This window comes from Watersipora subatra, chromosome 4, assembly GCF_963576615.1.
Source record: "Watersipora subatra chromosome 4, tzWatSuba1.1, whole genome shotgun sequence".
In the NCBI taxonomy this organism is placed as follows: Eukaryota; Metazoa; Bryozoa; class Gymnolaemata; order Cheilostomatida; family Watersiporidae; genus Watersipora; species Watersipora subatra.
The window spans coordinates 37,232,859-37,349,624 of record NC_088711.1 but is presented as its reverse complement, the minus strand read 5'-3'; the positions used below and the strand labels follow the sequence as shown (position 1 = coordinate 37,349,624).

Genomic DNA, 116,766 nt, shown 5'->3' with positions numbered 1-116,766 from the left:
AAAATCTTTAGAACCAAAACCAAGTCAGTTTACAATTTTGTTTATTAAATTTAATTAGAATGTATTGATTTATAAGCAGAGTTTTCATCTGGCAATAACTTTTACATTGTTATGTATACTGCGTTTGCTTGAACATTTTTTTTATGTTATTAATTATCTGCAGAGTTCATTAAGGAGTTATAGAAGGTTTAACACTAGTGAATGAATCAATCTATAATAACAGAACATCAGAGCCGTATAGCTTCACCGAGTCATGCGACCAATGAAAGCGTATATGGGAGCTCGCTTGTTTCCAAACAAACATACCATCCCTACTATTTTTATATAAGTTATAATGGAGAGGCCGCAACATAAACCAACAAAATTTACTCCCATTGGCAGTTGCTCTGAAATTGATTGTTGTATTACACACCATTTGAACAAAGACAAAATTATAGAACTTCATTGGCAATAATTTCATGATTAGAAATGTTTTTTTAAATTAGGCCATGCAACAATAGTAAAACAAAACGAAAAAGGAAAGCCTTCAAAAAATTTGAAAGCTCAAATTAGAACATGCCTTACCTAAATTGACATATAGCTCGAGTTCTGATAGGTTTTGTATTAACAACCAGTTTTTGGTTTGGGTTTCTAGAGGAACTACGTTTGTGTAAGAACCATGTATATCGCTACTAATCAGATATGACAGTTGCTGGCAGCAATATTCACTCGAATACTGTTTGTGGATACTTTTCCTTCAACTCTCCGTCTCACAAGTGCACTAAGGTACTATCAGCTAAAGATCAATTAGGCAAAAAATATATGCAAAATATATTGTATACATTATCGCAATACATAATCAAAACCAGGCTCAGGTAAGCAGTTACAGATATTAAGATCATCTGCACGCGACTAGATAGAAATATAATTTATGTAGCAGTAAAAAACAACAAAAACAAAATAATAGGGCAGTAAAATTTGGAATTCTGTTAAAAAGGTTAATGCTGTATTGGCAACACTAGTTTCAGGTGAGCAGTTGGATACTACTAATACTTTGACAATATATTTAGATGAAAAATATTAAGCATAGGAAAATATAAAAATAAAGTGAGTAATGAAAAGAAAATCCGGCTTAGAAGGCGCTCTTCAGCTCTGCTTCTCAACAGATGCTTTAGGCTTAAGAGTTAATTGATGACGCTAACTCTTTACATAAGATCTCGAATCACCATTGTAGCACTCCCAAAGATCACAGACGAACCATTTTTCAGCGCTTCAGTGGCTTTTCTACCCATGAAGTGCAGACGTACCGTGACAAACTTCTTTGCCAGATGATGCCCTAGCTGATGTTGGCAGCTTGACGATATCAGTGCATGGCACCATACGCTGAGTTCTAAGAAATGGTTAGTCAATGCTTTTTCTATTTTTGCCTCATAGGCACGTGCATCAACCTCCTATTTCATAAGCTCAGCAAAGAACTCACCGCTCACCTCAAGAAGGGCACCATCTGTAAAATTCTTAAGCTGGGTGACTTTTGATTGGTTTTGATGACAGCTGTCCGCAACATGGAGTTAGTCTGTGCAGGTCTTGCACAGTTGCCGCAGTTTCAACAACGATTGAACGCAGTATCCGCCGAGATAGTAGAGACTGCTTCTCAACTTCACATAAAACACTTTCAGTTGTGGATGCTGATGGAATCTCAACAGTAGAGTTTTCATCAACCGAAGGCATTAAGTTAGCAGGCAGAAACTCTGCTAAATACTGACGTTCATCAACAGCATAGTCTCCAGTTTTTACTTCTTTTAAATTCTGAGCGATGCGAATATTTTTTAAAGCATATTAAAAATTGCGGGGTGATGGTACAGGGTTTTTACAGCGGATAACACAGAAAAGATCCTTTACACAGTCTTGTGTCAGCCGTGACGTTAACAGGAACTGCAACTTTCCAGAATCTATGAGTGATTTACAAAGATTCAAAACCGCAGTTGTAGATAGTTGTACACCTGCCTGCACTGGCTTACATGTTGCTTTCTGTCCAACTTGACAGGTTTGGACAGTTGTGAGGAAATCACTGAGAAATGCAAGTGCAGAAGCATACATCGCAAGGTTATCCGCGGAGAGAGCCATTACAGAATGGCGGCTGCTCATCAAATCAAACCAATTGTCAATGGCTTTGACAAACGAAGCTGTGGTCAGGTATGACACAGGTTGTCCCTCCTCGACAAGATGCTGCAGGCCTGCACCAACTGAGTTACTAAATATGTGCAGTGCCTTACCAACACTCATCTTTCTTAAGTGAGCGCTGTTAGTCAGATCGCTTATTTTAAGGTAAGGTGTCAGTTTAAGATCTTCATCTTCCTGAAATCTAACGAATCCTCGACATGACCTATCTCTACTGTATTCGCAGGCAGATGATGTTTGTTGACTGTAGTAGCAGAGAGAGTTATTGTCTTGTGATTGAGGTAAGCATTGGAAGGGTTTTTGATGACATGAGGCACATCAGCTATGAACTCAGTAGCACTGCCTTCAATCACCGGGAACGTAGTTTGACTGTTAATCTTGCTGGTGACTCCAAACTGTCTCCACGTACTCCGGTTACCAGACCCATGTCTGAGGTGATTGCTATGACATTCAGCCTGAGTGCTTTCGCCATGGCAATGATAACGATTATAGTGATTTATAAAATCACCATAATAAAGCGAACAGTAAAATGATACCGACCACTTGCTTCCATCTTTTGGCTATGCCTGCAAAAATCACCTGTAGGTAAATGTGAAAGGATCAATGTGCATTGTTTGAATTGATGATGATGATGGAATTTAAGGTTAAATTGAATCAAACTAAATAAAAATAAATGATATGTATTGCCTATCATTGTTGTTTAGTTCATGAACAACCTTTGGACCTGAGAAAGCTATGAAAATCCTGTATATAAGCCGACAATAGGGAAACAAAAAATCTATTCACCAAAAAGCTTATGATCCCAATAGTTACATAAAGCTAGCTTACCGTATCCATTACATCTTTGAACTAAACAACTATTCTTCATCAATCACAAGACATGCTCTTACCACCCAGCATAAAGGCTAGTTCATGATTTGCCTCCCCTTGATGGCCTGGCAGTGTTATCTGGCCGAGTACTTTCTGGCTGTTAGGGTCATACTCTACAGCTTTCTTCAGTTCCATCTCATCAAGGATGAGACAAAAACAGAGCTTGTCAAGATACCCCATAGAAGCAACCTAAAGGCACCAAAAGTAGCACATTTAGGCACCTTTGAGGCGGTATTATCTTACAAGGGCAGAAAGCACACAAAGGTAGTACACGTTGTTAAAGATCAACCAACTTCTTTGCTTAGTAGGTCAGCTTGTCTAGCACTACATCTTTTTACTTGCCACATAGATGAAAGCAAAATGGCTTCTCACAAAGATGAGATTTTGGCTAAGTTTTTTAAGTTGTTCACAGGTCTAGGGCTCTTGAAAGGCTATACATCAGTTTTCAATGAAATGTGATGCTAAGTCTACATGCATATACACACCAAGAAATATACCACACCTGTTGAGAGAAAAAGCTAAGGAACAACTCGACAGGATGGTGGACCAAGAAGTTATATCACCAGTCACAGAGGCTACAGAATGGTGAAGTGGTTTAGTAACTGTACTCAAGCCTTCAGGAGATGTTGGACTGTGCGTAGACCTAACAGGACTAAACAATGCAGTAAAAAAAGAGGTTCACCCTATGGCTACAGTAGATGAAAGTTTAGGTCAACTAGGAAACAGCAGAAGATTTTCAAATTTTGACGCCAACAGTGGCTTTTGGCAGGTAAATCTTGAAGGAGAGTCCAGGAAACTTACAACTTTTTTATCATCGTTTGGTAGATTTTGCTTTAGACCTTTTGGCATATCTAGTGCTCTCGAGATATTCCAGAGAGCTATGAGCAGGTTGTTATCTGAGCGACCAGGAGTGACTTGTCACATGGATGAAATCCTCATTCATGGTGAAGATATGGAAATTCATGACAGACCTTTGAACAGAGTGTTATAAAGGCTGCAAGAGTCAGGAATCACTCTTAAACTCAGTAAGTGTCAGTTTAAAGCACCTACACTAAACTTCTTGGATTACATCATAAATGCTGAGGGAGTGAAATTAAATCCAGCTAAGATACAGGCAGTGAAAAACTTTCCTTCACTCGATAATAAGACTGAGCTAAGAAGGTTGAATGGAATGCTAAACCTGATGGCTAGATTTATTCCGCAGCTGGCTACTATTAATGCACCTACGAGTGAGCTACTGAAAGAGCAGAGAGAATGGCTATGGAATAAACCACAGGAGTCGGCTTTCAAGAAGATCAAGGAATAACTGACGCCAGCACAACCTATGGCTCATTATAACCCTAAGCTTGAGACTATTATAGCAACTGATGCTAGCAATGAGAGGTTAGGAGCCACAATGTTCCAAATACAAGAAGATGGAACAAAAAAGCCTGTAACCTATGCTTTCAGATCTCTCACACAGACAGAGAGGAACTATGCAGTCATAGAAAAAGAAACATTAGGAGTTGTCTGGGCATGTGAAAGATTTGACCAATATGTTAGAGGAATGATGTTCACAATAAAGACAGAATATCGTCCTTTAGTCTCCATTCTGATGAGTAGACTTCGATCAAGTTCCAGCTTGGATCCTTAGGATGCGTCTACAACTCATGAGATACGCTCCAACGGTAGTGTATGTCCAACAATGTCAGAACAATATAACTGATGCACTTTTTAAGAAACCCATTGGAGTTCCGACACTCAAAGACTCGCTGCTGGTTGACGAACTAGAAACTAGTACAGCCAAAATCGACGACTCACTTTTACAAAGATAATTAGTACCTCAGATCCAGGAAGCACAAGAGAATGACGCTATCTGTAAACAGGTTACATACTATTGTAGGAATGGATGGCCAGCCTACAAGTCAGATTCAAACAGGGTATTCTATCCTTACTAGGATCAACAAAGCCATTTTTTAGATGTTGGAGGACTTCTATTGTATGACAACATAATAGTGGTTCCTACAGTTCTACAACTAAAGGTACTAGCGCAGATTCACCAAGCACACTAAGGCATTGTTAAATGTCAAAGACGTGTCAGGAGAGCTGTCTTGTGGCCTTCTATGATGATCCAAATCAAAAGCAGGGTCCAACAGTGTGAACTATGCAAGAAAAACTCACCAGACCCTACTGAGCCACTCTGTCCTTCCACACTGCCTGACAGACCATGGCAGAGATTAGGGGCAGATCTATTCCAGTTTTAAAAATAAACACTATCTGTTGCTAGTAGACTTTTATAACAGGTGGATTGAAGTTTGACAGCTCAGTTCATTAGGAAACAGGACGAATATAGACGCCACAAAGCCCATTTTTAGTATTCATATCATACCTGACCAGGTTCTCTCAGACAACAGATCTCAGTTGGCATCAAGTGTTTCAGGTATTTGCTGCTTCATATAAATTTACACAAGTAACCAGTTCTTCACACTAACCCAATCCTAAAGCTGATAGAGAAGCGGAACGTGTGGTTCCCACTGTTAAGAGGTTGTGGGAGAAGAGCAATGACTACTTTCCGAGCCCAATGATATACCAGGCTACACCTCTAGAGAATGGTTATACACCATCTTAGTTACTTATGGGAAGGATGCTGCGAACTACATTGTTCAGCTTTTCAGGAACTCTAATGCATAAACCTGTTTACAAAGCAGATATTCAAGAAAAAGAAAGTCACATCAACTATAGGACTAAAAAGAACTATGATGAATGACACAGAGCGTTCCAGTTGCCTCCTCTGAATCCAGGAGCAAAAGTGGTAGTCAGGGATATGGACCAGGAAGGTGTGGTCATGCAGTCAGCAGGCCCACATTCACTGGTTGTCCAGACTGACAAAGGTACAGTCAGGAGGAACAGGAGTGCTCTGGTGAAGATCACAGACCAAGAGACGTCTGTGGTGGCCAGTGGCGCAGAGGGCACAGGCCAATATCAAGTCACTTCAGCCGAGTGTCACCACAGACAGCACCAGATACTCTGTGCGCAGAGGGCACCGGTCAATGTCAAGCCACTCCAGCCAGCCAGGTGCATAGGGGGCCGATAAACCAATAAGGGCCAGAAGACTACCAGTGAAGCTGAAGAACTATTACAACAACTTCTAGAGAGATGCTTTACCCACAGATGATACTTAAAGGACAATTTCTAATATGGACAATCAACTACTTTAACTTCTAATCTAAAGAAACAATCAGTTTTAAATTAGAACTCCACCTTAGAAGGGGAAGTGTTGTATATATACATCTGCTATTGTGTGTGTACACTGGTTTTGATATTTACACTTTTGTATGGGGACACGGCTCGGGGAGTTTCCGGTTTAACTAACATGGCATCAGTACTTCATAAATACAGTTATCGTATAAAATTCAAAGTATCCATCCTCTTTAGATAAGTATCGACCAAAACAATACACAACTAACAAAATTCTAAACAATAATGTTAATGAAAGAAGGTTAAAGGGAAAGGAAACACAATTTACTGATGAAGGCCAACTTTTACCCAATTTGTTTTGTGTAATTTACTGCGTTTAGCAAAATATAAATTATTTCTTACAACAGATAAATACTCGGAATAATATTTTATAAACAAAAAATGCTCGTGCATTCACATATAACTGAGTACAAAGTCTTTTTTCAATTGCATATTTTGCAAAAATCGGATAAATAACGCCATTGCGAAAATGAGTGTGAAACGGACTCGCCACTGGGAACACTGATTCTTAATCAATCATCCAATCACGAGACATGTAGCATCTGACTTGAACCGTGATCTAATGTGAGGGACATCGCACGTCTCCCGCAACTGTGACGATCCGGAAACAAGTGCACATTTAGAACACATCTTTTATCGTCATTGCTAATACACGTATCGCTAAAATATTTCAACTTAAATTTATTTCTGTAGTTGTTCTATTACGCTCACAATACAATGGCTAAAAGACTCACAGCTAAAACAACCACTCCTTATAGAAGCTGCCCAAAATGATGACGAAGTTGAAGATGGGCAATGATATAGATATATCAGTGTTGAACTATTCAATGAGCACAAGCGAAACAGACATTCAGATTCATCATCGTCATGTTCAACAAAGATTAGTATAGCAACGACCACAAGCACTATTACTACCACTGCTTCAACTACAATTGCTTCGCCTACAACTACCTCCACTGATGTCTTACCAACTCCAGATAAATTTTGCAAGTGTGGCAATTGTTCTGACTTGCCGACAGCTATTGAAAAAGTATGTTGCTACACTGAAAATTTGGCTAATACAAACTTTCTGGATGATCAGTATATTCCCGGTATAAATAGCTGCATCCTTCAGTCTAATTTACTAATACATCAGATGTTGGGGAAAGTTGCGATACAACTTTCATGGTTCAAGCATTAAAGGTATCTTGGCTTCAGAGGGGATGCTCTTCTGTTTACTAACATGACTAATTTAAACTACAGACACCATGTTTATAGAAACTATATAGATTTCGTCTACGGGTACCTTGCAAGAAGAAACCGGAAAGTTATTCCTTCATGTGTTGTTGCCTGCATACGCACAATGTGGCCTGATCCAAATGGGAGTTATGTAGGCTTCAAAATTGTGGAATCAGAAGATGAAGATCAGAATGATGCAGATGAACTGGAGCTTTTTATTATGGATGAAGGAAATTAATGTAAGTTTAGTTGTGAGTTGAGCAAAATATGGTTTTCATAAATCTATTAGCTGAATCTGACAGCAACGTTACTTAGCTGATCTTCATGACTTGTACAGTGGATAAGTGAATAATGTATAGTTTGAGAAATAATTATATTTCAATTATTTGACTTGCACCATGACATAAAAACACCAAATTTAACGGCTTATGTTACATAAATCTAAATTGTGTTAAACAAAGAACTGCATAATATTTATATTTTGAGTAGCCTGTTATATTAATTTTATCAAAAAATATCTCACATAAAACTAGATATTGAGTTTAACTTTTATGTAAATCTTGACCTATGCATTTCTTTCGCTGGGTTACCATCTGGTTTTATAAGATTTTTTGAAAGTGTAGCTGCTCTATCCTGCAATTCAAATATTTGTATAATACATCATAGTAATTTCAGAATGTTGCACAGTACAGTGTTAGGGTAAATTAAGACCGCATGTTGACTGTATGCTCATGCATTATTCAGCAGACTGTGTGATAGTGATTAATTGAACCAACATTTTGACGCAAAAATGTGCTTTTATTACATTACAGTTTAGGTATGACTTACTGCATGTACTTTTGGAGTTGATCCAATAGATTTCTTACAGATAGTCTTCAAAAGCTTTCTTCGAAATTCAAATCTTTTTTTAGCATATACATTTCTTGTGCGAAAGCCTTTAGCTTCTTTACAGTAATAGACTGTCATCTTCAGTTTCCCATCGCTATCTTTAATAAATAATTTATTATAATTAAAATTTAATGCCAGTTATTAATTGCGTTATTACAATCTCTGCATAAATTTATCTTTAATGTTGTACAAGCTGTAAAAGTTGTATCCTTGCTGAAGAGTAGTATAATCCATGTATAATTTTATTGCAGATACAGCTTACCAGTCAGAACTTCTCTTCCCACATTCGCGTTGTGATCTATCACTGCTAGTTTAATTCTTGTAAAATATCCTGGGGGATCAAAGTCTATTCGCTTTGGTGCATAACTTAATATGAGACTGTGGAGGTTTTTAAAGCACCAGTGTGTTGACCATGGTTCAACAGACGCAATGTGTTTAGCAGTCTTGCTTGCCCAAACGCATCACAAAGGACTTTGTGCCTTGCACTTCCTGGAATTAACCATTTCACCTTTCTTTCCATTTCTCTGTAAACATCAAATTATTCGTTGCTATTTTTCAATATATTATAAATCTGCAAAGTTTCTGTTTATTCAAATGTCAACCAGCTGCAGAATATTTACCTTTTGTACAATCTCTGTTTATTATTATGCAATAAATGACTACATCTTCTTATATCACAAACCAAAGGCATTGTAAGTGATATATAAAATATTATATTACACATCTTCCTGTGCTTTGATATTTCTGAATATATTATTAGATTCAACATACAGCTTTCATGCCAACATTGGGTATAAATAATATATTTTTTCATCCCTCACGGATCAATTGATTCATGAGAGCACTGGATGAACTTGTGTCTTGGAAAGCTCCTGTGAATATTAGCGACATGGTTTGTATACTTGCATGGGATGATTGCTAAAGTTATAGAGGAAAAAATAAATGCCAACAATCAATAACAAACTGAGGCCTAATTTAAATCTGCAATTTATTATTATATAATTAGATTGTAAAAATTAGGTTTTCTTTTGATGAATCAATGTTACAAAACAACGCAAATACTACAAATATAATCATGTGGGCTAATCGCTTCAAGTGATCTGTAAAGCCTATATTAGTAATGCTAGCATTAATATAACAATAATAATGCAATCCAAATTTTATGATAATATTAGTCATATATTTTATGAAAAATTAAAGCATTTCTGACAATTCAATCCGAACAGAAAATTTAAATTCCCTCACTAACTTTTACTCAGTTAACCAAGTTGGTTCAAGTTAATCAGGTTACCATCAAATGTAGCCTATGCCGTTCAGCCTGAGGCTCATTGTCACCCAGTCATATCAAATCATTTTTTTGTACTAATGTACAGTACTACATATTTTGACTTATTATATTTATTAATTTATATAATAAAATAACTATATTTGTTATTAATATTTATTTAAAATTTTTCACAAATTACTTACCGTTGAGGTTTTCCTGTTTGATGATGCTCTCTCACTGTATGGTACAACACCATTAGGGAATGGAACCTCTCCCTCTTTCACTCTTAATCTGGTAGTTGTCCCAAATTGCTCCAAATAAAGCTGGCTCTTATGCAAGTGCCTAATGCACACGACCGCACTAGCAGGTAGTCTGCGAAAAGTTAAGTCGGCACGCTTTACCTTGGACAGCCATAGTTTTGCTAAATTTGGCTACTGAGAGACAAGAACTCTAAAAAAGGTTATGCTACGACTTCTAGTGTCAGATTCACAACTAGCAAAGAGACATCTATCTGCCCATCGTAATTAACTGACTGTGGTTAAAAGAAAATAAAATGCGTTGAATTACTAACGAATAAGTAAAGAAATCGTTACCGGAAACGGTTTTATTAGGATTCAGTGATGGTCCGACGTAAATGCACCAAAATGTATTTTCAACTTTGAACTTGCTAAACTAGTAGAAATATCTGCTAAAATAGTATCATGCATTACCAATCATATAAAACAATGTTAAAATTGTGTGTTTACTTTCACTTGAATACATACTTCACGTTACGCATATAACATACATAATAAAATTATTATGTAATATAAATTTAAATCCATGCATTTTTGAAATCTCATAATATGATATTTGAAATCAGCTACAAATTTTGATCTAGTTTGATGTAGCACAGACCCGCTCTGTACTGGTCGAACTTGTAAATTATAAAAATTATATTATTAATTTATTGTACCACGTAATACACTATAATTAGTCTGGTGCAGACCTGCCAACCCAAGAGTGGGGCAATGCGTGGGATTTGGTTTTGGGGCAATTGATGTATCAATTGCCCCAAAACCATATACGTATATATAATGGTAGCTGGTAGCAGGAAATGGTGGCCCCAATTTCCATAATTTTATACCGTATATATAAAAATGTGGAAATTGGGGCAAAAATCTCACGCATTTCTCATGCATTTTCATTTTTTCTTTGGGGTGATTGCGTGAGTCTCACGCCCAATGCGTGGGAGTTGGCAGGTATGGTCTGGTGGCTAGTTTAGAAGTGTAGAAACTAGATATTCCGAATCAGCATAAACTTATGGTCTAGGACACTAATTCAGCATATTATCCATCCTATTATAAAATAAATCGCCTTTTTTGAGCACTTTATAGAAGGCTGCTTCTCTACTAATACGAACTACATATGATTGTACAGTACAGTAATACTTCAACTTACGAGTGCTCCAACGTACGAGAAACTTAAGATACGAGCCAGCTTTCTAGCAAGTTTTAGCACTAACATACGAGCCATGTTTGAGATACGAGCACTTGAGTGAGTTGCCAAGTATGTCGGAGGTGTTTTATTAGAACAGCATCACTCTGTATTTTTCAACTGCTCAGGTTATACTGTTGTACCGTGTTTTTTGTGCACGATTTTCTGTGCAGAATTATGTGAATTAAAAGTACTGTGCGTAGACCGAAAGTTTGCCAGTAAAATGAAAGATAATACAAAGAAAAAGCAAATGATAACAGTCGATATTAAACGGAAAAGTATTGAAAAATATGCGAAATGTGTATGCGTGATTCAGATAGCTCGGCAATATGACAGAAATACATTCATAATTATCAAACAGAAGGATTATATTCAGGGCATTTAGTTCGCAAAAGGACTAGCCATAGTTTCTAAACGGTGCAGCGATCTTCACGACCGCTGATGGCATTGGACAAACAATTGGCCGGTGGCAGCGTAACTGAAACGATGCAATGTGAAAAGGCCGGCGCTATCTATCCAAACTGTTTAATAGACATTCGGACAAGTTGGCTAGTGATCGTGTGTTAACCATTCGTGACGACACCTGTGTTCGTCCTAATCGCAACATGTTGCAAGGGCGACAAAGGCAAACGTCCTTAGATAGGTTTATCTTAAAACGGCCGGCTAGTCGTGAAAGCGAAAAAAAGGAAAGATTTCTCGCTAACCAGTGAGAAATTTCAAACTATGAGCGCCGAAGAAATTTTAATTACGTTTAGTTGAAAATGAAAGTTTGCTTTTAGGTTTGCTTCTATGTTTGTCTTTTAACACTTTGATAAAATCTAAATTTATCAAAGTCAACTGTTGTAACGAAGGATAACTTATATCTCCCTCCCTGGCAAATGCGAGTGTTAACTGCTATTGTATGTATTTAATTTTACATTTTAATTAATCACATTTCCTTGCATTATTTTTTATTTGTTGCTTTTTGAAAGCATGTAGTACGTAAGGACAATAGCCAACATGTTCTTTCTGTTACAACATCTTGTTTTGAGTGTTTTATTTGCCTTTTTTTAGAGTATGGAAACCAATCAATATATATTTAATTGTTCTATATATAAATGAATTGCACCAACATGCGAGTAAATTGACATACGAGCTCAGTCTCGGAACGCATTAAGCTCGTAAGTTGAAGTATGACTGTATACCCTTCTATTTTCCATTATCTCCCCTGTCATTGGCAAATAGCGCACCGGTCTTCGACAAGCGAGGCATAAATATTACATTAGAGATCAGTATGACGATCGAGTTTGTTTGAAAACAAGTGTTTTCGTTTCCGGTTCTGTTCACGGCCTCTGCGAAGCTCTACAGCTCTGCAGTACAAGTACATATTGTGAAAATATTTGATCAGTGCATAATGGTCTTAACTTTACGAGCATATTTTGAAATTGATTGAATTTTTTGAATTGAAATTGAACTATTAATTATAAGTAAAAAACTCGTTCATAATATAAAGTTAGAAATAATAAAACACTGTTGTTGTTGATGTGCGGAGCAATATTTTTATACGGGTGTTTTGGTTTTCCCCGATGGGGAAAAAAGCGGTTTTTCCCGGTCTTCGCTGTTGTTTAACAGCGACACTAATCTTCGACGGACTTGAAAAGCAAGCTAAATTCTCTGCTGCATATTGTGAAGGAGTTCGCAAACACGAGATGATAACGAAATGACGTGCTGTACAATTTTCAATTTGATATTAATACATATCATGGCTATCAGAAGACACAGAGTAGATTTAATACAACATTAAAGCAAGCTAGATCTAAACATGGGAGACAAAACACGGGTAGCTATGTTTTCTATTTGTTTGTAACTTTTTCAATTATTTCGTAGCTCACTGAGACTTATGCTGACTATGCACTACGAGTGTGCTCCCTCTGTAACGCTGGCTAGTACATTGCCTTTGCTCGCTATATATAAATAATCCAAATCGGATAAGTAGACTAACAAGATTTTGTATACACCGTTGGGGTTTTCTAAGCACTACTGTATAAGTTTTCTAAAACATTTCTACTAACATAATGTTACATAGGTGAGAGCTGCACTTATTTGAAGGTGGATAGATGTATAACTTAGACAAAGGATTGCTTTGAATGTTTCAATAAAACCGCTACAATTTTCGAAGTGCTCAGTTAGGGTATGCAAGGCCTACTTGCTGCCATCAATAAGTGCAGACAGTAATTAGTCAAACTTGATAGTCAACAACAAGCGTAATAGCACATCAAATATAAAGCGCTAATTGTTGTTGCACATGTTCAATGACCATCAACCTACAAGGGCATTTGTATGCTGCATGATTATGATAAGAGACAAGTTAGATTGTACATGTATGGGTGACTTAGGCCAATCATTATTCAACAAGAAATAATATAAGCATATTAGTAAATAAACAATACAATAATAAAATAACAATACAAGTAAACTTACGATAAAGATAGAATGTGTCTATGTAATATTACGCAGCGGGTGTTGAGACGTAGAGTCACAATAGTAGCTCCTGATATTATCATGTTTAACCCTCTCATTTGCTATACTGTTAGTAGTTGTGAAATCGCAGTTGAAATCTGTAGGTTCACAGAGGACTTTCGGCTAAGGTTCTCAATGTATTGGGTACTGAAGTAAGACTCATTTAGGCTGATGGGATCAGCAGATGGTGATAGAGTGTGCTTGTGTTGATGAGATATTGCAATAAGTCTCTATGAACTTTTTGGTATCATTTCAGGTCTATATCGATGTAGGTTTGTATAATGGTTATGTTCACGTATACAGCTGTGAGTATGTATATGTCCATAACTGCCTCTAGTAACCATTTAGTTTTGGTTCTAGTCACAACAATACTCTAGGTTTACATACTACTGTGTGCACTGACAGTTCAGTCACTGCAATAGACTCAGATATCTCTCTATCTCTCTCGCTCTCTCTATCTCTCTCTCTCTCGACATTGTTAGTATCTAAAGATTGGCTATTATAGTAGTTGCCTACTTGGTTCTTGTTTACAAATGAAATTTATAAGTGTTGTATCTGGTTTATTGCTTATATTCTGTTGAGACTCAAACTGTGTTGTGTAACTTATATGGCAACCCTGTAACTTGCAAGCTGTCATTGGAGCTCATACCTCAAGTCAATACGCTGGACAGTTACTATGACAGTAGCTATAGCGCCAGCTCTCAAATGCTGCTTGGGGTAGTGTGAAAACCCTTACCTACAATTGTATATAGCAGCAGTGGTGTGAATAAAAAAAGTTGTTATAAGCATCTTGATTTCATTTGGGTTTTAATCGACTTATTTGCTGCGTTTGTGATTTGCTGTAGCTTCTTTAAAAAAGTCTGTTAATGCAGCGCAAACCTTCCACAAGTGCTTAAAAGTAGGATAATATTTATTTATTAAGAATAGTACAAACATTCTGCATTTGACTGTTTGACGGTGTTCTTATCATGTATGCTTTGGCAGGTACAATTGAAGCAGCTAATATGCAAGGGAAGAACTGAGCAGGTGGAGTTGAAGAAGCAGCTTAAGCAGGGTCACAAAAAAGTTCAACTTCAGGTATTTTGCTGCTCTGAGATTATTTGTTTTTGTATTGTAAAGGATTGTATATGTACATCTAATCTTTTTTTATTATTTTGTAGGGGGATAAAAAATGCGTTTACTTGATGATGTTAGACACTCCTTTGAACAGACGAGAGGGAAAGAAGGCACCTGAAAGAAATGTATGCTGAGTTCAGATTCCTTAAAGGTTGACTTGCAACAAAATTCACATTACAGTTATTTGGTATCAAAAGATTCACCATGTCTTACTCTGTTGTGTTGTAGGTGCCAAATACGTGGAAATGTGATTACAAGCTCTTAAAAGCTCAAAAACGAAAAGCCGCCGTAGATTGGAATCTCTTTATTTATCTGACGTAGTCATTACACTTTGGTTATCGTCTTGTCACGTGATGTCCTCACGTGAATTAAAAGGCCAATAAAAAGCTCAATATAAAACTTATCGTAGCACTAGTTTATGACAAACACTTCGGGTTTTACTGAAGACCCCGTATCAAATATAGATGCTCGCTACTTTACAGTTTTGTTTCGGTTTGGTCTAATCGGCAAGTCGTAATCTGATCATGTGACCCAATACTTTGCAAATAATTTTTGCAGCACTTTTCGATTATCACAGGTGACCAACAGGCTCGTCATGATTATCAGACAATGATATGTACTCCTTCGAGCTAAGGTTAAAAAGTTTAGCGACTTTTTACGGTAAGTTATAAGATATCAGTGCCAAAAGTGACAGCATTACAATGACGATAAAACAGACGCGTAAGAACAATAGACATGGTTTTATTGAATGCGTGAAGTATATTTGTAAAAATATTTCGACGAATAAGGTTGCATGAAAGTGTAAACAGAAACCATCCTGTTACAACTACGTCCCATTTGAGCCATTTGAAAAGCGAATCCAAACTACAGCGGTCTCGTGTGGCTGCGATTAACTGTTCGTTTTTGAACTTTTAAGAGCTTGTAATCACATTCCCGTATATTTTGCACATGCAACACAACAGAGTAAGACATGGTGAATCTTATGATACCAAATAACTGTAATGTGATTTTTGGTGCCAGTCAACCTTTAAGAGTAGTTTGTCATGGATGTAGACTGGACAGAGTTGGTTGAATAGCATTTTATGTTGATAGTGCCTCTTACAGGTCAGCAGTTGGCCTCTTACAGGTCAGTAGTTGACCTCTTACATGTCAGTTGTTGACCTCTTACAGGTCAGTAGTTGACTTCTTACAGGTCAGCAGTTATCTTCTTACAGGTCAGCAGTTGACCTCTTACAGGTCAGCATTTGACTTCTTACAGGTCAGCGGTTGTCCTCTTACAAGTCAGCAGTCGACCTCTTACAGGTCAGTAGTTAATCTCATACAGGTCAGTAATTGTCTTTTTACAGATCAGCAACTGTATCTATATTCAGCAACCACTTGGACGAGGTGGCTTTGGTATTGTTTACAAAGCTGAGCTGATGATGAAAGAAAAGAGAAAATTGTGTATAAAAATGGTAAGACCGTTCTTACCTTGTTATGTGTACTTAGTAGACAAACACATGTAGCTATAGGGATTTTTCTAGATACAAATAGTTAATATATTAACTGCTGTATTGCCTAGTATTATAATGCAACTCATAGAAAGAAAATCATACTAGCTCCTTTTCAAATGTTCTGTCTCCAAATAAAAATAACTATTTATTGATAATTAAACCATAATTAATTATTGAGCATATCTTAAAGGCCTTGCATAAAAGGAAGTACAAAGATGTGCAAGACAGAGCCGCTGGGCAAGAGGATATTAACAAGAGTCTCCTTCGAGAAGCAGCGTGTTATAAAAAGCTCTCTGCTAAGTCTCATGCCAATGTTATCTCTATGGATTTCTACTGTTTTTCTGAAGACCGAAATGAAGTCTTACTTGCTCTAGAGTACTGCAAAGGTAAGGAGCTTTTAAAAACAGTTTTGAAAATTTGGGATTATCTCTTTGAAGTAACTCATACACCTTGGTCATGTGTCATCTCCTTAAAGGGAATCATACACCTTGTTCGTGTGTCATCTCTTTAAAGTGAATCATACACCCTGTTCATGTGTCATCTCTTTAAAGTGAATCATACACCTTGTTCGTGTGTCATCTCTTTAAAGTGAATCATACACCCTGTTCATGTGTCATCTCCTTAATGTGAATCATACGCCCTGTTCAAGTGTCATCTCTTTAATGTGAATCATACACCCTGTTCATGTGTCATCTCTTTAATGTGAATCATACACCCTGTTCATGTGTCATCTCTTTAATGTGAATCATACACCCTGTTCATGTGTCTTCTCTTTAATGTGAATCATACACCCTGTTCATGTGTCATCTCTTTAATGTGAATCATACACCCTGTTCATGGGTCATCTCTTTAAATTAAGGGAATCATACACCCTGTTCGTGTGTCATCTCTTTAAAGTGAATTGGACTCTCAACTCATATCTCATGGGTAAGATTTTTTATTATGAGAATCACCAGATTTCAAAATTCCTATTAGTAAAATTTGAAAATATACTTTAACTTAATATACGTTACTTTAATTTTATAAAAAGTTTTGCTATTCTTATAATTTCTGCATTTTCTTCTATGATAAACTGTACAATATAATAAATATTAACAAAAGTGAAACCTTACAATGAAAGTGAAACCTTACAATGAAAGTGAAACCTTACAATGAATTACAATGAACGTTTTATTGGTCGTTGAGTGGCGTCAAGATGCGTCCAGAAGTATCATTCGGTTTTTACCATTGATGTTCTTTGTATACAGATGAAATATAAATTTCAAAATGCTCCCTAGGTAAAGTGAAACAACTTTTGCTATAGTTTAGATATAATTCACAAGCGTTTTAATCTCCAAGCACCAGTTTTACAGTTATGAACATCTGCAATACAGCATCACACCCGCCATTTACGTTTGCAACGATAGTGTTAGGCTAGTTTGTAAAACTTATCATAACTACATCACTACTCCATCTAGACAAACTTTTAATAAAATAGAAATTTTGACTCTTGCAGCAATTTTTTAAAATAAAAATGGGTCTTGAAATAATAGCAATGCAGAAAAATTTACATTATGAAAATGACTTTCATGTTCAACTATGATTATCGCAGCAATAAAAGTGAATTCAAAATTAATCAGGTCTCCATGTTCAACAATGAAAATAGAGCTATATATTTATTTGGCAAATTGAATATACAAAAAATTGCAGAAGAAATCATTTCAGATTCTTCCATATTGGGTTCAATAAGATAAACTAGCTTTACCCGTTTTTGAATTATATGAATGCTGCTGAAGGTATGTATGACCAAAGAGACTGTCGCAATCACCTATTGGCACCTGCCGCTACCTGTCGCAATCACCTGGCGATGTCAACAAATACCAAGACTGCTCATGAATTTTTATTTGAAACAGTTTTTTGTATAAAATAATGCACACTACGTGCTTACCTTGCACTAATAAGTAAGTTAATGTACTTTTGAGATATTCTTGTGATTTGTTATTTGCTTGGTAAATAACGATATGGCAAGCAAACATTAAAAACTAATTAATTTTATTTTTAACAATATGAATATAAATATTATATTGATTCTAACTTATAATTTTTATTTCACATGAAATTTGATAGTATTTTTGAAATATAATATTTAACAAGTATTACATATTTATTTTCAATATATGTATTATGTTATATTCATTGTTTATTCGATTCTAATTTACTATTTACATTTATTATCTAAATAATAATAATTATACTGTTTATAAATATTATATAGCATTATGAATCATACTTATATTATTAATTAATATAAACAGTGCAATGCTACATTTAAAATATCACCTCAAGCTCAGATTACAACTGCTACTAATAAATATGTATATTATATAGTATATATAGTATATTAATGTCATCACAATAATTCATCTCTACAGTCAGTTGAACTTGGTTGTAGTGGTTTAGATTGCCGGTCTTCAGACCTGGAGGTACTGAGATCAAATCATCTGCAAAGCAGATTTTTTATCAATGGATTTTAATTGTTATAACTGGACACATCGATGATTGATAAAAAGACCAACAAAAAGACAAACACTGAGGTTTATATATGTAGATTACAGGTTGGACTACAGATGGGATCAAAAAATGGACTCCGCATTTTGGTCAAATTGCAAAAGGCTATTGACTTTGTTATTCTTTCCTATTCTTAAAGTATTATTAATTAACCATAAACTACTTGTTGATTATGTATTGTAGGGGTAAATCTCTCGCATATCATTAAGCACTACAGAAACAAGTCGATGCCTTCAAAGTTGTTACACAAAGTGATGGTGGAGTCAACACTGGCCATAGAATATTGTCTCTCACATAATATAGTTCACTGTGACGTCAAGCCTCCAAACATCCTTTTCTCGAGGTAGTACTCAGCTTTCAACTATCACGTACAACTATCACGTACAACTATCACGTACAACTATCACGTACAACTATCACGTACAACTATCACGTACAACTATCACGTACAACTATCACGTACAACTATCACGTACAACTATCACGTACAACTATCACGTACAACTATCACGTACAACTATCACGTACAACTATCACGTACAACTATCACGTACAACTATCACGTACAACTATCACGTACAACTATCACGTACAACTATCACGTACAACTATCACGTACAACTATCACGTACAACTATCACGTACAACTATCACGTACAACTATCACGTACAACTATCACGTACAACTATCACGTACAACTATCACGTACAACTATCACGTACAACTATCTGTTCAATCAAACCTATTAACTTTGCTATTTACTTTATTCGTTGAAATTGTGTTTTATGTTGAAGACAATTATATACCTACAAGAAAAAATTGTATTTCCTTTTATTCATTCTTCAGTCTGAAAACAGAGATAACTACTGCAGGTACTACTGCAGGTACTTGGATGTAGCCACCAAGCAAAGTTTTTACATAAAACTGGGAAGAAACTGTTTGCTAAAGTCAAAATTATTTGTAAAAGTTATATTAATAAAATGTTAATCGATAAAAATGGTTTAACTGGTACTCTATCTTAGGGACATCTGAGTTGCTTGGCAGTGTGTAGGTTTGGAAGGTGGCATAAGTGGTAAAAATAAGCAACAGAGTTCGTGTAATTCCTATTTTTCTTGTTTTTCATAATGCTTTCCTTGTGAATTTGTAATGTTTTGAGAAATTTTAAGATTTGAATGTTGGAATTACTTTGTTTTTTAAAGCTTTTGTTATGTCAAAATTTTTTTATGTAGAAATGGTTATAACTCAAATTTGACGGTATAATTATAACTAATACTAATGCTTGACTAGCGCATGTTACGCTATAGTTGCATTAGTTGGTACTCTTGATCACAGCGCTAATTAATAGAAATTAATATGGTTCATATAACTTTTTCCTTTGCATGCTTAGATTAGAATGTTGCTTATGCTCTGAACATGCTAATAGGTTCTTTCGGCTTGGTTAATGAGTTAATGACATAATCAGGATTATGATGATCTGCCTAAGAATGTCATTTATATTATTTTATTCTTCATCATATTTGTGACTGTCATTTATATTATTTTATTCTTTATCATATTTGTGACTGCCATTTATAACATTTTATTCTTTATCATATTTGTGATTGTCCTTTATATTATTTTATTCTTTATCATATTTGTGACTGTCCCTTATATTATTTTATTCTTTATCATATTTGTGATTGTCCTTTATATTATTTTATTCTTTATCATATTTGTGATTGTCCTTTATATTATTTTATTCTTTATCATATTTGTGACTGTCCTTTATATTACTTTATTCTTTATCATATTTGTGATTGTCCTTTATATTATTTTATTCTTTATCATATTTGTGACTGTCCTTTATATTATTTTATTCTTTATCATATTTGTGATTGTTCTTTATATTATTTTATTCTTTATCATATTTGTGATTGTTCTTTATATTATTTTATTCTTTATCATATTTGTGATTGTCATTTATATTATTTTATTCTTTATCATATTTGTGATTGTCCTTTATATTATTTTATTCTTTATCATATTTGTGACTGTCCTTTATATTATTTTATTCTTTATCATATTTGTGATTGTCCTTTATATTATTTTATTCTTTATCATATTTGTGATTGTCCTTTATATTATTTTATTCTTTATCATATTTGTGATTGTCCTTTATATTATTTTATTCTTTATCATATTTGTGATTGTCCTTTATATTATTTTATTCTTTATCATATTTGTGATTGTCCTTTATATTATTTTACCAGCATGGAAGCTCCTCTAAAATTAATAGATCTTGGATGTGCAGTTGACTTGGATGAGTTAATGGAAGGCGATCGAGGTGTGGCAGGTACCTGGTGGTACATGGCCCCAGAGGTTGGTCTAGTGTGTACTACAGCTGCGTAATGGCTACCAATCTATTTGGAGTCGTCTCATCATCTTTTTGAGTTGATTTCAAGATACAGTGAAACCTCGGTTCTCCAAACGCTTCGGTTCTCGAACAATTCGGTTTTCGACCAAAAAAGTTGAGATTTGTTCATCTCAGCTATAAATTTGGTTCTCGACCAAACCGCAGCATGCGCATTAGAATTAAACGTTTGGAACAGCTCCGGAAACAGTATGGAAACATTCATTAACAAAGGGAGAAGCGAGTTACACTTCATAAATTCCTTACAAAAACGAAAGAACCATCTGGGACGACGTTCTTCTACTGGAGATATATGCTAGGGAGACAACTCCTCCAGTCGAGTAACCCTAAATTGTTTTGGAGGGGGATTCTCCTCCAAAGATGTGAAGTAAACGTGCCATTGCTGTTTATATATTCTTTTTCACATGATTTTTGATATAATTGATCTGTTGTATTTTTCGCTGTTTCGTTATCAATTTCTCCACTTTTTGGTATTGTATCTTAACCTGGAATTTTGTTGATGTTTTAAGAGCAAAACATACGAAATGTCTACTTTCTGTTTTCTTTTCTCATCATTGTAGATAGAAAATATTTTATTAAAAATAAATACGATCTATATCTACCCGTTTTTATTTATAGTAGGTATATGTACAGTACAGTTTATGGTGTAAAATGTTAAAAAAATACTTTACCAAAGTTGTTATCTCGGCTTGGAACAGATTAAAATTTACATCCATTAATTCTAATGGGAATAATTGTTTCGGATCTCGAACAACTTGGTTTTCGAACAACCTTCTGGAACAGATTATGTTCGAGAACCGATGTAGATGGCACGTCTGTAGAGGTTCCACTGTAGATGGCATGTCTGTAATAAACTGTTATTATAATTTCTATTTATATATTATATTTCTCCTGTTTTAAACATATTATAATACTTTTAGCACACATATAAGCATTTTTAGCTTTGGTATCTTTTTTGCTCAAGTTGGTGCAGTTAGAAGGAAGTGCGAGAATCTCTCTCTTGCCTGAATTGTTTGGTCTTTCAAATTCAATATACTGTAAATCCTCGTGTATAAGCCGCCACCATGTACAGGCAAAGTTGTGAACGTAACTTTGGAATCTACCAGCCAAACTGCTACTGCATTTATGCATCAATGAAAAGCAACCCAATGAATAGAATCCAGTGCTGGAGTTGTCACATGACAGTGACCATGACTAATGACCTCATTACGTCAGTACAAATACTGGATATTTCCTAGTGTCTTATTGCTGGATGAATTCTTTTTAGCATTTACGTATTTTAAAATGTACTCTAGCCGCGAGACGTTTACAGGTATAACTTTTAGACTGCGGGTATAAGCCACACCCCAAACTTTTAAACGTAGTTTTAGGCTCACAGGTGCGGCTTATACAAGAGTATATACGGTAGTCTGTTTTTCAGTAAAAGTGGCAGTTTATTAGCAAGATTGACTAAGCAAAATTCAGCAAATATGTATATATGTCAAGACAGAGCTAGTGTTGTTCAAGCAAATAAGAGTCTGATAATAGAATAGCAGGTAGATGTTTCTAAACATGAGAAAAAAACTCCAAAAGTATGTCATTTTTTTACAGACAAAAAGATAAATAATACAGGAAAGTAAAATCATCAGTATGTCCAAAACCTAAATACATAATGAAATATTTTGTATTAAGTTCTTCGGCTAATAATTGTCTGCTGATCTTCGATTGTATCATTTTTTGCTCTTAAACCTTTGCTCACAAATCAGTGTTACAAATTTGATAATTTCACAAAAATGAGCTCTGAACTGATTGATTGAACCTAAACTTCATGCATGAGTGTTAGCTTGAATTCATACAAGTGCAAAGGTGACTTGAATTCCGAACATGATTTTACCCAATCTGACATCGAGGTGTGTGGAACTACACTAGTTTGCATGTAAACAAAAGATGTAGATCTTTATCGATAAAACATGTGGGAACCACAAAAAGAACGGCACAAAAGTTAAAAAAATATATATAGGGCATTTATATTGTGTGTAATAACTAAACTCTGACAACTATAAGTAACAATAAATAACAATAAGTAGACTCTGACAAACTGAACCTTTCAATGGGAAGATAATTACAAATCGCCACAATATCATTCTTTTCGCATTGTGTAGATACAGCAGGCTATTTATAGAAGTGGTTCCTTTCAAGCTGTTGTAATATTCATATATCTAAATGTTTTTATAAACATTGTATTGAACATAAATGCAAAAGAAATTCGTGTGAATTTAGCGCTTGGCAGAAGTTATAGGAGCAATCTAGAAAACTCTTGAAGATGTAGAAAGGTCTCAATTAAAGGTTGTTTTTACATAGCATTGATACCTTTTATGAGAATAAGTCTGACAGAATTAGAGCTAATGTTCTGTTTATTGATATAACACGAACGCCTGTTGTATTCTAACGCGCGCCTTTTACAGCATCTCTTCTAACTCCTCAGCAGTACATCTCTTGAGTCTACTTAAACATGATGGCCTGTGATCTACTGCAATGCAAACCCATCATTCAGTTTTCCATAACATACATTGTAGTTTAGTTTGTTCTCAGCTTCAACAATAAATAGTTATCATTATGATTTGCCAGCTTGCTATTGGTTAATTGTTTATCCAATTTTCCTGATCAGTTGTAAATCAGGTTGACCTGATCAAACAACTGCTAAATGAGAATATACTTGTACATTTAAATACATGTACACTATTGGGATGCCAAGGTTAGAGAGAATTTGTTGTTATACGAGTTTAGAAGTATTTTAAAATTTGCTGTTCAGTTGTTAACCAAATTTGGTCAAGGGTTTGAAATTTTATTTCAGTTGTTATTAAATGGTCTGCCTGGAGTTCAATTAGAATCAGACATCTATAGTCTTGGCGCTACACTTCTGCATATGGTCAGTCGAAAGGCACCTTGGTCACATGATGAACAAGTTCGAGCTGCTTGGAAAAATCGGAAGGTGAGATGGGAGATCAAATCTATCATCACAGAGAAGGTTAGTAACTCAGTAATTGGCTTAGTAATCAGCTTAGCAGTGAGAGTTAAGTAGAGGTATATGCAACAGTCAGTATGCAGTTAGTTATAGTAGTGCTATTATAAGTTTAATAAGTCAGATAGAGATATTACTATTATAGGTTAAATTAGTCAGATAGAGATATTACTATCATAAGTTTAATAAGTCAGATAGAGATATTACTATTATAGGTTAAATAAGTCATAGAGATATTACTATTATAAGTTAAATAAGTCAGATAGCGATATTACTATTATAGGTTAAAGAAGTCAGATAGAGATATTGCTATCATAAGTTAAATAAGTCAGATAGAGATATTACTATTCTAAGTTAAATAAGTCAGATAGAGATATTACTATCATAAGTTAAAGAAGTCAGATAGAGATATTGCTATTCTAAGTTAAATAAGTCAGATAGAGATATTACTATTATAAGTTAAAGAAGTCAGATAGAGATATTACTATTCTAAGTTAAATAAGTCAGATAGAGATATTACTATCATAAGTTAAAGAAGTCAGATAGAGATATTGCTATTCTAAGTTAAATAAGTCAGATAGAGATATTACTATTATAGGTTAAAGAAGTCAGATAGAGATATTACTATTATAAGTTAAATAAGTCAGATAGAGATATTACTATTATAAGTTAAATAAGTCAGATAGAGATATTACTATTCTAAGTTAAAGAAGTCAGATAGCGATATTACTGTTATAAGTTAAATAAATCAGTTAGAGATATTACTAATACAAGTTAAAAAAGTCAGATATAGATGTTACTATTATAAGTTGAAGAAATCAGTTACGGATATTGGTATTACACATAAGAGCTTAAAATGTGATGATTTTATTATGGCAAGTTTCTTTTGTCTTCATGTTTCACAACTTATAAATTTACTTTTGTAGTATAAAGCTTACGATGACTATTTGAAGTCTCGAGAGGTGTATGACCAGACGTCCATTAAGCCTACAGTTTTGCAGTTGGCTTTAGAGGAATATTCTGTAGTGGCACCCAAAGAATGCAAGCTAATCTCGAAAATGCTCTCATTTTACCATTATGACCGACCGACCTTCACCCACATCAAGGAATCTATAAATAACCTAATAAAGGAGAAAAGCCTTGCTAAAAGCAGCTCTAGTGGGGAGGCAACTTCTTACATTCCTGCTACTATTGCCAGCTATGGTGAGCATCATTTTCCTACCCAGCCTGTTTTATTGTGGCAAGGTAATGCCAATGCTTTTTTTGTCATTGTTTTTTGTATACCAGGGTAGTGGGATATGCAATTACTGTACCATGATTAGATGATTAGATGTTGTTTTTAGGTGGTGGCTCTGTTTGCTTCAGATGATGTTGCTAGAGGTTCCTTTTTTGCATGACTGCTGTTTGTAATAGCCCGTAATTGCTTACTGCATAGTTCACTTTCCCTTCTACCTTTCCAATTTTATTGTTCACTTGCCACAGCCATACTTGTATAACAATATGGCTGCTTTGTCTCGCTTTTTTACACTGTTTGTTATTAAATTGGTGTCTTATTTGCATCGTCTCTAACTGTTAATTTTGGATGCCATTTATGTATTTATTAAGGTACCATGAGTAGGTTATTAAAAGTGTGTGAAAGGTGTGTCAGAGATATTTGTCTGCACAAGTTAGCATTTCTACAGCATCATTTCACGGCTTCCATTTTTAGGATGTTCTATTACCGTAAATTCTGGCGTACAAGTCGACCCGGCGTATAAGTCAAAGTCTAAAGCTTGGCTTAAAAATTTTGGTTTTGATATGTACCCACCTTATATGTCGACTGGTTTCTCTGGCTCAAATCGTTTGATCGCTAACAGTTCAGTCGGCATCAGAGGCGGGCAAACCGGAGCTGAAGAAATGGCATTCCAAAACGCCATCAGCAAAAACGCCAATTTTCTTTTGTGCTGTCGGCAACACGTACATGTATAACAGTTAACAAAAGCACAAGAGACAGCAGTTTTAGTGAAGACCAAAGCAAGAAAAACAAAACTTCGTCATCATATTGGCTCACCTCACCAATAGAACGGAACTGCCATCTTTGATAATACATGTATTATCAAAGATGGCAGTTATCGGCAACACGTACATGTATAACAGTTAACAAAAGAACAAGAGACAGCAGTTTTAGTGAAGACCAAAGCAAGAAAAACAAAACTTCGTCATCATATTGGCTCACCTCACCAATAGAACGGAACTGCCATCTTTGATAATACATGTATGTACGTTTTTAACAGAAAAGCCATGCTACAAGACAGATTTCTGTCAGGAATTGTGATTCATATACAAGAAAAAGAATGGATAGATGATAGTGAGTGTAGCAAATGGAAGTGTGGACTTGTAGGCAGGTACTATGAAAAAAGCAATAAATTTGAAAAAAAAACTTTATTCTAGAAAAGAATCCTAGTGATGACAATTTAAATGGTGAAGAATGGGATTTTGTGTTTGATCCATCTTACGTGTATGTTGAGTAGGATTATTACTATTGATCCGTCTCGTGTTGAGTAGGATTATTACTATTGATCCGTCTCGTGTTGAGTAGGATTATTACTATTGATCCGTCTCGTGTTGAGTAGGATTATTACTATTGATCCGTCTCGTGTTGAGTAGGATTATTACTATTGATCCGTCTCGTGTTGAGTAGGATTATTACTATTGATCCGTCTCGTGTTGAGTAGGATTATTACTATTGATCCGTCTCGTGTTGAGTAGGATTATTACTATTGATCCGTCTCGTGTTGAGTAGGATTATTACTATTGATCCGTCTCGTGTTGAGTAGGATTATTACTATTGATCCGTCACGTGTTGAGTAGGATTATTACTATTGATCCGTCTCGTGTTGAGTAGGATTATTACTATTGATCCGTCACGTGTTGAGTAGGATTATTACTATTGATCCGTCTCGTGTTGAGTAGGATTATTACTATTTTGCAAATAACTCCCTATTACTCTGATTACTCCTTATCCCTAAAATTACATCCCTGATGTAATTTTGATTTTCGATGTTTTTTTGAAGTTTTATTTGACTAGAATTCATGTCATGAAAAACCTTACTGCTGTATAAGTCGAGGATGGATTTTTACGCTTGAAATTTGGTGTCAAATTTTTGAATTATTGGCTGGAATTTACAGTAATCGATATTGGTTATTTACTAAACCGACACCAATAGGATAATAGCATAAGTATTGATGGTCGATAAAAGGGCAAGCAAATATTTAAACATATTTTTTCGAATATCTATAATTTTTCATCGTAGAACTGCGCATATAAGATGAAATGCAAAGCCTAAAATGGCAGCAAACTTTTTGGAGGTATTTTATTTAAACAGCAAGGAGTTTTGCTAGAGTTTTATAGACAAACGCAAAATAAAACCGCTACATAGGAACAATATTTTAGCTATACATCTATAGAAAATGGTCGTAAAATTGTTTTAAATGTCTTCTGATACTGTAGGGTTGTCTAGTTTGCCTGTTAATGGTGGTTTTTGCTTGTTTATTGTTTATGGCTACACTTGATGAAGCACTATTCAACTGTCTTTTACCATTATTATTCAGTATTTGATTGACCTCATTTAGATGTAACTGTTTTATTGGTTTAGAAGCATCAAGTTCGAGGGGTTGGGTGCAGACAACTCTTTCAACGGAGGCCAAAGATTTACTCGCCGTTGGTGCTTTATCAACTATAGCTCCTATATCTGGTAACAGCATCTAAACTATACATACGGATGTTTACTAAAGCCTTTGCTATTGTGACCTCTTTGAAGTAAAACAGGTTCACAACTTAAACTTTGGGTTCTTACTAACGACCTTGGTTGCTTACTCACTTGCAGTTTTTTATAATATACTTTTTCATGATCAATTTTTCAGGTATGGAACGGGATTCACTCTCATATGGTCCTCCATCTGACTACTCTTTTCAAGCTGATGGTAAGAAACACTTTGCATTGACTGCATATATAAGGTTGTGTATTGTTTCTTCACATGCTGTCTACCAGTAGACACTAATAGTCTTCACATGCTGTCTACCAGTAGATGCTAATAGTCTTTGGTTAGTTCATTTTTATCCGGACTTGTGTTTAGATTCATCTAATACTTGGCAGCCTGATCTTTGAAAGTCAAATTCTAGTGTGGTTTCTATTATTGAGACAAAATACTTATTATAGCTTTAAATCTATTTAAAATAACAATCTTTACATCTTTTGAGGTAGCACTTCTGATAGGTATCATTGTCTTAGTAAACCATCTTTGTTCTTTTACATTACACCCGATATTTCCTGTGAGTCTTTTTCTAAATATACAGGTGATGGCTTCCAGATATCTTTGAATGGACAAACATATGAACATAGATATATAAACCTAGGTATATATATATAAACATAGGTATATATATCTATGCATATGAATCATTCACTCATGGAGAATACTCTTTGTAAAGTCACTATTAAGGCCAAAAATAGTTGCTGATAAATTTCCATGCAGTTAAAAATTGAATTCGACTAAATTTTATAAACTGGTCGATTGTCATGAAGCAAACAATGTAGGTTCACAGGCTATTAAACTATTAAGTGCGTTTCACTAGATCACTAACCTATTCCATTGATTTAAGGCTGTCCATGTTAATTTCAGCAAGCGGGTTTTGAATTTCATTTTAAGCTAACATAAAGTTTTCATGATAGAGAACCAATATTTTTGGCCACAGTAGTAACTGAAGCTTGCGCACGTCTTTCAATACAAACTGAATATCATTCTCTGCAGTTTAAACTAGGAGAAATTTTTCAAAGAACAACTGAAGTTGAGAAACTTTGCATTGATGGGTCAAATCTTTGTATGTTGGCATGTTTCCATGCATCAGAGGATGGCATGACACACCAGAGTGTTGATTTCTTTGTTTAAAAGATGATAACTGTTAATATATTAGAGTTAACTTCTGTTTTATCCTTTGCCTAATGTTTAGTCTGTTTTTTATAGACATGCGTGAGGACTACGATGCAGCCCTTGCTGATGAAAACTTTGACAAGGAAGAAAGAATGAAACACTTAAAAGAAGGTAATTTGCTTTTTATCTCAGTAATTTTCTGATAGATTTTTTTTTTCAATTCTGGCGGAGAAGGATTTTTAACAAAGCAGCAGTCAAGCAGCATCTTGCCTGTCCTCATGATTTAAATGAGATAAAATTTCTTACTCAAAATAAATATTTCTTCCTTATTTCTTACTGAAATAAAATCTTACTGGAGCAGTTTCAATGATGGAGGACTGTCAGTTTTATTTGGAAATGTGGCGATGTTTTCTGGAAACTTCTTCCGAAAACTACTTGTATAGCATACTCATGTATTTCAGCTATCTTACTGTGTATCTAAGCTTTGGCCATGTGGGTACAAAAATATACAGTAAGTACAAAAAGAAATAACATGGTGAGCTGTAGGCATGCTGAGAACAAAAGGTTTCATAGGTTTTTTTTTGAGTTCTAACAAGGTCATAACAGGGTTGTGATAGAGTCATTAGGTTATAATATGGTTAAAATTGTTTGTAATAGAGCTTAATCTATGTGTATAAATCTCAGTGTTTGTCTGTTGGTCTGTCTGTCTGTCTTGTGTCCAGTTATAACGACGAATTTATAATTTGTCCAGATTTGAATTCAACACCTCTAGTTTTGGAGGTGGGCGAGCTAACCCATTAATACACACAGGCTACTTGTGATACAATAGATTAATTGAGCTCATAGTCTTTACACCAGTTAAATATGCATAACGAGAGTGTGTGTGAAATGTAACATCACTAGCGCTGGCTTCGTGGCTCTTATTATAGTAAGTTTAGCAATATACTAGCTTAAGTTACACAAATTACGCAATTTGCTAATTTGACAAGACATGGTAAAACGCAACCAGTGGCAACTACATTACCTGTCACTCTTAATAACCTGTTTTTTATTACCCATGCAAAGCCAGGCATTCAGCTTGCACGGTTATAATAATATGTGTAACAAGCTAGTCTACTGAGAATTGGTGTTTTACAGCTAATCCCGAAGTGCACATACAATGTACATGTATATATCAACATAGCGCATGCTACCATATATAAAGGATGTTGCTATGTATACCACATGTCGCCATGTGTAAAACAGGTTGCCATGTATAATGCATGTTGTCATACATAACTGAAACTGCCATGTGTAATACATACTGTCATGTATAATGCATGTTGCTATATACACGTACAATGCATGCTGCCATTAGTAGGGCATGATGACATGTATAGCGCCTGCGGACATTATAGCGCATGCTCGCACGATATACATGATGATAGTTCTCTAAAATGAATTTTAATTCACAGATGAAACTATAGTTGTGAGCTGACCTTCCATCTTATTTAGTATTAGTACTTTTGCAGAAATGGCATTGGTCATCGCCAATAACGAGCGAGAAAGAGGAGAATTAGAGAAAGCTAGAGCAGAACTTGAAAGGAAGGCAGAAGAGCTTGAACGCAAAAAGGCAGAAATGGAACTCACAGCTCAAATATGGAGTCTTCTACGTAAGAGTCCATAATTTAGGAACAAAAATTTATGTTAACCCTTTTACGGGCAAAGCAACGTTTGTGTCGCTTTGCGATACTACCTCAAATGGGCAGAGCAACATTTTTTGTCGCCACAGTAACATATTTTTTTTATTGCAGTTTGTGGTTAGCTAAATGCCGTTTTTTGTTTACCTTTTTGACCAATAGCAAGCTACGATATATTGGCTTTGGCTAGCCTATAAAATTAACTTTTTATTGGCACAAAATGATCGTTTTAAGCAGTCATAAATAAATAAAATTTGTGAAAATAATTAGAAAATTTTTCTAAATAATTTTTCAACTTTTTTTCTTCTTGATTCTGCTTTAGCCTTTATTTACTGAAAGCTTCAAGAGTTTGAATTTAGTTTATCGCCATGGCGACTTCTAAAAGAACCCCATGAGAATATACTTCTAATACAAGTACTAGTACCAGCGTTACTAAAAGAATCAGAGCTGACAGCGACTTTTTAGATTTAGTAGCGAGAGATGAGAGCGAATCAGGTTCGGATTGTTATTGGAATGACTTTACATCTGGAAGTGATAGTGATGAAAAGGCTGGTAGCAGTAATGATGAGGATGTGGGTGGGGGTGATGCCAGTACCTGGAAGAATATTACCAACATAAACAGAGATAAATCTCCTACAATTCATCAGTTTGTAGCATTGACAGGCCCAGTGTTTACTCCAGTAGACGCTCAACCGGTATAGTATTTTGAAAAGGTTTTTGAGTCTGTCAATCCAGGAGGTGCGTCTTTGTGGGAGCTCTTTGAGTGTACACTTGTACCATAAAAATATATATATTTATCTTGGTAGATCCACATATATAAATATTTGTATGTTATAAATTTTTCTTCATCTATAATATATAGATATATATATAGATATATATATATATATAGACATATACATGTATACATATGCACGTTTGTACATAGATATATGCATATAATAACATACAAAAGAGTGTATAAACCTTTTAAAAGAAATTGATTTTCCAGTAAATTAATTCGCCCAGGTCTGATGTAGTCTTGAAAATTCACCTGCTAAAGTGTTAAAAAGTGCTTCTTCTGTGGCAAGACTTTATATTGTTTAATATTGATGTGTTTTGCAGCTAGCTTTTCTTTGCCTGATGACGCCGCACTTGCACGTGTTTTGCAAATGCTGACCTGGGAAGGAGAGTCAGAGGTCAGTAATTTATGGTTTAACTGTTACTCGTACTCAGCTGGTTTCATCAGAAGTTTTCTATTATAACTTCTATCCATGCTCACCATGTTCCTATTCACCAAGTATTAAGTACCACTACATCTATGCCATTTCTCTCTTACTATTTCCATAGCGCAGTCTATATTCATAGTTCCCATAGTTCATAGTTTGTCTGTATGTGTGTGTAGTTTGGTATGTTCAGCTATAGCTACTAAAATCTTGAAATGAAGAATTCATATCGCAGAAGATTTGATCTCTGAACCTCCCGTTCACCAGTCCAATCTCTTACCAATTAAGCCACACCAGCTTGATGGATTCATTATGTGGGTTAAAATGCACTACCGCTCTCTGTTATGATGCAATGTAACGGAGAAATATAAAAATAACGAAGAAATATACGGAGACAAACTTTGAGAAGTATGTATCTATATTTCTCAAAGTTTGCATATATAATTATGTATACATATACATGTATACATATACATGAATACATGCATAATCTAGCTACTATACGTGTGTGTGTGTGTGTGTGTATATATATATATCTAGAAACGACTCTAGCAGCAGCTCATTTGCAGTGTGACGTGATTCCATTCAAGAAGGGATTTGCTTTCATTCTGTAGCAGATAATCAAAATTTCTCTTCAGATTGCAGATTTTTTTTTCTGAAACTGTTTAGTTTTTCTTAATCTTCTTATTTAGCTGAAAATCTATCAACGTCAACCATTTTTTGGTCAATCAGCTCTATTTCTGGAGAATTGAAACCAGTAATTCTGATCAGTTTGTAGATAGCCCAATTATGTTCAGCAATAAATCTCAAAGTGGTTTTTTAAGGTTCAACATTGTATTGTATATTGTAAATACAAAATATGCCCACTATGGTCAAAGAAACAATCATTATTTTAGAATATCATGAGGCAGCTAGCTATTTATCCGGATGCAAGACGACGACTGGTACAACGCATGTTACAAGTTTTCTCATCACAAATAGACGATCAGGCATGTTCTGGTGCTATTGTTACCAATCAGTACCATCGCAAAAGACACATTATTCCAATCGTCGATCCTGATACCAATGCAGTGCTGAACGCAGAAGTCAGTGACCAGACCCCGGCATCAGAAGACAAAAGTCTACAACTGAGTCAAGAAGCATTGTGTCAGGCTTCAGGAAGTCTTCTACATACTAATGTGAACAATGCCTCTCTGCATTCTACACTCAAGAGTAGTAGTGCTGCTGATTCCTCTGGCCCCTGCTTACTAGCCAACCACAGCATTCATTTGGTGCCAAAAGCAAAGTTTGACTCAACTTCAAACGACACCACATTTTTTGCTACATATTCTTCGAACAATGAGATGACAGCTATCTACCCTCGGACAGCAGCCCCATCAACAATGAGTAACTGGGAGTGGAAAACTGCACCATCAACAATAAGTGCCTGCCCCTGGGGGACTGCATCATCAACAACGAGCTCCTATACTTCGATGCCAACTCTGTCATCAGTGAGTAGAAAAAAAAACTTTGGGTGGGTGAATGATGAAAGGCATCAAAGTAGTTTACCATTGAATCCAACCAGCACTCGATTGGGCAATGCTGAGAGTGTTCCATCAGTTGAGGCATCAGCCACACCTGAAAAAAATGTCAGCTTTGTAACTACGACGCTACACAGGTCTAAAGGGAAAGCTTCATCCACCAAAGATTTTTCTAAAACACCTTTGATGGTTAACCCTAAACAACTGATTCATAAGGTGGTTAAATCTACACTAGATCCAAGAACTGGAGCAAAGGTGAATGAATTAGAGCCAATGAACGATTACCACAATGAACACTTATTTGCAGAACACCACCACACTCAAGTAATGCCAAAATTAAATCTTGACACTGAAGCTGCAAACAAACAATTAGCTGTTATACATGAAAGCTTGGATTCTTCCCTAAAAATCGATTGCACTGCAAATTCTTCAAAAAATAGCTTGATGTCTCCTATTATACACCATGATACCAAAAAAGATGTTCATAAACTTTTGTATCTTGGAAGAATGTCTGATAATTGTTTTCCTGCGCGCAATGCAGGCAATGATTTATTTCTCCAGACAAAGTGCACAGCTATTGTTGAATCAGACGCAACAAGCGAGAACCTAGGTACACATTCTAAGCAAAGAGCTCCGAGAGCTTTAGATCCTGAGGCAGTGCCATTCTCTTCTACTGTGAATATTTTGACAGATGTCCAGAAGAGATCTGTAGAAACGCATATTCATTCAGTAAGCAGTGTATTCCATGATCTAGCCTGTCTCAAAGACTCTGACATTTTTTTTACGATTCTGACATGTCTGAGGCTCACCATTTGCAAAAAGCAGTAAAGCTGACCAAGTGTATGGTAAACGTATGTGGTATACGTATATGGTAAACGTATATGGTAAACGTATATGGTAAACGTATATGGTAAACGTGTATAGTAAATGTATGTGGTAAATGTATGTGGTAAATGCTCATAGTAAATGTATGTGGTAAATGTATGTGGTAAATGTATGTGGTAAACGTGTGTGGTAAATGTGTATGGTAAATGTGCATAGTAAATGTATATGGTAAATGTATATGGTAAATGTATATGGTAAATGTGTATGGTAAATGTGCATAGTAAATGTATATGGTAAATGTATATGGTAAATGCGCATAGTAAATGTATATGGTAAATGTATATGGTAAATGTGTATGGTAAATGTGTATGGTAAATGTATATGGTAAATGTGTATGGTAAATGTGCATAGTAAATGTATATGGTAAATGTATATGGTAAATGTGTATGATAAATGTATATGGTAAATGTGTATGATAAATGTATATGATAAATGTGTATGATAAATGTATATGGTAAATGTATATGGTAAATGTGTATGATAAATGTATATGGTAAATGTATATGGTAAATAAGACAGTGTACATGGTATGTGTATGATACGGATTCCGTGATAACTCGACAGCACTCCAAAAAGAAGTTGTCAGGTGCAGATCCTGCAACGGACAAAATAGTAATTAAACCTTTTTGTACTAACTTTGATAACATAAAAAATGTAAATCAGCAAATACAGCTGTGACAGTAATTTATTTTCAGCATAAGAAAGGTTGTGACGATAGCCTAGAATCTCTAGCATCCTCTCATTCACCAACAATGCGATGGAATCAAAAAGACTTACCTATTGCGGATACTATGACCCAGGAAGCTGTGAATACACTATCATATACCCAGCCAGATACTTTTGACAAACCATCACAAACAGTAGCTGTGGGGAAACCTTTACTAGGTACCCGAAAGAAAGTTATTCTTTCAATCAGGGATCCCAATACAGGAGTAGTTTTGAATGCCCAGCCTATGGTTAATAGTAGCAAGCGTCTTGGATCTTCACCATCGGTCAATTTGCCAGCAATGCTCCATACAGAAAAGAAACCAGCACTTGTAGATTCAGACGTATTTACTAGTTCGCTGCAACCAGCAAGCATAGCAGAAAATGCCATTCCATCCACGCGAACCAATTCTGCTTTAGCAATCGTAAATCCTAACACTGGTGCAGTGATAAATGAAACGCAACTTTTGGATGATGGTGAAAAGCTCATACAACGATCTGCATCAGTTGTTTGTCCATCTTTGCCTAGAAGAAAGAGCAAGGCTATCCCAATTTTAGATCCAGAAACACATGAAGTAGTAGATACATCATCATACACTTGCTTCAAAAACTGTTCAAAGTTTTTCACCATTGATGGCCATGGGGTCGGGATTTCTATCATCGAATCGAAGGAAAATGAGCAGTAAAATTGTGAACCCTGCTACTGGAAAAGCGGTTAATCAATGTGACCTTGTGAAAAACGGAAAGCCAGCGGAACCACCGAGATCGGGCGATCAATATATGTTATGAAAGAAGTAACTTACACATCAATGTTCTAAGCTCTCGAAGCATTCACTCAACTACCATGGTACTTCTGGCAGCAGTTACTTGCTGTCAGATAGGTCATCAGCTTATAGTAACCTTATACTATCTTACTAGACTAAAATCCTCCTAGTCATTTCTATGATCTAAAGGATGAGCCTATAAACTATTTATGATAATTCTTTTAAGGCATGTGCATGTTTTCTTATTGTTACACCATGGTAGTTTTAAGCTCAGTTGTTCAAATGTACAGGCAAATCCCATATATGGACATGTGCCAAGATATGAATGGCTGACACTTGAATACCCTACTTTGGCTAGTTTTTTTCATAACATATTTATTCATTTTAATTATTGGTTCCAATGTTGATATATATTAAGGTTGGTCTCTGTTTTAGAACCTTGCCAATATTTAGCGATCTTAAAATTTTTAAAATAATAAATGCTGAAATACTAAGATGGGGATCACTCTCATCCACAGCAATGTCAATGTATACCGCTATCAAATATCGCAGGGAAAATGTAATTTATCAGCCTTATTCAATTCTATTGATGTTATTGAATGATCAAAAAATACCTCTAACAAGTGCTCAAACATTGGAAGCAAAATCTTGCATTTCCATAAAAATGGATTGTGTCTACACAAATAAGATTTGCATTTTCTTATAGGCGTTCTTATAACAGCGTGCAGTGCTGCGAGAGGTTTGTTGAATGATGTATGCTTCAGGGCTTTCTTGCCATGAAATTTTGCCATGAACTGAGTGAAACTCGTAATGCGCGCTTTAGTTGAGATGCAAAGCAGTGTTCAATCAGAACTTGTACAAGCTAAGAAATGTTGAACTATGGCCACAATTACAATCACTAAATTGGCAGTGTGCCACGGCTGTGGAAAGTATAAGAGGCAAGGTTTTGATACACCCAGGTGATAATATAAAGTACAAGAGGCAAGGTTTTGATACACCCAGGTGACAATATAAAGTACAAGAGGCAAGGTTTTGATATACCAGGTGACAATATAAAGTACAAGAGGCAAGGTTTTGACACACCCAGGCAGACCTGCCAACCCAAGAGTGGGGCAATGCGTGAGATTTGGTTTTGGGGCAATTGATGTATCAATGATAGTATATATAAAATTGTGGAAATTGGGGCAAAAATCTCACGCATTTTCATTTTTTCTTTGGGGTGATTGCGTGAGTCTCACGCCCAATGCGTGAGAGTTGGCAGGTATGCACCCAGGTGATAGTATCAAGTACAAGGGGCAAGGCTTTGACACACCCAGGTGATAAAATAAAGTACAGGAGGCAAGGTTTTGACACACCCAGGTGACAATATAAAGGTCTTGACACCCAGATGATAATATAAAGTACAAGAAGCAAGGTATTGACAGACTGAGATGATAGTATAAGGTGCAAGAGACAAGGTTTTGATACACCCAGGTGACAATATAAAGTACAAGAGGCAAGGTTTTGATACTCCCAGGTGACAATATAATGTACAAGAAGCAAAGTTTTGACAGACCGAGGTGATAGTATAAAGTGCAAGAGACAAGGTTTTGACACACCCAGGTGACAATATAAAGTACAAGAGGCAAGGTTTTGATACACCCAGGTGATAATAGAAAACAGTTGCGTGACAAAGAAACTACGCTCCAAGTAAACAAGCACACATGATAGAGAATTTTTATATTTGGTACTAATAAAATGTTAACCAAATATAAAATGTCATAACATGGAATTGAAAAGAAAGACATCAGCAGTAGTTACTACTATTGGCATATTCCATTGCTCTTATTATTTGCCAACAACAGGTGCATGATAAATATCACAGACGACCCTTACACTGAAATTAATGTGTAAGAGTTACGCTGACACCAATGTCAGCATACATTAGTCTAGCATTAGATTAGAAGGCTTAACATAGATGTCAATCTAGGTTAGAGACGGATGAATTAGAAGTAAAAAGACATAAAAGTAACAAGATAGTGCTATTTTGAAGGAGCTAAAAGAGATGTGAGCATATTACCTATTGAACGGATGCTGCCACGATACATTCGTAAGGTGGCAGTTACTTTTTAAACCTTTCGACTGGTAAGAATGATAGACAAAGACTATTAGAGTGTAGTGATTAACTGAGCATAGACAGACCATCAATAGACATAGATATTTGGGTGAGCATTTCATGAAAATGAAAAAATATGCCTATGAAACAAAAGAGCTAACAAAAGTGGATCGATTAACGGCGTAGCTATAGAACATGTTTTGTTATCACTGTCGACACACGTGATACTGGAGACCTATGGTCTCACGGAGCTTGTTGTGCGTGTAAACCTCACAAACTTCAGTACCAAGGCTAAAATAAATTGCCAAAGATTTCGGGCTATTTGACTACGGGCTATCAGGATTCTCCACAATGCAATAATCAGGACTGTGTTGAATGTATAGCGAATGTTCCGCAGTCTGCAACAGAACACGTCGTGTTATTAGGAGATTATTAGAGTCACTTTCAGAAGGTAAAAGAATGGCTTAGAGCATAAATCTCTGACAACAATAATAGAAAATTAAAAACAGTTAGAACTATACTCGTTTGTAGAAAGAACCTTTACTATAATAACAGTCGTGTCAGTGTATCCAAAGTCATGGTCAGATGTTACAAAAGAATTGCATAGTACAGGATTCAAACTTATAACCTTTGACTTAGTTGCCTGACATTCTAACACCTGCAGCAGTCAAGCGCTTTCTAGCCCTCAGAATAATTGCGCATATAAACTTTCTCTATACTTTATTGGCAACTAAACTGCCAGGTACTAGTAAGTATAAAATGTAATTACTTGGTGAGATGGGCTCGAGCTGCCGGCACACCGGACATCTCCTCATTCATCACATAAAGTTTTGTTCCAAGTATATGATTTTCTATATAGTCTGGCCAATGTAAGCTCCTCGGGTCCATGAAGAATGTCTGTAAAAAGAAGGATAAGTCCGTGTAGCATATGTAAGTTTTTGCAGAGTTTTTCACACATGTTATTTTAAATTTAGAGTTGTCCACACATGTTAATTAAATTCAGAGTTGTCCACACACAGGAGCAACAGGCTCATTTAAATGCAGCCAACCATAATATCAAACTTTTAGGCTAGCACGCTTTTTTAAAAATTCCTTTAACAAGCACAAACATTACTAGTGCTATGATGGTTAACTGGGACATAGAAGAAATGGTTGAAATATATTTATATATAAAATTAACTTTGCGTAATGTTACATTAAATCAGCACTAATATATGGAGCTGCTGTAGAAGGTGTGTACACGATCTCATTGCTGAGTGGATAACAGCTAAACGTCCTGTTAATGCGTGTTCAGATGAAACACTCTGTTAACAACAAGTTGTTAAAATCACCAAATTTTAGGTAATTTGCAGCATCAGTTTCCTTGTAACCTACTCAAATGTATATACATATTTGTCAAAGATAAAAGAACTCAACCAGTCATTTGATGATTAAGAAGAACTGCGTCTTCTTGAATACAAAATGCTTGTCTAGACGCCTTTAACATTTCAACCAATCACAATCTACTTCCAAAGTGAAGACCTTTTGCTAGTTGCTAGTAGTATGTTCAGAACAATCCAGTGAAACTATCATAAAATTTGACCTTGAGCGACATACTCCATTCACACATCACTCAAATATTTTATTTTGTATAAGTCTACAAACTCATTAAAAGAGTGATATTATTAAAAATGATCAAAGGAAATGCTAATAAAGGTACTTTAGCTGCCTCAGCGAAGATTCAGCTTTCTTCAAAAGAATAACTGAAATTCAGCCACAAGATTTTGTGTGTTCTATATGTAAGATTTACTGGTCAGTTGCTCTAAACACACAATTCATTATATACTTCTTTTCACATGATTGGTCGAGATCATAGTCTTTTTTTTCAAGCTGTCACGGCATACGTATGTGGCTTTTAGTCAGTTACATGCAAATTGAAGCTTGAATGACATAAAATTTGGTGATACTACATAGGCTAAGGCTCTGCTTGACAACATGGTGCTAATTGTTTCATCTGAACATGACTCAACAGGACCACACAAGGGTTGAGAAATCTTAGATTTCAAATGAATATGAATATGTTCTATTAAGATTGCATTAATAGCTTGAGATCTCAACTGATGGCATTGTTATACATACTGATAGATGGTTTCAACCGTTAATGTCAACAATTATGCTGGAAGAGCAATATACGTATTAATTTAATTAATATGATCATAATTATGGGACCTACTAGTAATTTTTCTCATGTCTTCTGTTATTTATGGCATAAAATCACTTTTTTATTATCTCAGGCCGTACAAACTATATATATTTGAGAAGCAAGTTTTATATACACTCTGTCATTAAAATTATTCTCATGAAATATAATCTATTTATTGGACATTCATTTTATCTTATCTTGTGATTGACAACAGCGATTGGCCAAGTAAATATTATGACACTACAGATACTCCAAAAGCCACCAATTTACTTACATATAGTTACATGTATACAAACATATGTATGTCCAAAAACCATGTTAAATTTGGTTAATTTTATTAAAGAATATAAACTTGGTTTTAGTGGATCTTTAACACAATATGCAGATACTGCTGTTACAGCAAAATCTGGTTAAAAAGCAAATATCAGTTGATATTTAATATTTCCATTGGTGTGCATATTTCCCTAATTCAACTAGTAAATGCTTAACAGACTGAACTAATAACAAATAACATGTTTATTTTAATAATTATGATAATTAATGATTAATTATTATCTCTATTGTATGATAAATACCCGGGAGTTTAATCTACAGTACTGACTTTATCACATTCATACCCGCCTACATTTCTCTTCATAGCTCGTAAGCGGAAAGTCGAACTACCTTGAAGTAAATGCCCCTAAACTCATCACTAACTTGGAAAATTAGAAACCTGAGGCTACACATCCTATTACCAAAGGTGTTCAGCAGTCAGTTTTTCATCATACTGAGATACAAACCTTGGCGTCTGCAGGGCTTAGCTTGAGAGCCAATGTTTGGTTATTCGTATATGTCCACTCCCAAGAGCGCTCTGTAAAGAAGTTGAGTACATCCATCGTCTTGTGAAGCTTTGTGTATGTTTCCACCATACTGAAACGAGGTCAATTGTCAAACAATCTTAAAAGGAACAAGATTGTAAAAGAAAAGGGAACTACAGCGCAAATAATTCCACATTTGTCTAAATATTCCCAGATGTTATGATATGATGGAAGAGTCATACTTTGTAAACAGGTCTTTACACTCAAAACAGAAAATGGAGAGAAAGCACAAGCAAACGAAAGTGAGAGTGAGCTAAGACCTTTACAATGTTATGCATGGCTACTCATGATTAGCACTCAGATAAGACATCAGCAATAAGCACGAACAATCTTTACTATAATAAGAACGGTGTCCATTCATCCGTCGTCACTAGTGAAGCTTAGAAAAAAAATTGTACAGTAGGCTCGCTCCTACAACGTAAATAATCTCGTTTACTTTATGAGGACTTTATGTTATAAGAACAGTGAAATACACGTAAACTGCTTAATACTTCCAAGATCTTTTCAAACTCACCTCTTTGACCATACAAAAAAGAAAAACTTGACTTGATTTTATTGATTTTTGTGGGCTGTACCGCAACTGCTGTATTATTGGTTTTCACTGACGTTTCTGCTTTTTCTGATCAAATGAATTTTGTTAAAGGTTGACTTGCAACAAAATTCACATTACAGTTATTTGGTATCAAAAGATTCCTCATGTCTTAATCTGCTATGTTGTAGGTGCAAAATATGTGGAAAGGTGATTACAAGCTCTTAAAAGCTCAAAAACGAACAGTTAATCGCAGCCATCACGAAATTCGTCGTAGCTTAGAATCCTTTTCCAAAACGGTTCCAACGGGACGTAGCTGAACACGATGGTTTTTGTTTACATTTTCATGCAACCTCATTAGTCGAAATATTTCCACAAATATACTTTGACCACGCATGCAATAAAACCATGTATGGTCCTTACGCGTATTTTTCATCATCATTGTAATGCTGTCACTGTGAGCACTGATATCTCAAAACCTACAGTAAAAATTCGTTTAATTTTTTTAATCTTAGCCCCAAGGAGTGCATATCATCCTCCGATAAACATGATGAGCCTGTTGGTCACCTGTGATATTCGGAAAAATGTTGCAGAAATTGTTCGTGCTATTTGGCAGGAAGTATGGGTCACATGATCAGATTACGACTAGATGATTAGACCAAACTGAAACGAAACTGTAGAGTAGCGAACATCTATATTTGACAAGGGCTTCCCGGTAGAACCCGAAGTCTTTGTCATAAACTAGTGCTACGAGACGTTTTATATTGAGCCTTTTATTGGCCTTTAATTTCATGTGATACATCGCGTGTCAAACAATAACCACAATGTATGAGTACGTCATGGGACTAAAGCGATTCCAAACTACTGCGTTTTCGTGATGGCTGCAATTAACTATTCATTTTTGAGCTTTCAAGAGCTTGTAATTACATTTCCACAAATTTTGCACCTACTACACAGCAGAGTAAGACATGGTGAACATTTGATACCAAATAACTGTAATGTGAATTTTGGTACAAGTCAACCTTTAATGGTCTCAATCCTTAGATTGAGTTGCAACACAAGCGATATATTGTACATCGATATGTGTAGTGATATAGTGTACAGCGTTATACTGTACAGCGATATAGTGTACAGCATTATAGTGTACAGCGATATAGTGTACAGCGATATAGCGCACAGCGTTATAGTGTAAAGCGATATAGTGTACAGCGTTATACTGTACAGCGTTATAGTGTACAGCAATATAGTGTACAGCAATATAGTGTACAGCGATATAGTGTACAGCGTTATACTGTACAGCGTTATAGTGTACAGCGTTATAGTGTACAGTGATATAGTGTACAGCGATATAGTGTACAGTGTTATAGTGTACAGCGATATAGTGTACAGGATTGTAGCTATTTGTAGTCATACGTGTGTGCTTACTTCACATTTGACTTTTAGCAACTGAATTCAGAATGTGTTAACACCTACCCATGATTAGACAAACTCTGACATGTGACTTACCCTGTCAGACTCAGTCAGAGTTATGAGTAACAAAAAGAGCAACACCGTATAACCAAGAATTGCTCATATAAGTGAATACAAAACAGTTTATAAAAAAATTGGTATTCCGATGCGCCAAAGAGATCGCCAGGCGTGCCACAAGAGATCGCCAGTTGTGCTACAAGAGATCGCCAGGTGTGCCACAAGAGATCGCCAAGCGTGCCACAAGAGATCGCCAGGCGTGCCACAAGAGATCGCCAGGTGTGCCACTAACGCACAGAGAATAAGTATCTCAGGAATGATTCTGAACATATGGAAGGTGAGTAAGTAGCTCAGGCAGTAGCGTGCCGAGCTGTTATTCTGAATAATGGGAGTTGTAATCTCTTTCTCGACCTCCAACCGTCAGTGACAGATTGTAAAGTTTGTTACGCTCAATGATACTGGTGGTTTTAAGGTGGTTTCCATGCGAACTACAATGTCAGCATTAAATGTAGATTCACAAGAATTAGTTGTTCTAGCGAACTATTTTATCAATGTGGACCAGAATACCGCTTTTAACCTTAACGTTCTTGTGAACCCAGTGTGCCTTCATGGTTTTTGCTAATGAACATGGCGAATACTTTAAAACTCATAACAAAGAATTTGTCCTTTAACATAACTCAAATCTGTCACAATAGAACTGAACGAAAGATATTACCTGTCCAGTTTTGGTGAATAGATCCCGAGAGAAATTCTGCTAATGTATACACAAGGTTAATCAAAGCTAAGTGTTAAAAAATTATCCTAAAAGCTCAGTTTTGGATAAACTGTTAAGTGCCTACTTACATAATACTAACACAGGTGGTTGAACCAACTCAGACGTGATGTAAATCATCTCACTACATTAAACACACTACATGTACTTAGTACTTACAAAGGTCTCTTGCCTGTCAGCTTGATAACCAGATCCATCATGTGTGCAGGAACGTAGTGGCTAATAAAGACCCAATAATCGTGAACTAGTGAATTGTTTCTCAGAATGACATGAGTAGGTCGCCTGAAGGCTTTTTCAAATGGAGTCTTCCAAAAGAACTTGAGTGCAATGCTTTCTAAAAAACAAGGTTGAAAACGTGAACAGGTGAGTTAGTCATGCTGCTTGTAACAAGGACTGACATGAATAAAAGTGAAAATGTATAGAGTTGTTTATCAAAAGATACCAGCTAAACCATGTTTATAATGATGGCCTATCAAAGATTCATTACACTAATATGTAAGAAAATTAAAAAATTAAAATCCTGTGTTTTTTGTTTTACAAAAAAATTTGCTCTTTGGATATCTTTGCTGGATTTCAACGTAAACTCAATCGATTTGCCAGGGTTAATAATGCCTAAATCAACCATATTCGGAAATATGTTTGCCAAAAGGTGCAACAATATTTTCTTTCGAACCTGCAAGATTAAAGTTGTTTGAATTTTTAGGTTGTGTGAAATTTATCAACTAAATTGCTGTTCTTTTTGTATACCTTTGTGCTGCAATTGGAGTTTTACTGTCTTTAATCGAACATTAAAATTTAATATTTCTTAACTAATAATTTCTTTACTTGTGTCATATCAGTACTCATACGTAAAGGTACTCATACGTAAAGATACTCATACGTAAAGGTACTCATACGTAAAGGTACTCGTACAAAAAGGTACTCATACGTAAAAGTACTCACACATAAAGGTACTCATACGTAAAGGTACTCGTACAAAAAGGTACTCATACGTAAAAGTACTCACACACAAAGGTACTCATACATAAAGGTACTCGTACAAAAAGGTACTCACACGTCAAAGTACTCATACGTAAAGGTACTCATACGTAAAGATACTCACACGTAAAGGTACTCATACGTAAAGATACTCATACGTAAAGGTACTCACACGTAAAGATACTCACACGTAAAGGTACTCACACGTAAAGATACTCATACGTAAAGGTACTCATACGTAAAGGTACTCACACGTAAAGATACTCATACGTAAAGGTACTCGTACGTAAAGGTACTCGTACGTAAAGGTACTCGTACGTAAAGGTACTCGTACGTAAAGGTACTCGTACGTAAAGGGAACTCGTACAAAAAGGTACTCGTACAAAAAGGTACTCGTACAAAAAGGTACTCGTACAAAAAGGTACTCGTACAAAAAAGTACTCGTACAAAAAAGTACTCGTACAAAAAGGTACTCGTACGTAAAGGTACTCGTACGTAAAGGTACTCGTACGTAAAGGTACTCGTACGTAAAGGTACTCGTACGTAAAGGTACTCGTACGTAAAGGTACTCGTACGTAAAGGTACTCGTACGTAAAGGTACTCGTACATAAAGGTACTCGTACGTAAAGGTACTCGTACGTAAAGGTACTCACACGTAAAGGTACTCATACGTAAAGGTACTCATACGTAAAGGTACTCATACGTAAAGATACTCATACGTAAAGATACTCATACGTAAAGATACTCATACGTAAAGGTACTCACACGTAAAGGTACTCACACGTAAAGGTACTCATACGTAAAGGTACACATACGTAAAGGTACTCGTACAAAAAGGTACTCGTACAAAAAGGTACTCATAAGTAAAAGTACTCACACATAAAGGTACTCATACATAAAGGTACTCGAACAAAAAGGTACTCGTACAAAAAGGTACTCGTACAAAAAGGTACTCGTACAAAAAGGTACTCGTACAAAAAGGTACTCGTACAAAAAGGTACGCGTACAAAAAGGTACTCGTACAAAAAGGTACTCGTACAAAAAGGTACTCGTACAAAAAGGTACTCGTACAAAAAGGTACTCGTACAAAAAGGTACTCGTACAAAAAGGTACTCACACGTCAAAGTACTCATACGTAAAGGTACTCACACGTAAAGGTACTCATACGTAAAGATACTCACACGTAAAGGTACTCATACGTAAAGGTACTCACACGTAAAGATACTCATACGTAAAGGTACTCATACGTAAAGGTACTCGTACGTAAAGGTACTCGTACGTAAAGGTACTCGTACGTAAAGGTACTCGTACGTAAAGGTACTCGTACGTAAAGGTACTCGTACGTAAAGGTACTCGTACAAAAAGGTACTCGTACAAAAAGGTACTCGTACAAAAAAGTACTCGTACAAAAAGGTACTCGTACAAAAAGGTACTCGTACAAAAAGGTACTCGTACAAAAAGGTACTCGTACAAAAAGGTACTCACACGTCAAAGTACTCATACGTAAAGGTACTCATACGTAAAGGTACTCATACGTAAAGATACTCGTACGTAAAGATACTCGTACGTAAAGATACTCGTACGTAAAGGTACTCGTACGTAACGGTACTCGTACGTAAAGGTACTCGTACGTAAAGGTACTCGTACGTAAAGGTACTCGTACGTAAAGGTACTCGTACGTAAAGGTACTCGTACGTAAAGGTACTCGTACGTAAAGGTACTCATACGTAAAGGTACTCACACGTAAAGATACTCATACGTAAAGGTACTCATATGTAAAGGTACTCATACGTAAAGGTATTCATACGTAAAGATACTCATACGTAAAGGTACTCATACGTAAAGATACTCATACGTAAAGGTACTCACACGTAAAGGTACTCACACGTAAAGGTACTCACACGTAAAGGTACTCATACGTAAAGGTACTCATACGTAAAGGTACTCGTACAAAAAGGTACTCATACGTAAAAGTCGTCACACGTAAAAATACTCATACGTAAAGATACTCATACGTAAAGGTACTCATACGTAAAGGTACTCATACGTAAAGGTACTCGTACAAAAAGGTACTCATACATAAAAGTACTCACACATAAAGGTACTCATACGTAAAGGTACTCATACGTAAAGGTACTCATACACTTGGGTTAATGAATTGCTCTTTGCTCATGTTTACTTTTGCCTTTTAGTAATTTCTCTCTATAAAACTCACAAAACAGACATATTGTAACAATATATTTATTTCTCTGTCATCACTGCCAATTATTACAATAATTAATTAATTTTTAATTAAAGTAGATAATGATATAATAGATTTTGAATAGCTTCTGTTAATAAATTTCTGTATAAAAACATGCCAATGGTAAATAAATGTAAAATCTTTTCGATAATTATAGATTATAAATTCTATTCTTCTATTTAGTGACTTTATTTTTAAAAATATTCAAAAATAACATCTCCTAAAATAGGTGCTTGTCTTTTAGAGCTAAAAATAATGCAGATAAGCCTTGTTTTATTATCATGGAAACACAGAAGATATTGTTGAAGAACTTCTGGTAAAAAGTAATATAACTAAAACATTGTCTGTTTTACAGCATAACATACAACTAATCTAGGCAGCATTATGTACAATAGACCTCGCTTTAACACGTACACTTTCCAACATATGATGCCATATTTGAGCAAATATCTGTCTGAACATCATAAGCAGATCCTAACATACAGCACTCAAAGTTTTCCTAAACAATATGGTTTGTAAACCAGCACATATTCACACAGATCTTTGTCACATAATTTGCTCCTGTTTAACCAATATCACACAGTACTTCATACTTTTATCTGTACTTTTAAAACCGTAAACATCAAAGAGAGTAGTGAGAAATGCGGTAGAGGCAAAAAGAAAAAACATGGAAAAAACAATATTTCCTTTACATTGAAGAATATATAGACAAACATGAGTGAAAACCTTCGAATCAATTCTTTAGAAACTCGATGAAAATGTTTATCATGAAAAACTGAAGATGAAATGAAGAGAAAAAAAACCTGCAACTAGGGAAGGTAAAGAGGTTGGCCATAATAACTCAAAATCTGTATGTATAACTGTATAGTTTTTTCTTTTGTTTAGCTAATTTTGTTGTTGACAATAAATCACAAAACAAAACAAACTGGTTCATTAGGTTTAAAGATTGACTTCTTGTTTCATAAGGTTCATATTTTTTTATTACTAATTTTAAAGGTTTACTTATTGTTTCATAAGGTTCATATTGTTTTGTTACTAACTTTTAAAGGTTTACTAGCAACAAAATTCACATTACAGTTATTTTGTATCAAAAGATTCACCATGTCTTACTCTGCTGTGTTGTAGGTGCAAAATATGTGGAATTGTGATTAAAAGCTCTTAAAAGTTAAAAAATGAACAGTTAATCACAGCCATCATGAACACGCCGTAGTTGGAATCTATTTTGATGACGTTCTCAAACATTTTGACACCTGATGTTATCACGTGAATTCAAAGGCCAATAAAAGGCTCAATATAAAACGTCTCATAGCGCTAGTTTATGACAAACACTTTGAGGTTATACCGGAAAGCCGGTATCAAACATAGATGCTCGCTACTTTACAGTTTTGTTTCGGCTTGGTCTAGTCGTCTAGTTGTAAACTGATCATGTGACCCATACCTCCTGCCAAACGGCGCGAACAATCTCTGAAGCATTTTTCGACTATCGCATGTTTATCAGAGGATGATATGCACTCCTTCGAGCTGAGGTTGAAAAATTAAACAAATTTTTACGGTAGGCTTTGAGATATCAGTGCTCAAAGTGACAGCATTACATAGACGAAACAGACGCGTAAGGACAATAGACATGGTTTTATTGAATGGGTGAAGTATATTTGTGAAAATATTTCGACGAATGAGGTTTCATGAAAGTGTAAACAGAAGCCATCGTGTTCATCTAAGTCCCATTTGAGCCGTTTTAGAAAAGGATTCCGATCTACGGAGTTTTCGTGATGGCTGCGATGAACGGTTCGTTTTTGAGCTACTAATCACATTTCCACATATTTTGCACCTACAACACGGCAGAATAAAACATGGTGAATATTTTTGTACTAAATAACTGTAATGTGAGTTTTGTTGCAAGTCAACATTCAGGTGTACTGCAAAGTCAGTAGTTGTCTTCTCACTAAATGATTACCTTTTCTATAAGGATTCTCTTCATCTTAACTCATTTCCACACTTCGGTTGCCTGCATGTAATTACTACATATAATAAATCTACTACCAGTGCAGTAAATACAAACGATTTTCTGTTTCTTGTCTGCCTTTCATTGTACTCTGGATGTTTTAAGTAGATGTTTACATTAACAATCTGTGGTTTGCCAAATGAATGCTAAATTTCTGACATTAACTAGCTCTACCAGCATACAGTATACCAGCAACCATCAGTTATTCTTTAATGGCGTGTTAAAGCAGTCAATTGCTCTTTTTGTGTTAGCTTTTGGTGTGAAAAAGCCAAGGTGGCCACGGATGGGTTTGAAACTAGCTACCAAACTGTACCAAACTACCATGAAGTAGTGTTGGTACAGTAGTGTTGAAACCGCTGTACCAACACTACTACCTGGTCAATTCATCATCTATATATATATATATATATATATATATACATATACATCATTATAAGCAGGAGAGATCACTACCCAAGTGAGTACTAAAAGTGGAAATTGGATATGGTAATGTCTGGGTCCAAGCAGCCCGACAACTTCGTAGTGAAGTAATATTAGTATTTCAGCACTGAATTACATGCTGATATTGTAAACCATTTCATTTCTTACAATTATACACAAAGAAACAGAGAGTCAACCCTCGCTATGTTTCCATTATGCACACAATGCAGATTTGGAGTTGTGTGCACATTGAGTTCAAGGTGCAATAAGTGTTTCAATAGACATTCACATTTTGTGGACTAACACGAGAGCTTTGTTAAAAAAGGTAAGAATTTCACATCCAGAGGTTATCATGATGCACTCATTCTTGACATTTGCAAGTGTCATTTCCATCCTTTGCAAGCTTCAGCCTGAAGCATTCGATAAAAAATTGCAAGTACCAAACTCGCTCGACTTACGGGTTTTTGTTGTTTCCATCTTGGATTAACCGCGCCATGTAAACATAGCAACTCGGGGTTGAGAGTGGGTGACTACTAGCATGTAAACATAGCAACTCAAGGTTGAGAGTGGGTGACTACTAGCATAAAAACATAGCAACTCAGGGTTGAGAGTGGCTGACTACTAGCATGTAAACATAGCAACTCAGGGTTGAGAGTGGCTGACTACTAGCATGTAAACATAGCAACTCAGGGTTGAGAGTGGGTGACCACTAGCATGTAAACATAGCAACTCAGGGTTGAGAGTGGGTGACCACTAGCCTGTAACACAAGCTCAATAGACCAGCTAACGGCTGCTCCGAGGCTTTGTACATTCTCTAAAAAGCGACATACCGAGTTCACCCCATGTGTATGGGTTGATACCACCAGTCGTACAATGGTAGATAGGTACATCTGTCGGTTTAGACAGCACAGTATGCCATGCTGTCGTTATCATCATGTTTACAGGAAGGTCGACAGGCACAATATCTGCAACAGCCTCTGTGTCTGCCTTGAAGGTCCGCAACAGTCCTTTGCCAGCCTAACAATAATAATTATCCATATTACAGTTAGCCATGTTACCAGCGTAACAATCATAGAGTTATTCATATCATAGTTGAATGTATGTTGCCAGCCTAACATCATAGAGTTATCCATATCATAGTTAGATATGTTGCCAGCCTAACAATCATGGAGTTATCCTTATCATAGTTAGATATGTTGCCGGCTTAACAATCATAGAGTTATCCTTATCATAGTTAAATATATGTTGCCAGCCTAACACCATAGAGTTATCCATATCATAGTTAGATATGTTGCCAGCCTAACAATCATAGAGTTATCCTCATTATAGTTAGATATGTTGCCGGCCTAACAATCATAGAGTTATCTTTATCATAGTTAAATATGTTACCAGCCTAACAATCATAGAGTTGGCCTTATCATAGTCGGACACGTTTTAATTTCTCTCTAGCAAGGGGCCCTAGAACCATAAATTTCCCGTGACAAAACAGTAACACGATGGTCATGGTAATAGTCAAACGATAAAATGCTATTCAGAAAAATGTTTTTGTGATTATAAAAATTCATAGCACTGCACGTAAGTATTTCAGTCATGATATTAAATTATTCACATGCTGAAGAGTTGATCCCTTACAGAAAACATCTCAAAGACAAGTTCTGCACACACTGTTTCTTCACACCATTCAATGAACTTTCTTTGACAACATAGCAACTCATCGACATCAAAACGGGAGTTGTCCACCTCTAGGCAGCACAGGTCTTACAGTGTGGTAGGCTATGAAGAGGTGAGAGGTTAAATTATAAAGAGATAAGGGTATAAAATATGGACAGAGGGTCCAAATATAGACAGAGGGTAAAGATATGAAAAGATCAGGGTGAAAATTTGGACAGGGGGTAAAAATATGGATAGATCATGGCGAAAATATGGACAGAGGGTGAAAATATGGAAAGATCTCAGGGTGAAAATATGGAGAGTTCTCAGGGTGAAAATATGGACCAATCTGGGTATGAAATCTTTTAAAAATCAGACAAGGAACTATGGAAAGATTAGCAGACAGCATGAAGATGCCAAAGAATGGAGTAGGTATAGAGAATACATAGAATATAAAGAGGGCACATCTTGGTGTATGAATATGTCATAGCGTGGACAATGGAGAGTTCAAAGTGTAGACACTGGAGAGGTCAGAGCATGGACCTACCGTTCTCTAACAATGGAAAGGTCAGAGGGTAGACAATTGAGAAGTCAGAGTGTGGACAATGGAGAAGTCAGAGAGTGGACAATGGAGAAGTCAGAGAGTGGATAATGGAGAGGCCAGAGTGTGAAAAATGGAGAAAACAGAGAGTGGACAATGGAGAGGTCAGTGTGTGGACAACAGAGAGATCAGTGTGTGGACAATGGAGAGGTCAAAGTGTAGACAATGGAGAGGTCAGAGCATGGACAATTGAGAAGTCAGAGTGTGGACAATAGAGAGGTCAGTGTGTAGACAATAGAGAGATCAGTGTATGGACAATAGAGGGGTCAAATGAACAGGAACTACTTACAGCAATATACAGGCCACTAGGTCCATTGTAGTTGTCTATCCAGCCAGGAAATGGTTCCTTCCAGGAGGCACCAACTATTGACGGACGCACGATGGCCAGAGGCATGTCCTTACCCTCCTCTACTAGCAGATGCTCGGCCAGCTGTTTAGTGTATGTGTATGTGTTTGGTTTGTCTCCTATCAACTTAGGAGTTATCTGATCCAATGTCTCATCATCTATGATGCTGCAAGGGAGAGGACTAGGATGTTACTAGAAACACAGGCTTCATTATTTCAGAAGTTAGCTTTTAAAAATTTCTCAATACTTAAACGGTCAAAATCAATATGGAAGGTGAGAAAGAGTTAACTGTAGCATGAAGCAGCAGACAGATTTCCTATGATGTTGTGCATCGTTGTTTCACCGAAGACCTGACAAACAAAACTTCACTGGATAGAACTAGGTGATGAATAGTAGAAAGTATAAGATGAAACAGACCTGCAGAGATCAATGAGCTGTTGAGGCTCTATTGGCGTTGGATAAACCATTTCCTCTATAAACTGTCTGTCACAGTTGGAGTAGGCTGTTGACACGTGTAGGAATAACTACAACACAAGACATGTAGGTGTATTACTGAGAAGGCGGTTACATATGGTTTCATAGTGGAGTCTTCCAAGACAACGTTATGAGTTGTGCTCTCTAATATTAAACCACGCAAGTGCATTCCAGTTGTTAAGTGGAATACTTTGAACTAGTCAACAGATGTCAGGGTGAGCCATTGTTCAACATTTACGGGAGGCAAGTAAATTGCATAGAGCTATTCTTACTATAAAAGTAAGCTTGTTTTCTATCATAAAAGAACAAAATGATTTTAACTACCTTCTTAATGAATGAAAGAAAATCGGTTCCAAACTCTAGGCACCACAATTTATATAACACATTCGACGACAGCCGGGCCATAACAAAACCACCTCACCACCTCTTTTCTCAGATAGAGTGAGGTACTCATGGCTCTTCCATTCTACGCCAGATGGTTAGGGGTATCGAAGGCATACCAGAAAAATCTTTTTACAATTGTAAGAAACACACATCAAGTTGGTGTGCCCTCGAGCCTGACATATATAGCAGTAGGATCTGATTTGCGCCCAACTTTCATTTCACCAAATATTGCATCGTCCCATTTTTCACCGGAATATATTAGCAAGGTATGATGATAGGACACCGAAAATGAATATAGCAACTGATAGCAGAAGAGTATGTCGAGGTGCACAATGGAGCACCACAATGTAACATGGCTGGTCTAAAGATAAGCACTAAGATCACGTCACTACCTTCGCCATATGCTCCGTTACTGATACGGTTCTGTTTGTATAGGCAAGGCTTTCTGAGATTAGTGTGGAAAGACAAACAGAATTATCACAGTGATTTAAAAGACCAACTAAAAGGACCAATACAGAACAAGATGGATAAACTCTAGCATGCAGCAAACACAAGTAATATTGGGAAGTATCTCTCCCATTTTTAATGGGAGAAATGGTCTAATTTAAACCAATCATTTAAGATACCGGTAAATCACAAAACAGTAAAATAATCATTAGTGAAAGGCAAATTAATGAATGTTTCTGTTTCCCCGTAAAGGTATTTGTTAAGCAAACTTCTTTAACACTGGGTAAGACAAAACCTACAAACCAGCGATCAAATAGTTACTGGGTTTCCAAGCTTCGAATAGATTCAGAGTTTTTTCCACTCCGAATCATAGAAACGGTAAAATTCAAACAGATTCTCAGAATTTATGTGAAGGCATTCCCAGTGAGACTTCACAGAAACGCTCACTACTGATGAATTTACAGTAGATCAACAATACCCGGCTAAGCTCTCCCCAGTGGAGGTAAGAAAATTCAGCGCATTTCATCACAGCACCACTCGAGTCTCTTCTAACTACTACTGCAAATAATGGGTCGCTCATATAACAATAACAAGGTAATAATAATACCTTTTAATTTATTTTATTACCTTATTAAATAACTGAACCTATCGATTGTACAGATTCCTACTGGTGCCGACCTTTTCCTAGATGACTCTTCTAGCATAGAAAAAGTTATAAATGTTTACTAAAAGCGACTGTCGTTCACGTGACCGCTGAAGAAACAACTGTGTAGCGAGCAGTAAATTATGTCGCTCTTTCGTAATATAGAGGGCGGTAAAAAATAAAACAAAAAGAAAATTCTGATCATGAATCTTGACCGAGTTGGTGCAACAAGTGTACGAAAGGTGAATTGAAAAGTGACCATGACCTGAAGGCGAGTCTATTTTAACAAGTTCTGTTTTAAGGAGCTAGTCTTCGAAAGATCGATACAATGAAACTCCGAATCCTTGGAACGCTAAGATGCGAATTCATCAAAAATGTCAACTCCAAATCCATTCAAAGTATGGAAACCTAGTAAATGAGAGCAGCCACAAATGCTATGTTGGATATTGTACAGCATCAAAAAACACTTATCTTCATTTCAACATCAACAAGATCTCTTTGAAAATGATACTCTGATAATTGTCCATAAAGAATTCCTAGCAGACGCACCTCGCAACAGTCATATTGGTAAACACAAAGACATTAGGCAGCTAGTTCTAGAGACTACCGTCAACAATTCATATGAGCGTCATCACAGACGATGAACTGAATATTTAGGTTGCTTTCAGATTTCTTACTCATACGCTCGTGGAGTTCGCTTGACAAAATATCAAAAAATATTTTTCATGAAATGAGGTACACAGTAAGTATTCAGTCCATAAAATTTCTGTTGTCTTTTGTATGCCACTTTTAGAGAAATGCGACTGAAAAGACAATCACTCTATTGATTATCGGCGACCAAATCCAACTTTGTAGCATACAAAAGACTGAACATGTTTTTACAAAGCAGCCTTCATATATTTTTTTTGCACCTATATGTGTTGTAGGTGCAAAATATGTGGAAATGTGATTCAACAAGAACAAGAGATTGAACAAGCTTTCAAAAGCTCAAAAGCAAACAGTTAATCGCCGCCATCACGAAAACGCCGTAGGCTGGAATCAATTTATTTATCTGATGTATACTCAAACAATTTGGTTATTGTTTTGACACGTGATGTTATCACATTAATTGAAAGGCCAATAAAAGGCTCAATATAAAACGTCTCGTAACACTAGTTTATGACAACAATGATATACAGCCCCCCCAAGGATAGCCGACGGCTGTCATATGGGCGGGGTTTAATGATGGAGCTCTGTTAGGATTATGCTAGCCTGGGTTTCGGAGCTAACACAACTCTCGCGGGGCGATCGCATTGCCTTGTTAGGTTTTGAAAAACATGACTCGCTGTTATCGTTTCATTAGCTCATTCAGTCAGTAGACCCGCGGTTCACAATAGCAAACCTTGAATTTCTACAATATAGGGGTGATACCTAACCAAAATAATACATCCATACAAAATAAGACATTTCAAATTACCTACTTTTAGTAATTTTAAAATTTGTAAAGGTTGTAGTATATGCTTAAAGTTGAATATAATTTACCCGAACAACGGCTTTTTTTCCTAGTTTTTGATTAATATTTTGCCACCCCTAATATAAAATGACAAAGTCTTTCATCGTTTTCACATTGTTTTACCTGACCAATGAGATAGGACAGCAGGCAAAGCTGTGCAGTGTAGTTTTCATACTCAAAATCTAAATAAAAAACCGAATTTGAGCTATTTTACGATAGTGAATCAGTGAATAGTTGAATAGAATAGTGAATATTTATCACGAATGCTTGCAAATGGCAACTGACTGATCATAATGGTGACAATATTGGGATACTATATTTATTTGACAACAAAGTGAATTCACCAGATAAGTAAAATAATCACTATAGTTCATAATATTTGTAAAATTACGAGGGGCTTTATTCGGCATATTTGTTTGTTCGGGTGCCGTGTTCGGGTTCATCCCAATAGAGCTTCATCATTAAACCCCGCCCATATGAGAGCCGTCGGCTATCCTTGGGGGCTGTATATCATTGATGACAAACAGTTCGGGTTTTACCGAAGAGCCCTGACCAAATATAGATGCTCGCTACTTCAGTTTTGTTTCGGCTTGATCTAATCATCTAGTCGTAATCTGATCATGTGATCCCATACTTCTTGCCAAAGAGCGCGAACAATTTCTGCAGCATTTGCCGACTATCCCAGGTGACCAACAGGCTCCTCATGTTTATCAGAGGATGATATGCACTTCTTCGAGCTGAGGTTAAAAAATTAAACGAATTTTTACGGTAGGTTTTGAGATATCAGTGCTGAAAGTAACAGCATTACAATGAAGATGAAATAGACGCGTAATGAAAATAGACATGGCTTTATTAAATGCGTGAAGTATATTTGTAAAAATATTCCGACAAATGAGGTTGCATGAAAGTGTAAACAGAAACCATCTTGAAACAACTACGTCCCATTTGAGCCGTTTTGGAAAGAGAAGCCAAACTATGGCGGTATCGTGTGGCTGCGATTAACTGTTCGTTTTTTAGCTTTTAAGAGCTTGTAATCATATTTCCACATATTTCGCACCTACAACACAGCAGAGCAAGACATGGTGAATCTTTTGATACCAAATAACTGTAATGTGAATTTTGTTGCAAGTCAACCTTGAAGGACCTCAGTGGATGGCTTTTGCGGATGCATCATCTCTCACCCGCTTATCCCCTGTCAATAAAACCTACCAAACTTGGATATAAAGTACCATGTACCTAAATCAAGGCAAAATTTACCATATTCGTCCGAAAACTTTGAAGGGCTCGAGCACGCAATTACAATTCAAACGTCTCACGTGTTAACCTATCGCATAGTCCGTGTGTAGACAGTCTGAGAGCACCCTCGGTTAGTCGAGGAACACATAGCAATGTCAGAAGGGAAGACAAGAGATCTGAGCAAACTACCAGAACCTGAAAGCTAAGCACTTTATCTCAAGTCTCAGAACAAACAAGACGGCATCCAAAGGGATGACGCAATTGGATGACAATACTTGTCATCCAGTTGCGTCACACTGCTGTGATTTCACAAACAACCTTGAAACTCTGAAACTAGCCAACCGCAGAGGGGAGTGTTGGCCAACTAATAGCAAGGAAGCCTTCACCTAATAGGTGGAAGCAACAGTAGACCAGTGATAAGAACGAAGATAGGACAAAAGCCATGTACAAAGTACAAAAAACTCTTCAACTATATACGATGTTATAATACGGATATAAGCTGCTAGTATTACCAGCTGTTGGTTTATTCTCTGCGAGGGTATTACCAGCTATGATGATATGCAAGAGATGTGACAGCCACTACAGACTGCTTTGGGTGAAAGGCCGAAGTAGGCAGTCAGAGTGTGGCACACCGAGGGTGGTCCATAGATCAGGGTGCAAAATGGGTGAATAGAGCGGGTTGCGTAGAGTTGCAGGCTCCAGAGGGAGACGCATAGAGTGAAACGTATCGAATGAAAGGCATCGATTGAGATACATAGTCTGGGCCATAGAATGAGGTACAGAGAGTGAAATGCAAAGAGTGAAATGGATGGAGTGTGATGCGTATGGTACGTAGAGTTGGGTGCATAGTGTGGCGCATAGAGTGGTACACGGGAGGATAAATTATCAATGATCAATTGCTAGGAAGTGTTTTCATTGTTGAGCACTGACTTACTGAAAAATTCATATGGCCAGCCTGAGCAATCGGCAACAGCGTGGTGAGCAGTAAGGACAACTAATATAAAAAACAAAGCACTTTTTGAAGCTATTCTTTTCAACATTCCTAGTCGAACTTGCAGTAATTTCCCTCTAGTTGATCTGTAGCAAGAATATCTGTTATCATGGCTGTACATCAAATTTCTTGAAGGACTGGCTTAAGGGGTGGCTACTCCGTTAACTTAATGCATCGTTTGTGTCGCGAAGGTGTTGGTAACGCATTTACAAAGAGTTATCGAGGAGTGATGATATATAGACAAGCATAGTGTCGACACTGATGGAGAAGAAGCTGATACAACTGTGAGTTTATTCCAGTTGACCTTGATTATTGACCGTTGACCTATAATCTTGATTACCGTACATTTTATTCAGTTTCCAGTGCAAGCTGGTCTCATTTAAGGCGCTCATTTGAACAATGACCAGAAGGTTTTACACAAATGACTATTTACTTGTAGACAAAATATTCTCACTTGTATGTATGCATGTATTTTCACTATTTTAATATACAACATATAAAAGATAAGAAATTTGTAGAAAATGAGGGTCCATATGCGCAATAGCAGAGCTAATCAAGATCAAGAATTGTAACAGACATGTGTAGGTGACTGGTGTAAATTCGAACTGCCCCTGAACCCGAGACAATTCCTCAATTCAACCCTTTAAAAATTTTTCTATTTGAATTATTTCATTAATCCACGGTATTTTTACTTGCCTCATTTTCATTAGCAAAGTGTAACAGTTTTTTTCGAGCAAGAATAAACCAATGAAGATAGCTGCATAAGGATTATAGCAGTTACAAGATCATTGATCATAGATAATCAATATACCGAATTAATTCAAAAAGAATAGAAAAGAGCGAGAAAATGACATCTCTCACATCACTGAAGTTACTTTTCATTTGTCCATTTGTTTGTATAAGTCGTATTGTAGTGCCAGTGTGTATAACCATAGCAGATGTGTACATTATGCGTCGGCCAAGCATTTCATTGTGGGCGTATAGCCAGGCCTTAGGAGTAGCGTTGAAAAGTACAGCAAATACAAAGTTAACAATAGAAAGCATATGGAGAAAGCAACGAATGAGATGATATTCTATACAAGTGGTCTAGCAATGTAAATAAATAATGGATACCAAGCAAGAAAGTCATTGACTAAAAACGGTCTAGTATGAATAGTCATGATTGTTAGCCTCTAACCCTTACAGGATCAGTATCAAAGGCAACTACCCTAGGACACTTAAGTATTCGCGGCATCTAACTTTCGCGTTTTCGCGGAGTCATCATCACGCGAAAAATTCATGCGCGAAACTAAACTATCATAACGAACTAGCGAAAATTCGAAATTAAATAGCTATGTTCTACGCAGGTCTGTATTCACTGGTTGCAAGTTGGGGGGCTAATGTTAGACGACTAGTTATGAACATCTGGGGTGTGGAGAAGGGGGGGGGGGTGCTGTAAGCTCCCAACAGGTTTCTCTTATGTAGGGCCTCAGCCGGGCCTCTCACGTGAAGTTTTAAAAAATTTTATTGGCAAGTATCAACATTTTTCTATTTTTTGAGATTTTCTTTGTTTTAGCTGATGTGACTGACAAAACGTTTTAAAATTAAAACAGGCAAAACTTGTATGCAGTTAAAAAGCTCAGAAAGAAGACATCTTTTTTTTAAGCGTTTTAACAAAGATCATTTTTGCCGATTTTATTTCAAGTTCATTAAGTAGGATATGGGCAAGCAGATGTTTGCTAAAACTTGATATTTTGCAAACCTTTATAAAAGTCGTTAACAAGAATATTTTGCCGCTGATGAAGATAATAATGACGCCTAAGAACTACTAAAAGTTGACGTTTGTATCTATGGCTTCGAATAAAGTGATATTCTACAGCGATAAAAACCTTTCTATAGCCGTTGGACTATGAAATTCCTAAAAAGTTGGGGCGTCTTAGCCGGCCAGCTGTCCAAGGGAATACGGCCCTGTAGTTCATTGATATCCACAACAAAATCGTGATATTAGAAATGCAGATAATTTTGTGTGTGATGGAGCTCATTGGGAAATTTCTAGTAAATTCGTTAATACACCGAATGAGCAGCATGGCAAAGCAAATTAAGATAACAAGTTTTTTTGGAAAAGCCAAGACAAACGAAGAAGATGATGATATCAGTTTAGTCACCGAATTTGTAACTGATGAGGATGAAAGTCTGGTAGGTGAAGTCATACAATTAAATAATACTTATTGTAGTGATGAATTTTACTGCCAACCAAAAACGATAACAACCCTCACCAGGTCCAACCATGTAATACAGTTCTGGTTGTGATGTTGGTTGTTATCTATTTTCTTTTTATGAGACATGTACTGTATTTGATTTTTTTTAAATTTGAAATATTGTGAACTCAAAACGTGCCATGGCCATCGCTTGCTATAAATACTTGAGATCGAATATTGGTACCATATCGGTCACGACGGAAAGGACCGAGACGTCATTGATAGTCCAAGAAACAAATGGCAGCAAGCGATCACGTTGAATTATCGATTTCTGCCATACATTTATACCTGCGGGTTACAAATACAAACTAGTCGCAAATATAACAACTTTTTTTACTAGAGGACCGGACCTGAGGAATCTAATTTGTTTGTTCCACTGTATTTATTTTCACATCACTATATTTTCGCACTCATCAGAGCTGCGAAATTAAGTTGCAGCGAAATTTTACTCTGTGTGCTACTCACGAAACTAAATACTAGCGAAATATAAGTGTCTTAGGGTACGTTCACCGAAAATGCAGGCATAATTTTTCATTCCTCTATTAGACAGATTTGCATTGTGCTAGGGAACAGTTTCCACGCAATACATAATAGCATTCGCCAGACTGATACAATTCGGTCCATGTGAGCATCATGGTCCACTTTGGTATCATAATCCACATGGACATCATGGTTCACATGGGCTTCAGAGCCCATGCGAGCATCACGGTTCATGTGGTTTCATAGTCCACACTAGTGCTGGGCACGGGTAATAAAACTCATTGAACTCGCGGGTTTATCTTCTCTCGAGTCTCGGGTAATGGAAATTTTGAGCATTTCGGTTTTCGGGTTTGGGTTTTGACTTGCGAGTTCGGGTTTTGGTACACGAATCCGTCGAGTAGAGTCGACAAAACTCGGTCTATTGCGCTCCAAGCACTGTTTAACACCGGCCTGTTAACGCTGCGAGCATGAATATCGGTCAATAGAAAAAATAGAAAACAGTAAAAAGTAATAAATAAATTGAATTATAATTGCATTGTAAATATTAAGATGTCTGACGTTTAGAAATTTTAGATATAAAACCCGTATCAACAAACAAGATTCTTAAAAAACCCATGGGCCAAGAAGTTCTTGTGCCAAGTACTACCAGTCCACACAGACATCATGATTCACGTGAGCTTCATCGTCCGCATGGGCATCATGGTCCAGGTGGGCATTGCGGTCCACGTGAGCATCATGGTCTACCTGGCTATCATAATCCACATGGACATCATGGTTCACAGGGGCTTCATGCTCCATGTGAGCATCACGGTCCATGTGGGTATCATAGTCTAAATGGGCGTCATGGTCAACACGTGGACATCATGGTCCACGTGGACATCATGGTCCACATAATAATTATTTGTATACAAAGACTTAGTATAGTCGGTATATTAGAATGCCAAGAAAATGGTCAGTCTAGGAGATTCAAGTGCCAAAATATCATCAAGCCAAACACTGACTAAACACACAAATTTATCTACTACAAAATTAATCGGTTAAAATGATCACTCTTGTAGAAACTTGACTCGCACACAGAATCGATAGAAATGTAAAATCTGATGACCGGCAAGAGTACACATGGCTTAGCTAAAGTCACAGAAGTATCGCGTCTTAAATTTGTTAAAGTTTGTTTGTTGTGATAAAGGTATTGATTTTTACTACCCAGTATTAGAATGAAAACAAGAAGACATAACTACCGATTTCTCTCATACCTGTCTATAACAAGACAGCTCGTCACAAAAATGTTGAATGAATCTGCGTCGTTGCATCAATTGCTGGCAAAGTTCATGGTATTCTAATAAACTGGGACACGAGCCTGCGCTCCTAATGTTGAGTTCACGCTACTGGGTAACAACTTTCACCAGTCTATAATTATAATGAGGAAATTTAACATCATTTCTCACCTCTAGTTTCTTAAACGTTTTACAGAGCTCTATCATTTTCCTCACTCCGAGTACATTCATTTCGACTGCGAGTCTGTAAAAAGAGGCCATTCAGTGACTAACAATGTATACACAACAGATATAAGCTATGATTAGCTCATAGCAGGAGTAGGAATGAGTGAAGCTGGTACAGTATAGGCAGGTATACTGTCCCCAATAGCAAGGCCACCAAGTGTATTACACGTACAGTATTAATATCCTGGTGATGCATGACATGGCTATGTTGTCATATGGACAGACAAGCAAAAAATGTAGGTCATGTCAATAGCTACTTTAATGAGGATAGGCATTCTGGTCTCAATGAAGCGTTACTGAGAAGGAAGCGATACCCTTGTAAGCGTCTGTGAGAGCCAATGATCATCCCTTAAAAAGCCGGCTTGGGAGCGGAAGCGATTTATAGAACAGAGTCAACTGAATCTACGCCTGACTAGCAAACTTGAGAACAAATAATGTACGGCTGCTGCGTGATTGAGGCTTGACAATTGTAGAGCTGACAATAGCACATCTTCCAGGTTTCACTGAGTGATTCATCAGTGATGGTTTGGATGCCTTGTTGCAATCAATTGCTCATGAACATATGGTGATCAACTTTTAACTATCAAACATTTTTCATTCGCTACTTTTACAGAGAGTATTCTGGCTTACTAGTAATTTAGTAAGTAATGTTCAACAGGAAATTTAAGTATTGACAATAGGTTTTCTGTCGTCTTATCGTCACCATTGACCAATGCCGAAGTTAGACACGCACCTCTAACATATATCATGGGTGATGCAATAATACTGCATCCCATCAGACCTCCCGGAAGGCTGTGACAGTCAGGATGCAAAACTAACATACCATGATTATGATGTGATATTTTAAGGAGCAAATGTAGAATTGTCTAGAATACGAGCTGTCAAACAGGAGACAAATAAAAAATGAGCAGCTGCCAATTGCTCATAGCTGCCGAACATGTCCTGATGTTGGATGGACACAGGAAAAAAATCAGCTTCAATTCTGTAATAAATGCTCAAACGATTGGTAAAGAATAGCGGTGAGACTGCTTACACATGAGTACTACAGTAGACGCCCGTATACCAGATTCTTTACACTGCAGGGGTGTCTACTGTACCAGGAAACTGAGAATTTCCTGTTGGATATGATATGAATATTTTAGATGAGTAGCAGCAAATAAGTTTAATTTTCAGTGCTATACATATATTATATCGCTCACTGCATAGTTTCAGCATTTTTATGACACTGTCAAACCTCCACTTATGATCATCTCAATGCATCCATTTTTTAACCTTCGCAATTATAAAGAGAATATTTGACGCTACAATCGAAGTTAATTCCAACATAAACATTAGAAGTATCTTGAAACAGAGCGGTTTCGTAACTAAAATATACAAATCGTAAAAGTTACTGAAAGTTAGTTTAAACCTGTTAGAGTAAGTTATGGCGTGTATCTCTATGAGCGCCTCCAAACTTACACATCGGTAAGCATTCACTTCTATCGCTGTTTGTCTACGAACCATGACTACCACGACTACGAACCATGAATACTTCTGACTGATTATTACTAAATTAATTTAGTTTTTTAGTACATTTAGTTGTTTAAATAGTTTCATATAATGCATTTGTTATAGTCCTGTTGGTAAATATCAGTTGTATTTATTAACATTTGTTTATAGACTTTCAGGTTGTTGACGAAGGTAAATGATTTAAAGAATTTTCTTATGAGAACCTTACCTTGATATATGACGGTTTAAATATGCAGATTAAGAACAAAACTACAATGGCATGTAGATGTTTTAACAATACATACAAACATCTACATATATACACGTAGATGTGCATAATATACTGGTATATACATGTACCTGCATACATGTCTGTCTTTGTTAATTAAGTCTGGTTTTACATACAGAGTAGAAGGCCAGCTTTCTACTACATGTTCTAACCTATGCTGTCGCCCATGTACAAACATGCCTGCTATCTTTCGTGTTTTTGTGACGTCATTCTATCTTTGTCGACCATCTTTATAGACAACTTTTATCGTTAAAAAACGAAGCTTTTGCAACGAATTTTTGAAAACGATGCTTTTGTTTGCAATTTTTTTATTATAGTATCAAAACAACACCAAAAAATACTATTAATATAAATAATAATGATTGTTTTCTACAAATATAGCGGCTGTTTTGTGAACGAGCGCATTTGCAAACAGCTTTATGACGTAAAAAAAACGATAGACTATATGTGGATAGATACATATCTGTCTTTGCTAATTAAGTCTGGTTTCTAACCATAGTGTAGAAGGCCAGCTTCATACTAAATATTATTCAGTCGATGCTGCAGTGCACATGTGAGTCTACGTACACAGATGCACATCTAAACTCCGTCTATAACAATAAGGCAAGTAGAACACCTGTATAATAGGTGAATGTAATCACACCGACTCTTTTGTCGGAATTAGCTTTGCCTCCTCCATGCCGACCTTAGAGATCTGCGCCGTGACCAAAAATATAAAAAACGTATTAATGGGGAGTATGATAATTTATAAAAATCTACAAACTTGGAGTCGTCTTGTACATGCCGCCATCTGTGATGTGACCAATGATGTAATTACTTTATGGATCAATGGCGAACAAACCCAATAAATCATTTTTAACATACACAGACTAATTTTGGAAGAGGCAAGTGTTTTGTTAGGGTAGCCTACAAACACTGAACTGTTTAACGAAGCATGGCCAAAAATTTTTAGTCCACTGTCAACTAGACCATAATCAATGAAGTTATCACAGACCCTTGTGTCTGAGACCTAGTCGTCTAGACTGCCTGACCGTCAAACAACAGGGTGGGAGACAATTCCCCCGAGACCTAGCGGTCTAGACTGCGTGACCGTCAAACAACAGGGTGGGATACAATTCCCAAATGGGCCACGGTTGGTGACAGGAATTGCATCCAAACCTAAAATTACTCTCTACAACTCAGACATGTCCAGTCGAGATCACAGAGCCAATGTTTGTGTAACAACGATCTTACAAACATACGCAGCTTCTTCTTGCAATAGCTAAGCAGACAACATACTCGACCTTCAAGGGATCGCTCGTACACATACACACACACACTCATGAACCCAAACCAAGGCATAAACTACCATGCTAGATAATCTACAATTGTTACTGCTTCATGTGTAGACATACGTCACACCTCTACACTTACACTATGTTTCCATGGTGCGCAGTACTGCGAAGCAGCCCCCCTCCGAAGTCGAGGGGATTGTACGTTTCCATGCTGCGCAGTGGTTTTCAGAATTTCAGCAAATTAGCCAGAGAAGAGAAATTGTATAAATCGAATCACCTGATGGAGAAATAGACTCGATCACGGATACCGAACGTCATAAAAGGTCTTTTTATGATTCTGTCTTCATTATACTTTTATTTACAATACACATTCACAAGGTTTTACAAACCTTAACACACTTTTTACGAAGTATTACATTTTTAATAAGTTTTTTTTAAGTAATATATTATTTATACGTTAATTTAGGACTTGCTACCTATTTTTCGAAATGTATTGGCATCGATAACAAAGTCCAGGAAAGTAATCACCTCATCATCCTCGTGAATGCAGACCATAATTAAATTTAAGTGAAAGAAGATCGGAAGAATAAAAAAACCAGATTAGCAGGACAACCTTTGTACTAGTTAATGGCCTTCGAAGAATCCATATCCACGGCATGAGAGCTATGCGCAGCCACTGCGCAGTCGCTGTTTCTTTGCTGCGAATTTGCACTGGCTTCGCACTGATCAGTGCGCAGTGATTTCAGTGCGAAGACGCCGTTTCCATGATTCGGAGATAGCGCAACTCCGAAGCACTGCGCATCATGGAAACATAGTGTTAGGCACTCTTGCTGAGACCTATGATATATTTGTGGTATCCTCATGAATAATAATTAGTCAAGTGCACTTCTCTACCGATAGTATTTGTTTGCACTATCTCCTCAATGATTGCAGACTATGTAATACAGGGAAAACAAAATTCCTAAAATCAATTCATTTTAACGCAAGGGTAATGTTTACCAACCATACTATTTTAGCAAATACAATGTAACCCCCCCCCCCTCCCCCACAGTCTTGGTGTTTTAGGTTGTCAGGGTTAACCTTGGTAAAACAGGGCGGAACTGTTGGACTACGCCAAACATTCCAGTTTGGATGTTCACATTCACACCCATCAGTACAGTGTTCCGACGACATCCAGTATGAACTAGGCATTGACAACCAATTAACCGACATATGTAGTCATTTTTGTCTAAGTGCCTATAGATTAGAGCGGCATCACATGTCTGTGCTATATTGTTACCTATCACGTGTCTATGCTATATTGTTACCTATCACGCTATGTGCTGTGATACCTCACACACGCTTTCTACGTGATTAAATGTAACTTATATATATATACATCTTATACGCGCCTAATATGTATCTTATACATATTTTTGATACGCAAGCATTCATTGCCCATAGTAAATGTTGTACACGCTGGCTTCTCAGCAACAATTCCATTGTAAACCTTGCTCTATTTCATGGAAAAACTTTAATAACAAAGGCATTCCCTTCACAATGTCCCCTTGCCATTAAAATTGTTGAGAGTTTGCTGTAAACCAGAGAACGATTCTGTACAGAAAGCGTGACGATAATACATTGGTTAACTCGTGACTATATACATCTAATGTTTTATGTAGAGTTGAGGTGAGGGGGTAAGTTGAATAAAACATAGCATTGTATGCTTGTACCTAAACAATAAAAATACTGTAACGAATATGTAGTTGTATGCTATGATAAAGTATAACTCAAAACGGCAGGATTAAATCGCATGCACACCTTAGACCTTATCCAACTTGCAAACTTTAGATACACAAATAACAGATGCGATTTTTAATTTTGAATAGAAACAAAAAACTTCTTCTTTTCTACAACCCTAACTGGCAGCGTTCATAACTGGCAGCGATCATCTCCTGCGAGCTACTGCATAGTTGAGAGTAAAGGATGAAGTACATTAGAAAAATACCATGTGAATTCGTTTAATTAGGTGAACTCACTATTTGCTTATTCTAAAGCTAAACTTAGAGGTAAATGCTAGTGACACGTGTAAGTCACACGTACACGTAAGTGTGCTAGCCGCGTGTGTAAGGAGTGTCATGGAAGGATAGCCGACCATCGAACAGTATGTTTCAAGTTTAAATCCAAAATGGACTGGAAGAAACTAGTTCAGCTTGTGAAAAAACTTGAACGCTATAATAAAATAATCTCCTGATTAAAAATCGTTTTACAAATAAAGGAAATACGAAAAACTGTAAAATATATTCCAAGTGTCATAATAAAAGGTTAACTTTTTAAATGTCAATAACAATAGAGTACGGTTATATCTGAAACTTCCCTTGTGGTTGGAAGAGAGGCCATTACAAGGCTGACACTAGTACTAGATTCTTAGCTCAGCAATTGTGTGCTGAGCATTAGCACTGGCTCACAAAGGCAAACGAAAGAAGTGTTTATTATACTCATTGATTTTTGCTACTGTACTCAGACTGTGCTCAGGCTTCACCCACGATGATCATTTGAATAATGCTTTCTTAGCAATAGTTTTTAACAGCTGTAGCTTGTTATAACACCGTATAGCCACTTATATGGTGTTATAACATTTTTGAAAACCAACAGTTGTTTTATTTTTCTCTTACTTCATTTAAACTGCACAAAACACATTCCTCGTGATATGATGTTTGAAAGTTAGAATGTTAACTGTTGTTATATCTAACATATATGTTATATATATATTTAACATGTACGTTATATATAAAATGTATGTTAAAGAAAGAAAAACTTTTTGTGCAAAGACTATAATTACCTGGGCAATGCCGGGCATTCACCTAGGGTATTGGTGTTATATATAGCGTGTTATAACACCCTATAACATATCATAGGATTTGTATCCTAGAATACTATTTTAAAAGAATTTGGAGTTGTTAATCTATTAACAGATTAAATGTTTATCCACTAGTTTCGATTATAAGGCATAGGTTGGCATAGCTATTTTATTTGGAAGCCTTTTGTTCTCAACACTACGTAGTGATGCATAGAAGTGAAAGAAAAGTGGCAAGTTATTTGAAGAGGTCCTGGCTTTATATAGCAGCTTTTTGATACCTCACAATATTATAGTCACTTATAGACGAATTCTTCAAGAAATCACACAAATTATTAAACTTTCCAAGGTGCCTAATACCTAGATGCTTTACAGAGTCATGCAAGTGTGACTACTGACTAGACATGTACCATATTCATCAGACTATTGTTTGGCCGGAAGTTGCGCCTCATACTTGGCGGCGACTTATACTCCGAAAATACGGTAGCTGGAAGTTCTGGATGACCCCACAAGCCTCTGACAATCAAAGTTTGGTAACGGCTAAAGCTCGCTTATTTTCGTATTTAACTTCAATAAGAGGAGATGCAAGCATCCATGACACGCAGTTGAGAAAAAAACGATTATTTTGGCTACAAGTTCATCCACAGCATAAAATAAACTTTAGCGATTCAAAATATGAACAAAAGGAAGCAAACGCCCTGCCTCCCTACTAGAGCGGAACATACTATTTGCCACCTAAAGTTTAGACGTGCAGCTAAAGTACAAAAAAGCAACTATCACATTACCTCATTGGTTCATCAAACTTGACAGTCGCTGCCGAGTGAAAGACTATGCTGACACTGTTCCTGAGTTTCTCTGTGTCCTCCTCACTTATCCCGAGCTTGTGTTCCATCATATCCCCTTCTATTGCCTGCACTTTGCTCTCAAAGTCAACATTTCTTTTCCTCAACTCCTCAAAAATCTGTCAGCAGTGAAAAAATAGAGTGAACGTACAACTAAGGAAGCTGACTTATTGAGAAGAGTTGTTGAGCTTTTACTAGTGACATGTAGTGAAGGTGCTCAAAGTACAGCAAGTATTCATTCAGCAATTAGTTCCAACCTCACAATAAGCAAACGCTAAACCTCGTAGTTGATCATAAACCATTCTACCTTCACTAAGCTTACTAACAGTGCACAAACTGAAAAGATTATAGCGAGACAGCTGGGAAAGATTAGAAACAGAATGACAACTTGCATAAACAAGACTACCAAGCTAGAAAGTTTATGATACTGTACTACAAAAAACGTCTGCCCACAAAACTACTTTTGCCAGGATTGTTCTGACGATGCACCAAAGTCCCCTGAGCTTCAGGTGCTAGAAAAAAATTGAAGAGTAAAAACTGCTTCCTCAAGGCAATAAATAGATGTCTAGAATGGTGGTGCTTCTTATGTATCTTTACAACACTCGAGCTATACCAATGATATTTTATGCATGGTTGGGCAAGGAGATAAAACATAAGAACACCATATGCATCAAGCAGCAGATGATCTTGTCTAGGGGCCATGTTTGCAGCAACAGACAGTGATAAAAGATAAAGATTACTCTGTCAAATGTTGATAGAGCATACTACCTTCTCCTTAAACATACTCTTCAATCTCTCTTGAGCTGATTTGTTTCTCCGAGGCCTCACCAAAACGAATATTGTGCTGATATCGGGACAACAACGCAACATTTTTTCAATAAAAACTTTTCCAATAAAGCCTGTAGCACCAGTTAGAAACACATCTCTTCCTTTGTAGAAGTCGGCAACTGAAGGCAAGTCTTGCGTTATTGCGGAGGCCATGTCAGGATAGTCTGAAATAATAGCTTCTCTTATAAATATACATAGTAACAGTATAGTAATCGGTATAGTATATATTATATATATATACGTATATAGTATATATCGGTATAGTAATTGACTAATCCCACCAACAATGCATTGTACTGATTTGCGACTACCACGTTGCCAGAAGTGTAGCAATTTGTTATTAACACTTGAAAAGGATCAAGCAGAACTTATTCTGAAAAGGCAAGCTTATAGATGTAAAAATAAAAATCGTGCAAGCAAAAAGTGAATATTAAAATTCTAAAATTTCAGAAGCCTTACAAGCAGAACATTAAGCGGAACATATAGGCAGTCAACAGCTATTCAAAACAGAGACAATGAACAGCTTGAACAGATTCTATCGAGTAACAGTTCGATGCCGAATTGGATTGGCTGAAGAGTATGCATGAGTGTGCAAATGTTAGCAGATACATTGTTGCAAAGAGCTTCAGGAGCAGAGGCGTCAAAATTTAAAAATCCAATGATGCAATGTTGAATCATGCATTGCAGTGATGCAATGTGTAACAAAAAGAAGTACAGGTATAAGGGAGCATAGATTTGCATATCTAAAAATAACAAGCTTTTTTGTTGTAGAACAAGCAGTTATGCCTAAATGTATTACTTCTGAAGAACAATTATCATAAAGCTTCTTTCACATACTATGGGTAAAACAAAAACAGGGTGGCATGCGCTAATGCCTAACAGGTTGCGCAGTATTATTACAAGAGTAAACATTGTGAAATATTTCAACATGAATAGAGGGATAAAGAACGCAATAAAATAGAACAGGTGATGCTACCCAATTTACCTTGGAGATAACTTTTACTTGGCTATTTAAAAACAAACTCCGGTTGTATTGAATTGAGCCATGCAGGCAGCCTTCTAGCAAGATATACAACAAAATATACAATCCAAAAATATTGGGTTCGAGTTAATAGTGAAAAAACAAATGTTAGCAATGCTGATTGTCATCATAATAGGCTGTTCGCCTTCTAGACGCACCTCTTGTGTTTTGCTACTAGCGACCACGTAAAAACGCTTTCGTTTTAAGATTCACTCAATAAAAACTACTTTTTCCAAAATTAGATAACTCACTCAAAAGATTATCCATGGGCTTCGGTCGTAAATAATACTGTCAATGTTATAACAGAAATCCTGAGCTGTTGAAAAAAAACATTAATGTTAAAACCTAAAAAGCTGATGAATGATGAGACTGTTTTCAAAAACATCGAACAAACTTCTAAAGCAAAAAGTGAGTAGAAAAGTTTAAAGAATTATTAACAAGCAGCTGATTAAAACATGCAAAAAATGTTGTACTCCAAAATAACGATGCAGCACGAGCTATACGTTCGATGTGTTGAACGATGTTGGGATATGCTTATGAAGCAGAAAATCTACGCCTATAATAAAATGGAGACATTAATAATATAAAGACATAATGCAATAGAAACGTTTATTACCTCAAATGTATCTGTGTTAATCTTAGAATGATGGAAAAATTGTGCCGAATCCGGAGAGAAAAAAAACCAGATGGATTTATTAGGCCGATAAAACAAAAGGTCTAAATAGCGGTTGCCCTCTAAACATAGGTCATTAAAATTCATGATTGGTCTACGCATAAAATACTGCACACCTATTGGACGAATTTCTGATGCCATTTCCTCGTGTTATAGCTAGAGGTTGTAGTCGCCTTAGAACCCGATTGGATTGACGATGGAGTGGATTAAAAGGGTAATACAACTCCTAGTCAGACGCACACAGTTTTAAAACAAAAATCTAGTTCTCGCACCAAACAACTTTACTATCTATAAATTGGTGTTAGAGGTGTTAGCAGTGTAAAGCTTCAACGAACTTAACAACAAATTTTTAAAGTAGATTAACTACTGGCAGACGAGTTATAATGTTAGCAAGTTTTAATTCGAGCCTTCTATGTAGAGTGTATGCGTTTCTAGACTAATGAAGATTGTGTACTAGGTAGTGCTGCACTAGACAAAAAACTAATAAATTGAAATACTGTGACATAGCAGCTGATAATGGTCAAAACATTTCATCTAATCATAAATGAACTGGCAATGATAGCTGCAGTAACATTTCATAGACTAAAATAATTGCTCAATAAAGATTGCCCTCTCACTAAAAGTGTGGCATGTTGAAACGCTTGTTGACCATTTTAAAATATTAATCCATAGCCCAAAGTATTTTTTATAAATTTTTTCTAAAAGTCTTATGCTGTTCTCTAAACACTCTCTATAACAGGGGACGTGATGGTCACAAGTGGACCAGGAGTCCGTGAACATTACAGATTTTAAGTTTTATTTACCTTACCTAATAGCAGCTGTGTCACTACCCTTCATTACATGTTACTCGTTGCAAAGCAACAGTCAGACTAGCATACAAACGAGTTCTAAATGCAAGTCCTAAATACATTACAATCACAGTCAGCATGACGAGCGCTAAATACATTAAAACTCTAAAAATGTTTTAAAACTTCCTGCTTTCTGTAATTAGCTATGCCTTGTGGGATGATGTGTGAGTAACTCGAGTGTGATGATGGATTTATGAGAATTACTTGAAATTCAGACATAGCTTAAGTGCATTGTTTCCTAACTGTTACCCATGACATACGGGTTGGGGAGGTTGGCAGTATAAATGTAACGTAGTGCAAGACGATAGGCTTTTTAGTTCTATAGGTTAGTTATTGTGTTATGTACCTGTCAGGAGACGGCTGAAATCTTAGGGTTTTTAAGTTGTAGTTTATGTCTGTCAATTGACTGTCATTGTTGTAATGCTGATTTGAAAATGTATTATTCTAGAAATCTTCTTTACAATATTTGTCGTGACGTTGTGGATGCAATCACAAAAACTTGGATGTTTTTCTTAGTTTTTGAGGAAAACAAAATTTAATTTTTATATTAAAACACTCCAAATACCACCTACTGGCAGTAGCATAAATAAAAGGTAGGCATGACCCCGATAGCTCCCCTAAAGGGTGTCATTTAGTTAAATATGCATGAAATAACACCCTAATATACATTTTATTTGAATTTAGAAAAAAATCCTGCATCATTTCTTGTCACAAATTTAGATGCCACACATATAGATGTACATGTAGTTTTATTATTACACATCTTTGCTTTTGATTCTTACAATTTTATTGTGTGTGGCTAGCACTTTGCAATGTTTGTTGACATATAACATGATTTGATGTGAATACTGCATAGTTTGTTTTATTATGCTCTGTAGATGACTCATAATAGTTTGTTTTATTATGCTCTGTATCATGACTCCTGCATGATGAATCATGCAGGAGTCATGATGAATCATGATTATATATTTGATGTAGAATGCACATGTTTATTCAGGAATTTTTTAGAATTTTTCGTTTTGTATAAAAGCAGACAGTACTCAGCCCTGAGACACCATACATAACAAATTTTTTTATATTTCAAAGACTGATTGACATTGTTCATCTTATCGACCTTGTGAGATGTCTAGACAACCATATCTATAAAAAGAAAAAAACAAAGCCCTTCCTAAAATATCAATACATATATGTAAGTGATCTCTCGAAGGTCGAGTATGCTGCCTGCTTAGCTTACTACAAGAAAAGGATGTGCTTGTTTTAAAGGTAGTGTTAAGAGGACAAACACTACCTCTGTGAGCCTGGCTGGTCATGTCTTAGTCCAGTAGCAAGGTAACTTTGACGACTGGAAACATGCCAAGTTGAAGAGAGCAACTTATTAGATGCTATTTTTGTCATCAACAGTCGCCTTCTTTCAGGAATTCAACCCAACATGTGGTTTGCAGGTCAGTGTTATAAACCACTGGGCCATAGATGCTTTCTCTATACATCCATAGTTCCATAGATCTATCCATACATCTCTCTATACATCTATAGATCCATACATCTATCCATACATCCATATATCTATCCATACATCTATCCATACATCCATACATCTATTCCTACACCCATACATATAAAGACTAAACGGTCTGCTGCATAATTCCTAGAATTGCTAGACCAATTCTGACAAAAAACAGCTTTCTGCATCATTCCTCGAACAACCTACTCGTGACATATATAATGCCAAAATCTCTTTCTGCATCATTCTTAGAATCACTCAGTTCAGACACGGTGGCATTATACAGAAACATATATTCTTAATCTTATGTGGTTTATGCCTACAGGTTGGCATTGTAATACGAGAAACTAATAGAGATAATTTACAGGAGAAACTTTATAAAATTTATGGTGATCCTGAAAACCTGCCGCTATGTACAACAAAAATTCCTTTGACTGCGGCTGATCTAGAAAGTCTCAAAAAGTCAGTTTTTCTGTGTCATCCACGATCTAGCCACACATCTGGACATTGTTACAATTCAATTAAGCTTTCGCTTACAGGTAACTAGGCAACTCAATAAAAACTGCAACTAACCTGTTGACTTGAAAACTGTTTCACAATGATTTTATTTTCCATAGAACATAGTATTATGAACAAATATTACTTTCAGAGTTTCACTATGATTTATATATGTCAAATCTAAACCGAGCGACTATTTCACTTATTCTTCAACTCATCTCATCCTTGTTTGTGTTTGTCCTTACAGAACTAATGATTCTAAAATAGTTATATTATAGCTGTAATAAAAATGGTTGGCGATAATTATGACACTGATTTCTCGCCATTGTCACCCCAGGACAGAGCTTTTTAGATGGAATGGTGGCCCTGAGGTGAGCTGAGACGGGAGAGGGGAACTAATGAAGTGACTATCAGTCGGTAGTCGTATTTATAGACTGCTAGCGTGCGTAATAGTGTTCTCTGAATTTATTGCCTTTTATTCAAACTTGAACAGTCAATTATAATGCACTCACTTAATATATGTTTGTTGTAGTATAATATTATAAGTATATTTTATATTAGCAAATTTTTACGTTAACCATTTATTACCATATTGTTGTAGGATTTGCATGTTACTATATAAATATTCTGCAAACTATTAATACTTATATTGCATAATTAGTTAGTGACAAATATTATCGTTTTTGTATTCGAAATATTTTATTGTGGCAACGGTTGACCCAATTATTGTGCAGCCAATAACTGTAGATTTTCCCCTTGGTTTGCTATATAACCTTTCAGTTTTGTCATTGCTGTTGTGTTACTGCTTGGGGCTGTGAGATATAACACCAATAAAGATACTGTGTTCTTTACTATAGCGTTGCTTGATTTTTAAGACAACTAGAGTATCAAATTCTTGTCACTGTTTCTGACTTTAGCATTGTGATATCAGCCAGAGTATCATAGCTGCATTCACTATAAGTGCTATTGGCCAAACACCAAGAATTATTGTGATTGGCTTACTAGGGTGTAAAAGTTTGGAAAAGGCACCCACGAGTCTGTTTATCGGCTCACCCTTGAGTCTGTTTATCGGCTCCCCATCGACTCTGTTTATCGGCTCACTCACGAGTCTGTTTATCGGCTCCCCATCGACTCTGTTTATCGGCTCACTCACGAATCTGTTTATCGGCTCACTCATGAGTCTGTTTATCGGCTCGCCATCGACTCTGTTTATCGGCTCACCCTCGAGTCTGTTTATCGGCTCACTCATGAGTCTGTTTATCGGCTCACCCACGAGTCTGTTTATCGGCTCACCCACGAGTCTGTTTATCGGCTCACCCTGGAGTCTGTTTATCGGCTCGCCCTTGAGTCTGTTTATTGGCTCACCACTGCGTTTGTTTATCGGCTCCCCACTAACTCTGTTTATGGGCTCACTCACGAGTCTGTTTATCGGCTCACTCACAAGTCTGTTTATTGGCTCACCACAAGTCTGTTTATCGGCTCACCCTCGAGTCTGTGTGGAATCGTCTTGAGTTGGGAGTCATCTATCCTTGTCTAATAAAGTTTACTTCATAGCATTATGATAGCTCAGATGCTGTTGTAAGATTGTGTGGTAGCTTATTGTATAACCGATATAATATGACATCAATTTTTTTAATGCATTAGCAAGCATAACATTGCAGATGAAACCAGTCACTGTGGGTTAAACCGATGATATACAGCCCCCATATGTGGGTGCTGTAGATCATTGGTTAAACCTAAATGATAAAAATACAAACACAGCGGGTTGTATGCAGAAAAATAAAAAAATTGCAATAGACCATTATACAAAACTGTGTATCAAAATGTAGAGTTGTTAAGTGGGTCATTTTTTTGTATCACGTTGTCACGGCTTTTCGTCTGCGAACAATTTAGCCGTTGTTGTAGTTGTCCATCCTCTTTAATGTTATGTTGGGATAACACCTAAGCCATCCATGGCGCTGTTTGATGAGACGAATCACCGGTTGCGAGGTAACGTTTGTGTAATTCATGACATAGTCGAGCTTCGTTATTTTTAGCATAGTCGAGAGTCCATAAACTATAGCCGATTTTGAAGTTTGAGTAAGTAAGCAACTAATATAGTTTCTTTTCTAGGATTGTCGCAAGCTACAACAGTTTTATCTGACGGAGTCGTGTAATCTCTAGCTCCGGGGCTAGCATCGCAACTTTATCGATGTAGTTTTTATTATGTTAATACCTCGGCATGTGCACCATTGTTTAAATATAAGGATGGTGTCTGAGGTAAAGTAATACAGAGCTTATAAATTCCTTTTATGCCGTTTTATTATGTTTTCTAAATTACTCGTTAGTTACCAGTGTAGACTGCGAGCAAATGAATTATATAGTACACAATTAGGCTTACACAATGTAAGTGCAAAAATAGCGCATTATACAGATAGTAAATTAATAAATTACCACTGCATGTGCCACTGTTCACAAAAAGGAAGCAGCACTATTTTTGTTTTAATTATTTTTTTTCAACTCCTAGGAATAATCGCAAAGATATTTTAAGTGGATGTGCCAACCTAGATTTAGCAAGGAAGCTAATACCTTACCGGTTGTCTTCCCGGTAGGTTCGTTATGATTGAATCGCGATAGTCACAGGAGTACTGTGCATATGTTTTGTTTTAAATTCTGAATGATGCTTCAAAATAAAAAGTGCAAATTGTGCAAAGTGTTAATTGTAGGAATATGTAGACTATGGCAGTGTACGTTTTAATTATACTGTCTGTATGCTATACTTATGCAGTCTAGGTCTAGGTCTAGGTCTAGGTGTTTTAAGAACCCGTAAATCCCGAAATCGGGCAAAAGAAGGCCGTTGAGAACTTTATTTAAAAATAGTCAATAAAACATAGAATTATGGTAAGCCGCGCAAGTTGCGCGATGTTCTAGGTAAAAAACTATTCATATAAAACCCGGTGTTTGCACATACAGCTGAAGGAGCACCCCCCGTAACCAGTCTTGTTTCATGACTGTGAAGAACATTTTGTATTTGGTTAAAACTTTCGATAAGAGATTCATGGCAGTCGTCAGATAAAATCTTTAGCATGAGAGACATTCTTGCATGTTTGCGTCTTAGTTCTAAAAGTTCTAGATCTATAAAATTTCTTGCCTCTGTAACACTCTGCCTACCTTTCAAACCAGATATAAACCTAACCGCCTTTCTTTGAACTGCTTCCAATGATGCTACCTGTCGCATCAAATGAGGGTCCCATACTTCACTCGCATATTCCAATATTGGTCTACACAGAGTGAGATATGCAACCCTTCTAACCCTCATCGGCGCATTAAACAAAACATGCTTCATCATTCCCAATCGCTGACTTGCCTTAGATATGATTGAGTCTATATGTAAATCCCAATTAAAATCATTTGATATAAAAACTCCGAGGTATTTAAAACTGTCTACTACAGATAAAGGTCTGCCACTTAGGTAATACACCACATCTGGGTTTCCGCTACTCTGCCTTGCAAAACGAACGATTTGGCATTTATCAGTGTTAAAATTCATTTTCCAGTTATAGGCCCACTGGTCTAATATGTTTAAATCCTCCTGGAAATTCACTGAATCCTGAAGGGTGTTTACCTGAGAAAAAAGTAAAGCGTCGTCTGCAAAAAGCTTGATAGTAGAAAAATTTAGATTATCGGAGATATCATTTATGTACACCAAAAATAGGGTGGGCCCGAGGACAGACCCTTGTGGAACGCCCGATGAAACCAGCAGGTCAGAAGATGCAGCACCCTCTATCACTACTCTTTGGAGTCTGTTTGACAGAAAGTCCCTAATCCAATTTACCATGTACGGGTTTATGTTTGATTTTATCAATTTGTCGATCAACAAGCCGTGAGACACCTTGTCAAATGCCTTAGAAAAATCCAGTACCGCTGCATGTACTATATTATTGTTATCTACTAATTTCATTATTTCATTCACAGTAGAGACTAGCTGGGTGGAGCAAGATAGGCCTTTTCTGAAACCGTGTTGGTTAGAATATATGACATTTACCAGATCTTTATTGATGTTACTAAGCACAATATGTTCTAACAATTTGCAAGCAATGCATGTCAGAGATATGGGCCTAAAATTTCCCGGATCTTCCCGACTGCCTTTTTTATGTACCGGAACTACATTGGCCACTTTCCAGATATCTGGAAGTTTTCCAATGTTCAACGAGTACTGGAATATGCTCGCCAATATCTTACTAATAATTTCAGGTTCTAGGCAAAGATCTTCTTTTCTAAACTTATCTGGGCCCGGGGCTTTCCCGCGCTTAAGAGTATTTAGAAGTTTGAGAACTCCATCACTTGTTACTTGTATAGGGCATTTATCTGCAGAAAGTTCAGTTTGAGTTGTGGAAAAACAGTCACTATTTGAAAAAACACCCTGAAAAAATTCGTTAAAAATCTCAGATGATTCTAAGGCTGATTTATTTTTGAAAACCGCAGTGCCTTGTGAGTTTTTTCCAGTTTTCCGCCTATAAAAAGAGTAAAATGGTTTGCTATCACCCCTTTCCAAGGGTTCAAACAGCACTCGGTGGTAATATTCCTGCTCCATTTTACGAAAACTCTTTCTGTTGGTACGCCTAGTTTGTTTATACTTGGAGAAATCTACTTCTAACCCAGTGTGCTTACTTCTGTCATAAAGTTTTCGCTGTTGTTTCACTGCACGCCTGGCTGAGTTATTAAACCATATTGGCTCCCTGTTATCATTTTTCTTAGGGATACATTTAGGAACAAATCTATTGACAGCTAGATTCATGGACGTCTCAAAAATCTGCCAGACGGAGTTGATACTCGTTTTACTTTCAATTGCCTGTACTATATCTGTCAGAGAATCAGTTAAAAGTTCTTTAATAGCAGTAGAATCAGCCTTGTGGTATAATTTGATAAAAGAAGGCTGTTCATGAGATGTCTTAAAATTTGCTGCTACACAGAGTTCAACTAAAAAATGATCGCTGATACCGGGGTTGATTATCCTGTAGTCATAAACAAAACTAGACTTATTTGTCATAACTAGATCTAAAGTGTTTCCTAGCTGATGTGTTTGTTCCATTATAATCTGACGCATATCATGAGACAAGATGCAGTTCAAAAAAGATCTATGCAATTGTTTTTGATTTGAGTTTGATCGAATTTGTAGGTTGCACCAATCTATATCTGGAAAATTAAAATCCCCCACAACTAGTACATTAGACCCTGGAAAATCAGAGGTCATAAAATCCAGCAATTCCTCAAGTGGTGCAACTGCCTCTCCCGTCAGCCCAGGCGGAACATAACAACAAAGAACAAAAAATTCATTTTCATCTCTAGGACATCCAACTTTCACACAAACAGCCTCAACGGGTAAGAAAGATCTTTTGAAAAAGACTTGTTCTTGAGGCAAACTGGCTGTCAAAGCTAACAAAACACCACCACCATGACAATCTCGATCATGTCTGTATATAATTTTTTGAGAAGAGCTCAGAATCATTTCATTATTAAATGATGGATCAAGATGGGTTTCGGTTATGCACAATATATCATATTCCGAAGACAGAACTTGGATGTCATTCAGTTTGCCTCTAACAGATCTAGCATTGAGCAGCAAGATTTTAATCGATGTTATTACTTGTTCACTTTTATTATTTTCCCTTTTTTGATTTTGTACGCAGAATCTGGGTCTGCCTCCCTCGTTTCTCTCAACTCCTTTCGAAGCCGAAAATCCTCTTCTTGTTCTTTCTTAGAAAGATCTTTTCTAGCAAAAATACCTGACAGCTTCATGCCATTAATCCTGCTCAACAACTCAAACATTTGATTTTCAGACCTGGTGGATATTCTAAGAGGGCGAGGTCGCTCTTTGTGCTTTGAAGCATCGTACCTACCTAACCTATAGCTGTTATTCTTTTCTACTTTCATGTCAATATGGCAATCTTTAATGATTTTGTCTACTTGCTGTGCCCATTCCTCTCTATTGTCACTCTCTTCTATTCCAAAAAGGATCAGGTTTTTGGCTCTAAATTCAGAGTCTCTGTCTTGCTTTTCTTTATCCTCCAACTGGGCTACCAAGGAACCAGCCTGCCTTGCAAAACTCTCTTGAACTTTAAGACTATTTTGCTCCAAAGCTTTTGCAACATCTGCATACGACTTTTCAAGAGTCTGATGTTGGTTATTCATCTCATTGAATTTATTTCTGTTTGTTTCTAATGTCTCAGTAACCTCAGCAAGAGTCGTCTTAAAAACATCTTGGTTTCTACACACTTCACTAAATTGAGCTTTTGCTTTGTCAACAGTTTTTTGCAATTCTAACGTAAGTTCAGAGAGTTTTTCACACATTACATTTTGCTGTAGCCCAGAAGCCTGACCATCACACTTTGAACAGAACCAGTGCAACCCTTTAGTACCCAAGAGATCTAAAAGACTCTCAGGAACATCAACACAGGAGTTGTGAAACCAAAGATGACAAACCTCACACTCAATAGAGGATTCCAAACTTTCATCTATGTCCTTCTTACATTTTGCACATGGCTCTGCACTGCCAGCACCTGATGTTGACATTGCTTTTTTCCTTGCTTTTTGTTTCCCACCTGCCATGATGACCACTGAGTCTAGTAATTAAAAATTAAAAAGTAGGGACTCAAAAATTAAAAAGATCCCACTCAGTGTCATATACCTGGTAGTGCCTGAGGCGGCCAAACTACCTTCCCTCTGATCTCAAAACAATATTAATGTGTTATGTTAGTATAAAATATAAATCAGAAAGGAGAAGAGAGTAATAAAAGAGGTAAATATTCATAAAAGTTTAAGAAAAATTTGCTAAAATCTGAGAAGCACTTAGTGGCACGTCCTCTCAGGTCAAGGTCAACGGGTCAACGGGTCATGTAGCACATGTTCTGAATGACCTTTATTAAGTTGTAATATTTATTTAATTTTTTATCTGTTATAATAATAATTGAAACGGAACTGCTGCTTCTATTTTAAACAGTGCTATGTTCGCATCTGAGGTACGAGTGCCTAGTTTTATTTTAAAATTAGTGCCAAAGTGCCACTGCAAACTATTTGTATTAATTTGAAAAGTTTCACGAGTTTATCTCAATATGCAGTTGCATTAGCTGTAAATTTACTACAAAGTTATTACACCACTGCTCTGTTACTACTGCTCTGTTACTATTCTGTTGTAAAGGTGACTTGAATACTAAATAGTGTACCTAAATTTATTAAAAAAGTCTCCTTTCACTCTATTGTAAGCATTTGTTTGTCAATGATGGATGGTAAACAGACAAACAATTGACCATTTAATGTTCTTTGATAGGTTATTGCATGCTATTTAGCTACAACCTCTGCCAGACACAATATTAGAAACTGTCGAAAATTCTTTTCAATCATTACAAAGAAAAAACTTAGATTTAGATATAATATTTGAAATTGTTAATTAGAGAAGCCCTTCATCGCATGTTGTGAGATTTGATCGTGTCATAAGACAAGTCTTGTCGTTTTTCCTCCAGAGAAATTCAGTGATAAAACAATTAGATAATATAATCAGAAACTTTCTTCTGTGCTAATGGGCTAGAAATTCCGGACTTACATTTTTTTGATTCTCAAGTGCTCTTTGAGCCATACAACACTTGGTTATATTTCAATCAGCTATACAATAAATTTGGCCACAAAAAACTGTCTTCCCTTGGATGTACACCATCTGATTGTGCAACTAGAGTAAATGAGATCAGAATGTGCATTGCTATATGCGGAGACTAGAGACTATATGCTGCAACACCTTGATGTAAAACCGCAAACAGATATTGAATTAGTGACCGTAGTCAGCCCATTAATATTTGATGTAAAATTCAAACAAATATTTAGCTTTACACCCAAACTAATGCTCCACATTGAACCCTAGAAATTTCTTAAGAGGGAAAGTGATAGGAAGGAAAGAGGGTCAAAGTCAAAAACACTGTAGAGGCTCATAGTAGCTATTACAATCAAGACAAACAAAAGTGTATAAAGTCAGATAGTAAGTTTGCTTAAGTTTCCTACAGTCAAGTTGAAGTATGTTACTTTGCATATCTCTATCACCACCTCTGCCTACAATCCCTCTGTTTTTTATATCTATAAGGCTACATCTTTGTTGACCTGTCTCTAAGGAAAAGTGACAATGTGACTTGTTTTATTGATTTTGGCATCTCTTGTGCATACTGAACGTGTTTTGTTATTATATATAATTATCTGCATTGTATATTAGGGAGTTATTGTAGACTATCCAAATGCCTGGCATTGCACCGGTAATAGAAAACAGCTTATAAACAGTGGCAGGTAATGCACATTGCCAATGACTAATTTGAGTAAGCTAGTATCCGTATTGCTAAACTTATTAATATGAGCCATGAGAGCAAGCTTTAGTGATGTTGCGAAACACAGAGTGCTATGCATATTTTAACCGACATAGCGACTCATTTCACCTAATGAAATTATTGCATCTGGTGTAGCCTAATTGGTAAGATTATCGTCTGGCAATTGAGAGGTTCCGAAATCCAATTCAGCACGAAGCGGATATTTATTTCCTAAATTTTAATAATCATAGCTGGACACGCCGAATGACAGACTTTGAGATATATCTAAATATAGATATTTGGGCTGTTGAATGAAGTGAACATATTATGGTGTATTGTCAATGGAGATTTGACCCAATATATGGTTGTTTTAGTAACTAAAACAGGTTCTGGAATTAATTAAATCTTTATGTGTAGAGATTTGACTGTATAACAATGTTTGTCCTGGGTATATCTTAGTAAGAGACCATTCAACAGTTGCCGGTTTGAACTGGTTTCTTTAGTGTTGCTGGATGATAGAGGTGACTTGATAATAGGCCGCAAGTTGTCACATCGATCTGATTTACTGTTAACTTCCTGCTGCCCCATTCAAGTGATGTCACACAAAAGTACAACGCTAGGGTGTCTGACCTGCCCTACACTGTTGCCAAAACTCCTACCATTTATAACACCTTTTTAAGTGTGAAATTACATAATTTTCTCAATGACAGCAATAAATATATGACATTGATTCCTCCCTTGAATGTTCCTTGTCTCTATACTCCAACCAAGATAATTCACGTGTCAAACCGCTTGGATCTGTGCGGTGAAAACCTGACATTTGTTTATTTTAAATTTGGAAATAGTATTAGTATAGATTGTTAATTTGCTCATCTTAATCTTACTCAAATAATTGAACCCGGTTGCACATGTTGCTTTTAGAATAATAAATCGCATTCAGTTTTACATGCTCTAAACATTTGCTCTTTTGTTGTAGATTGCACCGATATTGCTACTGGCTTAGCGCATCTCTAATTGGCTCGAACCATGTTTGAGAGCTGTGGTGAAACTAAAAGGTGAGGAGATTTGTTGTTTTTTCTAAATAGCTTTTATAATGATCTTTGTACCAGTCTTCTATATCCTATTCCCAAAATATTTGCTTTGCATCATTTAAGCCCACCTTGTAAGGGAACCAAGTAGCCAAAATTTATGAATTTTAATAGTATTAAAACAAATTATTTATATAAGATTGTGTGCAGTAGAATCTGGTTTTTCAGAAGGTATGCATTTTATTGACAGAAAAAAAAGCAAAATCTATAAAAACAATATTGTTGCGACCCTGTAATAAAAATTTTATTGGTAAATCCGCAGAAAGGCAGCCCTTAGTATCTCTTCATTTACATCACGAATTGCGTTAAAACTTAAATCTTAAATCTTACGTTAATGTTTGAGAAAGCGAAAAGTTGCATCAAAGCACTTGTACACACTTTTAGCAATACTTTGTTTTGTCTAAGATTTTCGTGAAAGCACTGGCAGAGCGGAGCTGCTACACTTTAAAGTTTAAACAATTGAATTCACTTTCTTGAAAGGGTTATAGCGCAGAGGTTTTTTGTTTATATAATTGCGATACATAGTATTACAGTATGATATTCAATGTCTGTTGAACTTATGCTGAATGTTAACACAAGATTACCCTTGCCTTCTCATTCTCACATGTATGTATTGACACTTGTGAAAATGACAATGCCACAGGCAGTGCTAGTAAATCTGAAAATTTTTTATCAATGGCTTTTTCAATTGTGGAAAATTAAAGTTTTTTTATTATTATTTATCCAAAGTACTTTCAATCTAAATTTTTACTTTTGTATTAACCTCTGTAATAAACGATGAGCTTAGAATCCTTGTCACCTCCATCTTCTTTCCTCGGGTTTAGACATAGCTTTGCAAATGTCGATGTTTCGAGTAATATTGATATAGCTTGAGAGATTAACTTCGTTCAAAAGTAGAACGAGTTTGTTATATTTTTGAACCAAGGTAATCTTTTACGTTAAGATTTTCGTTGTTGTAGAAGTTGTAGAGTTGACAGGATTGAAAAATTCATAATTTTTTTTAAATATCTGATTTTTTCTATAAAAAAAATCTGATTTTTTAAAAATCAAATTTTTTGCTTTTTTGTGATTTTGTTAATAAATGTTATTTTTGCGCTTATTTTTTGTTCTTGTAAATTGTCTGAGTATTGCACGGCACACCAGAATGCTGGTGATCACACTTTTCAGTATTGGTGACTTACATGCTTTCGTTTAACAAATTTTTATATTTCTTGCATTCAACGGACATATAAAATTATAATGTGCAACCTACATGTAAGTTATTGGAGTAGAGCTAGTAATAGTTTTACGCAAACTATGAAAGAAAGCTAGACATACAAAGGCAGTAGGAAATATTTAAGCACATTCTTCTTTTGTGAGATCATGTGAAATATAAATACCAGCTTGCCAGCTTTTTTAGTACCTAGCCAGGTTCTTATTTTTAAATGAATGAAACCAAGAGTGGAGAATGCTTTTTGATGCATGCCTTTGAGCTGATTGCAGTAAAGAGTTCTATGTCATAATGTCATTTATTAAACAAAGTAGTGAGGGAAAACTACTTGTAACAATTGCCATCAACAATTAATCCTTTGAGATTTACCAAATAAACTTGTCGATCCTAACTTCAAAGGTCTTTCTGTAGCATCGTACTACACATGCAGTCAATTATCTCCATCACATTTGCAAAGTCATGAGGAAGGAGTCTTTACAGATTTGTTTTACGCGCGCGCGTTAAAACAAGATTGTTTGTAAAGATACACTGGTTTTTGCAAAATTATAAAAAACTAAAGAAGTCATGATTTTTTTCGCGAAAAATATCATCGTTAAAATCATGATTTAAATCATTTGATTCTTTTATGCCAGCCATGAAAGTTCCAATTTGATACACTTACAGTTTGTCTCTCACTATATTAGCAAACATGGACAGGTGTCATATAATCTGTAGACACTTCAGACACTAGTGCCATCTCTGGCAGTTGGCTATACAGGGTCATGGAACTTACGACAGTACTATTGTAATATAAATTTCAGAGTGCCAGTACATCGAATAAAACAGGATGTTATATTTAAAATAGTTTTCTGTAAAGGTCACAAATCGACAAGCAGTTTGCTATGACCTAACAAATCCATTTCTGAGGGCTCCGTCAACCATCCAAATCACATCATTTTCTGCTGCCCTTGTCAAAGTAACGATGCTATATATCCGGCTTTGTTGAAATTAGCCTTCCTTTGAGTTTCATTTATGCTTGTGATCAGTGAATGATCATGAAAGTGAGATAAAATCTTTTGAACCCAGATTGCTAGATGCTTTTATAACACACAAGCTACATATTATAGAATTCTGTTATTGGTGTCATGTGACGAAACACCTTATTAGATTTTAAGCCTAAGCAAGGAATAGCCTGGGTCTACAAAGTAAAAAAGAATATATCTAGGTTTTCTGCTGTTTGTGGTAATGAGATTTCATCACTACATGACGTAATCATAAGGCTATGGCTGCTACATATATTCATCTTAAACCGGGCATAAACTTAGAAAGCCTGACATCTTATTTATATGAAGGGTTAATGCAGTCCCCCTTCCGTGTTTAGCTTGTCTGCAAGTTAATATAGTCCGCAGCTAGTCTTTTAGCCAGCATCTAATTACTAGCAACTAATTACAGGTCTCCAGCCTTCTAAACACTCAGGATCAATACATCCATTTAGATATATCTAATTATGATGCCAGCACAAAGTAGACAAGCTAAACCTACGCATGACTTTCCTTCCTTCTTTACTAACCGCTGTTCAATAGTTCTTACAAGTTCTAGTCATCATATTAAACTATGCCATATTGTGAGTGCTGTGATCTCAGATTCCTATCAGAACATCTTCCTGTCTCACCAGCTCTTATCAACTCTGTCTATTTCTCAAACAGATAATTAGCTGCAGATAAAATTATACAGACTAACATTTGGCACATGCCTGGCTCTTCTTACTACTTCCTATATATATTCTATTGATGGTAAACGCAAGTCTTACAGCGTTAAACACCTGCATGCAGCTGGAGATTCAGGAGAGCATTTGCTAATCATGCCTTGCATAGCAGATAAATATAAACAGATACAATATGTCTGTGTTTAAGTGTGTGAGTCATGATCCTCTGTTCATGCACTTGCGGTGCACAGTGACTGGGATAAACGCATGAGAGTAATGTTGGAGAGTATGAATATGAAAATATCATGTCACTGATATATATCACTAAAAATTCCACTGTCATACAGCCCATGACCAGAGTGATATTGGAAAAAAGAAAGGGTACTGATGGTTGAGAAATGCAATATTAGCAGTCAAATGGCACTGCAGTGCAATAGGATAAATGCAATGGTAGCTGTAATGTACTGGGTGTTATTATGTACAACAAACAGCAATAATGAAAGGAAAAAATTATATGTTTATATTTTTCCCCTGCAATAGAAAAAATGCAAAATTGACCAATATTAGAAGTAAAATGCACTGATATTATTAAAATAACCAATATTATTAATATAGTAATAATAGAAAACCAATGCACAATTTTATTTACATTTCAAAACGCCATAGCTAACAATATCAAGAAGTTGTGATGTTTATATAGATTGTTAGAAAATATATTTAAAAAGTGTTTGGTCATGACAAACAGCAATAATGAAAGGAAAAGATTATGTGTTTATATCTCTCTTCCTGCAATAGGAGAAATGCAATATTAGAAGTAAAATGCACTGATATTATTAGAATAACCAATATTATTAATATAGTAATACAGTAATAATAGAAAACCAATGAACAATTTTGTTTACATTTCAAAACATCATAGCTAACAATATCAAGAAGTTGTGATATTTATATAGATTTTCAATCATCGATGTTGTTAGTGTGACTATTACACTTCAATAGTCACCTAAACTTATAATTAAATATTGTAATAATCTCATAAGAATCGTTAGAAAAAAAATATCATCGTTATTTCCTTTACTTTCATTGCGTTGGACATCAGTTAGAATACTAAAGTACTCAAAAGTTTCCAAAATGTCAGTTACTTTGAAATCAGCAAAAAAGAAACGATTTCTGTGCTTCTACGTTAATTACAAAAACCTTCGGCAATTCGACAATGCTATAGGCTGGTGAAATGTGCACGTTATTTTTTCGTGAAATGCCCACGATTTAATGGTTCTATTCTCTGTCACTCGGCGTTTTGTTTGCCGGTCTTAATTTTGATAAAAGTAGGGCGTGGCCAGTTTCAATAACGATTTTCGGCCAAATTAATCTGTCTATTTGTGTATAATCCGATCAGATGGGTAAGTTTTAAGATACTGTCGACAATTTACAAAGACTTGGTAACATATTTAAATAGGCTTATATGTGTTTTGTATCGTTATTATACTTTAACGACTCTACAAAACGATGGTTAAATTTGTTGATGAGATTTTGAAACAAGGGTTTGCGAGGTTTGTGATGATTAATTTTCGTAAGTCGTGTGCACATGCATTTATCATAAAAACTCTCAAACGGTTGCTCCGCTCGTTTGGTCGTGAGATGATATTTATTGATATTTATGATATTCCCACGACCAAACGAGCGGAGCGAAGTTTGAGAGTTTTTATGATAAATGCATATTCACACAACATACAAAAATTTTTCATCAACAACGTCGCAAACCCTCGTTTCGAAATCTCATCAACAAATTTAATCATCGCTTTGTAGAGTCGTTAAAGTATAATAATGATACAAAACACATGTAAGCCTATTTAAATTTGTTACCAAGTCTTTGTAAATTGTCGACAGTATCTTAGAACTTACCGATCTGATCAGATTATACACAAATAGACATATTAATTTGGCTGAAAATCGCCACAAAACGCTTGAAAAGCTTGTATTAATAAAAGTTAAGACCGGCCTACGATATGCCAATAAAGCTGTGCGACAGATTGTAGATCTATTTAGCAGTGCGCATTTCACGAGAAAACCGTGCTCATTTCACTAGTCTATGGCATTGTTTACTTGTAATCAAATTTATCCGAAGGTTTCTGTTATAAACGTAGACCGTTTGAGGCGTCGACCGATTTACAGGTACGAAATTGTGGTGCACAGTTTATCAGCCTATGTTTTTTTGTCCAATCACCGAAGGTTTCATTAACTTATTTAAAATGTTAACCGAAATTCTTTACAACTTATGTGCAAGCTAGGGCCGAACTAGAATGCCCCTTTATGACGAGAACATTTTTTTATTTTGCTGCAGTTTGCAGAAAACTTCCAGACGCGTGAACGCTCATACTTGCTTTCTGTTAAAAATCGCTATCAAAACCATTCTACATTCAACACAACCAACTTTCAAACTGTGTATAATATAATAGTACACAGTAGCTTGCCATTTTACTTCTAATTTTGCATTTCAGAGATATAATAAACATATTTCCTTATTGTTGTTGTTAAATTACATACATTACAGTAGGTTAGGCCTACAGCTGTAATTAATAATTTAATCTAGAAGTTAACAACTTCGCCAGGGATCGCATCACTCGATTAGCTATCAATGACCAAATCCTACAACGTAAAAGAGAGGAGACTAGATTGCGTGACCTTTAACAGAACGCTGAACTTATCTAACTTGTGTATATTTGTTGAAATTGTTATTTGCACCTTTTTGAACTCGAGCTCCCTCAAACTTATTTTATGTCATCTCAAACAACTTTCATTTACACTATACTCTGCCAATTCCTGCTGACAACTACTTTTTCAACAACCAGCACTGCCATTTCTTTTTTCCGTTATCACTTATTATTCCATTATCAGGTCGTGGGCTGTATGACAGAAGAATTTCTAGTTATTAATATTTATGATATTTTTCAAACAAATGACATCTTTGAAAAACATTTAAAGCTAGGTTGAACTTGTATGGTGTTTGCATTGTGATTGATGTATTTTATAGGTTGTATGGGACCAGTCAGCAATGTTTAATACCAAACACTTGATTTATTGTAGGCCTAGTATAATAATAGTATTTATAAATATGAAAATGTTTGTTAAACATTGGATTGGAAATCATGACATGAATGCAAAGGTCAAACAAAATAGTGCAAATAGTAAATACACACTGTGATAGTTCAAGCATGTTCTAATGTCCTACTTTTGTCTAGTTTAGGTATTTATAAACAAAAACCAGCTTGCCAGCCTTCACCACACTGAGACGATTTCTCAACTTGCTGTGAACCAGTCCAAATGATGAAAACACCCACTCAACACTAGCAATCAGGATTATATCATCTTATTTATAGATTTTATCCTTTGAAGCTATTCATTGAAAGATTTTTACAGAAAATGATGAGATGAGTTACTCTGTCATCTCAGTGAGCCAGTGTAATGTGCTTACAGTTCTGTTTCTGTGTGTCAGATTGTTCAATTCAAAATCATGGATTATGATGTTCAAAGAATTTTCAACAGGCTTTCTTCCAATAAGGCAATAAAATATAACAGTTTAACATAAGATGAGATAATCAGGTTAGGGAGATAGTACCGGGATGAAGGAATACAATTTAGATCTGAAATACTCTTCTCAAATCAAACACTAATTAATTGGTTTAGCCAATGTCACCTCCTTGGTCTGGCTGTCTTTGTTTATCTGTGTTGGGTAAGCCTAATAGGCCCCTATACAAGTATTTGATGATTTTAGGTGTTATTTAGTATTTTTAGACTGTTAGAAATAGCTGTAAGGTGAAAACGGAATGATTTTTCAAAAATATCAATTTTTTTGACCCAAAATATCATATCTATCAACGATATATATCGATGATATATATCAAGCGATATATATCAAACCAACCCTGCTACCGGGTATTGAAAATCAGCTTATAAACAATGAGAGGTAGTGTAGTTGCCTGCCACTTGCTATTAGCCTGGCACATTGCGAATGGCTAATTCGAGTGAGCTCACTAATAAGAGCTACCCTTTCCATGATGTTACGCCATCACGCTGCGTTGTAATGGAGAGTGGTAGCATTTTTGCTCCCATATATCGACATATATTGCCTTAATGAATCCATCAAGCTCCTGTGGCTGAATTGGTAAGGCGTTAGACTGGGGAAGGGGAGGTGCTGAGATCAAATCTCAGCGGTATGGATTGTTTATTCCAAGATTTTAATAGCTATAGGGGGACAAATCTGTTTCTGGTTTTGTTTTCACAATAACTAATAACAAATTACGCTGAACTTAGTGTATCTCTTTCATTTGTTGTTAGAGGGATTTGGGCGAATATCAAATGGGCACATTGTTATTCCAACGTAATCAGCACACTGACTGGTGAATTTGAATTTAAAAAAAAACTTTCGTTAATATCATGTGGTGAAAAATATTGTGTATGGAAAAACCGAAAAATCATTGTGTTCTACATCATAGGGCAAAAAAAACATATAAACAGGGTCATTGTAACTCGAGGGCGCACTGTATGTATTTAGGCTACATTTATTTGTATGTGTATATATAATATATGTGCACACATGTATATAGGTATATGCATACATATTCATATACATGTATAAAGGTAATAAACATCCTTGTTATACACTGTACATATTCAGTTTAGGATATAAGTAGAATTCAAAGGAGATGTACATGTAATTCTAGGAATTATGCTAGAAACCCAAATATTTATTGACTCATGTTTGTATGATCAGACAGTGATTCTTAAATCAATTGCAAGTGAATAAAAATCGAGGTATTCATGACACTGACACATAGAACCATGTGATTATACCATATTTGATGAAAACATTTGGTAAAATACATTGCGAAATACCCAAGATACATAAACTGTCTGGTAAATCTTTAATGTAAGGAATACTCATCATGAGTTAGAATGATTATTTCATACACATGGTCATCTCATATACATGGTCATCTCATATACATGGTCATCTCATATACATGGTCATCTCATATACATGGTCATCTTATATACATGGTCATCTCATACACATGGTCGTCTCATATACAGGGTCATCTTATATACATGGTCATCTCATATACATGGTCATCTTATATACATGGTCATCTTATATACATGGTCATTTCATATACATGGTCATCTCATATACATGGTCATCTCATTACTTGTACAGACTTTTGTAACACATGCCGTTACATCGTGTTGCAGATTCATGAACCCAAGGCCAGTCGGAGATGAACCTTATGTACCTACAGTGTTGGAGCATAGAGCTAACATTTATACCCATGGTGTGAGTATTGCGCACAGCATCGATGTAACTGGTCAATATCATCTTTAGCCTTCCCATTTTCTACTGCGCGGTTATTTTTGCTTGCGCGTAGAAAGTTAATATGGAGCTAGTAGTCAGACAATGATCAGGTCAATTTCATAATGGTTTACTCACTTTATGGGTGTGTAGGCAACTGCGCCGATTTTAGTTTTTAACTAAATGAATGCCGGTGTTGTACCGGTAAGAAAATAATTACCCAAAGAGTTTGAGTAACTTGAGCTAATAAAGCGAGTATCTTCCTACAATTTTTTGTTCCTAAAGCTTTATCGCTCTAACTGGACACACAAATGACAGACAGACAAACACTAAGATTTATGTATATACTAGCTGTACCACCCGGCGTTGCCCGGGTAATAAAAGATTCTTTGGACAGAAAATTGATTTGTATTTAACATATGACAAAATTTGCCATTCTAACTTGCAAACTACATACAGTGGTGATACAAATTATGGAACCGCCTCTAATTTTCGTTACATAGCAATGAATTCTGAGTTGTGTTTGCTTTTTCTACAATCAAAATTTTACATAACTATAAAAAGTTATATATCACTTGAATCGTCACAATGTTGGCTTTTTGATAAATTTTAATTAAAACCACATCGTATTTTCTATAAAAATATTATTAGAGGTTTACTGAAAGCTGTCAGAGAGTTACTGTACAGTTGTCATTTCTATTAAATAGTGTCTGACCAAAAGTCATAAAATAACATTTTTCTTTTCTTTGAAATGGCTTTTATTGTGAATTAATTTAAAGACAAGGTATAGTAGCTTTGAAAAGAGCTGTTTTGGTCCTGAAGATGATCAATATTTGGTTGGCCAGCCTTTGTTGTCATTCACTGCTCGGAAGCGCCTGGGCATACTATCTGTCAGCGTCTGAAGCTCTTCAGGTGTCACTATTCAATGCCAGGATTGCACAATAAGCTCCATCAATCTTCTTTTATTAGTTGGTTTGTCTTTAGTTACAAGATTGCCTATTCTGCCTCACATATTTTCCATTGGGTTAAGGTCTGGTGACTGAGAAGGCCAAGTCAGAGTGTTAACGCTATTGTCAGCAAACAACTTTTTTACTCTTCTGGCTGTGGCATGGAGCATTATCTTGCTGAAACAGCCACTCTCTATCAAACAGACTTATAGCAGATGGTATCATCACACTTTGTAGTACTCCACAATATTTTTTTGCATTCATCATACCATCAACAAAATCTAATCTACCAGGACCAGCAGCGGAGAAACAACCCCACACAATTGCTGAGATGGGATGCTTTATCGTAGGTAAAATACATTCTGGTTTAAACTCTTCACCAGGTTTCCTTCTTACATAATTGTTGCCAGAGTGATTTTGCACAGTAAATGTGCCCTCATCGCTGAATAATACTGCTCTCCAGTTTTCTGGTGACCAATTCACATGATCTTTTGCCCATTGTAGACGAGTCTTTTTTTGCTGAGATGATAACAAAGGTTTTCTACGAGCTTTACAGCCTCGTAAGCCATGATCTCTCAATGATTTGCAAACAGTTGATGGTGCTAACTCTGTACCTGTTGATTCTTTTAACTCACTGGCTAGCAGAGGACTGGTTAGATGTCTATTAACCAAAGAAAGCCTCACTAGGTGTCTGGTCACTCGATCTGTTGCTAGCTTTTTCTTTCCCCTACCAGCCCTTTCTTCAACTTGACCAGTTTCCTTCCATCTGCAGATTGTTGTAAATACACCCTTCTTAGAGCAGTCAACCTCCCTTGCAATTTCCCTCTGCGATTTCCCTTGCTAATGAAGGTGAATTATTGCAGCACGCTTTTCTTTCGTGAGATGTTGAGGCATGATGATGAAGTTATTAGAATGACTTTTACTGAGAGCAAAAGGACTTTTCAATACTACTTGGGTTACGTTGCTTAATGAACAACGTCTCACTCAATGCAATTGTTGTCTTAGATGATTGTTAAACTGAGCAGATCAAAGAATTTGGAAATTCTAGACATCGTTCACCAGACTACTGTTTTTGAAAAAAGTGACTTGTTATGAGACACCCTGACTAATTGCACTTTTAACTGCACTAGCGATGGAATTATGTTTGGATGCAGAAAAAAACTAAACAATGCGACAGCTGAAAAAATTCCCTTTCTAATGATATATAACTTTTCAAATCTGGACTGAATATAACTAATATGAGAGCCATTATAGTGCATTATATTTACTCAAACTCAAAAGCGGTTCCATAATTTGTATCACCACTGTATCATGAGAGAATTGTTTTTTGTTGTTGAAATAAATTAAAAGAGAAAATAAAAACAACTGTAAAGCTTTTCCAACTTTGTCAAACAACTGTAACTGAAAGTTTTGTGCAGGACAATTAAATTAGAAATAGATAAAACAGCTGTAAAGGTTTTCAAACCACTGTAAATTTAAAATTTCATAACTTTCAGCGACGTATATCTTTTAATAACGTGCAGTGGAACCTCAGTTCTCGAGCATAATCCGTTCCACAAGGTTGTTTGAGATCTGCAACAATCTTCCCATTAAAATGAATGTAAGTAAATTTTAATCCATTCCAATGCGAGAAAACAACCTCGGTAAAGTATTTTACATTTCACACCATAAACTGTACTGTATACTGCATAGTATAAATAAAAACGGGTAGATATAGATCGTGTTTCATTTTAATAAAAGGTTTTCTATTTATGATGGAAAAAAAAAACAAAAGTAAACATTTCATATGTTTTGCTCTTAAAACATCATAAAAATTAAAGGATAAGATACAATGACAAAAGTTGCAGAAATCGATAATGAAACAACGAAAAAATGCAACAGATCAGTTACATCAAAAATAGTAGAAAAAATAAAATATAAACAGCAATGGCACGTTTACTTTGCATCTTTGAAGAATTCTCCAAAACAATTTAGGGTAACTGGACTGGAAGTGGGTTATCTTCCTAGCAAGTCTCTCCGTTATCGGAGACGTCACCCCAGACGGTTCATCCCTTTTTGTAAAGAATTTATGAAGTGTAAATTGCTTCTCCGTATGTTAACGACTGTTTCCATGCTGTTTCCGGAGCTGTTCCAATTTCAATGCGCATTCCTCAGTTTGCTCAGAATTTATGTTGGAGATCGAGGTGAACAAATCCCAAAATCTTTGGTTGATAACCGAGTTGCTCGAGAACAGAAGCGTTCAAGAGCCGAGATTCCACTGTATATAATCAGTACACAAATTGCCAAATTTAAAGTTCGAGATAAATTATTGTCGCTATAATGGGGGTCGAATAAATCAGCCCTAAAGAAAAAAAACGAAGAAGCATCGCGTTGCATATGCTTAGGTCCCAAAATATTTCTGAACAGAGGCATCTTAGCTCGTGGACGCAAGTCTAAAATAATTAGCATGCGCATAGTGTACGCAGTATATAAAAGCGATTTTGGTTGCTATGCTGTTCTAGCTCAGCGGTAAAGCGTCCGGATATAACACATGTAGACGCGTTCGTGGTATTTTTGTCGGGAGTTCAAATCCATCAGAATGCGAAGATTCGTTATCAAGATTTTAATAGCTATAGCTGGAGGGACACACATACTTTGAGAAATATATATATACAGATAGATTGGAAAATTATACCGGAATTGCACACATTGGTTGCTATGAAGTAGTTTGGCTGTGTCCAATACTTGCTCGCAGAGACCTCATCGGTCCTTTGGTAGAAAATATATACGGAGTAATGTTTGTGTTTGGCTGTAACTACTACTGTTATGACTGTCCATATTATAGGTTACAAATATTAACTTATATCTTTCCTTAAATATAATGATATTGCTGCCGTAGACGCTGTCCTAGATGCTCTCATATCACTGGTAACTAGTCACCAGTGACTAGTCTTTAGTTAATAAGTGATTAATTTAAAAAGACTTTTATTATATGATTTAGCTTGTTACCTTTTTAAATATGAAATTCGTTTGAGTATGCACCATGCCTTAAAACATCCCAGCTCACTCGGCTATGCCAGGGATGTGTAATAAATTGTGCCGTATTTTCTTGCACTGTTTGATTATTTGTTAGTCTTGAAAAAAATTTTCAATTTTGAAGCATTGACGCTAGGTAGCGTTGGATTTGGCATTAATATCACATCTCCTAAAAACATTTGTATCTGTAGTACGTATATTCATTTACATTGAGTCATTGACATGGTACTGCTTGGATTATTGTCTGGTCAGACAACTCCGTGAGTTGGACATCATTCTTGTAGCTGTTTGTGCTGCCTAGCGTGTTGGCTCTGAGTTTATTGGTCCAGCTGTCACAGACATCCCAACACATTTGGATCTCTTGGATCTATGGACTAGCATTGATCCTTCTGTTTACCTTCTCCACAGCGTTCCACATCACGTCCTACATGGGCAACACCGGGTAGGTTTCACACAATCACTGCTGGAGTTCCAGAGTGTTTACCACCAAATTGAAATTTTGGCATTCTTTGATGTAATTCTGCTATATTTGCTTTCACTATATGTTTATCAGGTAACAACATTAAAAACTCTTTAGAAAACTTGTATAATCTTTATTATAGAAACCTTTTTGTTCACTTACTAATTTTTGTCATAGCCTTCAGATTTTAAGCTTCTTTTGTAAGAAAATGTTTTATAGGTCATAAAGCTGACAGACGTCATAAGGTTGGGAAACCAGAATGTTTCTTTTCTGTATAGATTATATTTTAGGGCCTGTATGTAAATAGGAAATGTGAAGAGGCTTGGTTTCAGCAAAGGTCCACGCTAAACCCAACGAGATAATGATGGTTTGTACTGCTTGTCAGGGCAGGTGTTTGGGGCTTTCAGCGTTGCAACGCCTGTTAGACTGATTCACCCTAGATTATTTCTCACTAGATCAGCTCTCGCTAGATCAGCTAGTGTGAAGTCTGCTTGCTGATTGTAGACTTTGTCAGCAGTATTTCAGCATTTTAACACTCTTGACAAGATTATAGTCAAAGAATAGATTTGCTAACGCTTGCTGGTTCACCATTGTTTAGGTAGGAAATAATGCTATACCATTGATTGATTGCTCACAAGTTCTTTCTAATTCACTTCCAAATTCTTATTCTCACTAGCTTACATGTTTAACAAATGTACACGTATATTCTTTTAGCAAAGTTGTGTGTTGTTCCCCCATATGTCAGCATAACTCCTACATAGTCTCGCCTGGGCATTAGCTAGTTGGCTGTTACTGTATATTGGAAAGATATGCGGTTTTGTTTTAAAAAGTACAGAAGTTAACCAAAAATGTTAATTTACTAAGCAAAGGGTAGCTTCCAACTGTTAGGGATGTTTAGTTGCAGAATTTATGAGGTGTTAAAAACAAGTAATTTACACCGCAAAGCTGAAACCATAATAGGTTGTGATATCATTACCACATTTGGGATCTTTTAATGCGCGGGTCACTTGAGTCAAATTTTAAAAGTTGTCTGCAGAAAGTATAGATATTTTTCTATTCTTTGAGTTCTTTGTAGTTTTAGTTAATCTTACTGCCAGAATGTTTCAAAATTAAAATTGACCAAACTTGATCACAATTAGAACGCTACACCCAATAAAACACTTCTCCAAAAAGGGAGTCAATAATAGTACTTTCTGTTTGTCCCTCTGGTTATTTATATATATTATATTTAGTGTTTGCTCATTAATGTTAGAATAAAACTTCAAATGTAGCCTCAGATACATTAATATAAATGTTTCAAATTATTTGAAGATGGGTTGGTTAGAAGTTGTCCCAATGTTTTCTTCTAAATTTTGTGTAAACATATGTATGCCTGATGCTGATGAGACTGTATCTTATGCCATTTTTAGAATTTTAACTGGAATCAAGATTTGTCAATTTTAATATTGAAACATCCTGGCAGTCAGACCACCTAAAACAACAAATAAAATCTCAAATAATAGACAAATATCTCTACTTTCCAATGAAATCATTTAAGTTCTGATGTGAGTGACCCTTTAACTAGCATTACTAGAGTTGTTGTATCTATGCGATCCATCTGTAGCTAGCCTAAGTTCTTGTGATTTTAAGGAGAATATTGGCATCGGCCAAGCTGACCTGCGCCATTGCTATTCTATTGAGACGTTATTTTTTAGACGGCTAATGAGATTCTGTCATCTAGGAGACCGGGCCATAATATATGTTGTCATAGCTGCCTCATACACACCTTGGTAAGTGATCGGTTTCCATCAGTTCTATGCCTTAAATGTGTGTAACCAGAGGTACTGTGGAACACTCCAGTGCCTTTTATCCTGATGATGGAGGTGTGACAACAGCGAACTATCTATCTTTGTGGATTGGGTTTATTGAGGATGGCGCTTTCGGGTTTTTTTGTGCATTGGGGTATGCTTGTAGTAGTCGCATCTCAATTGCACACTTCTCATATATATTAAAAGAAATTTTTTTCAATTTGAAAGGTTTTAAATTAATTGTTGCAATTTACTTTTTCTAAAGTATAAACATAAAACTTGCATTCGGATCCTCTGCATGTTGGGGGTATGTGTATGGTATCTGGATCCCAATTGCCCACGCTTACTCATATAAATTAAAAATTTATTTTTTATTTAAATAATTTTGAATTGAATTGTTGGTTTGCGAGCAATTACTCTTTTCTAAACTATAAACATAAAACTTCATTATATGCTGAAACCAATTATAAATATCCACACATCCTTACTAGCATTCTAAGCCATTCTGGCGCCAGACTTTTTAGCACTGCTATTTTTTACACTAAATAAATTATTTATGGTTATAAACAGCAAATAAATAACATGGTGATCTTAACAAAAAAATGCAAAAAACGTTATTTTATTCACAAAACTTTACGCATAATATATTTTTTTCACAAAACAAGATAAATTTGCTTGCAGGATCTCATGAACTACATCTTTCAAATACGTAAACGTAGCCGTTATGTACAAATTTTCATTTTCCACCTTTAAAATTTGTTGAGCCATAAGTCATGACGGAAGATGGATAAATTCTGAACATGTAACCTGCGTCTGAAAGTCACATTCCGTCTTGCTGGTTATCATTGCCATGGTGCAACCATATATTGTGACTTTTCATTACATGTAGGATGAAGAGCAACTCCAATCACCTTAGAGCTGATCAGATAGTACTGTGTAGAGTGTTTCATTTTCTCATTACAAAGACCAGAGCTATCTCTAACAATTATTTAGTTGAACAATAATATTTATTATTTAGTTGAACAATAATATTTATTATTTAGTTGAACAATAATATTTATTATTTAGTTGAATAACAATATTTATTATTTAGTTGAATAATAATATTTATTATACAAGACGATCAGTTTTATGATATAGCGGATAGATAGTAGATGTCTACTGTTACAGGATGGTGCTCAAAGAGCACGACATGAGGGACATCATATGGCTGACTTGGCTTGCGACCGTCCTCTGTGTCTTCTACCAGTTCTCATTCCACGATAGGTAAGTAGATGCTATAGCCGGTCCTCCTTACTACCTTCAAGTGTCCTAGAGATATTTCATTAGAAGAGCAAGCTTGGTTACCTAAATAAACATGTTTCATAAACAACTAGTGCTGAGTTACAGCTATCATTCGGAGTGGCAACAAAATATCCAAACTTCACTTTTCAAACATATACACAATCTTTATTTATACCAGCTTAGTAGAAAAAGACTGCGCATATCATCCTTCTATTACTACTGCGTCTCATCCTTCTATTAACATGAGGTCAACTTCTAGAGTTTTGAGGGTGCATCCGCTTAATCAGTGTTAGTCTGAGAGACCAAGAGATGATTTCATGCATTGACTTCTGCAATAGAATTAGGTCAGAATGTTGTGCAACTGTAAGAGTTTTTAAAGGTTTTACTATCAGTATTTGATTGGTTTGTCTAATTTCTCAGCTACTAGTAGATATCATTTAAAGAGTTGGTCAACAGAGCGGACTTGTGGCTTGTGCTACATTGCAAAGCAGACAATAAGTAACCACTAGTATTCAAGCTCATGTATGTGTATTTCAGTAAACTGGAAGTCTCATTATTATTATTGCTGTGGTTTTTCTTTAGGATTGTTACTTATGATGGGCTTGGTCAATATTTCTCTTTTCTCTTTACAATGTAGTAATATAATTCTATGAATATTAAATCCAATCTATGAAACTATATATAGAGCTACCTGGCTCATACCTGTGAATACTTCCTACAGTCAGAAAGACTCAGCTTCAACTAATTCTCTAATATCAGAGTACTTCATCTTCAAATAATTTAGTTGTAATATCAGAGTACATCATCTTCAAATAATTCAGTTGTAATATCAGAGTACATCATCTTCAAATAATTCAGTTGTAATATCAGAGTACATCATCTTCAAATAATTCAGTTGTAATATCAGAGTACATCATCTTCAAATAATTCAGTTGTAATATCAGAGTACATCATCTTCAAATAATTCAGTTGTAATATCAGAATACATCATCTTCAAATAATTCAGTTGTAATATCAGAGTACATCATCTTCAAATAATTCATTTGTAATATCAGAATACATCATCTTTGAATAATTCAGTTTTAATATCAGAGTACATCATCTTCAAATAATTCAGTTGTAATATCAGAGTACATCATCTTCAAATAATTCAGTTGTAATATCAGAATACATCATCTTTGAATAATTCAGTTGTAATATCAGAGTACATCATCTTCAACTAATTCAGTTGTAATATCTGAATACTTCATTTTCAAATAACTCAGCTGATGTGATTTTGTGAAGTTACTAGTCACTACAGATTTGATCAGCACAAGTGTATAGTGATCTTTATAAGAATTTGTAAGGGCTTGTAAATTAGGACCAAGTTTTCTGGATTCCGGTTTTTATCTTTGGCTGGGTATCATTACAGCCTCGTGTCACACATGCCCATCTTTGGTTGGGTATATTTAGGAGACTATAGTCAGCAGTTATCACTGTGATCCTTTTTTGATTCAGTATACTAAAACAAAGTTACCATAGATGTCTATTTAGGGTTGGGTATACAGAAGAGGTTACAGCCAAGCGCCATTTATAACATAGGCTTTCTGCAAACGCGTTGCCTTGTCAACATTAAATGTTTTTTTGTCATAGGTTTGCATGGCTAGAGATCATACTCTACTTGGCTTTGGGAATCTGTCCAGCCATCTTCCTCACTGAGATGGTTCGTCTTACCTTCATTTGTTTGTTTAAATTTCAAATGCAATATTATGAAATAATATTTGCATTAATATTTGCATAATAATGTGCCTTCAAATATTTGAATGGTTGTTGAATCTGAAGATTTCAATTTAAAAATCAACATATAAGAGCTTAAATATATATAAATATATACAAAAACTGTCTAGTTTTAATATACTCCACTTTTAGAATTTACAGTTCTCTTTTTTAACTTAATTACTTTAGAACAACATTATACATATAGTATATATGTGCACATATTTATTACATCTGCCAATCTTCAATGACGATTGGTTAAAATATCCTCACTTCAGCTAGCACACATGAACTAATTGACGAGAAGAAAATTTTGCTAGAATAAAAATACGTGCCTAGACTTTCCCAAGATGCTATAACTGTATATGTATATCCATATATGTATATTTGTGTTTGTCTGTTGCTCTGTCATTCGGGTGTCCACTTATACTGATAAAGTCATAAGAATGAATATGCGCTTCGCACTGGATTTAAACTTGGGGTTTCTAAATCTGCAGACATCTGTGCTAAACCATTAGGTCAATCTACTAAATTGCTTTACAAGGGAATAATCGTGGTTATACTCATTACATCAGTTACAATACGCACGCCTGAAGATACTATTTTTCATTGCTAGCACGCTTGAAAATCTAGATTTCATGAGAGATCATTAGGTATAACGTAATGATTTTTAGCTGGCTTCGGATACGGCTCTTATTATAGCTTAAGTTACTAGCTTAAGTTACTAGCTCAAGTTACTAGCTTAAGTTACTCAAATTCATTGGGTAATTATTTTATTACCCATGCAATGCTGGGCAGCAAAAATCTTTTCTTGAACAGGTTTACCTATGGCCGTAAAATCTTGGCTCCTGATTGGTTTTAGTAATTGAGTTTAAGTAACCAAAACCTACATGATTACATTGAAAATTAATAGTTATAATTAGAAAGGAACACAATATTCCAAATGATATAGTAAAAATTATGTTATCATTCAAATAGTGCCGTTAAAACGTAAGAGGGCGCTCACTAAAAACTCATTGATTTAAATAATTTTTAATAAAATTTTGGAATTTTGGGCTCCTTTTTAATTATAACTGTTAATTTTTAATCTAATGATGTAGGTTTTGGTTACTAAAACTCAATTACCAATCAGGAGCCAAGATTTTACTGCCATAGGTAAACCTGTTTGGGAAAAAAATTTCGCTGTTGGGCATTCAACTAACATATATCTTATATCTATATATATACATTGTATTTCTCAAAGTATGTCATATGTCGTGTGTCTGCATTCTGGCTATAGCGCATGCTGATTATTTTACCGGTGCGGCCACGTGTTACGATGCCCCTGTTAAGAGATATCTTTCTTGAGGTTCAATTACTATATCTTTCTGCGCGGACAAGTATTCTCTCACCTTTTGGTCAGACAAAGTACATATTTTATTTTTACATTTGTACCAGTATCGAGAAATAATAGTATCGTCGTATTCAAAGTTTTGATGGATATCATCTGGTGGGACAGTAATTTTTTTTAACCCTTTCACTGCCGCATACTCATTTTTGCGACCTTCTCAGCAGCTGCGTAGTAACTTAATTTTATTATTCGTTGACAATATAACCAACGATCTTTAGGACTTCTATAGTACTGACAATGTTGTCAGTACTAATTTTCAGTAAAATGGCTGGCAGTAGGCCGATAGCTAAATTTGTACATGGACGGTAGTGAAAGGGTTAAACACACACTTTTATACAAGAATTGTTATTATTAACTCAACATGTTCAGAATTTTTATTTTGTTTTCTCAGTTCGTAATAATTGTATCATTACGAATCATCCTTTGTTGTAATCATGGCAAAACAGACATAATTTAGCTATTACTTGCTAATTATTTCACATTTACATTTAAACCCTTTTACAGTTGTTTTTCTTTTAATTTTTTTGACCTGCACAAAACATTTTCCTCATGATGCGAAGTTTGAAAGTTACAGTTGTTTGACAAAGTTTGAAAACCTTTACAGTTGTTTTTATTTTCTCTGTTAATTTGTTTCAATTACACAAAACACATTTCTCATGATATGTAGTTTGAAAGTTAGAATGGCAAATTTTGTTATATGTTAAATACAAATAAATTTTCTCTCCAAAGACTTTTATTACCCAGGGAACGCCGGTTGGTACAGCTAGTACATATATATATATATAAAATTGTTTCCTCACCCCGGATACCCCGTATGGGTGGTAAATTCTGTTCTAACTCGGGTCTCCTACCAGAGACCTGGGAGTTTGAGCACTCGCCTCAAGATCTTAGCTGTTCCCAATAGCGCACTTTTCTGCAACTCACCTGAGTTGATTGCTGTTGGTATTTGGGCAAGCCACATTTTATGCGCCGGTGTAATTGCACCCAGTGCCCCAATGATTACTGGGATTACCGTTGTTCTTATATTCCAGCATTTTTCAATCACTTCTCCAAGAGGGAGATATTTCTCTAACTTTTCTTTTTCTTTGCTGGCTATATTGTAGTCATTGGGTACTGCTATATCTATTATGGTAGCCCTCTTGTTTTCCTTGTCTACCACCACTATGTCGGGTTGGTTTGCTAGGGCATGCTTGTCAGTTCGGATGTAGAAGTCCCAGAGGATCTTAGCGCGGTCATTTTCATTCACCTTACCAGGAGCTTCCCACCAGTGTTGTGGTTTATTAAGGCCATACTCATCACATAGACTTCTATACACAACACCTGCGACATGATTATGCCGCTCAGTGTATGCGTTTCCAGCTAGCTGTTTGCATCTACTGATGATGTGTGGGATGGTCTCAGGTGCATCTTTGCACAGTCTGCATTTAGGATCGTCTCTAGTGTGATAGATTTTCGTTTGGAGTTGCCTTGTTGGGAGCACTTGCTCCTGGGCTGCCATGATTAGCGACTCTGTGTTGGCCGTTAGGTTTCCTTTGTTCAGCCACATATATGTCTGGTGAAGATCGCCAACCTTAGATATTTGTTGGTGGTAAGCACCATGAAGAGGTTTCGTGTGCCAGCCAATTTCCTCATCATCAGGGCGTAGGTCCGTTGTAAGAGCAGCCGATTGAAATTCAGCTAGCAACTTATCTGAGATGGCCATGGAGGCTGCATATGCTTTGATGCTTTGCTCTTCCTCTTTCACTGTCTGCTGTACACTTTTGAGCCCCCTACCGCCATCTTTCCTATCAAGATACAATCTAGTAGTATCAGATTTTGGGTGAAGTGCTCCATGCATCGTCAGCAGTTTACGAGTTGCTATATCTGTTTCTTTGATGGCTTCCTCAGTCTACTTTATTATGCCTGCTGGATATCTTATTACTGGCAGTGCGTAGGTATTTATTGCCATGACTTGGTTCTTGGCATTGAACTGGCTCCGTAAGACCTGCCGAAGGCGTTTCTTGTATTCGGTAATGGCTTTGTGACGTACCTCGGCTTCGTGGTTGATGTTGCTTTGCATAATCTCCAAGTACTTGTACCCTTCTTCTATATCTTTGGTGGTACCATTTGGCATTCTTAGGCCATCTGTGAGCATAAAATGGCCTTTCTTGAGAATTAGCCTTCCACATTTCTCAATACCGAAGGTCATTCCAATGTCCTTGCTGTATACCTGAGTGAGGTGTATTAGCGAATCAATGTCCCTTTCTTTGTTAGCATACAGCTTGATGTCATATATGTAGAAGAGGTGGTTAATCTTGGTGCCACTCTTAAACTGGTACCCATATTGAGTCTCCTCCAGCATATTGCTTAGAGGGTTTAGGCATATGCAGAAGAGCAGCGGTGATAAGGAGTCACCTTGATAGATGCCTCGCTTAATTTTGACACTCGCCAGCTTTTTGCCATTAGCCTCCAGTTCCGTCTTCCATTTGGTCATTGACATTTTGATGAATGCCACAAGAGCAGGGTGAACATTGTACATACTGAGGCACTCAAGTATCCAACTATGGGGAATTGAGTCATAGGCCTTTTTGTAGTCAATCCAAGCCATGGCAAGATTGGTTTGCCTTCTCCTGCTGTCTTGACAGACCGTCCGATCCACCAGTAACTGATGTTTGGCTCCTCGGGTGTTGCGCCCAATTCCTTTCTGAGCACTGGTCATATAGTGACTCATGTGCTCTTCCAGTTTGTCTGCAACAATTCCTGAGAGCAGTTTCCAAGTGGTGGGCAAGCACGTTATTGGTCGATAGTTTTTGGGAATCGGCCCTTGCTTTGGATCTTTTATCAGAAGTACAGTTCGTCCTTTGGTCAGCCATTCTGGATGGTCACCTTGTTCTATTAGGCATTCCATCTGCTTAGCCATTCTAGTGTAAAGTGATGTCAATTTCTTTAACCAGAAGGCTTGAATCATGTCATGGCCAGGTGCTGCCCAGTTCTTCATACGCTGCACTCTACACTTGATGTCCTCTTTGCTGATGCTGAGTCCTTGCTGAGCCACAGTGTGTTGATGGCTCTCTTTAAGCCTCTTCAGCCAATTTGCAGTGGTGTTATGAGTAGTCTCTTTCTCCCAGATGTCCTTCCAGAACTTTGAAGTGCTAGATTGGAGAGGCTCAGACATTGGCCTGCGCAGTTTACCTTTGAACTGGGAATACACTCTAGATGGATTATTGATGAACAGTTTGTTCATTCTCTTGTTATCCTGCTCTTTGGTGTACCGCTTCAGTCGTGCCGAGAGTGCTACTAGCTGCTGTTTGGCAGATTCTAAAGCTTCTATTGTGGCTTCCCTTTTTGGACGCTCCAAACTGTGGTTAGATCTCTCACTGAGCCTACTAACTTTCTTGCGCAAGTCCTTGATCTTATTTTGTAGCCTCAGCTGCCAGGATGGAATGACTTGAAGCCTTGTTGGCAGTGGCTTAATATCCATCTCCTCCAAGATGACGGTTGCTGTACTGTAGATTAAGGCATTAGTCTCACTGATTGATCCAGTTGAGATCGACTCCAGTGCCAAGTTAATGTCTTCTAACAGCTTCTTAGGTATGGCCTTGCTAACTCTTCGTAGTGGTACCCTGCTTCCATAATCATTAGCAGCTGACATCTTGTTGATGATATTTTCCGCAAGCTCTCTCACCCTTGGGTGAAGGTCCAAGTGCATGCCTTCTTCAACCCGTGAGTCAACACATGATCGTGTATCCATGACAGTGTGTGTTGATATGCACTCTTCGTTGGTTGAGGTTACTTGGGTGAACTGTTCCCTAATTTCATCTACCTCGAGTTCTGATATGAGGTGCTGCTTGATTATGTTACTCCTCTGAGCTACAAGTTGCTTAGCTGTTAGTGGCAATTCAGGGCGCATGTTTATCCACAGTTGACGCATCCTTCTCATGTAGCCCCACTTTTGAGGTTCACTCATAAAGTAGCACTGCATGAGGTCCGTGTTATCAGTCCGAGTCCATTTCATCCGTTTTGAACCAGTAGCCCATTTTTCACTGCCTTGTCCTGGTTCAGCTACAGGCATATGTATATATATATATGCTAAAAGTTATCTGGAAAGTCAAATTCTTCTTCACTACAAATTTGTTTTTCAGGGTTGCTCGATAGGCATCTTTGTTTGACCATTGTTTGACATAAACAAATCCAATCCCAATAATAATAGTCCCATATCCAGTCCCATATAATAAATTTATATATACATATATATAACAAATAGATGTATTTTATTTATAGAGATATAATATCTAGCTGTTTCTTATTACAAAGGTAGGTATCTAAAACAATGAAGTTAACGTGTTAATATACTCCTACTGCTATGGCAAGGCAGTCGAGGCTAGCTGCCTCCATGATTATTCTGTGTATTTTACAGCCAGACAAGGAAGGAGTGACAGAGGTGGCTGTGAGTGGAGTTATCATCATCTCAGGCATTGTCTTTTTCAAAGCTGACGGAGTGGTTCCATTCGCTCATGCAATCTGGCATTGCTTTGTGTCTGCAGCTGCTGGTTATCACTACTTTGCAGTTATAAAATATCTTTACCAAGCAAAAGTATTTTTCGAAGCTTCACACGAAGGCACCCCACCAGAACATTTAAATCTCTAGGCAATATTTTGTTAGAACAAATTTTATGTTACGCTTGACAACTCACGCAAACGCGTCTCATTCAATCTTTTCTTTTTATGAATGCTAAAAATGTTTATTGCTATTCCCAAAAATAATGATTTCATTTAGCCGCACTTTCCAAACTTTAAAAGCAGTGTTATCGCTGGCTAGCCTGGGTACCTGGGCTTTTTTATCCCTATTCTTTTACCTCTCATATATCTAAGATACTCAAGCATTTAAAATCTAATCTATTTTAGTTGAATATTTATTTACTTACTATATTTTATTAAATAAATTCTTGTGACAGAAAATTTTAAAATACATGTACTGTACATGTATTTGGTTTTTCTCATCTCATCACTGGAATTTTTCTCTCTTGTTTACTAATATTGAAATAGAAGTAACTTCTTACAATTGTTATAAACTCACTTGTTTGTATGGTAAAGGTGACTACTGTATTGATGTTCTTTGGCGGTTTATGCCACTGTGTCTGTATTTGCTTTGCACATTGCTACACAGACTGCTTTAATTTTTATACCAGCAAGGAAAGACAACTCAAAACAGTTTTGTTTACATTTGTTTATTATGACCATTGTGCATGCATAAAATTGTTTTTTAGTTAACTTTGTATTTATATTTAATGTATTTTTGAAGCTTTAACTGATTTGAAAGCCTCTAAGGCAAATTCAACTGTTTGTGCTATAAATTTGCTTTAAGTTTTTTTGTTTCTCTTCGTAAAACTATTATTTAACACGTGCTTGCAATTGTTTGATCTCTGACTGTCATTTGTATTTATGTGTGACATTTTAAAATATTTTAAGTTGCGTATCTTAGACGAATTTTGTGTGCTAATTACATACATTGTTGAAAATAAAGCATGGCTTGAAGTCATCTTAGCCTCTGTTCTATTTTAACAAGGTTAAGATGTTTACTGTTGGTTTGTTTATTTAATGCTTCAACTAAGGCTCTCATTATTTTGTCATAGCTAGCTTCATTTTAGTGTTGACCTGAGCAAAGCTGTTATTGCTTATATGCAACATGTCTATGTGCTCATGCAAGGCTCAACATTATAACATCAAATGTTGCACTATCGAGGGCTGGTCTTCAATGTACCTCTAGCCTGTGGCCCCATATCGGATCACCTATGCCAGCCCTCGTACTTTGTTGCCATATGGAATGTGACTATAAAACACATGGTATTTGAACATTTTGGTTACATATATATACATGGACAGATTGTACTATTCAGCCCAAAGAAATTGATAGCAATGGCATTCCACAAGGACAGCCACTTGTCTACTATGTACAACATTAGCATAGATGTATGATACTAGGCCTCCTCTCACTGGATGCTGCAAATAGAGGTCGTTGGTGCTTGCACAACATGAGCCTTTGCCTCTTTCTTCGAATAGTTAGCGATCTCCGCTTTCACAACCCGATGCTGAGACTCGAGTTCTGCCCTTGACAATTTGATTCCCAAAATTTCTGCAGCTATCTTTTGGAAACAGATGTTCACCTGTAGATATTGGGATGAATAATTTGATAACAGTAGAATACGTAAATTGATCAGAAAAAGATAGAGATAATAGGATATATGCTATAAGAGTTTTGCTACAAATGGACAGCTATAAAAGTTACTCTAAATATTTTATAGCCAAATGATGCAATAAATTCTTGGAATATTCTAATCTAGCGATAAACAAGCAATAAAAACACAAGGAGTACCGTCTACATGGCCATGATTTGTCGATAGGAAACTAGCGCTTCTAGCTGCGAAGATCTAAAATACATTGTCGACGTAAGGACGTTGTCGGCTAATATCAATATAATGAAAGTTAGCAGGTCAACATGATATTTTGCCCAATGGATTTAATTTGGATGCTTGAACAAGACAACTTCTGAAAATAAACTAAGATAAGCAGGACTGCATTTTATATAATTTTTTCCTAAAAATTTTGTATTGACGATTATTCACAACAAAGTTGCTATTGCAAAGTAGGTACTTGAAAGAAACTGCGTCAATGGCAAGAAAGCATGCACAGAGACAAGCCTGAAACAAGACTTACTGAATCTCCAGTTTTTGCTGAGATGTAATGGGAAGATAAACCGTTTTCTTGAGCGAATTTTGTGTGTTTCTCGAGCTTGACAGTTCTCATGTGCTCTAGATCACCTGTGATAGAGTGGTAAACATAGTATAGTCAAATATGTAATAATAGTACGTTGTCAGTTGAATATTTATAACAAGATTGCTCTAAACAGTAGAACAATATACTGAATGTTTGCCAAATATTGTGTCTATTACATACAGTTTACCGACACTCACTGAGACAAATCTGTAAATGTAGGAGTTATGGGATAGTGAATAATCAAAGACATAAAACTTTGTTATGGCGTATATTATGTATATAATATATAACAAAAACCAATGAGTAGAGTTGCGTCGCATTTATCTTTTTAACAGCAGCAAAATATGGCAATATCACGTTTTAAAGCCAACAGTTTAAACAAAATGTCTATATTACATGGTTTTAAAGTAGATGAAAAACATTTAAAAAAAAATAGTTGGCCTACTTTTATTGCCGACCAGAGCAAGGTGTGGTTTCCTATACTCTGGTCCCTGTCCTTTAGACACCTTCTGGACCACCTTCAGCCAGTCTGCTATGTTTTCAAAACTTGAGGTGTTTGTCACGTCATAAACTAGAAGAACACCCTGCAAAATGAGTTTCTTTGTAGGCATTATTTAATAGAGTTCACTATGTAGGCATTACTGAAAAGAGTTCAAAATGTAGGATTTACTATATAAAATTCACTATGTGGGCATAGTTAGTTCAAAATACTTTGTCTAGACATAGATTTTCACAGCAGTTATGCATTTGCCACTTCCGACAGCGATTTGAAAAAACAGCATAACATGGCATAATGGCCTAAAACGATTCTGACCGTCAAACAACAGATTAGAGTTCAACTTCCAAAAAGGCCACTGAAGGTGACAGGTAGACAGGACTGATGTCCAACATTAAATTGCTGTCTGCAACTGGTCTTGTCTCCAACCAATGAGATACACTTGCAGCTTGACGTAGACATGTCCAGCCGAAATTGAGAGCAATCGCTTGTGTCATTGCTTGTGCTCTTAAAAAGTGCACAGCCTCTGCTTGCAGTAAGCTAAGCCGACATCATCATACTCAATCATCGAGAGATTACTCTCACAGTTATTTGAAAGAAAATTTCAAATCTGCGCAAGTTAGTTGTAGTTAATGCAACCGACGTACATGCAAACTTACAAAAATTATTGTTAGCCCATATTTTAGTATTTAGCCTACTACTCACATCAGCACCATAAATGTAATTGTCAAGCATTTCTCCAGCAATTGACTGCCCTCCAATATCATGTACTTGCATAGCTACGTTAACATTGCCTGCAAGGAAAATAGGAAAATACTATTTAATATAACAGAGTTGTTTAAATTGTGCTGAAAATAACACTCTGTTTGATTTGCTTCTGAGCTTGGGTTGATGAATTACAATTCTAGAATGTCAAAATCAGAGTTCATTACCAGGGAAGTGAAATAAACTTCAAGCTGTAAATGCTGTAATCTAACACTGGCATACAAGTCCATAACACAAAAATGTATCAAATACCTACAAAATATTGCTGCATGTCTAATAAGCCTACCTGGCAAAACTATCCTTTTCAAAAAGAAGTCAATTCCAACAGTCTGTCTGTAATGCTTGCCAAACTTCTCCTGAGCGTATCGCGTAGTAATAGAGGTCTGTAAAATCAAGTTGCAACAACACTACTAGTCAATTAATAGAAACACGGATAATGAAAGAGCAAAATCTCTAAGAAATAACAACACCATTTAAACGTCTTACTACCTCCAGACTATCGTAATATTAGGCTACTGTTTAAACATGCATATTCCTAACAAGAGTAAACGAACCTTGGCTCAAACTTACTACATATTTGTTGATGTTGAAAAGTTGAATGCTGTAAAATTTGATGTTTATTAATAGTTTGGTGTTGATTTTTTTTATTATATAGAGAAAACAGTAAAGCAACAAAATACGGCAACCCACACCATACCAACAATACGGTAAGAGCAAACACAATATAAAACTTAAAAACTAACTATTCACCATCCAATAAACATTCATGGAGATCATGCACCATAAAAACATGTACTTACTTTTCCACTCGCTCCATCTCCTAAAATCGCTATTTTCAACTGCTTGTCCTTTATCTCTTCTTCTGAGTCAGACATAATTTTCAGTACAATCACGCCATCAGTAAATCATAATTTTTTTGGTTATTAAATTGATAAATGATAAGGCGTGTTCCTAATTCCTGCCTTAAACTTGTAAAATGTGGATCGTTACTATTTGGATACCCAGTGATAATTTCAGTTGTTGTTTAGTTGTTGCGGTGACGTCAAACAGGTCGCAACCAATAGTAACAAATGTTTAACCAAGCAGACCAATGATGGCGATTGGTGACAGACACGTGCTTTACAACCTTTTTTTTTACAAAAATGACTGATGTTAGGAAAAGCCGACGCGCCCAACGAGCTTTTGCCTTTGTTATTTTCCATTCGTAACTACATGCGCATGCCATGGAAAAGTAACTCCACGTTAGCACGTTAGTCAACTCCAGTAGCGGCTCTAAAGAAGGACATTTTGACAAGTCGTAAAAATAGTGTGACAAAGGCTTAACATCAGAAAACAGCACTCTGTATTGTATAGGCTAGGTCAACACAATTTAAATATAATATAAAATGTAATAAATGTGTAATCTATATATTATACATGTACTTAATAAATGATATGATTTGAATGAAATATGCAAATATAATTTTCTGCTAAAATTGTGACACAGCTTTGTCACTTGAAAAACTAACAAGGAATAAGCTAGATTATGCGAAATAAAAAATGAAGTTTTTTGTTTCATAGTTTTGTGTAATGGTAGCACTCCTGATTGAGTTTCTCATATAAATGTATATCTATATATATAATATATTGAACAATATATAGATATATATTTATATATATTGAAAAGTAGATATATATATAGTATATATATACTATACATGTAGTATATATATATGCTATATGCTGCTACTGCTACATAATAGCAGTAGCAGCATATAGTACATATATCATCTGCTACTGCTACATAGTAGCAGTAGCAGATGATTGACAAGACAGGTCATGAAACTAACAGCAGCTGCAAAGATTTTCGATATTTACAACTACAATATTTACAGCTACATCAATATTTGCAAGTACAACTATTTTCGATAACTAGTATATATATATGTATAAATGAAAAACTTAGTACGTATATATAAATATATATATGTACTATATATATAGTTGTGCTTATAATTGCTACGTTACGTGTCATGGTCTCTCACACAATCATGATCTTTAAGCATGCTAATAGTAACCAATAGTACTTTTGCAAATGCTTCAAGTGTGCGTGTTTTAATCAGTGTAATAAGTATGTGTACAGTCATTCCATAGTATGGAAAGTAGGCTATGGGGTGTATTAGATCAGCACGCCTGTCTGCAGAACTATAGGTTCTAAGTTCAAACCAAATTTTTTGTTCCTAAAATTTTATCGCTCCAACTGGAAGTATGGACAACAAACACTGAGACTTATACAGATAATTATTTTTATGCACATAGGTATTCTAATCGATCAGCAAACTAAATACGTTTTTAGGTTGGCTTGTACATTGCTGGTTGTATACGGAAAGGCAACTCCTTCTTCACCGCTCGCTACTCTTCCAGATGCTCTTGAGAAGTCTGCGCTGGAGTAGACCGTTAACTCGGCACACCCGAGACCTGCCAGCATGACTAACCGCTGGATACTATGTCCTGACTATCCATTCCATAATTTCTGGGACACCACCAGATGCTATGGCTAGACTATTTAGCAATCTTACTATGAGGGCTGGTAGCCACCAAATGCTATGTCTAGACTACTTGTTTAAGTGCTATGTCATCACTAGATGATGGAATTAAACGGCTGAGCTGTTTTGCCTCTGGCACGGTTGTTCTTTGGTAGCAATGTGTTTATGTTTGTGTTTATATGTTTATGTTGATTGTGCTGTATAATTCAAAAGATAACACTGTATCACAAATATGAAATGTATTAATTGGAATGCCATAGTTTTTAGTAACGCACAATGTACTAACATAAAACATAATGTATTTAGTATAATAAATTGTATAACTTGGTATATTTTTAAAGTTCTTCTCAATAAGGTTGTTATACAATCTCATACAATTGGTTTGCAGCAAATAATCCAATAAGATATAATGACAATAATAAGAGATACCACATAGAAACAAATTCAAATGTTGGAGGGATGACCATTACAATATTTCTATGTTCAAAATGGACATTCATCTGTCACCTCTGATTCATCCGCAAAGCCAAATAGACTCTTGTGGTTTCAGTTTAGCGATTTATTCAAAAGGTTGAGAACTACATGTAGCTTAAAAAGACAAAAATCTTATTCATTTGTGTTTTTCTGACACCTCATCAAACAGATTCAGTCATCTGTAACGCGATAGACCATAAGATGACCATATCTTTGTATGGGACTTCATTTGTGAGCTTTTGAGGATAACATACTTCAAGTCCATCTTACACAGATGATTTTTTTAACAAACAAGTACATGTATCTCATAATCAGTTTTAATTTGAACATTGAATTTATGTTTTATTACGATAGAACAAAATTAATGAAGTTGTTATAAAATTGAATGATAATTATTACTATTCAGTGGTTTGTCTGCAGCCTATATATATGCTGTACTATATATATGCTGTACTATATGTATGCTGTACTATATGTATGCTGTACTATATGTATGCTGTACTATATATATGCTGTACTATATGTATGCTGTACTATATATATGCTGTACTATATATATGCTGTACTATATGTATGCTGTACTATATATACGCTGTACTATATGTATGCTGTACTATATGTATGCTGTACTATATATATACTGTACTATATGTATGCTGTACTATATATATGCTGTACTATATATATGCTGTACTATATGTATGCTGTACTATATATATGCTGTACTATATGTATGCTGTACTATATGTATGCTGTACTATATATATGCTGTACTATATGTATGCTGTACTATATATATGCTGTACTATATGTATGCTGTACTATATGTATGCTGTACTATATATATGCTGTACTATATGTATGCTGTACTATATATATGCTGTACTATATGTATGCTGTACTATATATATGCTGTACTATATGTATGCCTAAATGTATGCAGGGGAGAGCCTAAAGCAAATATTTTTGATTAAACTACACATCGAATAACCAAATTACTCAAAAAGACCTAGTTAAACAAAAAACTGGTGTAGAACACTTTTTTTATCACATACTCACCTTTGTTGTTGAAGTAGAGAGATTTCTAATAATATTCTTTTTCTTGTCTTCTGCAGTGTGGCAGCAATTTCATCTCTTTTTGAAATTGAAAGCAGCCATCCCATCACAGCTAGTTTAATTAGAGGTACCATATCAAAAATTGTCTCCCAAATAATCATGTTTTTTCTGAGAAGGCTCCCTCGTACTTAGAAATTGCATGTTCCTGTTTTATTCTTATCAATAATACACATAGCCTTTCTTACAGAATAGATTACTACAAGCTGGCAAATGTACACATCGTCTGTAAATTTGGAACCTTCATAATTTATAAATACATATGTAGTCAAGACTAGCATAGGGAATTACCATATGCCAAATAAGCAGAAGGTGAAAACACCAAACATGAACCATGCCAGCTTGTTAGTTACAATTCTATTAGTAAAAGAGCTAATCATTCAACACCAGAGACGCCTTGGGAATCATGAACACTATTGTGTAGCTACAATCACAATTTGTGTTTGCGCGGTGCTACTTCCTCTATGTATTACTGATAATTTAAATAAACTGTGCTTCAAACAGATTCAAAACTTTCAGGTCACAATGCTCTAAGTAAGAATATTGAAGCTAAAATGACAATAGAGGGTTTGAAAAAACATTATAACAGATATAACTTTATAGAAACTAGGATTCAATACTTCTTACTACTGGAACTCGTACTTTCTTTACAGCAGCTCCATTCAAAGAGGTACTTATACAAAAAACTCTAGAGCTTTCAGCAGATACTCTGAAAAAGACTGATAGAATTATTACTCTTGGAAAACTGTGAACAAAAGCCCTGCATGTTTTACTCCTATGTAACAGTTTTGCATTTAGCATTAGAACTACTTTTATGTGTTGTGTCACGTGTTTTGTGAGTTTTGCTGCTTTGGCTAACCTTTCCATGTGTCTTGCGTCATGCTCATGCAAGACATCAGCTACCCATGTCCCTCAATTAGCAATACATTTAGAGTATGAGAAAGCAATTTTGTAGACTCAACTTTTGGTAAGTTCAGCTCGCAGGTTAAAGTGATCGGAATAGATTGGGTTTTTAGGCAATGATAAAATTGCAATTTACAAATTTACACCACAACATTGATTTTGAAATGACAAATCTCATATTAATGTTGCATCATGTGATTTTGCCAGATGCGCGCCAAGGCATGAGAAAACAGTTAAATACATTTTATAAAGATGGAATATGCAATGAAATGGGGGGGGGGTTATGTGAGGCACAAATTCAGCCAAAACTGTTTGCCCTGCTCGATTTAACAAAACCTTATTTGAACACAAGTATGATTTAAAACCAACTATTATGTTTAATTCATATATATGCGTATGCTTCTGTATATATATCACCCCTGTTAACCCAAGTTGGTGGTAATGTTCACTCAAGCTTGAGTCTCCTACCAGAGACCTGGTGTTTGGCACATGCGTTATTGCACTCAATGATTTAATGACTACTGAAATTTCAGTTTTAGTTATCTAACTTTTTGAGTGCTGGAAATGTGCGTATAAGATGGTGGCTCACATTTTAGATTGTACTCATTTCCCTAAAAATATGTTGGGATCATTAGGAATTGTAACGCCCACAGCCTAACTTCAAATGATTTTTAGTTCAGTCACTTCTTACTACCTTGCAGAAATTTTCATCTGTTATAAGTAGGTGTGCACTTTGATACTTTTTGCCTTTTTATAGAACACACCATTTAGCGAATACAGCTTGGGTTGTCACATTTGCTATTATGGTAGTAACCAAATTAAAAGTTGTGCGCTCTTTAAACTCGTTCGCAATCGTGATCAAGTTTTTTTTTCGAGATTCCCACTCACTCCTGTCTAAATTCGGTTGTGTCTAAGTTCGATCTTGCCAAGTTTAGACCGTGTTCGTGTGATATTCGTGAAAAAAACTAGAATTTCTTTTAACACTACATGTATTATATTTGTACATGCATGTAATATGTACAATGACCTTTATTATAATTATGTCATATTGCAAAACCGCCGTTCACAGACTTACTTGAAAAATTACGATTTGCGAAATGTTGCGACTTGTATTTTGCGGCACTAAATGTTCGAACAGTCGTATATACATCCGTACCGTTCGAAGACGGCGTATTTTGTAAACCTTTGTAGCGATTAAGGATCCGGATGTTGACCAATGCTGAAAATGTGTCTAAGACCGTAGAGCGTCAGATATGCCCATAAAATCGAAAAATTTAATATTATTTCACTCATTAACTATATTGTTTATATATTGCTTGCTCCTAAAAGTACAACCGGAGTATGTTAAATGTAAAATAGGACAGTGCGAAAATGACGGTGTATGTGTAAATGAAACATGTGTATGCCATGAAGGATGGACTGGTCCACTGTGCCAGTTTTGCGATGGAAGGTTCAGGTTAGTGATTGCGTATGTCTAC

General features: G+C 36.0%; 6 protein-coding genes and 1 long non-coding RNA gene across 7 annotated transcripts in view; 4 read left to right on the top strand and 3 right to left on the bottom strand.

The window, feature by feature from the left end:
• Nucleotides 1-9,067: 9,067 nt before the first annotated feature.
• LOC137394943 (uncharacterized) lies at nt 9,068-10,224 on the bottom strand. The gene is made up of 2 exons (XR_010978414.1): nt 9,841-10,224; nt 9,068-9,288 (listed from the first exon to the last, which is right to left on the bottom strand). It is a non-coding gene; the product is annotated as an uncharacterized lncRNA (long non-coding RNA).
• Nucleotides 10,225-12,914: 2,690 nt separating this feature from the next.
• On the top strand, nt 12,915-22,218 carry LOC137394213 (uncharacterized). The gene is made up of 7 exons (XM_068080934.1): nt 12,915-12,932; nt 14,597-14,689; nt 14,773-14,853; nt 16,075-16,182; nt 16,412-16,607; nt 18,952-19,111; nt 21,019-22,218. Exons 1-7 carry the CDS (start codon nt 12,915-12,917, stop codon nt 21,155-21,157), a joined length of 795 nt encoding a protein of 264 aa, XP_067937035.1. The 3' UTR covers nt 21,158-22,218.
• Nucleotides 22,219-24,084: 1,866 nt separating this feature from the next.
• LOC137394212 (uncharacterized) lies at nt 24,085-36,334 on the top strand. The gene is made up of 9 exons (XM_068080933.1): nt 24,085-24,186; nt 25,107-25,383; nt 27,816-27,914; nt 28,084-28,143; nt 29,185-29,262; nt 30,603-30,743; nt 31,875-31,948; nt 32,872-34,224; nt 35,076-36,334. The coding sequence occupies exons 1-9, from the start codon at nt 24,085-24,087 to the stop codon at nt 35,769-35,771; spliced, it is 2,880 nt and encodes a 959-aa protein (XP_067937034.1). The 3' UTR covers nt 35,772-36,334.
• Nucleotides 36,335-37,559: 1,225 nt separating this feature from the next.
• On the bottom strand, nt 37,560-71,161 carry LOC137392921 (fatty acyl-CoA reductase 1-like). The gene is made up of 11 exons (XM_068079285.1): nt 71,068-71,161; nt 69,371-69,594; nt 68,546-68,721; nt 61,820-61,892; nt 52,408-52,514; nt 51,934-52,156; nt 50,224-50,410; nt 43,911-44,085; nt 40,906-41,035; nt 38,714-38,841; nt 37,560-38,342 (listed from the first exon to the last, which is right to left on the bottom strand). The coding sequence occupies exons 2-11, from the start codon at nt 69,581-69,583 to the stop codon at nt 38,180-38,182; spliced, it is 1,575 nt and encodes a 524-aa protein (XP_067935386.1). The 5' UTR covers nt 69,584-69,594; nt 71,068-71,161; the 3' UTR covers nt 37,560-38,179.
• Nucleotides 71,162-76,173: 5,012 nt separating this feature from the next.
• On the top strand, nt 76,174-107,755 carry LOC137394582 (monocyte to macrophage differentiation factor-like). The gene is made up of 8 exons (XM_068081315.1): nt 76,174-76,230; nt 83,269-83,347; nt 91,525-91,606; nt 95,868-96,025; nt 97,738-97,812; nt 99,001-99,096; nt 100,747-100,816; nt 106,656-107,755. Exons 2-8 carry the CDS (start codon nt 83,319-83,321, stop codon nt 106,884-106,886), a joined length of 741 nt encoding a protein of 246 aa, XP_067937416.1. The 5' UTR covers nt 76,174-76,230; nt 83,269-83,318; the 3' UTR covers nt 106,887-107,755.
• A 339-nt stretch (nt 107,756-108,094) lies between these two features.
• On the bottom strand, nt 108,095-111,284 carry LOC137393390 (ras-related protein Rab-28-like). The gene is made up of 6 exons (XM_068079925.1): nt 111,074-111,284; nt 110,560-110,656; nt 110,214-110,302; nt 109,458-109,596; nt 108,953-109,056; nt 108,095-108,402 (listed from the first exon to the last, which is right to left on the bottom strand). The coding sequence occupies exons 1-6, from the start codon at nt 111,146-111,148 to the stop codon at nt 108,229-108,231; spliced, it is 678 nt and encodes a 225-aa protein (XP_067936026.1). The 5' UTR covers nt 111,149-111,284; the 3' UTR covers nt 108,095-108,228.
• Nucleotides 111,285-116,520: 5,236 nt separating this feature from the next.
• LOC137392761 (attractin-like) overlaps nt 116,521-116,766 on the top strand; it is a 51,040-nt gene continuing 50,794 nt past the window's right edge. The window contains exon 1 of the mRNA XM_068079083.1: nt 116,521-116,744. Coding sequence (XP_067935184.1) covers nt 116,542-116,744 — 203 coding nt within the window. The 5' untranslated portion in view covers nt 116,521-116,541. The remainder of the gene's footprint in view (nt 116,745-116,766) is intronic.

What these genes read in the sequence shown, in the direction of transcription:
- LOC137394213 (XM_068080934.1), top strand. An exon ending in GAAAATTGTGTATAAAAATG is followed by an intron (nt 16,183 to 16,411) that starts GTAAGACCGTTC and finishes CATATCTTAAAG; the next exon opens with GCCTTGCATAAAAGGAAGTA. An exon ending in CCAAACATCCTTTTCTCGAG is followed by an intron (nt 19,112 to 21,018) that starts GTAGTACTCAGC and finishes TTATTTTACCAG; the next exon opens with CATGGAAGCTCCTCTAAAAT.
- LOC137394212 (XM_068080933.1), top strand. Translation starts at nt 24,085, where the DNA reads ATGGTCAGTCGAAAGGCACCTTGGTCACATGATGAACAAGTTCGAGCT. An exon ending in CTACTCTTTTCAAGCTGATG is followed by an intron (nt 28,144 to 29,184) that starts GTAAGAAACACT and finishes TGTTTTTTATAG; the next exon opens with ACATGCGTGAGGACTACGAT. An exon ending in TAGAAACGCATATTCATTCA is followed by an intron (nt 34,225 to 35,075) that starts GTAAGCAGTGTA and finishes ATTTATTTTCAG; the next exon opens with CATAAGAAAGGTTGTGACGA.
- LOC137392921 (XM_068079285.1), bottom strand. Translation starts at nt 69,583, where the DNA reads ATGGCCTCCGCAATAACGCAAGACTTGCCTTCAGTTGCCGACTTCTAC. An exon ending in AAACGTTTAAGAAACTAGAG is followed by an intron (nt 52,515 to 61,819) that starts GTGAGAAATGAT and finishes CTTGTGTTGTAG; the next exon opens with TTATTCCTACACGTGTCAAC. An exon ending in CTAGTGGCCTGTATATTGCT is followed by an intron (nt 50,411 to 51,933) that starts GTAAGTAGTTCC and finishes TATTATTGTTAG; the next exon opens with GCTGGCAAAGGACTGTTGCG.
- LOC137393390 (XM_068079925.1), bottom strand. Translation starts at nt 111,148, where the DNA reads ATGTCTGACTCAGAAGAAGAGATAAAGGACAAGCAGTTGAAAATAGCG. An exon ending in ATTACATTTATGGTGCTGAT is followed by an intron (nt 109,597 to 110,213) that starts GTGAGTAGTAGG and finishes CTCATTTTGCAG; the next exon opens with GGTGTTCTTCTAGTTTATGA. An exon ending in CAGCAAAAACTGGAGATTCA is followed by an intron (nt 108,403 to 108,952) that starts GTAAGTCTTGTT and finishes CAATATCTACAG; the next exon opens with GTGAACATCTGTTTCCAAAA.
- LOC137394582 (XM_068081315.1), top strand. Translation starts at nt 83,319, where the DNA reads ATGTTTGAGAGCTGTGGTGAAACTAAAAG. An exon ending in AGCTGTGGTGAAACTAAAAG is followed by an intron (nt 83,348 to 91,524) that starts GTGAGGAGATTT and finishes ATCGTGTTGCAG; the next exon opens with ATTCATGAACCCAAGGCCAG. An exon ending in TCCTACATGGGCAACACCGG is followed by an intron (nt 96,026 to 97,737) that starts GTAGGTTTCACA and finishes GTTATTTTTTAG; the next exon opens with ACGGCTAATGAGATTCTGTC.